A 118,372-nucleotide genomic window follows, 5' to 3' on the forward strand; every position below is an offset into this window, starting at 1 on the left:
CCCCCCCCCCCCCCCCCCCCCCCCCCAGCCTCTCCTCCAGCCTCACAGCCTGGCCCCTCCTCTGTCCCACAGCTAAGGGATACATTTCAACCCACATCACAGAAGTGGCAAATAAAAATAAGTAAAACCCATGTCAGGCTGCACCCCTCCCTGCCCCTGCACCCCTCCCTGCGGCTCCAGTTTTACTCAGAGTGAAAGCCACTGCCTTTACTAAGACCCACAGGGCCCTCCTGCTCTGGCCTCACTGTCACTCTGACATATCTCCAGGGAGGCTTCCCTGGGGGGCCCTGGACACAGCAGGCAGGTCCCCACACCGCTCTGGCCCCAGGTGCTCCTCCACCGGGCGTCTGCACCACTTCCTTCCTTCCGCCTCCAGCAAGTCTCTTCAACAGTCACCCCCGGCCATTTGCACTGACCCTTACGCTTTACCACCACCTGACCGTCACATCCTCATTTTCTAATGGGTTTTACTTTTTTTTTTTAAAGCCTATTTATTTATTTTAGAGAGACACAGCATGATAGGGGGAAGAGCAGAGAGAGAGGGAGAGAGAGAATCCCAAACAGGCTCCGTGCTGTCAGCGCAGAGCCCGACATGGGGCTCAAACTCACAAACCGTGAGATCATGACCTGAGCCGAAAATAAGAGTCTCGGATGCTTAACTGACTGAGCCACCCAGGTGCCCCACATATTTTACTTCTTTAGTGCTTCCTCTACTACAATAGAGCTGAGTTGTTGTTTTTTTTACACTGTTTTGTTCTGTGCATCCCTAGGGCCCACTGTAGGTACCTAAAAATATCTGTTGACTAAATCCTTACTCTGACTTCTGTGGCCTTTGCCTCAGAAAGAGGCCTCCCAGCTGCTGCCGCTGCCCTCACTCAGGCTCCCCGGCCGGCCTCCTGCAGCGGCCTGAGCCCGAAGCCCCAGCTCTGGCTGAGGCTCTTCCAGTCTGCACACGACACTCCAGAGCTGTGGCCCCCAAACCCAAGTGCGAGCACACCGGGCGGCTCCTGTCACCGACAGGAGGGAATGGCTTCTCCCACGGCCAGGCTTCCAGGTCTCTGCACGTCCTTCACGTCCACACCGGGACTGCAGGCTCCATGCCGGACTCGTTCGTGTGCTCAGGGAGCGGCACGGGACCCCAGGAGCAGAGCCGGGAGATAAATTCACTGGGCCGATCCCACAGCTTTGTGAACGTGTGTCTTCGGGTGGAAAGGGGGGCTGATAAGCCCTGCCACGCAAGCCCTTAACACATGGCGAGGCTCAAACTCAAATATGTGGAGGAGCGTGACAACAACACAGGGGGCGCCTGGGTGGCTCGGCCACTTAAGCATCAGATTTGGGCTTTCATGGTTTGTGAGTTCAAGCCCCGCCCCTGCTCCTCACAGGGTGAGCTCGAGCCCTGCTTCCGGTGAGCCCCATTCCTCTCTCTCTGTCCCTCGTGGGATTCTCTCCCTCCCTCTGTCGCTGCCCCTTGCTCACTTGTACCTCCTCTCTCTTTCAAAAAATTAAATGATAAAAATAAATAAAATAAAAGGATTATACAGGTACGAGGAGTGAGGGCTGTCCAAACACCGGTGCTTCATCTGGGGGACTGCCAGGTTTGCGTTGCCAGCAGGCCAGCTGCGGTGGCTGGAACCAGACAGGCGGCCACGGGGCCTTTTCCTTGAGAGCGTTCAGGCTCCGCGTACCTGGTACGGCCTGCCACCTACTGACCACAAGGAGAACTGCATTACACCGCGCCCGGCTGGGGGGCGCCACAGCCAGAACCGCCTAAGGTTTGAGGTACCTGAGCTGTGGAGCAAAGATGATGATTCCCCTTTACAGAGAGGAAGACCAAGGCTGCATGGAGGGGAAGTGACTTGTTCAAAGCTACACAACTAGCAGGTTAAGAAGGAAAAAGAGCCAACCCGCTGGCTCTACCGCTAACTTACTGGCTGTACGACTGAGTCCCCTCTCCTCTCTGAGTCTTGGGTTTCTGGCGTATGTTGTGGGGAAAGTCTGCAAGCGCAGGCACTTCAGGTGTGCCCCAGGCCTCAGTGCCTTCTGTGAGGTCAGAGTGCTGACTCAAATAGTCCTCAAGCATGAAAAACGAATTTGGGACCGAGTGGCATGTGCATCTTTATTGAGGCGTTGAACAAGATCTGCGCCAGCCTCTAGCGAGATGGAAATATCTGCCATTTCTGTTGGTAACAGCCCCAGCCTAAAACTACTGACATCTCTTGCCTATATTCATACTGCTAAATTTCACTTAGAGTTTAGTGGAAAAAAAAAGAAGTATTTTTTTCCCTCATACAAGTTCACAGATGCCCTGAATTCTACCCTGAGGCCAGAGGGGTCCACAGACCCGTGAATAAGAACCCCCGGTCTGGGTGGTGGTAAGGGACAGTGTGCGGACCCCCTTCTCTCTGCATTACATCACTTTACCTTTGGGACCAGGTGCCAGACCCAGAGCAGAGCAGAAATGAACCTCAAAACCAATAAACACACTCTAAAACCAACTAAGTAGGCCTGGGACATGGGTGGGGAGGCCCAGGCCCTGGGAGTCCTCAGCAGGCCTCCCAGAAGGGATAGCTGCTGAGTACTTTTACCAAAAAGTCAGGATTCATACTCCAGAAAGCGAGGCTGGAGAGCAAAATTTATCAGCAAAAGAGATCTGCTCTGTGCTACTCATAATTAGACTCACGCTATGAGGAACACCCACAGAGCGAGTTGGGGCCCTCCAACCCTCTACTCACCCACCTGCCCGCCTTCCCTGCTGCCTGCTGGATGCCATGCCCCGGGCTGGGACTGGCCCAGGTCTGCAGTGCAGGGGAGGAAGGGGGACAGGGGCATCCTGACTGTGGGCGGACGTGCGGAGGCGCTGGTTAATGAAACAGACAAGATGCCTGCCTGGTCTCACAGCACTTACAGCCCAGAGAGATATTAACAGGGACCCACGTTACATACAGAAGACTTAGTTATGAGAGAAAACAAAGCAAAAGAAGGCAGCAAGTGAGAGCACTTGGCATGAAAGAGGCACTCAGGCTGAACGCATATTATCGCCCTACTTTACATTGTGTGTGCCCCAGCGCTTAGCGGGACAGATCCACCCAAGGTCCAGCCGGTGAGCAGAGAAGCCAGGATTCAAACTAGGACCTTGTGTCTTCATATCAGGGCCTCCTCACCCGGGAACGTGACCCTCCAAGAAGCGTTCTCGACACACCTACTGTGTACTGACTGCCCGTTCCCTGCACCCCCTCGATTAGTGTCCTTACCTCCAGGTCACAGAAGAACAGGGGGCTCCGGTAGGTGTGGGCCAGCTTCATGATCGTGTTTCGGTGGATGCTGCAGTGACTCTCCCGCCCAGCTGCAAAGAAGCCGTGAGTGCTGCGGGCTGTGATCTCTGCCTTCCTGCCTGCCGTGCAGGAGGCACTGGGCACAGTCATCCACTACCCCTGTCTGGGCCTCAGTTGCTTACTAGTCAGTGGGGTGACAATCCTGTTCAACCTTCTTTTCAGGGCAGCCCAGATCATTAAATTAGAAAATAAAGCTGAAAGGGCTTTGCAAGGGCGCTCTATAAAAACGTGAGTTTCCTCATCTAGAAGATGAGGATGGCAACAGCCCCCGCCCCACTGAGTTACATAGAGATTCGATGAATTAATATACAGAAATGACCTGGCATTCATTTATTCGTCGATGCCCATTGAGAGGGATCTGCGCCAGGCCCTCCCGGCAAGGACTTCACAGGTCAGCCGGGTGGAGGAGGGCAGCTCAGACACACCGTCGGTGTAAGTGGAATGGTGGGGAGTCTATAGGACAAAAGCGTGCGTGGGATGGACCCCTTGGGGCCCAGATTGCATGGCTGGTGAGGGAGGGGTCTCCCAGGGGACAGGAAATAGGGGTTAGCTAGACAAAGAAGAAAAAAGCATCCAAGGGAAGCTCTATGGTAGAATCATGAAGGGCATGGGCTCTGGAACAGGACTACCTAGGTACGAACATCGGCTCTACCCCTTCCTAGCTGTGGGCCTTGGGCAAGCTAGCTCGCCTCGAGGCTCCAGTTTCCTCTGCTCTAAAACAGAGATAACAATATGTACCTCAAAGGGTTGTTTGTAGTGAAGATTATGTGATACAGAAATGGAGCACTTTTAGAACAGCGTCTGGTGTGTAGGGAGCGCTCGATAAAGGTCAGCTAGTATTTCCGCCGTCAGTGTTAACAAAGGCTCAGGAACAGCAGGCCTTGATCAGAGAATGAGAGGCTGAACCAAAGGATGGGACAGTAACAGGAGCCGAGACGACACAGGAGGGTGAAAGGCCGAACTTGGGCCTTTACAGGACTGTGGCTTTTACTCTGAAAGCCACACAGAACCAGCAGGCAACTCTTAGTAATGATCTCGGCAGAAGGAGATCTGCTCAGATTCGCTTTCAGAGACACTGCCAATGGGTCAGATTCCGAAACTCATGTTCTTTGGTCCCCTGGGTGGCCTCAGTAAGGAGTCCACCACCACAAAGCAGTGCAGTGATGNAGGAAGAAGGTGGCGTCCACATGGTGCAGGGATTCCTCCACGTTCCGGAGGCTAGCGGGAGGAAACAAACCACAGGACAAACCTTACCACAGAGAAGGCAGAAGGCTGCGCTCCTCAGCCCAGAGAGGCCAGAGAAGGAAAGGAGGGTAAGAGGAAACACCCCTAGAGGAATACTTCATTTTTCATTTTGTTTGAGTACTTTTATTTATTTATTTATTTATTTTTGAGAGAGAGAGAGAGACAGAGACAGAGTGTGAGTGGGGGAGGGGCAGAGAGAGACAGAGACACAGAATCCGAAGCAGGCTCCAGGCTCCGAGCTGTCAGCACAGAGCCCAGCACGGGGCTTGAACTCACGAACCACGAGATCATGAGCTGAGTCGAAGTCGGACGCTTAACTGACTGAGTCACCCAAGCGCTCCATTTGAGTGCTTTTAATTACGAAATGACTCAAGCCTGTAAAACAATCCAGATAGTGAATATGGATGTTTTCAGTCAAAAGGAAGTCCCCTCTCCAGCACCACCTCAACATACCTGAAGTAACTGCTGCTGACAGTTTGGGGTGTAATTCCTCTTGCGTATGGATTTTTCATGTGCAAATACAGACAGTGATATGTACAAACACTTAGTTGGGTTCAGTGGTAACCCATCTGTTATATTCTTTGGAACCCAACACCACAATCTATTTTCCGGGTGATGGACCCTTAAACGGTCTCCCAACGTTTCACCATTACACAGAATGCTGTGTGAACATCCTTTTATACACATCCTCCCACATGCAGACAGATGCTTCTGTAGGACAGATGCTAGATGCAGAATGGCTGGGTCACGGTATGTGTCTTTTTAAAATGTAGCTCTGTGGGCGCCAGGCGCCTCAGTCAGTTGAGTGCCCGACTCTTGGTTTCGGCTCAGGTCATGATCTCCACGCTGACAATGTGGAGCCTGTTTGGCATTCTCTCTCTCTGCCCCTCCCCTGCTCGTGTTCTCTCTCAAAATTAACCAACAAAACGTACCTAGGTATTACCAAATTGCTTTCCAATAAGGTTATAGTATTTACAGTCACATCAAGTGTATGAAAATACTCTTTTCCTTTAGGAAAAGGGGACTTTAACCTTCTGGGCCAAGGGTTTCATTCGCTGGTGTCCAAGGAATGATGAAGAAATCTGTCATCTCCTGGCCAAAAAGCCCCACATCAGGCTCTGTGCTGACAGCTAGCTCAGAGTCTGGTGAACAAGCGAGGCCAGGGGCAAACAGTAAGGATGGCTCTCGGCCCCTCAGTGTGACCGTATAGATCCGTTTTGGTGACTGGATCTGCAGAGTCAGGCCCTCTGGCAATCAGGGCAGATCGCAGCCCTTTCTCTGCCCCGCCGTGGGCCCACGTCACTGCCCGTCTGGTCCAGGTGGCCAGGCAGTGGGTCTGTTCCAGGTGTTTCCACCACATCCTCCACTTAAGCCACACCACATGACTGGGCGTGTGCCTTGGTTTCCGTGCTGGATGCTGTGTCCTGCCTCCCCTCATCAGCCTCCCCGCAGGGGGAGCCAGCAGACCCTCTCCTGTACCCGCCAGGCTGGCTGCAGTCCTGTCCCCAGGCTGCCAGCACCACAGGGAGGCGGGGCCGGGCCCCAAGCATCACCACCCACTCATGCTCCCCTGGCTACTACACAGGGCCCCTGACCCTGGACCAGCGTTAACAGTCCAGCACACACATTATGCTCCTCCTACCCTTTACATTAACCCATTCACCTGGCTCCTGCTCACTCCCAGTTGTACCCGGGCACCTCAGCCTGGTCATCTCCAGCAGAACGTCTACCCTGCCCTACGTCCTGAGAGTCACAGGTCTCGTTGGGGCTATCACAGCCCGATGCGTCCTTCTTTTATAGCACCCATGCTAGACACTACGAGTGTGTGTTCAAGAGTCTAGCTTCCTCCCCCAGTGGGCTGGGAACACCTTGGGGACAGTGGTCTGTTTCATTCGTGTCTGTGCCTGCCATCAGGGATACAGAGAAGGCTACAGAAAACATTAGCTCAAAGACCGACAGCACTGTTGGGGGTTATTAGCGTCTGTGTCATTTTTTTAATGTTTATTTTTAAATTTATTTTTGAGAGAGACAGACAGACAGACAGACGATCTCAAGTAGGTTCCACACTGTCAGCGCAGACCCCAATGCAGGATTCAAACCCACGAACCGTGAGATCATGACTTGAGCTGAAATTAAGAGTCGGATGCTTAACCGACTAAGCCACCCAGACGCCCCCCCATCAGTGTCTTTAAAGTGTCACACACTTGCCAGTGGCTCCCCATCCTCGTCCTCTGGGCTAACCCCAGGCAGCCTCTCCCGTGTCTTCTTCCCAGCACAGGTGAGGTTCCCATCCCAGGTCTACCTGAGCCCTGAAGGCACCCATTCTCTGGCTCTCACCTGTATTTGCTGTGAAGGTTGATCACGAACACAATCAAGTCAATTCGGGGCCGATTCACACTGGAGGGCAGAGGGAGGGACCTTGCCAGGTGGCTGAAAAACAAGAAATTGCAGGACTAAAGATATATGTACCCACAACCCAGCGACCATTCACATGCTGACCTTCCTAAGGTAAGAGGCTGTCAAAGGCTCCTCACCTATGTCCCTGATGCTCTTGTGGGCAAGACTCCTAAGGTGAGCGTAGGGGCAGGGCAGAGCCGGTCCTTTCTAGATGACTTCTGTCTGACTCCTTCTGCCTGCAAGGAGCTCTGTTTGGGAACTGCCTTGGCAAGAGGCAGTTTGGGCCATAAGGTGGCATGGGGCAAGCCAGCTACACTGTGTGCTGGGAAGGAGATGAGGCCCAGAAGAGGGGTGTGAGACAGTGAAGATTAGGGGTTAAGACTGAACCCCTTTGGAGGGCGATGGAAGTCAGCTCAAATCTCAGGTCTGGCAATGACCAGCTATGTGACCTTGGGTTAAGTCACCTTCATCACTCTCGTCTGAACTTGTTCCTTCATTGGAGATTCTTCGAAGTTCTGTAATGGGGTTTATTCTCCTAGTAAGTGGCGTTTTCAGTTCCCATGGAGGAGCACCCTCTAGAGTGCTCCTTCCATACGGCCCCTTGGAGCTTATCTATGAGGGAGAATGACACCCATATATTCAGTCCCTTGCTTCCCACCAGCAGCTGTTCCAACTCTCCATCAGTTAGAAAAAGAAAAACAAAATACAATTCTTTAGTCATCGTTTCTCCAAATTAGGGGGGTAATTGAACACTACTCTGTGCAAAGCACTGGGGATTCACTAGTGAGCAAAAATCAAAGTCCCTGACCTCAAGAGGCTGACCTTGGGGTCCGGGGCGCTGGAAACAAATACAGAAATAGGCGAACAAGGAAATTTCTTATGGTGACAAGTGCTAGAGGAACACAGAACAGTCGTGTGACAGCGAGTGACGGAGGCTAACCTTAGCTGGAGGCAGATCACGCCCCGANTCCTAGTAAGTGGCGTTTTCAGTTCCCATGGAGGAGCACCCTCGAGAGTGCTCCTTCCATACGGCCCCTTGGAGCTTATCTATGAGGGAGAATGACACCCATATATTCAGTCCCTTGCTTCCCACCAGCAGCTGTTCCAACTCTCCATCAGTTAGAAAAAGAAAAACAAAATACAATTCTTTAGTCATCGTTTCTCCAAATTAGGGGGGTAATTGAACACTACTCTGTGCAAAGCACTGGGGATTCACTAGTGAGCAAAAATCAAAGTCCCTGACCTCAAGAGGCTGACCTTGGGGTCCGGGGGGCGGGGCGCTGGAAACAAATACAGAAATAGGCGAACAAGGAAATTTCTTATGGTGACAAGTGCTAGAGGAACACAGAACAGTCGTGTGACAGCGAGGGACGGAGGCTAACCTTAGCTGGAGGCAGATCACGCCCCGAGGGGCTGGCCCCTCCTGCGCCCCCCTCTCTGGCAGCTCTTCCCTCTCCGGCAGCTCCCCGGCTCGCCTACAAGAGCAGGCTACAGTTCAGCCACTGCGGAGCAATCCAACACCCCAGACCCAGCTACTTACACCCTCAGCTCCGAGGCGCAGTCTTCCTTGACCATCGAATCGGCCAGCTGCTGCAGAAGCGCATCTTCCGTGCCCACCAGCTGTCCAGGGAGAGAAGGCGGCCTACTGATGCCCGGGCACAGCAGTCTCGCTGGAGGGCCTGGGCATCAGGCTACAGACCGGAGACCGCTCGACTCCCAGGATTCCCGCTCCCGCGCGCAGGGCGCAGTTTACCGAGAGAGGGCTCCACCAGGCCCGGGTTGAGGGTCCAGGTCGCACCCCTCCGGTCCTGTCTGTACAACCTTCTTAACTTCCCCAGACGCCCCCTCGGACGGCCGCACCCAGAGACACTGGAAAACCATAACCTGCCGGGCGCGGAACACAGCCTCCCGGGTCTCAGCCCGCCCAGCGGCCCCACCAATCAGAAACCGGGAAAGAGCCCTCCGCGCGCCTATTGGTGGAGGCGTCCTTCAGGCTTAGAGGGCGGCTACACCGATTGGTTCAGAATGCTGCTCTCCCGCCCACCACACCCCAGTCCGCGTAGCGCGCACCAGGACCTCAAAGAGCCCACAGGAACAGACGGTGGGGGCGCCGCCAAAGAGGAAAGGCGGGCGGGGAGGCGAAGCAGCTGACGCCTACCAGGATGGTGGCCGTGTTCAGGCCAGGCTGCTTGTCCAGCGGCCGCAACACCGACATCCCAGTCGGCGGACGAACTGCAGCTCCTGAGGTGCGCGCGGATCTTTCAAACGGCCCGAGGCCCGCCCTTAAGTGAAAGACCGAGGGTCACGGGACCATCATTGGGCGGGGCTTCACGGGGTGGGGCGTAACTCTCTTAAAGGAACCCACACCTCCTTTTTAAAAATTTATTTCTGAGAGAGAGAGAGACAGTGTGAGCAGGGGAGGGTCAGAGAGAGAGAGAGATACAGAATCTGAAACAGGCTCCAGGTTCTGAGCTAGCTGTCAACACAGAGCCCGACGCGGGGCTCGAACCCACGAACTGAGATCATGACCTGAGCTGAAGTCGGACGTCTAACCGACTGAGCCACCCAGCACCCCACACCTCCTTTTTTGATGGGGGAAATCAAGAGTATGAGGCTTAACTGACTGAACCACCCAGGCACCGCATTTCATCATACTCTTGATTCCTTCCAAACCTGCCCCTGCCATTTCTTCCCCATCTCATTCGACTCCATCCTTGAAGCTGCTCAGCGCAAAACCTTGAGGTCATTCTTGGCTCTTCTTCACACCCCACATCCAACCCATAAGCCAGCTTGTGGGTTCTAGTCTTAAAATGCACCCAGAAGCTGGCCGCTTGTCACCGCCTCCACCACCACCACCAGGACAAGCCGCTGTCATCTCTCACCTGGACTACTGTAACAACCTTCTCACTGGCTCCCTGCTCCACTGTGGTCCCCCAGGGCTGCCGCCTCTTCCCCACACAGCAATCAGAGCCGCCCTTTTAAATCAAAACCCACCAAGAGTTCCCATCTCATTCAGAATACACTGCAAATGGCGTCCATGGACCGTGAGGCTGTACGTGCTCTGGTGTCTGACCGTCTCCCTGGCCTCATCTGCTCTCCTCCCTCTTACACTCCTCTAGGCACATGGGCCACGAGGCTGTTCTTCAGATTATTCCAAGTATCCTCCCACCTCCTGCCTTGTCCCTGTGGGTCCCTGAGGCTGAAGAGCTCTTCTCTCATAGAGTCACTTGGCTTGTTTCTGCTCCAATGCCACCTTATCAGAGGGGCCATTCTTAACAACTCTATGTAAAACAGCAAGCCTTGGAGAGCCTGGTTGGCTCAGTTGGAGCATGTCCCTGTTGATCTTGGGGTTGTGAGTTCAAGCCCCACCTTGGGGGTAGGGTGTACTTAAAAAATACTTTAAAAATTACTTTAAAAAACCCATTATCTTTATTTTTTTCCAATGTTTATTTGAGAGAGAGAGAGAGAAAGTGTGTTCGAGCAGGGGAGAGGGACAGAGGAAAAGAGAGAGAGACTCCTAAGCAGGCTCCATGCTTAGCACAGAGCCCAGTGCGGGGCTCCATCCCATGACCCTGGGATCATGACCTGAGCTGAAATCAACAGTCAGACGCTCAAACGACTGAGCTACTCAGGCAGCCCAGAAAAAAATCCATTATCTTTGAAAAAGAAGGAAGTCTCCTCCATTTTCCCTGTCTTCCTTTTTTCTGGTCTATTTTCTCAGTAGCACTAATCTCCACTTCCCATACAGTTAAGAACTGTACAGCTCTGAGATTTTTACAGTATTTACAAACTAATAAACTGTTACTGTTCATTATTTAATAATAGTCCATTAACTGTTTCATGGATGCTGGCAGAAGACATGAAACTCCTGGGTAAGATTGGTCGCTTTTGTTTCCTGTTACTCATGGTAAAACCAGTAGCTAGGGCTTCACGTTTGTGGGTGTCCGTGCCCATGTCCCCTGAGCCCGGCAAAGGACCCATCATGGAGCCCCATACACCGGGTGGTGGTGGCACAGAGGAAGACCATGGGGATTGGAGACTCACTGTGAGCGGTAGACATGCCTGTTCTTTGCCGGGGGTCAGGGGAGATGTCGCGTCATCCCCCAAGGTTGCTTGCTGCAAACACAACCCGAGAAATAGCCCGGGCAAAGGGCTTTCAGGGCCTTGCACTTGCCATACCAGCAAGAACTCGCAGGGATGGTCAGGGCCCCTGGCAGATTGCTTCCGCCCCCAGCTGTATAATTACTTGCTCACTGTCTGTCTCTCCAGCAGAGCATAAGACACATGAGAGCAGAGACTTTGTCACTTTGTCCCTTTGCACGTCCAGCCCTTTAAAAAGTACCTGGTACATGGTCGTTGCTCAGTAATTATTTGTTGAATGAATGGATTGATTTACACATGTTGATTCTTTCATCATTGCCTTGGGCAGACCCAACACACATACAGATGAATCAGACAGCTCTGGGGGCGGGGGAGGGCCTCAGACCCTGATCACCCAGTGTGCACACTGCTGTGATATCTGGAACAGCAGAGGCCTATTCCCTGTCTAACCTAAATCTCTCTCACTGCGGACTAAACTATATTTTGCATAGAAAGACCTGGAAGGAAATGGCTTCATGGAATCCCTCCCCCAGCACAGATGGGCTTTGGTTCCTCCAGCAGGGGCTGTGGAAGGGACTCCCCAAAAGTCTGATAGGAATAAGTGCTCTGAACATAAAGTAAGGGGCCCTGGAGGATAGAGACGGGCAGGAAGAAGCTACGTTAGGTCAGGGGAGGCCTCTGGAAGACGGTGATGAGTTTTCTTTGTCATTTTTAAAAATTCGTTTTCAGATGTATTTATTTATTTTGAGAGCGAGAGAGGAGAGTTAGGGGAGGGACAGAGAAAGAGGGAGAGAGAGAATCCTAAGGAGTCTCCGTGCTACCAGCGCAGAGCCCGATGTGGGACTTGAAGTCACGAACCGCGGGATCATGACCTGAATCGAAACCAAGAGTTGAATGCTTAACTGACTGAGCCACCCGGGCACCCCAGGAAAGTGATGTTTGAACAGATGCCTGGATTTAGTGAGAGAGGAGCCAGTTCAGTATATTGAAGAAGAGGCTTTGGGCAGAAAGAGCAGCAAGTACTGAGAGCCTGGGGGTTGGGGGGTGGGGACATCCCTGACACTTCTGAGGAACAGCAAGGAGGCCAGTGGCCGAAGCGGATGGAATGACGAGACACTGGGGAGAATGAGGCCGCAGAGGTGACTGAGGGCCTTAGGGTGTCACGAAGAGATTCTGGCCCCCGTCAGCACTTTCTAGGAGGGACTGAGCTGAGACCCATTCAATCAACACGTGCTGTGTGCCTGCCTCGGGGCAAGGCTGGTGCTGGCCACTAGTGACCCAGGCACCAGAGGTGTCACACACCCCTGCTTCCGTGGTAGAGGGACCGATAGCAACAGCCAAAGCAGCACAGTTAGTGAGAGCCACCCCAGGGAGCAGCGGGAGCCCAGATGCATGAAGGGTCCTAGGGAGCCATGGCTACACTTCTCTGGGGGAGGCGATTATTGGCTGTGGTGCTAAGATGAGTTGGTGCTTGTCACATGGGCAATGTCGTGTGTAGGATCATATCGTGATGAAGGGGGGGTGGGGATTGGCAGGAAGGCCAACCCAGGCCTGGAAATTCTTACATCAAGAACACCCAGGGGTGCCTGGGTGGCTCAGTCAGTTGAGTGTCCAAATCTTGATTCTGGTTCAGATCATGATCCCAGTGTTCAGTGTGGAGCCTGCTTGAGATTCATTCTCTCTCTCTCTCTCTCTCTCTCTCTCAAGAGCACCCAGAGCCGGCAGGGCCATCAGATACCCTCCGGAATACAGTTTTTGAAATCGGCTTCTGTGGAACTCTGCGGAGATACCTCAGGGATGCTGTAGGTGACACGGAGAAGCTGAGTAGGTAGAATCCAGAACCCCACCCTCTTATTTAAGAGCAGCAGCTCAGCCCTTGTCTCCATTATATATTGAGCTTCCCCTAGTATTTATTTAAAAAAAAAATTTTTTTTTATGTTTTTTATTTATTTCTAGGAGAGAGAGAGAGAAACAGAGAGAGCGTGAGCAGGGGAGGGTCAGAGAGAGAGGGAGCCACAGACTGAAACAGGCTCCAGGCTCTGAGCTGGCAGTCAGCACGGAGCCCGACGCGGGGCTTGAACCCACGAACCGCGAGATCATGACCTAAGCGAAAGTCGGATGCTTAACCGACTAAGCCACCCAGGCGCCCCAAGCTTCCCCTGGTATTTAAAAAAAATATTTTTAATGTTCATTTTTGAGAGAGAGAGCACGTGCACGGACTCGCAAATAGGGAGGGGATAGAAAGAGGGGGACAGAGGGTCCGAAGCAGCCCGATGCTGGGGCTTGAACCCATGAACCATGAGCACATGACCTGAGCCAAAGTTGGACGCTTAACCGACTGGGCTGCCCAGGAGCCCCAGGCTTCCCGTAGGTCTCTGTGTGAATAAGGAATCAGGTGGCTGGTTTCTCCATGCGCCTTGGTCGTCCCTCCCCCAACTCCAGTCGGCTCTCCTACTCCGAACTGTTGAAAAGCACTTTGGAAGCTTTGCTCACGATAGTCCACTTCTGGAAACAACCCAAATGTCCTTCAGTGGGCGACGGATGAACAAGTTGCGGCATACTGATAAATGGAGCAACATCAGTGAGTTGCAAAAGCACTGTGCTGAGGGACGGATCCAGACACAAAAGAGCGCATATGGTAGGAGTCTGTTTACATGAGATACAAATACAGGCAAAACCCGAGTTGTGGTGATAGAAATCAGCGGGTGCCTTTAGGAAGGAGGTATTGACTGGCAAGAGGCAGGAGGGAACGGTCTTGGGTGATGGAAATATCCTAGACATTGATCACAGGTGTATACACAGGTAAACATTCCTCACTTGGGATTTGTATTTTATTGGGGCACCTGGGTGGCTCAGTCAGTTAAGTGGCCAACTCTTGATTTTGGCCCACGGTTGTGGGATCAAGCCCTGAGTTGGGCTCTGGGGTGAATGAGGAGCCTGCTTGGGATTCTCCCTCTCTCTCTCTCTGCCCCTCCCCTGCTCACATGCACGTGTACACACGCGTGCATGCTGTCTCTCAAAATCAGTAAATAAACTTAAGAAATTTAAAAAAAATTTGTATTTTACTCTATGTACTTTGTCTTAATACAAATCCTTCTGTGAACTCAGACTCACTCCCCTTGCCCTACATATGCTGGAGAGGACCTACCACCCTTTCAGGGGTCCAGAAGGGCCTAGAGCTTGCAGGGTGTCTGTGGGGTGGGGACCCAGGGTCCTGAAGCATCTCCCCCACAGCCTTCCTCACCTGCCTGTCCTCAGGTTTCTGGGAATGGCCTCCCTGGGAAGGTGGTTCCTCAAAGCTTCTCCCCCGCCCCACAGGCCTCTGGGGCTGCTCTGCCCTCCTGAGCCAATAACCACGGCTGTTTATGGAATGCACACTGGGTGCCTGACACTTTGCTGACACTCTGTCCACAGCACGGAAGGGAGGTCCCAGGCTTGGGGGGCGGACTCCTTACCCCAGCTCTGCTCCCCGGCTTTGTCACTGAGAAGCTGAGTGACCGAGAGGAAGGAGAAGGTTGAGCTGTGGCTGCCTCATCCCCACATGGGCTCTCAACACCACTGAGAGCAGAATGAAGTCGTGTGTGGGGCCACGCCTGGCAGCTGGGGGTGCTTAGTGCCTGGGAGTCACAGGCATCTGAGGCCATATCCCAGCCCGGGAACCTGGTGGCGCTGGTGAGGCAGAACCTGTGTGGGGGCCTGAAGGCCAGGCCAGGCTCTGACTCAGGCATTGCGACTTTCTTCCCGTGACCTTGGAAGATGGATAAATGAATTACTGTAAATAAAACACTGAAGACAGTGTCCACATTGGACCAATGTGTCCAGAGTCCCGGTCTCAGAATTGGTTCTCTCCTCTACGACATATGACCATCATTGGCTCTATTAGTCACTACTTCTGTGTCCCCAGCTGCTTGCCAGGGACCCTCATCTCTCCCTGCCCACACACAGCAAGCCTCCAAACCCTGCCCTTTATCTCAGCTGGGGTTCCCTCCTCACCAGGCTCAGCAACCACAGGGCTCAGCAGCCTTCCGGGTGGTTCCCATCCCTCCCGAAATTCTCCCAGCCCTGCCCTGTCATTTCTGTACCACGTGCACAGTGCGAGGGATCCAGAAGAGAAGGCTGGTTGCCAGGGCAACGGAGGATAAAGCCCTCGCTCTGCCAGGCTGCTGATTGGCTGAGACACGTCCCGCCTCCTGCCATCCTGAGAGTAGGGGGCAGAGGGAAGGGTCTCCCGGTGGGCAGGGAGATGTACCAGTGTGCCTTGCCGGCCCGGGACTGCCCCCTCCTGGCCCGGTCAGAGCCCCGGCCTGAGAAGCTCTGTCTCCCACGGAGGGGCATTGGCCTCTCCCTTTCTCTGCCTCCAGCACCCAGGGCGGCTGCAGATGGCAGCGTCTCTGGGGACAGCAGCAACGACTGAGTCCATAGGCCCACACTGAGCTGCTCGGACCGAGGTGGTGTGCTCAGCACAGAGCCCCTGGAACAGGCATCTGCAGGTCGTGAGGTGGGTCTGCGAACATGCGGGGTAGGGGGGAGGGGGGCACAGAGTAGTGCCAATGCCCTGGGAGGCAGAAAGGGGGGCTCTAGAGCCCTCACACTGTCCTGGATGGGACTTTGGCTAGAGTAGAGGCTGGAAAATTCCTTATAGATCATCTGGAAACCCCCCTCTCCCACCTTGTCACTGTGCATGGGGAACCCTGAAGTCCAGAGAGGGTGAGGAGTAAACCCAAGGTCACACAGAAGGCCAGTGAGTGATTTATTTCCGCTAGGAGAAGGTCTAGGGGTCCTCAGTCTGCCCCAGAATGGTTTTGTTCACAGGGCTGGAGAGGTTGGGGGACCCTAAGCTGTGCTCCACAGATCCACACCATTGTAGCCAAAAAATACTACAACTCTGCCCAAGTCCCTCATTCTCACGTTTAAGCTGCAGGGGAACTGGGGTCCTGCCTGCGGCCAAGGGTGAGACATGAATCTTTTGGCCTCAGCCAGGTTAGTTTGGAGCAGCCTTCCTGCTTGGGAGCCCCCTTTCCCAACTTCCCCTCGACCCAGGCAGCGCCAAGCAATTCTGAACTCTCTTTGGCTTCTCAGAAAGGCAGATGGTTAGGAGGGCATGGCTCAGCACTCTTCATTTTATTCCTCCATGGATAGGGCACCTTGAAACATTGTGCTTCAGAATAACCAGTGGGGACCCTGGGGGGCAGGGGCGGGCATCAGGATGGATACGGCACTGGGAAGCAGCATCTCTCTTTCCCCCGGGGTCACAGCCCACCTTGAACTCCCACCTAGAAGTAATGCACAAGAGGAGCTGGAGTTTGGAGACAGAAGTCTGAGAAGCTAGGGCTTCTATATAGCCTGTCCTGAAGGTCATTCCATCCGTCCCTCTCTTCCCTCCCAGAAGCCAAGGTGGACCTCTGCCCATTTCATTCTGCTCAGGTGCCTTTACCCACCCTGCAGGACTCAAACCTCAGGACATCTCTGGGGGTTTGGGGTCCAGCTCTTAGTTCCCTTCCAATTGGGTAACGCAGGGCATGTTAGTGAACCCATCTGGGCCTCAGTTTCTTCATCTGTAAAATGTGGACAGTAACACCTACCCCATAGGCCCCGTATAAGGTTCGTGAACACATTCTAAGAATGCTCTCCCTGCCTGGACAGGCAGAGGTGGGGCTTCTCACGCCTTTTATACACCTCAGGAAGGATTTGAGGGTAGCTTAATGGGTCCTGCTTTATCTCATTTCTGGAAGAGATGGTCTGTGAGCTGGCTTTTGAAGTATGAATAGGAGTTTGCCACATGAATATAGTACAAAGGATGTTCTGGGGGAAATGAACACGTATGAAAGATAGAGACTGTATGATATGCAAGGGCACATAGGTGACTGGCAAGCAGTTCGAGATGATGCCAGGTAGGCCAGGAGATGAGGCTGGGAGGTTGGCAGAGCACAAATATGGGTACCTTTGGGCCATTCTGAGGGGTCTGGGTTGTACCTGTTGCGCTCCACGTTCCTGCTTTCCTGCTACTGGTCCACTGGAAACAACACTAGGTAATATTACATGAGTGCTGATTCTGTCCATGCAGCTTGGTGCTTGAGGCATCATCTTGTTAAACACTCAGAGCGCCCTCAGGAAATGGATCCTACTCCTTCTTCCCATTTTACAGATAAGGAAACTGAGGCTCAGAGAGTAAGAACAAACAACGAGATAGCATGTATTATGTGCCAGGCCCTATTTCTGAGTATTTTACATAAATCAACTCACTGAACTGTCACAACAGCCAATACGGTCTAGGTGGGTGCCATTTTCATCCCCACCTTACAGAGGTGGAAACCCAAGGCCCAAGAGTTCTGGGTCGCTGCTCATGTGCACTGTCTTATAATCATGAACTTGAACATGGGCCTGAATTCGAGAGCCTGTGCAGACCCTGTTGATATCAACCAGATCCCCTGGGGATGGGTGTCTGTTCACCAAGCCACACCCTGCCAGGATGTGTGGGTGGCTGGGGACCCACTCATCTGTGAGGGCTTGGTAAGCAGCACAATCAGGGCCGGGAGGGGTGGTGAGGAGGAGGCCTAGCCCATGTTGTCCTTTACTGAGTGCTCAGAACCCCTGCTAGGCTCTGTTAGTGTCCCCTTCCACAGGGGACAAGGATCCTGAGGCCCAGAGAGGTTAGGCAGCTTGCCTGAGGGCACATGTACCTGAGAGGGATTGAGCCAGGTCTGGCTCTCGGCTATACATAAACTTCCGAAAAGATGGGTAGGAGCCAGGTGGCCTCCACCCTCACCCAAGTGACGGGGGCAGCTCTCTCTTGGGGTGGAGGGGGCAGGGAGCAGGCTGCTGAGTCACTGCCGTCCACACTCCTGGGCCTCAGTCTTGACATCCTGCAAGGTGATGTTGGCACCTCCTGGCGCATGCAAGGTGATGTTGGCACCTCCTGGCTGCGCCACGCCTGCGCGTCTCCCTCCGGGCTGGCAGGTGGGCCAAGGGGCGCCTCCGCCAGCACTCACCGCCCGTGTCTCGGCAGCCGAGGCCGCCGCGATGCCGCACTTCCTGGACTGGTTCGTGCCTGTGTACCTGGTCATCTCCGTGCTCATCCTGGTGGGCTTCGGCGCCTGCATCTACTACTTCGAGCCTGGCCTGCAGGAGGCGCACAAGTGGCGCATGCAGCGCCCCCTGGTGGACCGTGACCTCCGCAAGACCCTGATGGTCCGCGACAACTTGGCCTTCGGAGGCCCCGAGGTCTGAGCTGAGCGGCGCCGGGCACCAGGCCCCTCCTCCCGCCTCGCCCAGCCTGGAGACCCTGGAGCAGAGAGAGGACAACGTGTGGTCCTCCAGGCCACCCCTGGGCGGCCTGGGCCCTCCCGGCAGAGGCTTCTGGGTGCCCCCCGGTGGACGCTGGCTGCGCCTGGTGAGATGGGGACAGCCGGGTATCTTGAGGTGTCACTGCTGCCGGCCCAGGGCTTGCTTTCCACATCAAGCCAGTTCACTCCACCTCTGCCCTCCCCAGCTCGGGGTTTACCCCCCACTGGCCTCCAGTGCCTTTGTGCTGCCCAAGCACTCTTGCCCTTCCGCTGGAGTCGGGCACCGTTGCCCTGCGTGTCCTAAGTGTCTAGATGCCCACTTCCCCACTGAAGCCCTGGTGACACTCCACGGCCCGCTCCACCCGAGGCACCCTCCCTGCAGCCTCATGTGGCAGGCTGCAAAGCTGACCCAAGGAAAGCGCCCTATTTGGAGAGATGTCTGCTCGGTCCAGCCCAGCCCCACCCCTGTGGACTCAGCCTTGTCACTGATGAGCATGTGTGATGGGGTGTGCAGAGGGGTGAGACCATAGAGGACGGAAGGGTGTGTGTGTGTGTGTGAGAGAGAGAGAGAGAGAGTCTGGGGGAGGGGGAGGGAGGCAGGCAGGTATGGATGTGTAAGAGGGAGAGTGGGGGCCCTAGGCAGGGGGGGAGGAGTTGGGGACAGAGTGAGCCTGTGATCGCACGTGGGCTGCACACAGCCATGCTCCCGCCCCGGCCCCTCCCCCCACCACAGGGCCAGACTTCTCTACTCTCCCCTTCCCCAAGGCCCCTGCCCTCTCCCGCCTGCCCTGTACTGCAGCCCCCCAGCACTAACCCCCTGCCCACCCTAACCCCAGCGGGGAGCCCTCCTCCTGTGTGGAACACTGCTGCCCCATTTTGGACATCCGTTGGCAGCCCGTCTCACTCTCCTCTGAGGCTTCCCTCTTAGTTTCTTGCAATAATAAAGATTTCATGACTATTTTTGCAGGACTATCTCATTTCCTGAAGGTAGGGTTATGTCTGTCATCTCACTGGCTCTTCATAAGAAAACACAATAGTGCTATAAAACCCTTTTTAGGGACAGGAACACTTATCTCAGAGAGGCAAATAAAGTAATTTCTCAGCAGCGGCACTATTGACATTTTAGTCCAGATCATTCTTTTTTTTTTTTTAATTAAAAAAATCTTTTTAACATTTATTTATTTTGAGGGAGAGAGAGACAGTGCGAGCACAAGAGGGGCAGAGAGAGGGAGACACAGAATCCAAAGCAGGCTCCAGGCTCTGAGCTGTCAGCACAGAGCCCGGCACGGGGCTTGAACCCACGAACTGTGAGATCATGACCTCAGCCAAAGTCGGGCGCTTAACCAACTGAGCCACCCAGGTGCCCCAAGCCCAGATCATTGTTGTGAGAGGCTGTCCTGTGTGTTGTGAGGTAATGAGCATCTCTGGTTTCCATCCACTAGAAACCAGTAACTCTCACCCCCTCCCCCTACTTGGAACAACTAAAACCATTAGCTGGAGTACATGGGGTAGAGTGAGTACCAGTTAGGATATGAATTTAGGCACAGAGGTGCAAAAACAACAGGGCCTTAAACCAATAGAATGTTTTTTCTTTCTCCCAGCACTTTTCACGGGGAAGTTTTCTGGAGCCGGTCTGATGGCTGGTTCCACACATGTTGGGGGATCTGTGCTTCTCTGTGGCTGCTTCCCTGTGTCTGGGATGACAAAATCCAGAGGGTTCACCTACACCCCTAGCAGCAAGGTGGAGGCAAGCGTGACCCTTTCCTTCCTTGGAGGACACTGCCTGGTGGCTGCACCGCTCCCATCCCCTTCTAACCTTCTGGTCAATACTTAGTCATACAGCTACTTCTAGCTGCAAGGGAGGCTGGCAAGTGTATTCTTTAGCTGGGGGGCTGTGTGTTCATTTAAAAAGTCCACCTCCTTGGGTCGCCTGGGTGGCTCAGTCAGTTATACATCCGACGACTCTTGATTTCAGCTCAGGTCATGACCTCACAGTCCTGAGCTCAAGCCTGGCATCGGGCTCTGCGCTGGGCATAGAGCCTGCTGAAGATTTTCTCTCCCTCCCCCTCTGCCTTTACCCTGCTCGCTCTAAATAAATAAATAAATAAAGTCTGCCTCTTTGAAGGGGGGAGAACACACGATCACAACTACCATTCCATTGTCGTAGGGATTTGCTGAGGCCACAGGGCAGTGGGCTGAGACTTGGACCCCAGACCAGGGCTCACTCTTGCACAGGCGAAGGAAGCAAACGTTACCTCGAGGGGTGGAGCTGCTCTTCCTCCAATGGGGCATACCAGGTCTTGCATACATCATCTTGCAGACCCAGGTTAAGGTAAGCCCTCGGTGCCTCCCTCAATCCTGTGCCCTCGGTGGCTCTCTGGCCTCACCCCAGCCTGGCCCTGCTGTGCCCGCCTCTCCGGCAGGGCATTCTGCAGCTTGGGGAGATTTTCCCACCCCCTCCCCCACCACGCGGCTGCCCCTCACTGCCACCCAGGCCTCGTGAGGGGCACAAGACACCAAAGTGAAAACAGCTGAAATAAAAAGGTTTGGTTCCAGACTCAGGCTTGGCTGGAAGCCTAGGGCTCAAGGATGCCATCAGGACATGCCATCTCTCCGTCTATCACTTTGTCTCCCTCAGTCCTGGTTTCCTTTGTGTGGGCTTCACTCCCAGGTGAAGCTTCCCTCCCACCACCCCAGGCTCCCTCAGCCCCCAGCACCTTGATTTCCGGGGAGAGCATGCGTCTTGTTGTGGCGAAAGCTCAGGGGATGGACTCCCATTGCCCCCCAGGACGCGTGAGCTCAGGGCATGGGGTGCCCCGATGGCCAGGCAGCTCTGGTACCCACCACTGCAGCCAGGGACAGTCAGCCCACGGATCACATGGTCTGAGGAGGGGGCCGGGGGTAGGCAGTGGCAGTTGCCTAAAAGAGGAAATGGGTGCTGGGTGAAAAATACTGGGACTCAGAACGTTGTTTTACAAAGGAGGAAATAAGTACAGAGAGAAATAACCCACCCAGGCCACCCAGGGGGTTCAAACCACCTGGGTTTGAGCCTGGGAGCCTCAGGGAGGGGAAGGGCGGACAGGAACCTCCAGAGTCTGGTGAGTATCTGAGTTGGGGCTCTGAGTCTGGCCGTCAGGGCAGGCAGGCTTCGGGAGAGGTAGGCGGGTGGGTCCGTGGGTTCTCTGGAGACCCCCTGGAGGGTGGAGCCCTTCCCGGGCCTTATCACCCCATGCAAGAATGGAGGGGGGCCCAGCACCATCTCCTGGGTAGCCGGTCCCGTTCTGCCTCAGTTTCTCTGGCAGTGCCAGCCCCAATGTGTCCTGGGCTCCCTTCCCTGAGGGGGATACACTTCTTATCTTCTGAGGCTCTGGATTTCACGAGCTAAGTGAGCGGAGGTGGGAGGCCTGGGCTGAGAGCCGGGGCACCGGGGTTAGAAGCTCAGTGCTACCCATTTATCAGAAAACTGTCTCCCAGCACGGGTCAGAGGCAGGACTGAGAAGGGCCCAAGCACACGGCCCATGCAAGAGTGCAAGAAACATCATAGACCCCAAGTCCCCCGGCTTGGGTGAGAAGGGGAAGTTTTCATGAGGACACTGGGGTGTTTAGGCCCTGGAGGACAGGAAGGTAGCAGGGGTCAGGACAACGAGAACCAGGCACTCAGACTCACACCATTCTTTTAATTTTTAATAATTTTATTTATTTATTTTGAGAGAAAGAGAGCATGAGCAGGGGAGGGGCAAAGAGAGGGAGAGAGAATCCCAGTCGGGTTCTGCACTGTCAGCACAGAGCCCCATGCCGGCTCGAACTCCTGAACCGTGAGATCATGACCTGAGGTGAAATCAGGAGCTGGATGCTTAATGAGCTGAGCCACCCAGGCGCCCCATTTCTCACATCAGGGGGTCACTCCTGACCCCCTGATCATGGCCACCTGCTGGCCAAGTTAGAGGTTCTACCTGCTCCAGACACCAGAGTTAGTCATCTGTCCCTCACTCTGGCCTCAAGCGCAAGTATCTCACGGGAGGGATTCATTGGCTCATTCTAGGTCAGACGCCTATTTTATTTTTTTAAAAACTTTTTAAATCTTTATTTATTCTTGAGAGAGAGAGAGAGAGACAGGGTGTGAGCAGGGGAGAAGCACAGAGAGAGGGAGACACAGAATCCAAAGCAGGTGCCAGGCTCTGAGCCTGACATGGGGTTCGAACTCACGAACCACGAGATCATGACCTGAGCCGAAGTGGGACGCTCAACCGACTGAGCCCCCCCCAGGCGCCCCTCAGAGGCCTGTTTTAAACCAATCGCCCAAGGCTGGGGCAGTGTCCTAGGTATGGTCCAGCTCGGGTCAGGGCCCACCTGGACCAGCATGGCCCCGGGCTGGGGCCATCTCAGAAGAAGGCAGTTCTCTGGGGTGGTGGCAGAGGGGAACGTTAAGAAGAAATTATGTAAATTGTCACCCAGCCCCCAGTCCAAACACACCAGAAAGGCCCTGTTGGAAGTGGACTGGGCGGGCCTCAGGCTAGACCCGGCCTACAGTCAGATTGTTGCGTTGCCCAACACAGCGTTTGGAAAAAAAAACAAAAAAAACCCAAACTGGCATCATTTATAAGTCAGGAGATTTCATGTGAAAAATCTTTCTCTGACTCCTCTTTGAAAATAAAACTTCTGGGGCACCTGCGAAGCTCAGTTGGTTAAGCAGCCGATTCTTGGTTTTGGCTCAATTCATTATCTCGTGTTTTCAAGGGTTCGAGTCCTGCGTCGGGCTCTGCGCTGGCAGCACGGAGCCTGCTTGGGATTCTCTGCCTCCCTCTGTCTCCGTCCCTCCCCCGCTTGCACTGTCTATGTCTCTCTCAAAATAAATAAATTCACTTGGGAAAAAAAAAGACAAAAAAACAAAGAATAAAGCCTCTGGACACACTGGGTCAGAGGTGTGAGTGTGTTCAAGGTTATAATAAACTCATAACCTCGGCAGGGAGGATGTTGACCGTGACCTCCCTGAGGCTTGGGCAGTGGCCAGTCCTTCTCATAGGGAGTCTGTCTTGTACAAGGGCTGCCAGGTGGAGCCAGAGGCTCAGAGACGGTCTTCTGCTATTAAACCTGGGCCCTTTCCCAGGTCCCAGGGCTTCTTACATAAATGTTTATTTACACCTGCTCTTCTCATAAAGAACAGAAGACAATTTCCGTTAATGAAGCCACACGTACATGGGGGCGAGAAGGAAGTGTTCTGACTCTGACCCCTACTGTCATACTATTATCTCTGAGCTTCCTGGCAGCCAGAGGAAAAGAAGAAACACAAAGTGGTCTTTTTATTCTTATTATGTGACAGAAGGGACAGACTGAATCTTCACGGGAGACCAATTTTTGGTTCTAGATACTAAAAAGAAATGTCTCATATGGGATGTTAACACAACGGACTGCATCCTCAGCATTTTTTTACAAGGGGGAGGGCTGACCTAGATAGCAGTCTACAGAAAGAGGCCAGTGTCCATGAAGCCAGATTTTTCCCTCTGCCAGGGTCTGCCAGAGGCCTGTAGTGGGAGCAGCTTGAGGGCAGGACCTGACAATAGTAAATCCTATAAAACTGTTCATTTACATCGCACGTCCCTGGGCAAGCTTCCTTGGCTCTCGGACACACACGTGAATTCACCAAGCATTTCTGCGTGCCAGGCTCCGGGAATCACAGGTGATTAGAGCCCAGACAAATGGTCCCCTGCCAGTGCCTGGCATTGTGCTCAGCTCCTGGCAGGTTTTCCATAGAAAAATAACTTGCCAGTTGTTTCCAGATCACTCCTGCCCTGCCTGCCCCCCTGGGTTGTGGCAAATGTTAAGGGAGGTAGTTGGGAAGGAAGCGCTGTATTGATGCTGTGTATCATACAGCTGTCCCCCCGAACCCTACAGAGGCACGCCACATACCTGCTCTACCCCAGCACTAGGCCTGGCACCAAGAACATAATGACAAAGAAGTCTCTGACTCAGAAGAGCTCACAAACTGGAGGGGAGGACAGATGTGTAAACACATTACAAAAGTGTTGTTGTAGTAAGAGACGCAGGTATGAGAAACTGAGAACAACAGAAGACGTGCCTGCTGTCGTGGAAGGGGCTTGTCAAGAAAAGCTTCCTGGAGGGGCGCCTGGGTGGCTCAGTCAGTTAAGCGTCTGACTTTGGCTCAGGTCATGATCTCATGGTTCGTGGGTTCGAGCCCCGCGTCAGACTCTGTACTGACAGCTAGCTCAGAGCCTGTCGCCTGTCTTCCGATTCTGTGACTCCCTCTCTCTCTGACCCTCCCCTGCTCACACTGTCTCTATCTCTCTCTCTCAAAGATAAAGAAGAAAAAAAAAAGAAAAGCTTCCTGGAGGATGTAACTACTCTGCCGGGTTCCGAAGGCTGACTAAGAGTTTTCCCGAAGGGGAAAAGGAGTCAGCTAGCACAGAGCCATAGAGGCTCGAGAGAACTTAGTCCTCGCTGGAAACTATGAGTGGTGGGCACTTGGGTGGCTCAGTCGGTTAAGCTTCCGACTCTTGATTTCGGCTCAGGTTATGATCTAACAGGTTTGTGGGATCAAGCCCCGCATCGGGCTCTCTGCTAAAATCATGGAGCCTGCTTGGGATTCTCTCTCTCCCTCTCTCTGCCCCTCCCCCTGCTTATGTGCATTCTGTCTCTCAAAAGTAAATAAATATTTTAAAAAAACCTCACACTTGTGAGTGGTATCATGCATTTGAAACACAGAATATCAGTGCGTAAGTGGTGGGAGGGGAGACTGAATGAGCAGAAGGTGGTTTTTCAAGTAAGGCTTAGATCCAGGGAGAGAATCTATGACTTTCCAATTGCTGCCTCCTCCAGGAAGACTTCCCTGACCCCACAAGCAGCTTTCCCCATCACAGCCCAAATCTTATGCTGTGATTTTGTTCACATGTTTGCAGAGAGCAACAATGGGGTCCTCCTCACCTCCGCCCACAGCTTGCCCAGCAGTGGGCAGGGCCTCCATGAAAGCGTGCGTTTTGGATGAATGGGCTGGTCTGGAAGTCTTACCAGGGGACTACCCATCTGCTTAGACACCAAGATTTTAGAGTGGCTCAGAGAATTCCTGGGGGCCAGGGGAAAAAACCAAACTGTTGTACAGGTTTTTAAATGTTTTGGGGGACTTCGCAGAGTCTTTTGAGCTTTGCTTTCCCACCATCTGGGAGCTATCAAGATATGGTGGGTGTGTCTGGGCCAGGCCCAGAACAGAGGACAAGAGGCAGGAATGTGCAGGGTCCCTGCATAGGAATGGTTGCAATGTTCGGACTCCGGCCCTGGAGGGTGGCACAGGCTTCTCATTGTTCCACGCCCTCGGCTCTCCACTCTGATGGGGCGGGAAGGGCTTGGAAAGGCCAGAGACCAGCTTTGGGAGGAGGGCAGAGGCTTCAGGCTCCCTCAAAAGACCATCATGCTGTCAGTCAACACACTCACAGAGAACCTTCAGTGGGCAAAGCCCCTTCTCCTCCGCCCTGTATGGTAGGAGGGGCTCCGGATTTGGAGCCTGGAGAGCTGGATGCCCAGCCACTGGGTCATTGTGTGAATCTCCGCAAGTCCATTTCCCTGCAGCGGTAAGCAGGTGGAATTGATGTGGAAGTCACGGGAAATCATAAGGGTAAATACAAAAGGAAAACAGATTTACAAGGTAACAATTTTAATGGCTAACATGGATTGGATCCATTGCACTTCTCACTGTATCCCCACAACCATGCAAGCGGGTCATCAGTCAGTCCTGTTCATCAAATAGAGCCTGTTCTGGCTCTTCAACTCTCACGTGCAGTAGGGTTAACCTCTCTCCCTCCCTGTGGTGGGTGGAGCCATGCGACTAATTCTGGCCAATGACTTGAGATCAGAAGTGAGTCCAGGACAAAGCATTTCTTTTTCTTCCTTTAAAAAAAGTTATTTAAGTCATCTCTACACCCAACTTGGGTTTTGAACTCACAGCCTGAGATCAAGAGTAGCATGTTCTCTAGACTGAGCCAGGCAGGGGCCCTCAGGCCAAAGCATTTCATGGCGAGTGTACAGTTCTCCACTCTCCCCCATCCCCGGCCACACAGAGTGAGGAGAAATGGTGCTGCTCCATCAGCCTGCGTCCCAGAGTGAAGACGACTCAGAGCAGAGTCTCCATGGATCCAAACCAGTGTGGACATGAGAAATGAATAAGCAAATCTTTGTTGTCGTAAGCCACTGGGATTTTGGAATTGTTTGTTACTGCAGTATACTTTAACCCATGCTGACTGATATACCCCCCATTTCTACAGATGAAGAGCTCAGAGAGCTTGTGACCTGTTCAAAAATCACACAGCTATAGCAAACCCAAGTTGGAGACTCTAAAGCCCGGGCCATGTGTCTGGGAGGCCACCACAATGGTTTTTTTCTTGGGTGAAAGTCTGTCTTTGGAGGCTGCTGCCAGGGCTTGAAGATCTTTTCCTTCGGTGGGAAAGAACAGCAGTACAGATGTGAGGTCATTGCCTCTTTGGGCCACTAGAGGGCAGCTGAACCCAGGCTTGTAATTACTGGGCGGGCAGGGTCCTCCAGACCCCCTCAACCCTGGAGGAAAGAGCAGGGCCAATGGGCAGGAGGGGGATACAGACACGAACCGGATTCCTTCCTGGCTCTCAAGGCCCTAACAGTCTGGCAGGGAGCCCGAGGGAGGAATTCTATCTAGATCTTTACGCTAGAAGAGATCACATGAAGGCATCTGGGACCTATTCGCAAAGGCAACTGAGGCCCAGAAAGGCAAGGGACGTGATGGCAGCTGTATAATGACTCCTGACTTCTTCTCAGGGTTTCTTCCTCTCAGAGATAATGTAACCCAGTGAGGGTGACCGGTAAAGGCTCCCCCTGCCCAATCTGTCCAGGCAGAACTGTGCTGCCCCCTCCCCAAACACCTCCGCTCTTCCTCAAGGTGGGTCCTCGGGCCTTGAAGCAAGAAGGGGAAGGGGAAGGGCCGAGGCAGGAACTCCAGACGCCCCCCTCCCCCACCCACTGGACTTCAGCAGGTGTTGCCCTGGTAACCAGAGAAAAACCACATTTGAAAACAAAGGTTGGAAGAGAGAGGATGGATGAACAGGGGAAGGTCGAAGGTCCACATATTCACCATTTATTCACTCACTCATTCATTCATTCACTCATTCATGCATTCTATAGAAACTTATGAGGCTGACTCTTGCCAGCCCCTGGAACCCAGAGAGAAGAGAATTCAGGCCCCTCAGAAATGTCCAATATGACAACACAAATTAAAATTGAAATAAATTAAACAATTCAGGTCCTTGGTCGCTGTAGCCACATTTTAAGTGCTGAATAGCCACCAGTGTCTAGTGGTTACCGCTTTGGATAGTGCAGATATAGAACATTTCCATTATCGTAGAATGTTCTATTGGCCAGCACGGCTCCAGAAGCTCACTGACTAAGGAGAGCAATACACAAGAAAATCGACCTGACCTCACAGCGCTGTGTGGGCTGTGGCGTGCTCATCAGCAAAAAGCAGGTGACGAGGCGGAGATTACAGGAGATGCCAGAAGAATGCTTAGCCTAATTCCTGGCTCAGGGTGAGCACTGGAAAGATGTCATCCACCATCACTGCTGTGTTACCGTAAGGACCTGTTTACATCCCCATCTTCCCGAGCAGACTGTGAGCTCCTCCCCAGTCCTGGTAGTGCTGGCCTATAGTAAGTGTTCAGTAAATAGCAGCTATTATTAGCACTGTCATTACTATTACTCTTGCGGTGATAGAGGCCGATGAGAGCGCCACCCAGCCCACAGGGTAGGTCTCCTCAGGTCCAGGGCTGCACATCTTCAGTACAGGGTCCGGTGGGAGTGAGGAGGGGCTCTGGGGACTGGTGTCAAAGCAGACAGCCCCTGCTTTAGCTTCCAGGAACTCCAGCTTGCCCCAGAAAAGAGCTCAGGTGGGTGGGCAAGACGGCTTGCGGGTCACAGAACCGGACAGGATGCGGCGGCAACGCGGAGGGGAATCCGGAGTAAGGATGGTGCCAGGGCCACTAGAGCGTGGCTGTATTTGGAGTGTCCTTGTTCTTACTAGAGACTTCTCTCGGGAGTCAGAGGCTGTGGGAGGTAGCCTTTGGGAGATTTGGGGATGCCGGGCAGCGGGACACCCCCCCTCCCCCTCCCAGGTGGCCTTGAGTCCAGGGCAGCCCAGCCTGGTCATTAGGAGCCTCCCATGGCCCTTCGGGATTCCAGAGGCTCAGAGCAGCCATTCACTGCCGCCCACTGCTGCGTAGCCAGCCCCTCCCTGCCCCAGAGCCCGACCCAGCTGGGGATGTAGCTGATGGGACAGGTCAGGAGAGGGCTGGACCCTAGGCCTGGGGACTATGACCTGGGGGCTGAGTGGAGGCTCACGAGGGGGAAGAAGCCCCTGAGCTGGTCACAGTGGCCAGAGTCTGGGCGCAGGGGAGGTGAGAGGCTTCTCCAGCCTCAGCTTCCCAGACTGAGGAGCACTGGGCTTTTCTTGTCCTCTGATCAAGGTAGGTGGGTATTTATGTGCGTGTGTGTGTTTGGGGGAGTGGGTGGGATAGGACCAAGGGACAGATGGCAGGAGCGCAGACTCAGTGAGGGGTGGGGATCCGGTGACGTTGGAACAAATGGGCCCCAGAAATCCGATCCACAGGCCTCTGCTCTCTCTGCGTGGGCGTGCACACAGAGGGTAGATGTTTGGGGTTAAGTGCAGGGTGAATGTGCTCGTGTCCAGGTACGTGTGGTTGTGGAAAAGGGCAGGAGAGCAGGCCTGAGGGACGTGCTCAGTGGGGGTGACGGAGGCTGGCACAGTCTTGGGTACAAATATGTGGCTGGAGAGGGGCTGGGGGGACGTCACTGTGAGGGATGAGAGACCCCTTGCTCCAGACCTTAGGGACCTGGTGTTAGGGTCCGGGCCATCTCCTGAGAACCCCTCCTGCCAGCCCCCCTCCTGCTGTGCTGAAAGCAATAGAAGGGCGCCTGGGTGTCTCTTAAGCTTCGGCTCAGGTCATGATCTCGCGGTCTGTGAGTTCAAGCCCTGCGTCAGGTCTGCGCTGACAGCTCAGAGCCTGGAGCCTGTTTTGGAGACTGTGTCTCCCTCTTTCTCTGCCCTTCCCCAGTTCACGCTCTGTCTCTCTTGCTCTCAAAAATATATAAAACATAAAAAAAAAAAAAAAAAAAACAACAGAAACANGGAGCCCAGAGTATGCACCAGCTGGCCATCTGGGGGCCTTGGAGCCCGCCTTGGGGAGTGGCTCATCCACACAGACTACCTGCAGAGCCTTGACCTCCACCTCTCCCCACCTCCAGGTGGTTTGTCGCTTCCATCCCTGTGCTGGGAAGCTTTCTCCAGCCCCGCCCCCACACACAGAGTTTCAACAGTGTCCCTGCCATTCTTTTTTTTTTTTATATATATTTTTATTTATTTCTAGGAGAGAGAGAGAGGGAGACAGCATGAGCAGGGGAGGGTCAGAGAGAGAGGGAGTCACAGACTCTGAAACAGGCTCCAGGCTCTGAGCTGGCAGTCAGCACAGAGCCCGACGCGGGGCTCGAACCCGCGAACCGCGAGATCATGACCTAAGCGAAAGTCGGACGCTTAACCGACTAAGCCACCCAGGCGCCCCATGTCCCTGCCATTCTTCTTGCCTCCACTTCTGGTCCCTCTGTCATACTGTTCCCGCCAGCAGATCTGACAAGGTCATCTTCCAGGGCTGAGCATCGCTGTTGGCCTGGCTTGGTCTTCACTGCACCTGTGGCCTTCTATCCCCCCTGCAGCGTCCCACCCCTTACAGCCAAGGAGACCCACAGTGGATTTTCAGGAGGATGCCACACCCTCACCTTGGGGTCTTTGGTGTGAACTACCCCAGCCCCTGGTCCAACCTTCCTCCTCTGAGGCCCAACACTAAGCTAATACTTCACGCATCGCTCACCTCCAGCTTAGTCCTGCCTGCTTCACAGCCTGGCACCACTGGGGATGGTAGGTTCCCCAGGGGCAGGGGCTGTGGCTTGTTCACTGGACAAGCCTCCTCCTGAGGGCACTTGCTACTTCACCTCCCCAGCTGCACCTTCACCATGTTCCTCTGCAGCTCTGGCTAATTCAGGATCCAGCAGCCAGGGGCTCTTTCCTGGCTCTGGACGGAAGCCCCCCAGAGGCAGACCCTGTCCCCAGGCCAAATGGGTCATCCCTCCGCCTCCCACCTGGATGCCTGGGCTCCTATTTTGGCTGTCATGGGAGGGAACCCAGAGCATTCTGGCCCCTGCTAAAAAAGACAGGTAGACAGGCTCCCAATAACCACTGCCCTCTTTCAGGGGCCCTGAACAAGGCCCCTTCAGACCAAGGCCCCGAGACTGGGAGTAATTTTTTTTTAACCTTTAGATATTTGTGTTTTTGATAACTAGTATAAAACCCAAGCCATTGAGGATCCCATAATTTTATACCTTGATATATTACAAGTTTTCTTTTTTTAAAATGTTTACTTTTGAGAGACAGAGCATGAGCAAGGGAAGGGGCAGAGAGATGGAAATACAGAATCTGAAGCAGGCTCCAGGGTCTGAGCTGTGAGCACAGAGCCCGATGCGGGGCTTGAACTCACAAACCGTGAGATCGTGACCTGAGCTGAAGTCGGACGCTTAATCTACTGAGCCACCCAGGTGTCCCACAAGTTTTCTTATAAATATATTTCTTGTAATATATTTCTGTTAAAAATTATATTTAGAATTAAGCTTTATATACATACATATCTATTTGCCAATTTTTTTCCATTATAAAGTGAATGATTTTTAAAACGATTTTATACCTTAGTGGCTGTATAATATTAAAATGATAATCGTGTTTTAACAATTACTCTATAACCTTTCCCATAACTTAAATATTTTACATTTTAAAATAGTGTCTTGTTTCATAAGACCCTGGCAAACACCGACAACTGAAAATTAATTTGCTACTTAGCAAAGAAGCTTTTGTGCTCTCTATTAACTAGGAATCAAAGCCATGCACACTGAGCACCTCACCCCTGCTTGGCCTCTTCTCTCTGTTGATTGGCTCAGGGGGAGACCTGGATGGATCACAACTTTGAGCTGCAGCAGCATGGAGCCCCCAGCCCTGGAACCTCCGTCTCCCGCAGCCACCTGCTGGGGCGCCCTGCCCGCTCCTCAAAGCTCCCTGGAGGGGTGTCACCCCTCATCCCTGTCCTCAGGAAAACCATCCGTCTGGATGCCTTCCCTCAAAGCCACATCCCACAGGCTCCCAACCGACCCAGCCTTGGGGCCAGGGCCCAGAGTGTGCCCCCGCTGGAGACCACGCCCCGGAAGCTCAGCTCCATCTCCTTAACACTCCGTCAGAACAGCCAGGCATGGCCGGTGCGCCCCCCGTCTTCTCACTGGGGAGAGCTGCCCACCTCGGGCAGGGAGGCTGCCACCCACGGAGGAGGGAGGCTGCCCCCCCCAGGCTCACGATCTATTTCCCTAGTGCCAGTGGGCAGAGTCCACTCTGAGGGCCCAGGGAACCCAGGATTGGCCAAACCCAGCAGGATGCCCACAGTGGAGAAGCCTCTGGTGAGCTCCTACCTGGCCCTGCCATTTCAATCCCGGTTAGTCCAGAAAACACCAGGCCCTGCAGGGCCAGGCTCAATAGGTCAGAAACACCCTGTCCCAGCGACTGCCCACATGACTGCCAGAACTTCTCCAGGAAGAGGCAAGCCCCGGTTCAGGGGTATCCCGAGACCCCGGCTGCATCTCCAAAGGGCCGCCTCCACCACAACTCCCGCGACAGCCATGGATTTGGCTCCTCTGGACACAACCAGGCCAGGCACAGCCAGACATGTAGCTACAATGGCCACCAACAGACCTAACTTGACTATCAATCCGGCCACGTCACGCATACCCGCACTGGATACAGGCACAGAGTCCCCTGCTCTGGACACCAAGCCGGGCACAGCCATGGACTTTGGTACAGAAGGCACAAGCAACTTGGCCATGGTCATGGATTTTGTAACTCCAGACCCAGAGAAACTGGGCAAAGCCATAGCTACAGCGGGCACAGCCCCGTCAGCTATAACCACAAGGGGTACAGCTATGGAATTGGTGGCACCAGGCGCAGTCAAGCTGGGCACCGCCAGGACAGATGCAGCCATGGCCTTGGCTAGAGCAAATACAGCCAAGCTAGACATAACTACGGATGCTTTTCCTTTGGACACAAGCAAGCTGGGCACAGCCATGGGGGAGACCACACTGGACAGAGTCATTAGCCTGACCACATCAGCCACTTACCCACTGATGCCAAGCACAGAGCCAGCCCTGGACCATGCTACTGCGGATGCTGTGACAGACGGGACCGCAGAGCCTATCGTGCGGGACCTAGCCAGAGAAACCGAAGGTAAATGTGAAGAGCTTGGCTGGGGATGTGGTGGGCTGCTGTAGGGGGCCAGGATGTATTGGCCTAGAGATGGACAGGTCAGGAAAGGGAGGTGGGACCATAAGGTCAGAGGTGAATGTGCTGGGGGCAAGGGGAATGAGACCGGTGGGCAGAACACAGGGGGTGCACCCTGAGCTGGGTCCCAACCTGCCAATCAGAGGTGAGGTGGAGCAAAGTCACCAGAAGGAAAGTTTACAGGGGTAACTTGTGGAGGAGCAATTATGCGGATTCCTTCCCTTAGCATCTTCCATGGTTGTTTCTTTGTTCCCTGAAGAGCTGGAGTAATTAGGTCATCTACAGGTGAGTCCAGCTTTAAAAGCAAACCACTTGCATGAAAATACAGGCACCGGGCTCATAGATAAGTGGTGATTTGTCCAACAGCCATCTCTACAGTGCTCCTCTAGATGTGAGTAGCAACTTCACCTGAGACCTTCTAACTCGTGCACATTCAGCCTTTTCGGAAGCTATCTGTTGCTTGAAAGGTGCCTCACCGGGCATGCTCTTCCTTGATCCCCTACCCCTAGCCATTTAGTCCATAAAGGAAGTTGGAGACTTGTATGTATGGAAGTCCTGCGTAGAGCTTTAAGCAGGTCAACACAAGGGCTAGAGGTTCATTTGGTCTCAGAGAGGATGTGACATGCCTGAAGTCATGCGGGTGGGTGGTGGCAGTGAGCGAGTGGGGTCCCAGATCCTGGAATTCTTCTTTGCTCTGTCCCAACATTCCCAACATTGCACGGGCTCAGATTCTGGAGCTTGGAAAGCAGCCCATCCATCCCATGCCTTAACTGGGTCCCTGGGAAGTCAGACCCTCCTTATCTTACCGCGTACTCTCAGTCTGGGGGAGTTCCCCCAGGCTCTGGTCTTCACTCCTTCTGCAACCTCAGCTCTCCTGAAATGCAGATGAAGACAGCCTGCTGGGCCCCTCAACCCTGACAACCCCTTTCTTCCTGAACAGTCTCCACTCCCTGATTTCGCTCTCTCAGCTACAGGCACGGCCACACCAGAAACCTGGGTTTCTTCCTCTCCTTCACCCCACCAGTCTATTTCCAAGTCTGTTGATCTACGTCCTCAGTACTTGGCTGCTTACTCCCTCCTCTCCAACCCTCTCTCTGACCCTGTGATGCCACAGCTCTGCCCCCCCCCCCAACTCCCCCAGGGCTCTCAGTCCTCCATGCAACTGCCACAGGGACTCACATATTTGATGGCAGCACTTTCACTGGCTTCCCTCAAAAGTCCAGCTCCTTAGCCTGGCTTCCAAGGCTTCGGACTTCTCCAGCCTCTAGCTCTATATTTGTATCTGGAATTTTCTCTGCTTTGGCTGCATCAGGAGTGGTGTTGTCCACTGGCACCATGCTGCTCACGCCTCTGTGTCTGGTCACCTCTGCTGCCCCTATCCACAGAGTGCCCTTCCCTTCCCTCCCACCACCATCTGCCCTTCTGTCTTGGCCCCCAGCTTCCCCATGAACTCTTCCAAAATCCCTCTCTCCCCGGGATGCCCACCAGAGTACCCCATGTGTGCCCCCTGCCCTCTCCATTAGGACAGTCCAGCTTTCCTGTCACCCCCGCTAGAACTAGAATGGTCATCTTCATCCCTGAGCCCCCCAGGGCCTGGCAATGCTCTGTCCATTAATGGTGACTGAATGCATGAAAATTTGTTCTGATGGATAAATGGAGGCTCAGGAAAGTTCCTAAGCAGCTCAAGGTCATAGGGCTCACCGTCCCCAAGCCGGGCCTGGAACCCGGGCCCCTGACTCAGGGCTCCGCCGGCGCCCGCGCCTGGGCAGAAGCGCGCTGAGCCCGCACAACATCCCCACTAACCGCGTGACTCGCGCGCGCGCGTCGCAGCTCGNGCCCGGCTGCGGGGGCCGCCCTGCCCAGGAGGAGCCCGCGCCCCGCTCAGCCTTGCAGCCCCGCGCCCTGAGCATCTCCCGGGAGGAACGGAGACAAAGGAGGATTCATGTCCAAAGGTAGGGCGGCCGGCCGGGCCACCGGCGCCCGCTGGGACGAGGCTGCGGCCCCGGAAAGCCCGGCCGGAGGTGCTGCCAGAGGGAGGGTGGATGCGCCGGGAGCCCACGCACGGTGACATATGCACACACGGTGGCACACACCCCAAGATATACGCGCCGGAGAAATGCACCCAGGGGATCGCGGGGAGAGAGAGAGACCCACGGACGCACAAGCAGGGACCCAGAGGCACAAGCCCCACGCCGGAGCACACCGCGACACGCACACACATGCACACGGCGCACAGGTTATCAGGGCCACCTACAGCCGGCTAAGAGACCTGTACGCTGACACATAGACCCTTCCCCCACACACAGGCGCACACTGAGACAGGCGCAGGGACTGAGGCAGCTGGTGGTCTCCAGGGGAACTCACTGGCCTCCAGGGGCCTGGGATGGGGGAAGGGGGTGTCCCAGGGCCCTTTGCAACTGTGAATGGGAAAGGACTAAGATATCTTCTGTGATTCGTTTTCTGAGAGCGGGGCTGGAGCTGGGGTGGTCTGGAATTGCCTCTGCCCGTGTGGGTGGGGTCTTGAAGGCTGCCAGGGCTGGGAGCAGGGGGAGATTCCAGTTCGGGAAGGGAGGGAGGGACCCTTCAACACCTCCCCCCCCAAACAGGCAGGTACTATTCTGGAAAGATTCCCTCCCCCTGTTGCCACCTTCCCTACAGAGGGGTGGGGTCCCTGGGCCAGACAAAGACAAAGCCATTCGTTTGTCTGTAAAAGAAAGCACCAGGGTCCTTGCTTGGCATTGGAGAGGAGGGTGCTGTTTCTGTGGGGGACTCAAAGCTGAGTCAGGTGGACAACACCTCTCACTAGAGCATTGATGGGGCAGGTGGCTCCTGGCCGGGGGAGGGGGGCGTGGGGGGGGCAGGTGCTGACTCCTCTGGAGAGCTGGGAGCTTAGGAGGACCCCAGGGACCATCTAGGCAGGATGGCACTTGAACTACATCCTGACACCTTCACCCTGAGCTCTTCCCATCCTTGTTGCAGGGGAGGGAGAGGACCTCTCTTAGCGGAGTCTACCCCTTTGACTGTGGCGACCCAGGAGCCATTTGCTGGGTGGGGGTCAGCTGCTCTGCAAAGGGAACAGCATGTGAGGGAGAAGAAAGGTGATGGTTCTGAAATGACATGTGCCTCCCTGTGAAGCATTCACTCATTCACTCATTCATTCATTCATTGCTGAGTGCCTGTGTTATGCTAGTTTCAATGGAGCACAGAGATCAAAGGGACATGGCCTCTTCCCTGAAGAAGGGTGGGAACTAGCCTGTATTCAGTGCCAGGTAATTTATGTCCATGCTTTTGTATAACGCTCACAGCAACCCAGCAAGGTAGGTACTGTGGCCATTTTCCTGAGGAGAAAACTGAGGCTCACAGGGGTCATCCAGGTGGGAGTCAAGCCTAGGTCAGCTGCCCATCTGGGGTTGGTATGGAAGGACCAAGGGACCTGTCCACGCAGAGGACGGAGCTATAGAATTCAACTCCAGAGCAGTGCTTTCCTGTTCCCTGAAAGTTGTCAGGTCCCCTCAGCAGACGGTGGACCCTCAGGGGCAAGGCCCTTCGTGGGGATCCAGAAGCCTCTTTGGTATTAAGTCTAGGGTTGGCTGGAGTGGGCTCCCGTTTGGCAGCATATGAATGTCCTGGAAGGGATGGAGGGGAAGAACAATGTGAGGAGTACAAGGTATTCAGGGGGCCGAGGAAGCACAGAACGGGGGCACCCGTCTCAGGTGGGAGAGCAGAGGTTTCCTAGAGGTAGCCCTCGAGTGGGATGGTGAAGAAGGAGGAGGAGTCAGCCACGGGCTGGGGTGAGCACGGGTCGTCCAGCAAAGGTCGTGACAGAGTGACCCGCCGCCCGTTTGCAGTACTCGTGGCCGATGGGCTGTCGTTAGTGTGTGGCTGGCATGTAACTGGCATGTGGTTGGGAGAGCTAACTTGCCATTGGGTGCTCCGTACGGTGTGCGCATGGGGGCTAGGAGGTGCTCGCTGGTCCTAGAAGTTGCCTGGAGATCTGCTGGGCGGCCCCTTCTTGCAACCAGGGGGAGCATTTTGGGAATACTCTTTAAGGACGCTACCATGGACGGACCAGAGCCGAGCAGGCCCTAGTTAAGGGCACGCACCGCACTTTATAAGGATACTAACAAAATCTCCCATAAAGAAATACAAGACTCGCTTTGCAAGTCTGTAGAATAGGGTAAGACCCACCCCCACCCCCAGCCGCCCACGGATGGATCTATGTCACAACACAGGTTGTGAGAGCACAGGGGCTTAGCTGTAGAGGCAGGAGGGGAGTGGTCTGGGCCAGCTGTGGGAGCAGCTGGGCAGGGAAAATGGGGCATGGCCTCCAGCGCAGGTGTGCCCCGTGGGGCCTGGGAGCCACGTGCAGCCAGGGAGGCGCAGGCCAGGGTGTGAGAGTCAGCTGCTGCAGGGCTGAACCCATCTTGCTGCTGCCTGGAGCCGCCTGGCTGGCAACAGCTTCCTAGGAAGTAGGAGGGAGCCACGCCAGGCCCTGGGGAGGTCCCCAGGCTTTTGTCAGATTTGGCCGTGCCTGGGAGTGACAAGGAAAGAACAGTTTCCCATTGGGAGAGAGAGTCTTGCCAGGGCTGGTGGAAGGGCCAGGTGGCGGGGGTGCAAGAACAGACTCCTGGCTGAGTCTGGGGGTGGGGGAGGGAGGCACTCCTGTCCCCTCCCTCCCCTTCTTGCCCATCTGCTGCTCCATCGGTTCTCCCTGTGAGCCTGAGAACTGCAGGAAGCACAGGATTCCAGAAGGGCAAAGCCGGAAGAGGTCCTTGAGGGAGTGTGGAGGCCAATAGCTATGCTGTGTAATTAGCACTGCTTTCACAGGCCCCGCTTCACATGCCCTCCCCACAAGCTCGTGAACTTGAAACGAGCAGGGGCAAGGGAGTCCGGGAGTGAGAGGTGCAGTGCTGGGGGGCTTCTGGGCATCATGGCTCCTGTGATGCTCACCACAGCCTTCATGATGATCCTGTCCAGTTTCTAGATGAGGAAGCAGGCTCACAGGGGGGACATGATTTGCCCAAGTCCACACGCGTGGCAAGTAGGAGCGCCAGGCTCGTTCCACCGCACCACACACCCCCATTTTATGGATGGGAAAACGGAGTTGCTCTATACTATATGGAACCTACCTACCCTGGTAGGCATTGGTCCCACGAGGAAATGCACAGATTTCTCTTACGTGTGAACGTACCTGTGATCTGCCAGCCCCAGAGGGATGTTGGCCTTTCTCCCCTAGAGAAGGGCTGTGTTCTCAGCTTCCCCTTTCTTTTGCTACCCACCGTCCCATGAACACACTGCGTCATATTAGGCAAGTGACCGCTCCAACCTGGCTGCGTCTCCTACTCTTCCCACTGGTTGAAAGGGGAGACTTATTCCTTCCACAGATTTAAAACCATGGCTAGGATGGTGCCTGGGACCCCGCAGGGCACAGACGCCCCTACTTTGCAGTGGTGCTCATGGAACAGAGGGGACACGGAGGCTGGGGGCAGGGGTGGTGCTCCTGCGGTGGGAAGGGGTAACCCTATTTGCTTCTAAAAGACAAAGCACCTGAGGTCAGTGACAGACAGTTAATACATGTTAGGTTCAGTATCCTAAAAGGTCTTAACAGTTTATCTGAGGAGGCAAGAGTCAGGTCAGAAGAACCCCAAATATCTTTTAGATCGGTGGTTCACCACGAGGGTTGTGCTACCCCCAGGGGACATGTGGCACTGTCCAGAGATATTTTTGGTTGTCACAACTGAGGTCAGGGATGCCACCAAACATCCTACAGTGCCCAGGACAGCCCTCTGCAGTAATTATCCAGCCACAAATGTCAACAGGGCCAAGGTAGAGAAGCCCTGGGAGTAGACAGACATGCTTTGGAGCAGCGAGGGCACAAGGAAGTGCCCCAGCAGCTGGAGAGGCTGGACACTGATCCCGGTCTGGTACCTGACTTGCTCTGTGTCTGAGGGAAGGCCTTTCTCCCTCAGCCTAGGTCTCTCCGGGAAATGAGGGGCCCATGGTGGATGACACATGAGCTCCCTTCCAGTCCCAACGCTTTGTAATTCTGTACCAAGAGACTACTACTGTAGCTTCTGTGCAGCTTCTGTTTTCCTCCGGCCCACCTCTCCCGCCTTGGCTTTGCAGGGCTCCCAGAGGCCAGGACGGACGCAGCCATGTCAGAGCTGGTGCCTGAGCCCAGGCCTAAGCCGGCAGTGCCCATGAAGCCCGTTAGCATCAACTCAAACCTGCTGGGCTACATCGGCATCGACACCATCATCGAGCAGATGCGCAAGAAGACCATGAAGACTGGCTTCGACTTCAACATCATGGTGGTCGGTATGAAAGGCCGTGGGTCACTGGAGGCCGTGGTGGCGGGCAGCACTGAGGGTCCTGTGTCTTTCCCAAGGATTGGCCTCTGCCCGGCTTCCCTAGGATGAGCTCTTTCTGGGAGGAAAGATTTCACTATGCTGGTCACAGAAGCCTCACCCTCTTCTCGCCTCAAGACTAACTGATCCAGGGGTGGGAACTTCGGGGTATTGTCGGCCGGGCCCCATTATGAGTGGGCGGACACAGGCAGCCTCTTACGCATGCTCAGCGTGTTTTCAGGCGTGTGGCGTGGGGAAATCGTCAGTGTCCTTTCTCACTGGTGTCAGAGAGAGGGAGGTCTTATTCTTTTTTTAAAAAATGTTTAATTTTGAGAGAGTGAGAGAGAGCAAGTATGAGCAGGGGAGGCACAGGGAGAGAGGATCCAAAGCAGGCTCTATGCTGACAGCAGCGAGCCCCATGTAGGGCTCGAACTCATGAACCATGAGATCATGACCTGAACCAAAGTCAGACACTCAACTGACTGAGCCACTTGGGCACCCCGATGGTGGTCTTATTTCTGCTCTTTTGTCATGCTTTAAAGCTTAAAGGGAATTTCCAGGACATTGATCGATCACTAAGTAGGGTCACTGGGTCACAGAATGTAAGAGCAGGAAGGGACTTTTGCCTGATATCAGTAGGACAGTCACTCAGTTGCTGAAACAGGGACCTGGGCATCATCTTCCTTTCTCCTTTCTCCCCCAGTGCAATCAGTCATCAAGACCTGTCAGTTTTACCTTGTAAATCTGCCTTAAGTCTGTCCACCTCTTTCCACCCCCACTGTGACCACTCTCAGCTGAGCTAGGTCTTCACCTGGATTGCCACAGCCACCTGACCCAGTGCTACTCAAAGATAAGGTGCTGGCTGGAGTTTAAATCATCTGACAAGTCTTGCTATAAAAAAAAAAAAAATCACCTGAGGGGCACCTGGGTGGCCAAGTTAGTTAAGTGTCTGACTTCCACTCAGGTCGTGATCTCATGGTTCGTGCGTTCAAGTCCCACATGGGGCTCTGTGTTGACAGCTCAGAGCCTGGAGCCTGTTTCGGATTCTCTCTGACCCTCTCCTGCTCATGCTCTGTCTCTTCCTGTCTCCCAAAAATAAATGTTAAAAAAAAGCTTTTAAATACCCCATCAACTGAACTAAACAGTGTGCTTAGTGTTATGGTCAATGTACTTTCTGGTGCAAATTTCTTATCTCAAGAATGGGTAGCAAATGATTCATGGACCTCGGCCACACTTTGAGGGGCCACACTTTGAGGGGCATTGACCCCCCTGGTCCTCTGTCTGCCTTCTGCTTTAGTCCATTATCCACCAGTGACTGAATAATATTTCCAGCCTGCAAAATTCCTTAGGTCACCCAGCCTACTTAAAACCCTTCAGTAGATTTAAGGGCTTAAACTCCTAGCCTGGCCTGGTGCTACCTCGCCACTCACCTCTTACCACTTCCGGCATGGCATTCTACTCCTCGATTGTGAGGAATGTTTTCCTGGATTCACTGTGCTCTGAGCAAGACTTCCCTGCCTCTGAGCCTTTGACTATGCCATTCCTTCTGTTTAGAACTCCCTTCTAGCTTCTCATAGGTCTTTCAAAGTTACTCTGCAGGTTTCAGTTTCATTGTTGCTTCTTCCTAAAAGTCCTCCCCATTCCAGCAAAACTGGATTACATTCCCTCCAGTTTGCTGGTTTAATGTCCCGGGGCTATCTCTTTCATAGCAATTATTGAGACATACCGTAACTGCCTCCTTATGTTTTGGTCTTCCTCACACTAAATGGCTTCTTAAGGGTAAGGATGTCTTGTTCACCTCTCTACCTCCAATTCTGCCACATCACTTGGCACTCAAGAGTACTTAGTGAGCAAGCGACCTCAGAAACATCCAGACCAGGAATGAGAAAGAAGGCCACATGGGCTACTTCTCCATCGGCTATGGGGAGAGACATTGCTGATCGGTCATGGCTCACATTCAGGAGTGAGCTGAACCCACGGGCAGTCCTTCTAACATATTGGTCTAGGTGGCTACTACTGATTGAGCAGTTGTATTGAGAAATGCAGCTCATTTGCTACCCCTGGTCTCATTAGCTCCCCCTTGGCACCATGTCGTCGGTAAAACAAACTAGGGGAGCAAATGTGGCCAGTCCAAGGTGTTTGGGGGAACAGCACAGTTGGGTCTGGAGCCTTAGGCTCTTGCCCCCCAGCCTGGTCTTTTCCCCAATATACCACAGGAATGTCCTAGACCAGCACTTCTTTTTTAAATTAAAAAAATGTATTTATTTGTTTTGAGGAAGAGAGCATGTGCATGAGTGTGAGTGGGGGAGGGGAAGAGAGGGAAAGAGAATCCCAAGCAGGTTCTGAGCTGTCAGTGCAGATCCCAACACAGGGCTTGAACCCACAAATCTTGAGATCATGACCTGAGCTGAAATCAAGAGTTGGACAGTTAACCGGATGAGCCACCGAGGCACCCCCAGGCCAGCACTTCTGACTTTCTTGTGCACATGATTCATCTGGAGTTCCTGTCAAAGTGCAGATCATAGGACTGGGGTGGGGCCTGGGACCCTGCATTTCCTATGAGTGTCCAGGTGATGCCGACGTCATTCCGTAGTCACAGGGCCTGCTTGTGTGATCCTTGTGCATGTAAAAGTTTGAGGAGCACGGCTTGGGCCAGTGGTTTTCAAACGCCCTTGAGATGCAGAACTCCTCCTTGGAATAAAATCTGCTATAGCACTATGTGTGTAAAACAGGCCAAAATGGGGCACCCGACTGGCTCGGTCAGTAGAACATGTGACTTTTTTAAATTTTAATTTTTAATGTTAATTTATTTTTGAGACAGAGAGACACACAGAGTGTGAGTGGCGGAGGAGGGACAGAGAGAGAGGGAGACACAGAATCCAAAGCAGGCTCCAGGCTCTGAGCTGTCAGCACAGAGCCCGACGCAGGGCTCGAACCCACGAACTGTGAGATCATGACCTGAGCTGAAGTTGGACGCTTACCTGACTGAGCCACCCAGGCGCCCTACCTTGCACATATTTTATTTGGTGGGGGTTAATCTCTCTAGGAGCACTTTAGCCGGGGATAAAGAGAGCTCTGCCATGGGATTCACAGGGCTGTGGGATTCAAAGGCAAATTTTGCTAACAGATGTGGAAGTGCGTATGCACTGAGGCAGTATCAGAGGGCAAAGGAGTTCTGCCGTTACATTTAGATTATTAAAGACTAAAAACTTAAGTGGGGCAGACACACGACAAAATGCTCCACTAGACAAATACAGAGGGTTTCCCCTTTCCCGGGGGTCCTGGAGCTCTGGAAAGGAGGAAAGAATGTGGACTCCAACTGGCATTGCCCCCAGTCCCTTTCCGGTACCCGGGAACTGTTCCACCCGCCTGCCCTCCACTCAGCCCTTTGTCCCCAGTGTGTGACAAACTGGGGGCGGAGAATTCGGTAGGCTCGTGGGAGAGATGGCCGGCTCAGGGGGTGGGCACGGCTCTTCCCCACCGTGTCACCCTCCTCCTGTCTTGTGGCAGGTCAGAGCGGACTGGGCAAGTCAACGCTGGTCAACACGCTCTTCAAATCCCAGGTGAGCCGCAAGGCCTCCAGCTGGAACCGAGAGGAGAAGATTCCCAAGACTGTGGAGATCAAAGCTATTGGACACGGTGAGGAGCGGGCAGGACCCCAGCGGCCGCTGTTCAGAAGGGTCTGTGTCAGAGAGGGAGAGACGGGCAGATGAAAGGCAGTTTCAGGACAGAAGAGAACAGAGGCCGGAAGTCTGTGGAGCCAGCTCCTTGGCTAGAAAAGGGAGGGGGGATTAAAGAGCCGAGAAGTGGGGCTTGGGCTGGATGATGAAGCGAGGGTGGGATTTAGACAAGCGGAAAGAAGCTTGGAGGGCCCGGCAGGTGCGGGGAACGGCGTGAACAGAAGTATAGAGGTGGGAAGACCCTGAACTCGACTTTTCCAGTAATTGGTCTTGAGGAAGGAAGGTAAGAAGGAGCCTGGGTCTTCCTGACTGGTAGGCCGCAGGGTACGTGGCATCAGCTGGAAGAGTGACCTCTGGTGCCTTCTCTGTTCACCCCCCAGTGATAGAGGAAGGCGGGGTCAAAATGAAGCTGACGGTCATCGACACCCCGGGCTTTGGAGACCAGATCAACAATGAAAACTGGTATATGTCTGCCTGTGAGATTTCTGCCTTAAAGACTGCAAGGAAGACGCTGAACACGGTGCAGATACGTTCACATCGAGAGCCTTCTGCACCCTTCATGCCGAGGGGCTAAGTGGGAAGACTTACTAACGGATGGCAGAGGGGCTTTATAAAGAGGCGAGGGAAGAGGCCCGGGTGGGGGCCAGTGCAGAAGGGATTTTGGCTGTGGGATTACCTACAGGTGGCCGAAGGGCAGGGTGGACAGAGCAAGGGGAGCTGTGATACGCTGATCTGAAGGCTGTGGCAGAGCTTGGCCTGTGGGCAACATCTTAGCCCAGGAAGAAGAGAGGAGGGTGGGTGATTTCCACGAGGAGAGAGCCTCTGGGAATTCACCGAGCAAAGCTGCAGTGAGCATGCAGCCCAGGAGGGGTAGCATACGCTGTGCAGAATGTAGATGGAAAGTTCCAGGCACAAGTTTGCCCCCAGATAGGGATGGAGGCCATTGCTCCTCTGTGAGGGAGCTGGGGTCGGCCACAGATAGGCAGGGCCACTGGACAACACAACTTAGAACCATCTTGGAAAAGTAACCGGTTGGCCTCTTCTCTGGTTATTTGAACGCTCCTTGAAGGAGAAAGGTGATCATTGCATTGGCGACAGTCAAGATAATGACTTGTTGCTGTGTTGAGTACTTTCGGTATGCCTTTGCTACGTTAAGTACCAAACCTCTGCTAGGCAGCCGTGGGTACTCCCATTTTGCTTGTGAAAAAACAGCCTCAGGGAGGGGTAGAGACCTTCCTCAGAGCCTCCCAGCTAATAAGGAATGGATGTGGGGAAAGTGGGCGTTGCTTTCTGGAGTGGGGTGGGGTTGTGCAGGGTCCTCTGGCCCAGTCAGAGGAGTGGGTCCCCACGGGAGTTCTAGCCTTGCTGATGAGGAAAGCCATCCATGGGGGTCTGAGGGAGAGTGGTCAACCTACCCCAGCCCCACCGGGGGAGGTAGAAGCGAGAGGGATGTGAGGGCCCTGCCGCCTGACCATGCCTAAGGTGAGCCCCCAGGTCCTGTTTCTCTGGGACATCCATCTGCTTTCTTCCCATGCCCCAGCTGGGAGCCCATCGAGAAGTACATCAATGAACAGTATGAGAAGTTCCTGAAGGAGGAGGTCAACATTGCCAGGAAGAAACGCATCCCTGACACCCGTGTCCACTGCTGCCTCTACTTCATCTCCCCCACAGGACACTCGTATGTACCAGTCCCGCCCCTGTGGCCACACCTAGCTCCGGTTTGCGTCATTCGCTAGGGGATAACGAATCCCTGGATGCAGCCGGGGCCCCGGATGAGCCCCAATGTATTCATGGCCCTGTGATCCCCCAGACTTGCCCGAAGAAAGGCTGACTTTCTTACCAGGAGGGTAAAGCTGACCAACATCAGCCCCCCATGCTGCCCACTGGTGTTCTAGCCCAACTGTGCCAGCAGACAGGAGCTGATATGTGAGCACAGAGGGCTCCTCGCTTATTCAGCAGATCTCTGCTTTGCACAAGGCTCGGGGTGGGGTCGGGGATGGGCAACAAGAAGAGTAAAATGGGGGTGGGCAGGGTTATTGAATTAGGGAGGGTGTTTGGGGTAGGTATGGGACCTCACTGTAGGCTGGGTGGCCAGCCAGCGTGTCTAGGGATGAAGGCTGGCAACAAGCAGAGCATGCTGGGAAGTCCGGTTGTGAGTGGCAGATGGGACTGCATGATAGGGAGTAGGGGCCTGGGATAGAGAGATCGAAGTGCACACGCAGGCAGGCCTTCCATAGCTTAGTGCTGAGCCCGTCGGCTGGGCCAGAGTTCAGTTCTTCAGAGGATGACACGGGCAAGCAGACCCCCCAGTTTGGAGGAAGCAGGTACTCAGCAGGTGTTTGAGGGTGGGGCCCAGGGACTCAATAAAAAGGTTTGCTTTATCCTTCCCTGAAATGTGGATCCAAGGTCAGAGCAAGCAGGCAGATAGCCTGACTTAGTAAGTCTCCCCGAATGTGAACCAGAGCCAGACTGGGGCGCCAGAGCCTTGAGGGAGCTGGGCCCTCAGATAGGGAGGGCCAAGGCCCCCAGCCGGGCCCCTAAGGGGCTGAGTGTAGGCTGGGAGAAGGACCATCAAAGGGTGCTGTCCTGGGGGCACCTGGAGCCCTGGGTGGAGGGTGTTGACCTCAGGACTGTGAGTTCCAGCCCCACACTGGGCATGGAGATTACTTTTTTTCCCTAAAAACTTTTAATGTTTATTTATTTTTGAGAGAGAGACACACACAGATTGTGTGAGGAAGAAGGGCAGAGAGAGAGAGGAACACATAGAAAATAAAGCAGGCTCCAGGCTCTGAGCTGTCAGCACAGAGCCCGACACGGGGCTCGAACTCATGCGCCGTGAGATCATGACCTGACCGAAGTTGGATGCTTAACCAACTGAGCCACCCAAGCTCCCGTGGGCATGAAGATTACTTAAAAAAAAAAAAAAAAGTGCTGTCCCATTAGCAGAATAAGATAGGCAAGTAACCATGACCCAAGGACACATAGGCAGAGACGACAGTCCATGCTATTCCCAGGAGGAAAAGGATCCCCATGCCAGGAAGGCTGTTTTGAAGGAGCAGTGTGAGTAGGGCTGCTGGAGGCGCGGGATTTGAAGAGAAAGGGAGATGGTGGCCCAAGTGGGGGCAGAGACTTGGAGCCTGTTCTGCAGGCTGTCAGGAGATGGAGAAGCCCCTTGGCCTCAGCCAGGTTCCCGGCCCAGTCCCTCTGCACCAGGGCGGCCCTGGAGTGGTGGCCGTGGCTGAATGGGGGAGGGCAAGGTGGCTCTGACACCCCACCTTCTCTGGGCCCCAGCTTGCGACCTCTCGATCTGGAGTTCATGAAACACCTCAGCAAAGTTGTGAACATCATCCCTGTCATTGCTAAGGCTGACACCATGACCCTGGAGGAGAAGTCTGAATTCAAGCAAAGGGTGAGAAGGCCCCTCCTCCTTTTCCTGTCTGCTCCCCTCCTTCCTTCCTCTGGTCCAAGCCATGTCCTATCCTTGAGTATTATATACGCCCCCCACTTCCCCCCCAGCTCCTACTTAGCCATTAAAGAAGCTGGGCTGACGGTGTCTGTGGACAAAGACAAGTTCACAGCCTCAGGCTGCTTTCTTCCCAGCCACCAAACTTACTGGCAGACACCGCTGAATACATAAATCACCGTACATATGAGAAACCACTCCTCAACGTTAGCTTGCTTGAAGGGCTGGACTAATTAATTGACTTCCCTCGGTGTTTACTATAAGCTCCTCCCTGTGCTGGATGCATGGGGATGGAGGTGGGGGCATGCGGGTGAAGTATAAAGACATTGCTCCCTTCAAGAAGCTTACAATCGGGTAGACCGCTGAAGAGGTCCTAGGTGACTTCCTGGAGGAGGTGCGACATAAGTCGAGCTTTGGGAGAGGGCAGACCTACAGGCTTCGGGTGGGGAGCCTCAACTCTCTTCCCTGCAAACAGGAACGTGACACGTAGCAGCATGAGCACTGCCCATGTGGAATCTGTACTCGGCTTGTCTAAATCCTAATCTTATGGACCCTGCAATGAGCAAGCTACACCCCCAGACTCTCCCCCAGCTCAGCGTGGGCTGTAGAGGCTGTATGACTCGGGTTCACATTTATTAGGATCTTCCTGCTGCTCAGGGCCTCGGAGTTCAGAGATGACTAGATTATCAAAGGCTGTATTCACCCCTCTTACTTCACACACACACACACACACACACACACACACACACACTTGTGTGTGCATATCCTCCCCCTCGACTTGGCTACCTTGCTTCTCTTCCTTGCCCTTAGGTTCGAAAGGAGCTTGAAGTAAATGGCATTGAATTCTATCCACAGAAGGAATTTGATGAGGATTTGGAGGACAAGACGGAGAATGACAAGATCCGGGTGGGTGCCCGGGGCTCTGTTCATCACACAATGCCCCCCTTGTTACCAGTGGGATGTGGATCGTGGACCCCTCCTGTCTTTCCACCTGCCTTTCCCCTTTCATACTTTCTGTTCCACCTCTCCTGACCCAGACTAGAAGTGACATGGGAGAGGATGAGGACCGGGGCCCTTCCTGGGACTGTGAACTGTGCACCCAGAAAGCCAAAGTTCACGTCCGTCCCCAGGCCACCCAAAAGCTGCTTCTTCTCCCGCAGGGCCAGGGAAAACCGGGGTGTGGTTGATGGAAGGGCATGGGCAGGAAGAGCATCAGGCTGGGGTCCTAGGTATCTATGCTCTAGTCAGAGCTCTGCCTCAGTGTTCCCTCTCTATGGCACAGAGGTTGGGCTATGTGAGTGGCTTAGAGGCTTTCTTTCCCTTAGAGGAACCCTTTTAAAAAATTAAACATCAGACAGACCTTCTGTATATAAAGCACAAAAACAGAGCTGTTCTGCTACAGCGACACAGGTACAGAGCACTGTCTTCTCAGCAATCCGTGGGGTGTCTCCTGGCCGTCTTAAGGCTTCACGTGATTTCCACTATCCCTTCCAATTTGAAATTTCTACAATTCTGGGATCTTACATCACAATCCTGAGTTCTTGTCTGGGCTTTTCTACGAACCACTGTGACCTGAGACACATCATTTACTTGCTTCGGTCTGGAGTCTCCTCCTGTGTTAAGTGTGGATAATGTATCAGAAGCCCCTTATCTGATGTCGTTGAGACAGGCAGTTAATCATTGGAAAAGTCCATCAAAGTGAAGATATCGTTTAAAAACCGCTGCATACAAATCTTCAATGTTTTTAAGGAAATAATTCACTAAATGATTAAGTGAAAATAAATCCCATTTATTAAACATTCTTTTCATATGGAGACAAGGCTTCTCTTTTTGAGAATAAGTCCAGTCTCAAGCGCAGCTCACCTTTATCAGGTGTTTCTGAAACACGCAAGTTTCAGAGAAACAACTCTCCACGGTCATACGTCCTCAGCTTCCATAATAGTTAATTTATCCAATAGCAAGTACACATCAGGCAAACAGATTTGGGAACAAAAGGCTGTCCCTTGGTGAACGTCCAGCCCATCTGGGGGAGCAGAGGAGCCCACGAACATCAGACAGTGGTCTCGGAGCTCCGAGAGGTCGGCGGACGTGGGCCTCTGCCAGTAAGTTTCATGCGAGGTAGTGTAAAGCATCAGTTATGTGGTGGTCAGATGGGTGGGTATCACTCAAGAGAGGTCTTTCTATCCTAGCTTAGCCCACAGAGTTGTTCCAAACCAAAGCAAACGCATTCAAGCAATAAAAAGTACAAAGTGTTCTCCTGTTGAAGGAAGGCCGACTTATTAAGGTGAACCAGCCAGGCAGGGGTGGGATCGGGGGTTGGACCCAGGACTTCAGACTTCTTTTCAGGAGACAAGAGCCTTGCCCTTGCCCCTTGCCATCAGTGGGGTCACTGAATGAACATCAGAAATGCGCAGTTCAACGCTGGAGGCCCAGGACCGTACGCCATCCTGTCCCTGGAGGCCCTGATGGTACAGGAGACTGACATGCACGTGTGTGTGGTTTGTCAGCAGGAGAGCATGCCTTTCGCTGTGGTGGGTAGCGACAAGGAGTACCAAGTGAATGGCAAGCGGGTCCTCGGCAGAAAAACTCCCTGGGGGATCATCGAAGGTAATTCAGTGCATTTCTTGAAAAACTGGCTGCTGGTCTGTTACACTTATTTGTTAAGCATCTATAGTTCAGGGCACTGTCCTGGCACGTAAGATATAAACTGAATGCCAGCCACACCCTGCCGTAAGGAGCTTACCGTCTAATTGAGAAGATGAATTTCAGAAGCAGGAAGTGATAAAAGGCCGAGTTAGCGCTTAACTAGGAGGCACTGACTTTGACTCGTGTGTCAAAGAGTTGAGAACATGGGAGAGATTAATGAGCACTGAGAAAACCAGAGAAAGGTTTTCACATGAAAGGGGACATGAGCCTACTGACTGTTGAACAGTGGTTCGAATGTGGCCGTTTTCATTTTGTTATGAATGGATGGGAGCTCTAGAAGGTCAATAGCGATTCTGAGAGTTTTCAAAGAATTGCTTCAATGATTTCTTTCTTTTTTTTAAATTTTTAAAATGTTTTATTTATTTCTGAGAGAGAGAGAGAGAGAGAGACAGAGTGAGCAGGGGAGGGTCAGAGAGAGAGGGAGATACAGAATCTGAAACAGGCTCCAGGCTCTGAGCTGGCTGTCAGCATAGAACCCAATGCGGGGCTCGAATCCACGAACCATGAGATCATGACCTGAGCCGAAGTCGGATGCTGAACCGACTGAGCCACCCAGGCGCCCCTCAGTGATCTCTCTCAATGTGATAAACTTCTGCAGGGAGCAGGGTAGACGTGACTGTTCTCAGAACATGAGCCCCTGAGGGCTTTGAGTCTCAGACAGGTTTAAGGGTCTTGGCCAAGATCACATGACTTGTTCGTGGTGAAACTGGGACTTCAGACCCAGATTTCAATTACACAACTGAGTTGATGTCAGCTTCCAAACCAAGTTCATCTCATTGTACCACATTGTCTCTCATTTGCTTATAGCCCCGTGTTGGGATTTTTTTTAAAATATCATTTTCTCACTGCCTTGAATTGGAATCTTTTATGAGAATGTCTGTCTTGTCCATCAGATTGTGGGACAAGAGGGTTCAGGTCGTAATTTCCTTCTGCTCTCATAGCCCTTGGCAAGTGATTTGCACATAGTAGGTCCACTCAATCTGTATTGAATTAGATTCATCATGTAGTGCATGACCTTTTTAAGATGGCTCAATAGTTATTTGCTGTGTGTGTTACTGTCTTCCAATCAGATTCTAAGCTCCTTGAGGATAGGAATTGGGTCTTGGGTCTTGGGCAGATTTTTAGAGGCCCTGTGTATTAATTTCCTTTCCTATAAAATGGGAAATACAATTGTCCCTATTAGTTGTTATTTCACAGAGTATAGAATAGCATCATGCCAGTGTAGCTGCTCAATAAATATTTGTTTAGGGGCACCTAGGTGGCTCAATGGGTTAAGCGTCTGACTCTCGATTTCAGCTTGGGTTTTGATCTCAGGGTCGTGAGTTCAAGCCCCACATTGGGCTCCATGCTGGGCATGAAGCCTACTTAGAAAAAATTTTTTAAAAAGTTTGCTCAATGCATAAAATCCCACGCACAGAAGTGCCAGGATGAGCAAGCCCCTGGAAGGCTTCCAACAGAGTACCTGTCCTGTGGCTCCCTCCTAAATGCCTCCACGACCTGACCAGAAGTTCATCTGCTGGGTGTGGCTACACTGAAACAGTGAAATGACCACCTGTTTTGTTTTGTTCACAGTGGAAAACCTCAACCACTGTGAGTTCGCCCTGCTTCGAGACTTTGTCATCAGGTGAGATGCACCCCTGCCCTCGGATGGCAGGTTTATTTATTTGGGGTCAGGAGGCCATCTGTTCAGACCTACTTCCTCAGTCTCCAGGTCTTTCTGACAGAGCTCTCTACCCCCATTGCAGCTCTGGTCATAAAGCAGAAGGGGCTGAAGAAGTGTCGTTAGCTCTCTGGCATGGGTCTCAGTTATGGGACCAGACCTTGGAAGTGATGTGTTAACCTCAGACGTGGGTCAGTCTCTTCCTCTTCCGACCCTTAATCACATCCCTCTCCCTTCTCACCCTTTGTCCTTCAGGACCCACCTCCAGGACCTCAAGGAAGTGACACACAACATCCACTATGAGACCTACAGGGCCAAGCGGCTCAATGACAACGGAGGCCTCCCTCCGGTGAGCGTGGACACAGAGGAAAGCCACGACAGTAACCCATGACGACCCTTTCTCTATATCATCACACATATCCACTTCCCCACACACATCCCAATACTACCAACCACTTTCTTCCTTTCTACTCTGTCCCCCAGGCCTGTCTGGTGTTTGTGGAGTTTGTCTACAGTGTGTGTGTGTGTGTGTGTGTGTGCGCGCACGCGTGCGCATGCATGTGTGTGTGTGTATGAGAGGGAGAGAGAGAGAGACTGTATTTATGTGTGTGTGTGCGCGTATACATGTGCAGGGGTGAGGTATTTTCACTGCCCTCCCTGGAAAGTCCCCTGTAAGTTTGGTTCCTCCATGGCTGTCCATTATCTGTCTCCTTTCCTTGTGTCCCAGAACAAAGCCGTGTGCCTCACTCAAGAGGTCTAGGGGAGGTTTCATTTAAAAATGATGGGGAGCAGGTGAGCCACAGGTAACTCTTTCTTATCTCTGAACCCGCCCACAAACTGGGACCGCAGAGACTCTCTGAGGACAGCTTTGGAGCTGGACCTGGCGTGGGTGGGGGGTGGGGGTGGCAGTTTAGGGTAAGCCTAGGACTGTCTAGGAGAGGGAAGGTCAAGGTAGAGCAGGGTAGACAGGAGCGGGCTTCCTGCAGAAAGATTTAGTGCCCAGAAGCGGAGAAGAGAGCTCTACCCTTCGGTCTGTCCAAAGCCCACCACCTGTTACTGTCTGCTGTGGTTGCAGACTGCTGCTTTGCATACGCACCTCGCCTCACTCACCTCTGCTCCCACTTTCTCCCCGTCTCCCCCTGCCCTCATTCCTTCATCCTGCCCCTCTCTGACTTTTTTCACTTGCTTTGAGTCTAATCCACTTTAGCTACATTTCTATATTTAGGATCTATGCCCAATCTACTTCCAAAAATGACTTTAGGCCACCGTGAAATAAAATCACAGGCAAGGCACGTGATGGTACAAAGCGAGATTACGAGAGAAATCAGATCCACAGGGAGGAGTGGGAAAGAAAGTTTCTGCCGCGCACAATGAATGTGTGTGGGCCCAGGCAGAGGAGGAAACAGAACGAGGTACACAGTTCCCAGTATCTGGCTCAAGAAGCACATACGTTGGTCAAGTGACACCACCTTTCCTTAGGCATTAAGTTCTAGAAGAATTGAGTCTCAACAAGCTTTAAGAGCAATACATAATCTTTGCCTTTCTCAGTGGTTTGGCTTCAGAGACCAATTTTAAACGATGCCTCACTTTCCTCCAGCAGGATTCTTCCTCCTTAAAGCTGGCTTCTCTACCGCTCACTTCCCATATATGCTTGACTCCTTCTTGACTTCTCTTCTGTTCTCTCTCACTGTGCATGTCTGTCAGTCTGTCTGCTTTTCCCTGATTCCCCTTCCTGACCCCTGGAGACATTCCTAACCATACCCACAGACAGTTAGCCTTTTCTGGCCTTCCCCTCAGTCCTGTATTTATCAATGCGTATATTTCCCCTGTTTACTCTTTCTCGTTTAGCCTCGAAGGTGGCTGAAACTTGGGGCTGGGGAGACAATGTAGCCTTAGGTAAGGGAAAACACCAACTGAGTTTACAATAACCTCACACAGCCTCCTGTCCCATCTCCTGGTCCAGCCCTAGGTGTTTACTGGTCCACTACAAATCCCAGCATTTATAGTCTCTTGTCACTCAGGTGCTAGGAAAACACAGACCAAGATTCGGTGGACCAGGAGAAAGAGGTGGGTGACCCCAAACCAGTGACCTAAGACCTATGGTCTCGATCTTTCTTGGAGGCTCTTTACCAATCAATCCCATATGCATCCTCCCCCACCCACAAAATTATTCCAGGGTAAGCACCTGTCAGCATAGTACAGCAACAGGGTTAAAGCCCACAGGTTGCCCCATGTCAACTGAAGGGGGATCCCTGGTGTATACAGGGGGCAGTCGCGAAGGCAGACGTGGGACTGGCCACCTAGGATTAGCAGGGAGGGGTCTGGCGGGGGTGGTGGGTGCTGGAGAGGTTGAGTAGAGAATGATACTTGGCGCCCCTAAGCCATGATCTTGGCCTCTCTGGAGAAGTTGTCTCATGTGTCTGCTGCCAGCTGCTGGTCTCCACACCCTCAACCCTCCTCNCCCGTGCCGGCCACCCCCTGCCCCACTGCTGAATGAAGGCCATTTCAAGTGCTGCTTCTCCCTCCATCCCTCCCAGCTGTTATTGCTGCAGGGCCGTGGCCTTTTTAGTGCCATGCTTGCCCAGCCCACCACCACAGCCCCCCCCTCAGCTCTCAGCAGGTTGGAGGGGCCAAGCTGCCTCTTTAGGACAGTTGCTTCCTCCGTTTGTCCAAACCACCCCTCTCCTCCCAGTGGAATGGAGCTCTCGCCAGCACTGCCCTCCTCCATCGTCCGGTCCCAGCCCATCCGTAGGGTGAAAGAACTCATCAGGAGCTCCTTCTGCCCTTGCAAACCCGTACCAGCTACTTGCAGCCATCTCCAAGGGCAATGGCTTTGCTCCCTGCCCATTCATCTGCATGAGCTCCTCTTGGCTTCCTTCAAGGGTCAAGGAAGCGACTTTTCTGCTTGTCAGGTTTGTTGACGTCAGCTGTGTGAGCCCCAATGTGGGGCAAGGGTGTCTCCTTCATTGCTTAACGCTTATTTATAATGATGGGTCACTATAGATGTGGGGGAGCAAGGGCTAGGGTCGCTTAAAAAAAATCACCACTTGTGGCTGGCCCAGAGTGCAGTTTCACACACACACACACACCCTTACCCCCATAACACAGCCACTTAGGAAGAGTAGTTTTCCTGAAGAGACTTTTCTGGAATTGACTTCCTTATCCTCAAACTTAAAAAGAACTTAACAGACACAAAACTCCAGAACCCCACGGGATGGGAATTCTAGGGAGGGGGAAAAAAAAAAAAAGCACCCTTCTGTCCACCTAGCAATAAGAGGAATCTCTTCCCATCTACCCTGACTACTCCTACCCCCGCCTCCACCCTGTTAATGTGAGTTATGAATTAGCCTGGCCACAGTTGGTCACTGTAGGCTAGTGGAAAATGCCCACTGGGGGGCAAAGCCCCCCATCAGATGCATGAATGTTTGCGAATGTTGGCCGCCACTGCCCCACATACTGTGTCTTTATGGGATCTCCCTCCCCCCGGCCACCCACCCCTACCGTCTCCACCTGGACACTACTTTCTCAAAGGCTGGTGACCTGTGGGCCATTCATCTACAACTAAGTCCTGATGGAGCAAAAGGCCCAAGCCTAGGGGATGCAAGAACGACCCATTCCTTAAATGTTACCAGTCCCAGCCAGCCTTTTGGCGACATTATGGTTAAATTCCCCCAATTGAAAATAAGCCAACAGACACTCAAACTGGTTGTGTAAATGTTGCTAGACTTTGTGTTGTACAACTAAACACTGCTGTTTGAACAATAACTGCCTGGCCTGTGTCTCATTTGTGCTCACTCCTTGGCCAAATTAGCCATTAAATCATCTCACCCACGGGTGGAGAGTGAGACAGGGATCATCTTGGTAAGAAGTAGCCACAGAAATTATAGATGGAAAACATTTTGTGAGTCCAGTTTGTCTTCAGTTGGCTTGAGGACAGACTTGGGTCATTCTTCCATGTGTGTGTTTAATGTTTATTTATTTCGAGAGAGAGCAGGGGATGGACTGAGAGGGAGAGAGAGAGAACCCCAAACAGGCTCAGCACATTCCGCGTGGAGCCCAATGTGGGGCTTAATCTCACAAACTGCAAGATCATGACCTGAGCTGAAACCAAGAGTTGGATGCTCAACCAACTGAGCCACCCAGGTGCCCCTCCATGGAGTTTTGTATCCAACACGAGTGAGGGAGCTGGCATGCTAGACCTGAGGGATGCTGTGCTCTGCGTAGTCTGTCTCCTTCAATGTAAACAGGGTTTATTTTCATTTAATGAATTTCCTAGCTTTTCCCTCATTTCTCCAGGAGGCACGAAACCCAACTCTATGGAAGGCGTGGACCTACCTTGCCTAGAGACTTGCCTACTTTACAGTGAATGCTTTGAGAGTTAAGAATTTAAATTTAAAGCACTAGCTTCTCTCTTGTCTTTTTCAAATTTAAACCAAACTTCCTCTCTTTGAGGTTCCTACTCTCTTCTGTAGCCAACAAATAACACAACGTTCTCTATTTTTCTGAATTTGAATGTGATGACCATATGCAATTGTATTTGGGGCCTCAGTATTCTGTAGGGTGAATGCAAGGTATAGAAGAATGGGGGAGGGAGGTGTCATTCAGGTAAAATGATGAGGACCAGAGCCAGAGTGGCAATGCCACATCAAGATGGGCAGATGTGGGAAGTTTTGAGCAATAGAGTAGTTTTGAAAACTTAAAACATCACAGCTAAGAGAAAACAGTTCTTTTAGTCCAATTCTTTCATACACATATGGAAACAGAAGTCCGGAGAGCATGGCTGATGTCCAAAGTTGCACACGTAATTACCAATGGAAGATGGGGGCTCTATCTCAGTGGTCCTTCTATGGCTTCACATCATTCCTATTGCATTTAATCTGTTCCAGTAGTCTTATGTTAAAAAAAAATCAGGGGGTTGCACCTGGGTGGCTCAGTTGGTTGAGCAGCCTCGGCTCAGGTCATGATCTGGCAGTTCTTGGGTTCGAGCCCCGCCTCGGGCTCTGTGCTGACAGCTCAGAGCCTGGAGCCTGCTTCAGATTCTGTGTCTCCCTCTCTCTTTGCCCTTCCCCATTCACACGCTGTTTCTCTCTGTCTCTGAAAAATGAATAAACCTTAAAAAAACCTTTTTAAGATAAAAAATAAACAAAAATCAGCCTGGGGCACCTGGCTGGCTCAGGAGGTAGAGCATGCAACTTTCTATCCCCAGGGTATGAGTTCAAGCCCCATGTTGAGTGTAGAGATTACTTTTAAAAAATCAGCTTATGAATGACAATATGTCTTTATTTGGCAACTTCTTTCCCTCAGTGGTACATTTAAAAATGGCTCATCTTATAACTGACAGCATCTTAAACTTGATGAAATATGGTAATCCAGAAGATGTCACCATCCCTTTGCTTGAAGCCCTTCGGTGCTATTTTGTGAAGTTTAAAGGAAACAAAAAGATGTACATTTTAGTCTTCAAAGCAATTACAGTATAATGTATCCCACCGGATCCTCACAATCACCCTTTGGAGAAGGGAGGGCAGGTATGATGGATGCCGCAGGCTCTCTCGATCTTGGAACCGGCACAGATTCCCCCTGACCCAGATCATTCACCCTTTCCTGGATGCTGCCTCACAAGAAACCGGCTTGCATTCCAGACTTTCTCGANAGCCAGAAATCTTTCTGGATCCTTTCTCCAAAGGGCATTGTTAGCCTCCTGACGCAGGCCAGGGGTGCACGCAGGAAAATCTTGCTTCTGATTTCTGACCCATTCAGTCCATTCCCGAGGGCGGCCGAGCAACCAGCTACCACGCTGGGGCCAGGAGGGCAGGTGTAGATCCAGGTGCCCACTCACCTACCACTCCACACCCTCGCACTCTGGGGCGGGGTCCATTCCCCAGGCCGCTCCCACCCCCACCAGCTGGAGTCCCAACAACTGGCACCGACACTTCCGGGNCAAAGCCCCGCCCACACGGTTTGGCGCAGGCCCCGCCCCTTTCCATCTGAGGGGCGGCAGGAGAGGGCCTGGGGCAAGATGGCGGTGAATCAGAGCCACACCGAGAACCGCCAAGGGGTCTTCATTCCTTTTGGCGACAGGTGCTCGAGGGGAAGCCGGTGGGGAGGGATGCTGTCAGAGCCCGGGAGAGACAGCAGGGAGAACTGGCGGCTTGCAAACTCTCAGCCAATCAGGGCCTTTCCCGCCTTTTCCGGCCTCGGCTGGCTGAGCCCCGCCCCCTCCGTTGGGGCGCTCGAGCCCCGCTGGCGTTCGCGGGCACAGAGCGGGCCGAGGCTGGAGCGCGGGACCTCGCTGAAGTACAGGGCGGGTGCGCCGTGCGAGGCGCGCGTCGCCTCAGAAGAAAGGCAGGAGCGCCCTGGCAGTCGTGGGGTGTCGCGCCGTCCCTCCGGGCCGCTGGTGGGAGCGCGCGACCTCCGTGGGGCGACGGCGGCAGGGGGTTGTCCCTCCTCCCAGGGGCGCGGACGCGCAAGAGGCGGGGGTTGGGGGTGGATCCCGCAGAAGGATCCCGCGCCGTCGGGGGGCCTCCCCGCGTCCTCAGGGCCTCCCCGCGTCCTGAGAACCTCCCGAAGCGCCCTTTCTCTCCGCCCTGTAAAGATCGGAACGGAAAGCGGAGCCCTCTAGGGAGAAGGACGCTCGCCCGGCCCGGCCCGCCGCTCGCCCGCCTCCACGCCTAAGGCCTCCGCTCCGCGCGGCCCCTCTCGTCGGTTCCTCCCGCCCAGCTCCCGCCTCCGCTCCCACTTGCCCCCGTTTTCCACGGCTCGCGTGCGGCGGGGGGACTCAGCCTTTGTCGGGAAGACGCACAGAATGCCAATGTCCGGATCTTTTCCCTCCGCTGCCTCCCCGGGGAAAACGTTCTGGCCGGCTTCCGACGGGCGGCGGCGGCGCGTCCTGCCCGACTCCCGAAGGCCCTGTGGGCCGTGCGCAGCTGGGCAGCAGGAGAGCGCCGGCCCCCCGCACCCCCGCACCCCCGCCTGGGTGCCGGCGGCTGGGCGCCCTGGGGCCGCTCCTACCCCGGGTCTGGGCGTCCCGTCGCTCAGCCGCGGTCTTGTCCGGTTCCCTGCGTGCGATGGAGGCGGGGCATGAGGCTTGTTTCTAAAAAATTACAACACAGACGCCGATTCTCTGGTCCTCTGATCTTCCCGGGGTCCGTTCTGTGCTCCTGGGCGCTATAATCGCCGCTGTTTAAGAGCTTTCTACTTATAGCTGCTCTAGCTACAGTGAGGATCCCCTTATTTCCCAAGTGGGGAAACGGAAAGAGAAGGAATTTGCTTACAATCGTGTGGTCAGTGCGTGTGGAAGGGGTTGATCGGGATTTGAACTCCTCGACTCCAGCGTCCCGTAGAAAGGGAAAGGGCGGCTTCTATGCTTTCTCTTCATCTGAGCTGCTCCGCCCTATCAGGGCGCCCGCTTCCTTATAGAAACTACTGTATTTCTCTATTTTATTTTATTTTATTTTTTAACTTGAGCGTAGTTGACATGTCGCGTTAGTTTCAGGTGTACAACATAGTGAATCGATTTCTCTGTAAGTTGTACTGTGCTCACCAAAAGTGTCACCATACAATGAGATTACACTGTCACTGTTCCCTACGCCGCGCCTTTTATTCCTATGACTTATTCATTCCATTACTGGAAGCCTGTATCTCCCTGCTTTTTGCCACCCTCCCACCCCCCTTCCCGCTGACAGCCATCGGTTTGTCTTCTGTATTTATAGGTCTGATTCTGCTTTTTGTTTGTTTATTCATTTGTTGTCTTTTGTTTTAGATTCCACGTATGCGTGAAATGATATGGTATCTGTCTTTCTCCGTTTGATTTATTCCACTTAGTGTGATATCCTCGAGGTCCATCCATGTTACTGCAAATGGCAAGATCTCCTTTTTTATGGCTGCATAATATTCTGGTGTGTGTGTGTGTGTGTGTGTGTGTGTGTGTGTGTGTGTGTACATACCACATCTTCCTTATCTAATTGTCCTTCAGTGAACACTTAGGTTGCTTCCATATCTTGGCTATTGTAAATAATGTTGCAATAAACAGGGGTACATATATCTTTTCAAATCAGTGTTTTCATTTTCTTTAAGTAAATACCCAGTAGTGGAGTCATTGAATCATATGGTATTTCTCTATTTCTTTAATTAAAAAATTTTAAACATTTATTTATTATTGAGAAACAGAGACAGAGCATGAGCAGGGGAGGGGCAGAGAGAGGGGGAGACACAGAATCCAAATCAGGCTCCGGGCTTTGAGCTGTCAGTACAGAGCCCGATGCAGGGCCGGAACTCACAAACTGCAAGATCATGACCTGAGCCGAAGTCAGATGCTTAACCGACTGACCCACTGAGGCGCCCCGATATTTCTGTTTTTATTTTTTTTCTATTTTTAATTTTTTGAGGAACTTCCATACTGTTTTCCATTGTGGCTGTACCAATTTACATTCCCACCAACAGTGCACGAGGGTTCTTTTTTCTCCACATCCTCTCCAACATTTCTTGTCTTTTTGATTTTAGGCATTCTTATAGGTGTAAGGTGCTATCTTGTTGTGGTTTTGATTTGCATCTCCCTGATGATGAGTGATGTTGAGCATCTTTTCATGGGTCTGTTGGCCATCTGTATGTCGTCTTTGTTATAAAGGTCTATTCAGTTCCTCTGCCCATTTTTAAGTGGATTGTTTGGGGGTCTTTCGGTGTTGATTGAAACTACTTTAAAAAAAATAGGTTGAGAAAGAGAAGATTGGTTGTATTTTGACTTCTTTTGCCTATTCGTAATACACGTTTGAGAAATTCATCACACTGGATGTGGAGACTTTTTAGTCCCAGCTGAGAACTCATAATTGTACAGATAGGACTTTACTAGTAAATAGGGGAGACACTGAGTTTTCTTTTTTAACCAATATTCTAAAACTTGTACAGATAGTATCATGTGTGTTTATTGTAGAAAAATTAGAAAAAAATTTAAATTACCCCAGATTCCAACATCTAGTGCTTTTTATATTTTGGTATGTATCTTTCAGCACTTTCCTCCATGAAAATATATGCAACCCCCTTGCCCCCCACTCGAGACTGTTTTGTAATTTGTTTTCCTCATTTACCAATATATTGGGGATGCTCTCCAGTATCAATAGCTACATCATTATTTTCAATAACTGGTATTCCAATACACATGAACCTTTGCTCAAGCCCCTATTTGGGATGTTCAGGGTGTAATTTGTCATTGCTATAAACATTGCTTCATGAACATTTTTGAAAACTTATCTTTGCCTGTCAAAATGTTTTTTTGGGATATGTTCCTGAAAGTGCAGTTGTGGGATCAGAGGACACAGACTTTTTAAAAAAGATTAAAATAGGGGCAACTGGGTGGCTCAGTCGGGGAAGCATCTGACTTCAGCTCAGGTCATGAACTCACGGTTCGTGGGTTCGAGCCCCGCATTGGGCTCTGTGCTGACTGCCAACTCAGAGCCTGGAGCCTGTTTCAGATTCTGTATCTCCCTCTCTCTCTGACCCTCCCCTGCTCACGCTGTCTGTCTTTCTTTCTCTCAGAAATAGATAAAACATTTAAAAAAATTAAAAAGATTAAAATATATTTTAAGGGGAGCCTGGGTGCCTCAATCAGTTGAGCGTCTGACTCTTGATTTTGGGTTAGGTCATGATCCTAGGGTTGTATGATCAAGCCCCTCGTTGGGCACCGTGTTGAGCATGAAACCTGCTTAAGGTTCTGTCTCTCTCTCTCTCTCTCTCAAAATAAGTATTTTAAAAAATATAAAACTTTTAGGGGTGGGGCACTTGGGTGGCCCAGTCGGTTGAGCATCTGACTCTTGGTTTTGGCTCAGATCATGAACTCATGGTTCATGAGTTTGAGCCCCACATAGGGCTCTGTGCTGACAGTGCAGAACCTGCTTGGGATTCTCTCTCTGTAATCTTTACTATTTCTTCCCTTCTCTAGCTTTGGGTTTAGTTTGGTCTTGTTTTTCTAGTCCTCTAGTGTGGGAAATTAGGTTATTGATCTGAGATCTCTCTCTCTCTCTCTTTTTAAAGTAAGCTTAATGCCCAACAAAGAGCCCAATTTGGGGCTTGAACTCATGACCCTGAGATCAAGACCTGAGCTGAGATCAAGAGTCAGGTGCTTAACCAACTAAACCACCCAGGTACCCTAAGATCTCGCTCTCTTTTAAACATTTATTCATTTCTAGAGAGACAGAGCAGGAGCAGGGGAGGGGCAGAGAGAGAGGGAGACATATAATCTGAAGTGGGATCCAGGTTCTGAGATGGCAGCACAGAGATTGACATGGGGCTCAAACTAATGGACCACGAGATCTTGACCTGAGCTGAAGTTGGACGCTTAACTGATTGAGCCACCCAGGTACCCCGAGATGCCTCTTTTTGATATTAGTATAACCATCGAAGCTCTCTTTTGGCTACTGTTTGGAATATCTTTTTACATCCTTTCACTTTAAACCTATTTTTTTCTTTGGATATCAAGTAACTCTTTTGTAGACAGTGTATAGTGGTATCATGTTTTCAAAAAAATATATTTTGGTAATCTCTGACTTTTAATTGGAGAGTTCAATTCGTTTACACTTAATGAAATGTCCTTAAGGAAGGACTTAACTTCTGCTCTTCTGCTATTTGTTTTCTATGTTTCAGTTACTCCATTAATGCCTCCCTTTGTGTTTAGTAGATATTTCCTAACATACTATCTTGACTCCCTCCTCATTTCTCTTACTGTATATATTTTAGTTATTTCTTTGAGGTTGCCCTGAAGATTACATTTAACATCTTAATTTATAACAATCTAGTTCAAATTAATACAATTTTATTTTAATTGTGTGAAAAAATTGTGTTCCTATATAGCTGTGTCCTCTTATACTGTTATTGTCCCAAATTACATTTTTAAAAAAAAATTTTTTTTAATGTTTTATTTATTTCCAGGAGAGAGAGAGAGACAGCGTGAGCAGGGGAGGGTCAGAGAGAGAGGGAGTCACAGACTGAAACAGGCTCCGGGCTCCGAGCTGGCAGTCAGCACAGAGCCTGATGCGGGGCTTGAACCCACGAACCGCGAGATCATGACCTAAGCGAAAGTCGGACGCTTAACCGACTAAGCCACCCAGGCGTCCCCCAAATTACATTTTTATACATTGTGTATGCATCATCATAGATTTGTAATTATTATTTTTATAATTGTCTTTTAATTCACATAGGAAGAAATGAAGAGTTCCAAGACAAAAATACATGAATACAGACTTTTATTTTCACCTATGTAGTTGTTTTTACCAATGTTCTTTATTTCTCTGTGTGGGTTTGATTTACTGCCTGGTGTCTTTTTATTTCAGGCTGAAGGACTTCCTTTAGCATTTCTTATAGTTCAGACCTACTAGTGATGAACTCTCAGTTTATGTTTACTTGGTAATGTTTTAATTTCTCCTCAATTTTTGAAGGATGATTTTGCCAGGTATAGAATTCTTGGTTGAGATTTTTTTCCTTTAAGCACTTTGCATATGTCATCCTATTACCTCCTGCCTCCATAGTTTTTGATGAGAAGTCAGCTGTTTGTCTTATTAAAGATTCCTTGTGCATGATGATTATTTTCTCTTGCTTTTTTCAAGAGTCTCTTTATTTGGCTTTCAGCAGTTTGATTATAATGTGTCTTGGTGTGGATCTCTTTGAGTTAATCCTATTTGAAGTTTGTTGAGCTTGGTAGTGTAGACTCATGTCTCTCATTAAACTAGGGGGAGATTATGGCCATTATTTCTTCAGATTTTCTTTATACCTCCTTTTATTCTCTGCTCTTCTTTTGGCAGTCACATTATACATACGGTTGTATGCTTGATTTTGTCCCACAGGTCTGTTAAGACTCTGTTCATTTTTCTTCATTCTTTTTTCTTTCTGTTACCTAGGTAATGACTGTTATTCTCAATGGACCTGTCTTCAGATTCACTGATCCTTTCCTCTGCCTGCTGAAATCTGCCATTAAGCCCACCACGAGTGAATTTTTTGTTTTACTTATTATAGTTTCCAACTTCAGAATTTCTATTTGGTTTATTTTTCTAATTTCTATCTCTTTATTGGTATTTTATTACTTTTTGAGACATTATTCTCATTATTTCCTTTGGTTATTTAGACATGGTTTCTTTTAACTCTTTAAACATACTTCAAATAGTTTATTTAAAGTCTTTGTCTAATGGGGTCCCTGGCTGGCTCAGTTGGTAGAGCATGCAACTCTTGATCTTGGAGTCATGAGTTTGAGTNTGTGTGGGTTTCCTCAAAGTCAGTTTTCTATTAATTTCATTTCCTGTCTACAGATGAACATATGGGCCATACTTTCTTGTTGCATGCCTCATAATTTTTTTGTTGTTGTTGAAAACTAGACATTTTGGGGCACCTGGGTGGCTCAGTGAGTTGAGTGTCTGACTTCAGCTCAGGTCATGATCTCATGTTCATGGGTTCAAACTCTGCATTGGGTTCTGTGCTGATAGCTTGGAGCCTGGAGCCTACTTCTGATTCTGTGTATCCCTCTCTCCCTGCCCCTCCCCTGATGATGCTCTGTCTCTCAAAAAATAAAATGTTAAAAAATTTGTAAACTAGACATTTTGAATATATATTATAATGTGGCAACTCTGGAAATGAGATTTTTTCTCTTCCTCAGGGTACATTGTTGCTGCTTGTTGTACTTATTGTTTGTTTGTTTACTGAATTTCCTAAATTATAAATTGTGTAAAGTTTATAATCTTTGTCACATTCAGCCACTAAAGTCTCTTTTATATTAACTTAGTGGCCGACTAGTGATGTGACAATTTCCTTATATGTCTGGCACAAAAAAAAAAAAAAATCTCCCAGGCTTTGTAGATGGGCTCTGCCTGTAGGTTTGGAGTGTGTCTTTATCACTCAGCCAGGCAGTTTACAGCTCTGTCTTAGCTTTCACTTCCTACTTGAGCAGAACTTCATTGTCAGCCAGAGGTAAAATTTTCAGGCCTTCTCAGTTCTCTTCTGAGCATGAACCCAGCCCTTGGGATGTATGCATGTGGCTTTCTAGTTTCCCATGAATATGTCAGAACTATTCAAAGCCTTTATTCCCCAAAGCATCTTATTCTCTAGCCTTTCTTTCCTCCCTAAGTTTTCAGTTTGTTTGCACTAAATGTCATCCTTTGCCCCAGACAGCAGCAACTAATACATTTACCTTGAAATGTTTTTGACAAATGGACCCTGATTTGTCACCTCAGTCCTGGGAGAGTTCTGAATTAGGCACACAACCTTGGAGCCTGCCCTTCAGGGAGCCACCATACAAGTCTTAAGACAACAATTCTTTGGGGCGCCTGGGTGGCTCAGTCAGTTAAGCATCTGACTTTGGCTCAGGTCATGATCTCCCGGTTCATGGGTTCAAGCCCTGCGTCGGACTCTGTGCTGACAGCTAGCTCAGAGCCTGGAGCCTGCTTTGGATTCTGTGTCTCCCTCTCTCTCTGACCCTCCCCTGCTCACGCTGTCTTTCTCTCTCTCTCTGAAATAAATAAAAACATTTAAAAAACAACAACAACAATTCTTTGAGAATAAGGTCTATTTTGCTCCCTTTGGTACTTGGTACTTATACTAGGAATGTGGGTTGTTTTTAAGGTTGTTGCCAAGCTGGGGATTAGTACCAGGGTAAGTTAAAGTGTCATGAAGCTTGCTTATTGAGACTCAGCTTTTTTCTTGATTAAACATTCTCTGAGTTGTTATAAGGTTTTGAATAGATTCCAGACTTCTGGACTGCCTTTTGGAGTTCCCTATTTTTTTTGACATCATATTTTCATTGTCTTAAAAATCTCTTCTTATCAACACACCACCACCCCAGTTCCAATTCTTATTGCATCACATCAGGACTATTTTAGGGACTCTTTTTAAAAAAGTTTTAGGGTCGCCTGGGTGGCTTAGTTGGTTAAGCGTCCGACTTTCGCTTAGGTCATGATCTCGCGGTTCGCGGGTTCGAGCCCCACATGCGGCTCTGTGCTGACTGCCAGCTCAGAGCCTGGAGCCTGTTTCAGTCTGTGACTCCCTCTCTCTCCGACCCTCCCCTGCTCACACTGTCTCTCTCTCTCTCTCTCTCTCTCCTAAGAAATAAAAAAAATTTTTTTTTAATATTTATTTATTTTTGAGAGAGGGACAGAGAGAGAGACAGAATGTGAGTGAGAAAGGGACAGAGAGAGAGAGGGAGACACAGAATCCGAAGCAGGCTCCAGGCTCTGAGCTGTCAGCACAGAGCCCAACATGGGGCTCGACCCCACGAACTGTGAGACCATGACCCAAGCTGAAGTTGGGTGCTCAACTGATTGAGCCCCCCAGGTGCCACTCTTTTTTTTTTTTTTTTTTTTTTAAGTAATCTCCACACCCACTGTGGGGCTTGAACTCATGACCCCGAGACCAAGAGCTGCGTGCTCTACTGACTGAGCTAGTCTGGTGCCCCTTAGGGTTTCTTAAAGTGGTACCTCTGATAAACCACCACCTCCTTGATTGATTCTTGCTATTAAGTGATATCTCCAAGCTCTAGTTCCAGCATGGCTTTCTATCTGTATCTCATTATTCTTCCCACCTTCACCTCCGTGCTGTTTTGATGAATCCATGCATGTAGGCTGCTCCCAAGTGTGCAATTTGCTTTCCACTGCATACCTCCATTAATGCTGCTCTTCCACCTCGATTCATGCTGTTTGCTCCCCATCTGGATCATCCCCTACCCTCACCTCTGCCTACTGAAACAGTGCTCATCTCTTAAGAATCAGGGGCACCTGGGTGCCTCAGTCAGTTAAGCATCTGACCCTTGATTTCAGCTTAGGTCATGATCTCATGGTTAATGCCTTCTGTTGGTTAATGCGGGACTATCCGTCTCTGTGCTGACAGAGTGGAGCCTGCTTGGGACTCTCTCTGTTCCTCTCTCTTTCTGTCCCTCCCCTCACTTGAGCATGCATGCGCTCTCTCTCTCTTAAAATAAATAAATAAACTTAAAAAAGAATCAACTCAAACTTGAACCTTTCTATTAAGTCATTCTTAATCACTTCAACCAAAGCTAATCTCTCCTTCCACTAAATTGCTATGCCACTTTTGTGCCATTAATGTTATATATGTCATATTACTGCTTGCATTATTATCTTTATTCATGTTTTCATTCATTCAATAAATATTTAATAGCACCCAGTATTTGCTAGGGCTACAGTGGAAAGACATTGTCCTTAACAGGATCATTAGTTAAGACATTGAACAAATAAACACATATATATTATAATAATTAGTAAGAAAGATGAGAAACCCAATAGGATCTATGAGTGAGAATAGGATGAGTCCAGTTAAGAGTGAGGGGAGAGCACGAAAGGCAGAAGGAATAACAGGTCAGAGGAATCCAGAGCCCTCCGTGTGTCTTGCCGTTTCTATCAGAGTCAGAGAAACGTTTTCATTAGCACAGTGCTTTACACTTCCTGCACATGAAGAATAAGAACTATTCTTCTTATTTATTATTCTTAATACATGTTTTAGTGTTATGCTTAAAAAAATTTTTTTAATGTTTATTTTTCTTGAGAGAGACAGAAAAAGAGTGAGAGCAGGGGAGGGGAAGAGCGAGGGAGACACAGAATCAGAAGCGGCTCCAGACTCTGAGCTGTCAGCACAGAGCCTGATATGGAGCTCAAACTCACAAGCAGTGAGATAATGATCTGAGCTGAAGTCAGATGCTTAACCACTGAGTCACCCAGGAGCCCCTATTTTGTTATTCTTAGTAAACATTAAGAAGAAGGTAGGTTTGATAAGAAACAAAAGAATCCAGTGGTAAAGAGGGAGAAGAATAAGTGAATAGAGAATAAGATTTAAATTCCTTTCTTTTTAAAAAGTCTTTAATGTTTATTTTTGAGAGAGAGAGAGAGACAGAGCATGAGCAGGGGAGGGGCAGAGAGAGAGGGATACAGAATTCGAAGCAGGGTCCAGGCTCTGAGCTGTCAGCACAGACCCCAATGCAGGGCTTGAACCCATGAACTGTGAGATCATAACCTGAGCCGAAGTCAGACACTCAACTGACTGAGCCACCCAGGCACCCCCTCCTTTTTTAAAAAATATTTTTAAATGTTTATTTATTTTTTGAGAGAGACAGAGAGACAGAGCATGAGCTAAATTTCTATTTCAATACAATAGTGGTAGTAGCAACAGCAGCTAACTTTGAGTGCTTACTCTGGCCTTGGAATTGTTCTAAGAGCTTTATGTGTGTTGTTTTATATAACTTCAAAATTGTGTGGTGTCTTACTTTTCTGCAGTGTCTTGACACATTATCAGGATGTGGACCTCTCCTTCCCACAGCAACCAGAGAGATGCAATCTTTTCAGTGGTACGAAGAAGGGGACAGTATTTCTCACTTCATACCGGGTAATTCTACTTCTACCTTGACCTATCAACTCTACATTTGGTTTCCTTAAAACAGAGAGAGATTTAACATTGACTTCCAAACTGTTGGCACTTTATGATTCTCCATGTTGAAGGATATGGGAGAAAATGGGTGATGTTTCTCAGTTAGGCCAGAATGTCAAACAGCCCCGACCTTAGGATTGCTCTAATATGTCTCGGTCCGTGGACAGACTGCATTCCTCCTCCACTTCTCTCCTCTCTTAGGTGATCTTCATGACTTCACACTTAGTCAGTGATCCCATGTTGTCTTTCATGATGCCATTTGATCTGATGAGTAACTGTGCCGTTGAACAACCAGTCTTTGCTGCCAACTACATTAAAGGGACCATTCAGGCAGCTTCGGATGGTAAGTGGTCTGCCTCAGAAGTGTATTTTTTTTCCCTCAAAAGCTTCCAGAAGGTTCAGACTTGGCTCATGCTGGAATTCAAAGAAAGCTGTGTTGCTCCGTTGGGCAGTGCTTCTCTCTCTGTCCGGGGCTGTCCTTCTCTGACCAGTGGTGCCAGAATCTTAGTGTGTGCCATTTCTTCCCCCAGGTGGCTGGGAAGGACAGGCTACTTTTAAATTAACCTTCAGAAAAGGAGGTGCCATCGAATTTGCCCAGTTGATGATGAAAGCTGCCTCTGCTGGTGAGCAATCCTAATAAAGACACTAACCCTTGGGGGTTTTGAGGCCTGTGGAATTGAAGTAGTGGGCCTGCTACCCGGCCGAAACTTTGGTCTCTACAGTCAGGCAGTCGGTAGCTGCACCTGTATTCAGCAGGCATTTCCTGAGTCTCCCTACTATGGCACAAGTACAATATTCCATCCTGGGAACAACATTATTCAGTCCCTTCTTGTCTTCAAGGAGTTTGTAGTCTGGCAGGAGTTTATATTCAGACAGTCGAACCACTAATTATACCTGATAACCTTTTGCCCATTTTTAATGTTTAAAAAAATTTTTTTTAGTGTTTATTTATTTTTGAAGGAGCGAGAGACAGAGCACAAGCAGGGGAGGAGCAGAGAGAGGGGGAGACACAGAATCTGAAGCAGGCTCCAGGCTCTGAGCTGTCAGCACAGAGTCAGACGCGGGGCTGGAACTCATGAGCCATGAGATCATGACCAGAGCTGAAGTTGGAGGCTTAACTGACTGAGCCACCCAGGCGCCCCTTTAATAATTTTTTTAATATGTATTTTTTAAAGCTTATCTATTTTGAGAAAGAGACAGCATGAGTGGAGGAGGGGCAGTGAGAGAGGGAAAGAGAATCCCAAGCAGGCCCCATGCTGTCTGTGCAGAGCCCAGTGTGGGGCTCAAACCCACAAAGCTGTGAGATCATGACCTGAGTCGAAACCAAGATTCAGATGTTTACCCAACTGAGACACCCAGGTGTCCCTCTTTTGTCCATTTAAATGTTGGTCTCATACATCACTGAGTACTCTCATTTTCAGGCCAGGAAGCCCCAGTTGCCTGAGCTCTTCTTCCTTTGTTATGCCTTTTGTCTTTTTTCCTCTCTGGCATTGCCTTTGCTTCTCTTAGGTTTAATCCCCAACTTCCACAAGAAGAGGGAAGAGGTACTGTCCAGCCCTACAACACTGATCTAACAGATGTACCAGAGAACTCTTTCAGACTTTGAATGCAAATAATCTTTTTGTGATATATTTTTATTCAATCTAGCCTCATTTCATGCCCCTGCTCTCTCACCTTTTGTACTCTAGTCCAACTGGTCTTCTTTGTGCCCTGTTCTCTCATCTCTGAGCCTTCATGCTATTTGCTCTACCTGGGTAACTTTATTTATGGATTTGTTTGTTTGTTTAATTTTATTTTTGAAGTAAAACTCTACACCCAATATGGGGCTCGAACTCATGGCCCTAAGATCAAGGGGCATATGCTCTACTGACTGAGCCAGCCATGTGCCCTGGAGTTTGCTCTATCTGGAATGCTCTTTCTCTTTCTTCCTTGCCTCCACCTCAACTCCAATCTAGTTGAGATGAACACAATCTAGAAGAGACAGACACATGCAAATATTCCAAAATAGAGGCATAGAAAAATGCTGGGGACACACCAGAGGGTGGAATGAATTTTCTAGCTCAGAAGACTGAATCATGATACTATAAACCACGGTTAAGAATATAAGAGATCTGGGGCTCCTGGGTGGTTCAGTCGGTTGGGCGTCTGACTTCGGCTCAGGTCACGATCTCAGGGTTTGTGGGTTCGAGCCCCGCGTCGGGCTCAGTGTTGACAGCTAGCTCGGAGCCTGGAGCCTGCTTCGGATTCTGTGTCTCACTCTCTCTCTGACCCTACCCTGCTCACTCTGTCTCTCTGTCTGTCTCAGAAATAAATAAAACATTAAAAAAAAAAAGAATATAAGAGACTGTCTAAGTTGGAGAGGAAACAAGTTCAATTTTAGATATAATAATGCTAACATTTACTGAATGCTTACCATGCAGTGGGCAGTATTCTAAGCCCTTTACATGTGTCATGTAAATTGATAACTGAGGAAACTGAGTCAGTGATGGTTCTACAGTTTCCCAAGGCTATACGGGTAGAAAGTGATGGAGCTAGAATCTGAACCCTAAATCTACTCTCACTTTCTTTTTAAACTTCTTATTTTGAAAAAAAATCTTATCTAGAAAAGTTGTAAGAATATTACAATGGACTCTCATAGACGCTTCATCTAGATTCACTCATCATTAACATTTTCCCACATTTTGTTTTATCTTACTCTTTTTTTGCTTTTGTTTTTACTGAACGATTTGGGAATAAGTCACCAAGATTGTTTCTTTCATTCCTTGAGTATTCAAGTGTGTATCTGCTAAGACCAAGGGTTTTCTCTTCTCTACCCTCAGTCTACTTATCAAATTCAGAGAATTTAAGATTGAAACAATGCTATCATTTAATATATGGTTTATATTCAAATAAGTATAGTATATAAATGATGCTGTGTTCTTTTGATCTATACTATTAACCATTGCATCCTATTAAACGTGAGGTACATTGGAGTGCTAGAGGCCAGCAGACGTGCAGCTCAGAACTCCAAAGATGAACTGTATCCAGAGACTGATCTGGAACTCCTCAGCACATGGGTCATTTCTGGGGACACGTGAGTGATAGGCTCAGTCAGTGAATAAGGGATGGTATTCCAAGGTCCTCAACATCTAAGGGGTGGGTAGGGTGGGGCTGACTGAGATAGGAGGAGAGTCAAGTGAGTTTATTATCCCAGAAATCAAGGAAGAGAAATTTCCAGTATTACTGAGTGGTCATCTGTCAGCTGCTGCAGAGGTGTTTGATAAAATGAAGACTGAAAACCATGCATTGCATTTGAGTTTGTGGTGGTATTAGCAAAACAGAAATGCTAAAGATAGTTGGCGGAAAAGCCATGTATAGGAAATTGAGAAGTAAGAAAATGTGTTACTATTACCTTTAATGATACAGCGCAAGATATGAAGGCCAAGGAGTTCGAATACTGTACCCAACCAACAGCTCTTCATTGTCCAGAGGGCAGACAGCATCTGAAGCCTGACATTGAATAACATTGGTGTACTGGCTGACAGAGCGTGGCCAGATGGAACCCAGAGGCAGGGGATACTTGAAAGCCCAGTTCTTTGCTACAGATGTCTGGAAAACTCAGAATATTTGCATACTGGATATTGAATTTGCTCTTATTTTTCACCTCACAATAGAGGGGGCTTATTTTTAGGATTATGGGCTAAGGATTGGTCAACTTGAGGGAGTCCTCTTTGTGGTTTTATTAAGATATGCTTCTTGGCTTGCAAAGAGAGGTTCAGTGTCCTAACAGTTACATAGGTTTTTGGAAAGGGTTTAGGCTACTTAGGTGAACTTGGCCCAATGTCTGCCTACCCCTGCTCCTCAAGCAAGAGTCAGGGATTGTGAGATGGGCTTCCTTGAGGCCTTTGGGATTAACTACCCATCATGCTTGATGATTTGATTCTTTGATGCTTTACTCACTGTATACCAAACACTATGTGAGATGGTTGAGAACACAACAGTGAACAAGACATACATAGTCCCCCACCTTCGTTAAACTTACAGTCTAGTGAGAGTCATATAAGAAATACACAAACGGGGCGCCTGGGTGGCTCAGTTGGTTAAGCATCTGACTTTGGCTCAGGTCATGATCTCAAGGCGTGTTAGTTGTGCTGACAGCCCAGAGTCTGTAGCCTGCTTCAGATTCTGTGTCTCCATCTTTCTCTGCCCCTTCCCCACCTCCCCCTCGGTCGTTCTGTCTCTCTCTCTCAAAAATAAATAAACGTTAAAAAAAGAAATATGCAAACATATAAGTTAGTAAAATAATTACTTCTGGGAAGGATGCTAATAGGATATTGAAAAGGAGGATAATGGGGCTAAGGAGGGCAGGTTTAGATTTAGAGTGAATTAGTTAAGATAATGCTAGTTATTGAAACAGATAAACCCCAAATTATCAATAGCTTAGGACAATAGATATTACTGCTTATGTAAATGTTAATCAGTAGGGATAAAGGGGGCTGTGTTCTACATAGCCCTTCAGGGACTCAGGGTAATAGGGTCTCTGCCCATCTTTAACACATGGCTTCCACAGCCTCTCTGGCTGGCTGGCAGAGAGGGAAATAGAATAGGGGTTTCACTTGGAAAGCCTGCATGGGCCAGGCCTGGAAGCGGTGTATATTCCTTGTGGTCAGATGCCAGAAAGTAGTGTAGTAGGCTGATAATCGTTCCCTAAGACATACCTGTGTCCTAATCCTCAGAATCTGTGAATGTTCCCGTCTGTAAAAAGAATCTCCGCAGATGTCATTCATTTAAGGATCTTGAGGCGATTACCCTAGACTATCCAAGTGGGCCCCAAACACCATCGCAAGGGCCTTAATAAGAGATGCAGAGGGAGACGAACAGAAGTGCTTTCTTCCATATCACATTGCAGTTACATTGGTTTTTAATCGATGCATCTTGCCAGCTTGATAGAGTCCTCAGTTGGAAATTTTTTCTAAATATTTATTATGGTAGGTGCTATCCTAGGCCCTGAATAAACATAGGCAAATAAGACACAATTTCTGCCCTCAAGAAGCGTATGGTTCAGGACAAGAGACTTTTATATATTTTTTATCTTCTATCCTGGGAGCATTGTTGGACACTTGTGTAAGATGATGGTTACTACTCTATTAATTGTTTGGTTGGTAGCTGTTGTACATCTGTGTTAAACAAATTAAAGAGTCCCTATTTTGCCAAACTTGTCTTCTCAGCTGCCAGAGGAGTTCCACTTGGAAGTATGAATTACTGGTTCAGCCCTCCAGGATTGTATGTAGTTACGGGGCAGGGGAATATGATGTGCACGCAACAGATGCCTTGTCCAGGTAAGGTATGGCAGGGGACTTCTTGTTGGGAGGTGGAAAAGTATGCCAGGGGCTCAAAGATCCATTCACTGCTAGCTTGCTTCCAACTCTGCTGCCGGAGAAACAGCAGAGGTGTAGGGAATTGGAAAATGGTGAAGTCCATGACTTTGTTTCTAGACTGAAACCCAGTGGCACGTCAGCAAGTGGCTGGGCTTTAGTTTCAGGCTTACTTTGAACTGTAATGTACACATATACAGGGCATACCTGGGCAATGTCCGTTAGTGGGAGCACTCCCTTCCTGCGTGTAGCCTGAGCAGAAGACGTGTGCTCTTGCCCACTCCTCCCTTCCAATTTCACACACGTATAGCCATCATGCTTATGCCCTGCCCTTCAACCTCACTGAGGGCTCCAGCTGTATGCCCTGTACCCTCTAACAGTTGTGCCTGTCCACAGTGGTTCTCAAATGTGATCCACAGCTTACTGGTGGGCCACAAAGGGTTTCCTAACAGGCTGCCAGCAGGCCCCAGAATGCAGCCCTTTCTTGTGTTCTCCTTGGAGCATGACATGCATGTCTATTGGCTCTTTGTTTTGTATACTAACTGATGTCACAGAATGATGTGTTTATATGTTGTATGCCTAAAAATATAATCTAATAATCCTTTTAAATGCATTAGTCTCTTATGTAGAAAACAAAAAATGGAATTACAAGTCATTGTTAACAGTAATATTAGCTTTTGTAATTATCCAGTGATTTACTTTATCACTACTGAGATCTTCATTCATTCATATGGCTTCAAATTTCTGTCTGGTGTGCTTTCAGGTCACCCTGTAGGACTCCCTGAGGCTCCTCTTGCAGGGCCAGTCTGGTGGTAATGAACTTCTTCAGCTTTTGTTTATCTGGGAACATCATTTCTCCCTCACTCTTGAAGGAGTTTGGCCAAATAGAGGACTCTTGTCTGACAGTTTATTTATGTCCTCCAAAGTTTCTGATGAGATATCTGCTAATTGTTTTATTGAGGATCCCTTGTATGTGGGTGATGCACTTCTCTCTTGCTGCTTTCACAATTCTTTCTTTATCGTTGGCTTTTGAAAGTTTAATTAGAATGCATCTCAGTTGGGTCTCTAGGAGTTCATCTGACTTCAAGCTCATTGAGCTTCCTGGATGTTTATATTCATGTTTTTCATCCAACTTGGGAAGTGCACAGTCATTATTTCTTTAGATATTTGCTCTGTCCCTTTCTCTCTCTCCTCCTTCTGGGACTTCCACAATGTGTATGTCAGTCTGCTTGATGGCATCCCACAGGTCCTTCAAGCTCTGTTCACTCTTCAATAGTTTTTCTGGCTGTTCCTCAATCTCTACTGTTTCCACCATTCTATTTTCATGTTAACAGATTCGTTCATCTGCCTACTCAAATCTGAATTTGAACCCCTCTAGTGAATTTTTTTCTCTTATGGTACTATTCAACTCCAAAATTTCCTTTTGGTTTCTTACTAAGTTTTCCATCTCTACTGATATTTCTATTGGGTGCACACATCATTTCCTTGACTTTCTTCACATTCTCCTTTAGTCTTTGAGCATCTTTAAGACAGTTCTTTTGAAGTTCTTTAAATTAGCTCAAACATAAATATGGATTACAGCAAAATAACTTGACCGTTGTCCATTCATTGATTCATTAAACCACTTTGGGAATGTAGCCAAGGAAATAAATAAAACCCATGTTTATTGTAATGTGAATCAAAAATTTGGAAACCACACACACTCTTCTACAACAGAGAAATTAAGTAGCACCTATCTATGTGATATAATGTTGCCTGACTTTTAATTTATGAAAAATGTTAATAATACAAAGACATTTTTAATAATGTCAAGCAAAAAGAGCCAGATAAAAAGCTGTACGGTTGTTATGATTGTGATTGTATAAAAAATATTAACAGAGATCCTACAAAGAAATATACCAAAATATTGTTTTTGTTTTTAATAGTGGAATTATAAGTAATTTAAAATTTTCTCTTTTCTCTGTTTTCCAAATACATATTCCTCATTGAGCATGTATTACTTTCTTCATAATCAAGCAAAATTTATTAAGTAAAATATGTATCTGACCACAAGTATAAGTAATATAGAGATATAACTGTAGGGATATTTTCATGTTAATTTGAACCCCTCCACAACAGGAAATGATAAAGCCTTCACCTGGTGGTGGCTGAAGGATCTGGCTTTAGCATTATTCTGCCTGAATTCTCTTCCTGGGTCAGTTTGCTTCACAATAGTTTTTTTGTCTTCTTCCTTCTTACCTATTCCTTGTCTGCTCTCAAAAATGAGTAACTGATTTTTTTTTTTCCTTCTCAGCATACCCATTTGTTGTCTATGGACCCCCACAGGTGGGATACGGACCCCCACAGGCTGGATACGGACCCCCACAGGCTGGATATGGACTCCCACAGGCTGGATACGGACACCTGCAGGCGGAATATGGATACCCATCAGGGGGATACAGACCCCCACCTGCGGGATATGGAGCCCCACCAGGGGCATACAGAGCCCTACCAGCTGGAAACGAAACCTCACCTACTGGAAGTGAAAACTCAGTGGCTGGAAATGAAACCCTGCCTCCGGGATATGAAATTTCACCTGCTGGAATTAGAGCTGGGTGTAGCAAATCTGTGGCAATCCAGCCTCCTGGGTATGAGGCTTCTCTTCCCCATGCCTCATCTTCTCAGATCCGCTCACCCTCTTCCAGGAATTAAACCTTGAAGACTCGCTGAGCAAAGTGGCACCCGAAAACCGAAGTCAGGATAGGAAGGTGGACTCAGGTATATGCTTAAAGGTGTGTCTGATGTAGTGTCACCCTGTGGAAGGATGGCCTTAGGGGGAGGATGAGTCAATTCTTGATTAGATGGGCCAAAGGAGAAGTAGAATTAGAACTAATTCCCCAATAATTTGGTTGACATTGGGCTGCAGTGTAATTATTTTTTTTAATGTTTATTTATTTTTGAGCTGGGGAGAGGCAGAGAGAGAGGGAGACAGAGGATCCTGAGCCGGATAGGGGCTTGAACTCAGGAGCTGTGAGATCATGACATAAGCTGAAGCCAGAGGCTTAACCACCTGAGTCATCCAGATGCCCCATGGGCTGGATTTTTAAACATACCTTGAATGTAGGGTGGAAAAGTCTTCCTGCCTTTCTCCTCTCCCTCCTCTAGAAACATTTATTGCACTGTTTGCTAGGCCCTAAATTATGTTAAAAATATCAAGTTGAGGGACACCTGGGTGGCTCCTCCATTGGTTAAGCAGTTGGACTCTTGGTTTTGGCTCAGGTCATGATTTCATGGTTCATGAGTTCAAGCCCCTCATTGGTGCCAGCTGCCAGCACACACAGCCTGCTTGGGATTCTCTCTCTCTCTGCCCCTCCCCTGCTCAAACTCTCTTTCAAAATAAATAAACAAACTTTTTAAAAATTAAAAACAAATCAAGTAGAACACTCAGTTGTTTTTCACAGCATTGTTTATATTAGTGAAAGGATGGACCAGCCCATCACTAAATTTCCAATAGTTAGAATTTCATAACTCATGGTACATCCATACAATGGAATATTATGTGGCCATTGAAAATGACATCTAGAGGGGCGCCCGGGTGGCTTAGTCGGTTAAGCGTCCGACTTTCGCTCAGGTCATGATCTCACGGTTCGTGGGTTCGGGCCCCGCGTCGGGCTCTGTGCTGACTGCCAGCTCAGAGCCTGGAGCCTGTTTCAGAGCCTGTGTCTCCCTCTCTCTCTGACCCTCCCCTACTCACGCTGTCTCTCTCTCCTAGAAATAAATAAAACAAAAAAAAAAAAAAAAAAAAGAAAATGACATCTAGATTAGGAAAAGCCTTCTTTAAGATCAAAACCAATAAAGCAATAAAGGAAAACAGTGATAAGTTTGACTATATCAAAAATTTTAACTTCTGTATGACCAAAATTGAAAGACAGAAAACGGGATAGGAGAAAGTTAATCTCCAACATACATGTTAAACAAATAATTCATAGTTAGAATCTATGAAGAGCTCCTACAAGTCAACCAAAAATTAAAAATGGACAAAAGATATGAATTCTCAATTAACCAAGGCAGTCAAGTGGCTCAGAAACATTTCAAAAGTTGTTCAATCAACCTGACTAGTGTTAGGAAAATGCAACTTGACATGAGAAACAATTTCATCTCCAAAGATTTACAAATATTAAAAAGATAGAAAAAGTTAAGTGTTGGGAAGGAACACATGTGGGGAAAGGTTATTTTATCCAATATTGGTGTGAATGTAAGTTGGCATGCAGTTTTAGAAAGAAATTTGGCAGTGCCTTTTAAAAGATATCTACTCTTTTAAAAAAAATTTTTTTAAATATTTTTTTATTTTTGAGGGAGAGGGGTCTGAGGGACAGAGAGAGGGAGACACAGAATCCGAAGCAGCAGCACAGAGCCTGACGCGGGGCTTGAACTCACAAACCACGAGATCATGACCTGAGCCAAAGTCAGACGCTTAACCAACTGAGCCACCCAGGCGCCCCAAAAGATATCTACTTTGATTTAGCACCTTTACTTGTCAATATCTATCCCTGAGAAATGCTTGCACCTGTGCACAAAGATGTGTGTGGGAAGATTTTATTACATTCATTGTTTCTAACATCACAAAATTGGAAATAACCTATGAAGTCATTAATAGTATTTACACAAACTCTGGTACATCTAAGCTACATATGCAAAAATTCTGTCTTATTGTTAAAATGAGAAAAGCAAGTTGTAGGGATTATATACTGCAGTGATTTTCAATCCCATCAGACTGAATGCCCCCATAACAAATAATTTGTAATGTCTCCTTTAGATCATCGGAATGAAATTTCTAGACAACCGCATGATTCCACATCACTTCAACCTAAATCAATCAATACATAATGCCATAAATGTGATAGAAAGAAATAATAGAAAACTAGTTTGTAGTAAAATTTTGACTATTTTAATATATAAATGCTTAAATTCCACCGTACAAGAAAACATAACAAAGTAATCAAGTGCTCACCCCCCCATATGTAGATTCAGCAAATTCGTAAACACTAGAACTGATCCGTGTATGTTGTATTGGTGACTTGAATACCATAGTGGCAGTGCTGGTGGCAATGTCGTTTTCCAAAATGATGAACAATCCTTGACAAATTTCCAAATAAAACAAAGTTTCATTTTCCTTTTACACAGTGGTTAAATTCCTGAAAAGTTCTGCATGTATTAAAATCATACAATACAGGGTTAGGCTCTAGGCTCAAATGATTACAAGCATCTGTCTTATTGACATTGATGGCCAGAGATTCATTTAAAAATCATGAGGGGGTGTAGGATGATTCTTTGTTGTGAGGAACTGCCCTGTACTTTTCAGGACATCTAGCATCCTTGACCCCTCACCTATCAAATACCAACAGTGGCTTATAATTGTGATCACCAAAACTGCCCCCACTCATTTCATAGTTGCCCCCTGGGGGTCAATGCCCAGAACTACCATTCTAGACTATTAGACTATTCCAAGGTTTTTAGCCACTTAAAGACTCACTATTCCCCTACCTTGACCAACTTCCTAATTTCATTGGCCTTTCCTTGCTTTCTTACAGGCTTATCAAGTCACCTAAAAGGAGGCCTTAAAACTATTATATCAAGTGTTTTTAGATATTATATAGCAGAAATGTTTTAGGAGCTCTAGCATACAATATTACCAGACCCAGAAGATATTTAAATCATGTATTTTTTTCTATGCATGTTTAGTATGTAGTTGAGGACATGTTGTATATACAAGTGTTTCACCTGACACTTTATATTTTCATAGCTTTTACTTATTTGCTTATTAAGTGTTTTAAAAAGTTTTAATGTTTACCTATTTTTTAGAGGGAGAGACAGAGCATGAGTTGGGGAGGAGCAGAGACGGAGACAGAGACAGAGAATCTGGAACAGGCTTCAGGCTCTGCGCTGTCAGCAGTGAGCCCGATATGGGGCTCAAACTCGGGAACGGCAAGATCATGACCTGAGCCGAAGTTGGACACTTAATTGACTGAGCCACCCAGGTGACCCAGCTGTTTTTTAAACAGCTTTGGGGTAGGAGCACCTGGGTGGCTCAGTCAGTTAAACGTCCAGCTTCAGCTCAGGTCATGATCTCAGGGTTCATATGTTTGAGCCCCTCATCAGGCTCTGTGCTGACAGCTCAGAGCTTGGACCCTGCTTCGGATTCTGTGTCTCCCTCTCTCTTTGCCCCTTCTCCACTCATGCTTTGTCCCTCTACCTCTCTCAAAAATAAATAAACATTAAAAAACAGTCAAAACCCATAGCTTTGAGGTATAATTGATAATTATAAAAAATTGCATATATTTAATGTATAGTTGGATAAGTTTCATAGGTTTTTGAGAATTCTTCATAAATATTGTTAGTGGCTACACAGTATTCTGACACGGTGCACCATTACATATTTTCTCAATCCCTATTTTAAAATATTTTAGTTGTTTACAGGTTTTTGCTATTACAAACAACATTGCGATTAACTTCTCTTATATAGAGCTTTTTTTTTTTAAATTTTGGATTATTCCCTTGAAACAGGTTAGAGTTATTGATTGAGCCTCATTGTAACAATTAGGAAACCAGATGCTCCTATGCTGCCAAGGACAGGCTTCCCTAAGGAAGTTGGTGGATGTTAATGGGTCTTATGTGGAAAAGGTGGTTATTGAATCACATATATTTGAAAAGCCAAGTGAACAGATTTCTTAACCTCATGACCTCTCAGCACCTTGAATATACTAGTGAACATAAATCTCTAAGAGGGAGAGATTTTCAAAATACACATATTTTTTCAAAATTATTTTACCTTAATCTATTTTATTCACTAAACATTTTGGAAAAACTATTATTTAGTGGAACAAACTTCGGGAAACACTTTCTGGAATGAGTGGATATTAGAATTAAAATGAACTGTAAGTGTCTGGAATATGCTAGCCCTTAAAACTGTTCCCAACAATGAGACAAGTCAAGGACCATTCTTCTTCCCCTTCCAAGAAAAAGGGCTTCATGTCCAGTTTGTAGAGAACAGGAGATCTTGAAGAAGGCGGAAGTCAAGAGTCGAATGCTCAACCAACTGAGTCACCCTGGTGCCTCAGAGCATATGGATCTTAAACATGGGTCACAGGTTCCAGACCTCTTTCTCTTATAATTTTTTGGAGGAAAGTGCTGAGGATTTTTTTAAAGAGTTTCTTCTTTTCTCACTTCTATTTTTAAAAAAATTTTTAAATGTTTATATTTCTGAGAGAGAGTGAGAGAGAGAGAGAGAGAGAGAGAGCATGAACAGGGGAGGTTCAGAGAGAGAGGGAGACACAGAATCTGAAACAGGCTCTAGGCTCTGAGCTACCTGTCAGCACAGAGCCCAACACAGGGCTCGAACCCACAAACTGAGATCGTGACCTGAGCCAAAGTCAGACATTTAACCGACTGAACCACCCAGGTGCCCCCTTCTTTTTTCACTTCAAAATCTCTCTACATGGGCAGAAGTGACAAGGAGAGGAAGAGGGAGAGATTCTCCAAACCAGAGCAGGAATAAGGTTCCCCTCATTCAGCTTTTCAGTTTGTGCTGGAATGTGATGTGAGTTGGGAATAGGGTCAAGGGGTGAGGCCTCTTTTATGCTGAAATAGTTCTCTAAATAGCTGACATCTAACAAGCATATTCTGGGATTAGAATTCTAAAAGGGAAGCAAGCAGACTTTCTCTTCTGCTCTTCATTCTAGTCATACATGTACCAGATGGATTTGAAGTGAAGTCCAGCAACCTAGAAGGGTAAGCAGGTCCAAGCCTCCTGAAAGTGGAATTCTGTCATGTTCTCCCCTGCAAAGGGAACTTGGTCACCTGTTTCCCCAAGCTGCTGGAATACAACCAAAGGTGGTAACCGTATAGAGGTAAGACCAAGCAGAGCCCCAGTTTGGACCCACTCACTGGGGGCTGTGAGGCACACCTACTCTTAGCGCCCACTGCCTGATGCAGCTATTCCCCCAAAGACTCAGTCAGATTCCATCTATAAGAAGCACATCCTATAAGAAGAGCTTTGGGTCCTGCGTATTCAAAGGGATCTGGTTTTGCTCTGCTTAGGACAAATCCGGCAAGAGTTCAGTGAGGCCTGTTCTGTGCTGAAACACTAATGCTGAGTCATTCGAATCCCCACTGACATTTTGGATGCCTCCTTCCTGATTGATCCCTGAGCTGGTGGATTCATCATCTTCCTGTCTCCTCCCCAGCTGCAATAAAGAATCTGCTCTTGCTTTTTGTACTTCGCCTCTTCATTTCCTTAATAGGAAATAGGAAATAGAATACAAAAGAAAAGGAAGAAGGCCTTTTATTCCTGGACTGTCTGATAGTAGACCTACAAAATAAGCACCTAAATACTCTTTTTCCTAGACAGGTGGATGCATGCCAGCCTGTAGAACCTTCTGGGCTTGACTGTCCTGAGGAATCAAGGGGAAAATGTGTAGTGGAGGAATTTTTCAACCTATAGATTAATACGTGCAGGAAATACTGCATATCTTTGTTTTCCATTAATTCAAGTATACAGACCGCCCCCCCCATCTGCCTTGCTGGTGGGCTCCTTCAAACCCCAAGATTACGCAAATTTATCCAGATCTTATGTGGCGTCAAGATGCCAGGAAGGCCCTTCCAGGCATCAGATTACTTCTGAAATAGCTACTGCCCAGTCCGGACAGTCACATCAAGTCTGATTTCTGGGTTGTTTCCTTCTGTCCCCGGAATCTTGGGTGGGGCCTGGAAGTTGGGTGTCAGAGATCCAACTCCACACCCCTGAGCACTGGGGAGCAGGACCCCAATGCCTACTCCTTGAGAGACTGCCAGTTCCTTCCCTACCCTCTCAGATTCTCCTGCCTCCATTGCCTCTCCTTGAGCACCCATCCTAATCCTAATCTTGGGATTTGGGTTTCCACAGAGGATAATAGAGAGCCTTTGCCTTCATGTTGACTTGGCTTTTCTTGCCCACTGCCTGGTTGCTTGCTTGAAATCATGTATGTGTGACTATGTGTAGATGTAAAGACCCAATTCAAATTCATACTGTGCAGGTTACCTAGTTATCTAGTAGAAAGTAAAACATGTGGCAACCATCCCAACCTTTATCTGGAGCACCTTTAGGAGAGGGCAGTTGGTGTAGCACACTCAACCATGGACTTCTAGAGAATAAACTTGTCTTGAAGGTCCCCAAATGATTCAGGAAGAAAGGATTCCGTCTAAGGGAGAGATTTTGACCAGCAGTTTGATTAGTCTAAATGTGTATTTAATAGCTAATATTTACTATTTAGTAATCAGCATGTATTATTAAACATAAGACTGTATTAATTGGACTGGGTGTTAATAAGTAATTACTAATATTGAACACAGTTGTTAAATTCCATTTAAGTTCTAAGTAGTCATTCAGCAAATCTTTGAGTGCCGTAGCCAAGGTCAGTGGGGCTAGATATTTGAGTTGTGAGAAAAACCAAGGACAATTTTATCCTCCATCTCAGAAATAGATAATGGTCATCTTGTAGAGAAGTTACCAGAATGTGTCTTGCTCTCCTCTTTCACCATGTCTGTGTCTGGAATGCTTTCTATCTTACTCCTCTCCCTACTCTAATACCAAGCTCCTTTTGGTTGCCTGGCTGAGTCCTATTCGGCAGCTAAGTCCCAACCCAAATGCTCTATGAAACCTTCCTGAATTTCCCAACCAAATTCAGATGTTATTTCTTCCTTTGTCCCACTCTATCTTGTGCACGACTACATTAGAGTATTTACAGAGTAATTGTCATTGCTGGAGTATATGTCTGTCTGCCCTGAACTGTGAGTTCTCTGAGGACACGTATTGGGCCATTATTGATGTGAGGCATTACTTCTTGTGCTGTAGAGAGGAGACAGAGTTGTTTCAAATATAGTCCCTGTTTTCTAAGAACTTACTGTTCAGAGATTTAGGGCAAGAAAGGAACTAGTTGTTAGCAATTGTTTTTTCACTTTGCCACTCTTCTGGAAGATCCACGGAAAAGAGTTCCTGGTTATTGTTTTAATATAGGTTTTATTACTTTTTAGGTATGGTAAGGCCAACATTAGACAGCTGCCATTGAAAAGATAGTTTGTTATACTTATAGAGGCATGCCATGCCATGAGGACCACACAGGAAAGCACCAGGGACGAGAGGGAGACTGTGCCGCAGCCTTTATTGTGGTTTCCTTGGGAAACCACATGGGAAGGAACAGGTGAGGCAGGGTAAGCAGGTTTAGGATTGCATAGTTTGAATAATGGCAGTGGGCTTGGGGGCATAGGGGCTGGCCCTGGTTGTCTAGTCCCTGGCTTGGGGGTGATAGAGCAGGTGGGGCCTGATAACAGAGGTGGTTGGAGCAAGAATGTATTATGCTAAGTGAAATAAGTCAGACAGAGAAAGACAAATACCATATTATTCCACTCATGTGGAATTTAAGGAACAAAAAAGATGAACATACGGGAAAGAAAAAAAAAAGAGAGAGGAAAGTAAACCATAAGAGACTCTTAACTATAGAGAAGAAATGGAGCGTTGATGGAGGGAGGTGAGTGGGGGATGGGCTAGACGGGTGATGGGCATTAAGGAGGGCACTTGTTATGATGAGCCCTGGGTGTTATATGTAAGTGATGAATCACTAAATTCTACTTTTGAAACCAATATAACACTATTTATAACTAGACTAACTAGAATTTAAATAAAAATTTGAAGCAAACAACAATCCATATACAAAAAAAAAAGAGGTGTTTGGGGGAATGGCCCCAGAATGGTTGACTTCCTTTTGAAAGGCACATTCACTGGCTAACCCAGGGGTGCCTGGGTGCCTCATTTGGTTAAGCATCGACTTTGGCTCAGGTCGTGATCTCACAATTTGTGAGTTCGAGCCCCATGTCGGGCTCTGTGCTGACAACTCAGAGCCTGGAGCCTGCTTTGGATTCTGTGTCTCCCTCTCTCTCTCCCCCTCTCCCGTTCTCTCTCTCTCTTTCAAAAGTAAATAAACGTTAAAAACATATTTTAATTAAAAATTTTAAAAAATTAAAAAAAAGAAGAAATTGGCTAACCCTCAGAGGGCCAGTCCCTTTAGGGGTAGCAATCCACAGATGTCCAAGTATCAGAATACAGAAAATAAAAAATATGATTAATACAGCTATAAAACTAGGTCCCTGGCCTTCCTCATTGGTCCCCTTAACTCTGTGTGGAATCTTTGAAAAACAGGATTAAAAAAGGAAAGGGAAGAGGGAAGGAAACTCCTCTCTTAATTTAGAGTTCAGTCAGCTAAAGGTAAATCAACTACACTGTTTTAAATAAATAGGGGCTATTTCCTCACATAACAAAACTTCAGGAGGTAAGCAGACCCAGATCGGTGCCATAACTCAACCACATCATCTGAGGCTCAGCTCCTTCTAGTCTGCCACCCCTGCTATGCCTCGCATGTTGGCCAGGATGGTCAGGACAGCTGGCCGCCTCTGGTCTTGTGCCCACCTCCAAGGAGGAAGATGGGATGGGCAGAGGTACCCACCTGTGGCTCCCTTCCCTTCTCTAGATCCTGGCCTGAGGGCAGGCACCTTCTGAAATGCTAATCTAAAACAATCTAAATATCTCTCATTGGAATACTGCAGGGTTATTAAAAATGCGGTAACTGAAAATGTACTAATAGAGATTAAGCTCCAAAAGATAGTACATGAAAAAAAAAAGGCTACAAAATCACATGTTTACTTTGCCACCATTTTCTGCACATGCTGAGAGTGACTGAGCCTCGTCTGGGGAGCTCCATAGGACCCTGGTGGCAGGACTTGTCTCAAGGCGAGGGAGCTGCACGGCTTGGGGAAAGGACTGGGAGCGAGGATGAATTTTTCCCACTCTAAACCCTTTTGGATCTTTTGATTTTGTGCTATATGCTTGCATACTGTGTGTTTCTCTTTTTAAAAGTGAATAACTTAAGGAATAAATTAATAATAGGCTAGGTTCTGCCTTGCTTGTAAATTGTGAAATGGTTCCTCTCAACCTTTGGGATTAAGTGCCAAGTCCTGGTTTTCTGTATATGTGGGTCACATTATACTCCTTAGTATTTAAGGACCTGCATGGTCTTGGCCCCTCCAGTCACCTCTCCAGCTATGCACTCCAGCTGAGCAGAACAAAATGCAGACCCTGAACTGGGCATGGCCTTTGCCTCTATGCCTTCCTCCCCACTGTGTTTTACTCATCTTTCAAAATAGCCCAGAAGTTCTTTCTTCTGAGAGGCTTCTTCTCATCTTCCCTTCCATAGTAATTGCCTTTCTACTGAGCTTGTATTTTTTCTAGTGAAAACCTTTGCCAAACCTACTGTTGCCTGCCCATCTCCCCCATGGCCTGTCAACTCCTTGAGAACAGAGACTGTCCCATTGCAGGGACATCTAGCAGAAAGCACTGCACAGAGTGCGTGTCTAGTAAACATTTGTTGAGGGAATAGGAATAGAAATGTGACTATGTTATGTTTCTTGATTTATAGTACACACATATAATACATATATATACCACCAAGTTCTGGCCATGAGTTGAAGATTATAATTTCCAGAATAAGTTTCATTTGGCAGGCTGTTAGAGAGGATTTGAATTTCAGATTTTATTTATTTATTTTATTATTATTTTTAAAAATGTTTAATGTTTGTTTACTTTTGAGAGAGAGAAAGAGAGACAAGAGTGTGAGCAGGGGAGGGGCAAAGAGACAGAGGGAGATGCAGAATCTGAAACAGGCTCCAGGCTCTGAGCTGTTAGCACAGAGCCCAACATGGGGCTCAAACTCATGAGCTGTGAGATCGTGATCTGAGCTGAAGTCAGACGCTTAACCAGCTGAGTCACCCAGCCTCCCTGAATTTCAGATTTTAGAGGAAGCTGTCCCTTCTCAGGCTGGTTGAGTTGAACAGTCCTGAAGACATGGTTATGTTCACCTCTTCCCTACCTCACAGCCATGGTTTATATGGTTCCTACTGGCCAAAGCCACCACTGGCAAGGTGGTCCCATAGAGCTCATCTGGTATGTAAAGGCCTCTGGAAGTGAATAAACGGTCATTACTGACGTTGGGTGCTAGGCGATGTGCTAAGATACTTCATGAACATATCTCACTTAATCCCCATCGCAATCCAGTGAGGTGGGTACTTTTGATATCTTCACTTTATGGCAACGTATACTAAAGCTTAGAGACTTTAGGAAACCAAAGAATCCACAATTACTGAGTGGTGGAAGCAAGACATGAACTCAGACTGATTCCAGAGCCTGCAACCCTGACCGCTGACGGCAGAACCTACGCCCTACCATCCTCTCTTCATCCACAGGTGCCAGGCAGTTGGAAGCGTTTCCTGTGCATGTGGTGGCCTGATCCTGTCTGCACATCTGTGAGATCCTGGTGAGCTCTGAGTCCCTTCCTTGTTGTGGGCTTGACCCCTGGTGGTCAGAGGGCTTAGAAAATCAACTGTGTCAAATGTGGTATAGTAGGTCAAAGAGGGCTCCAATTTCTCACAGGACCAGAAGACTGGTTCCAGATCCTGTGCTGCCATGCAATGGTGCGGGGGGTAGGGGGTGGTGGAGAGCCTGAGGCTAGCTGCCCTCAAGTCAGCTAGGCTGATACAGGAAAGAAGAAATCCTGGGACCTTTGAGTTTTTCTTGGCCTTGTGCCCTCATCACAAACCCCACATCAGCCGCCTTAGTGATGCCCCGAGCAAAGGGTACTTATAACATGGAAAGTGAAGAGTCTGAGAGGGGCTGCAGTTACGTTAATGGGCTGGCCCATTCGTTAGCCATGTGCTCATGCCAAGCACCCTGCCAGGCATTTCACAGGTGTAACCCAGCAAGGTGAGTGCTTGGACCCCAATCTCATAGATTGAGAAACTGGGGCAGAGAGGGGAACAATATGCCTAAGGCACCCAGCAGGCTAAGAAGTGACAGAGCAGGACATAAACCTAGGTTTTGCGTCTCATTCACACACACTCATTTATTGAATGCCATTTGCATCCCATTTCTGTGCACATGGGATGTCAGTGACCAGACAAAAGTGCCTGCTCTTATGGAGATTACATTCTGGTGATACTAAGATGCAGTCAATATATAGGTTATATGATGTAACTAGGCATATCATACACAAACTGCAGAAAAAGCAAAGACAGAGAACTTGATAAAGTTACAAAAAAGTACAGAACAAAGTGCAGGAGACTGGGGATGCCAGAGGGGAGGGGAGGTTGGTGGAGGGAGCAGACTGAGGCAGAGCCTTGTCAAGTAGGTAATGTCCGAGTGAAGATTTGAAGGGTAACAGAGGTGAGGGAGCTGGCCACACAGATCTGTGCGGAAGAGTGTAAAGGCAGCTTAATTCCAAGGTGGCTCAAGACCTAGATGAACGTGAGAAGACTCCTGTTCTCACGGAAGGAAAATGCTTGAAAACAAGATTGCAAGCCAACCTGAGTGAGAGAGATCCGAACCAGTCCACGTCATACCGCCTGGGGATAGAGACTGATATCTAGGTTCTTGGTAGAAAACGGGCCTCCTTCCTGCCTATGTCCTGAGGAGAAAAGAGAAGCTAATCTAACCGAAGAGGCTGGGGTCACTCCGGCTTTACACCCTCAACTAAAGTCTGCTTGCTGTCACAACATCTGTGCCATGCCCTTGGTCTCTCTGTTTCTGAGGGCATCTGAGATACGTACTGCCTGGTGCTAGTGCCTTGGGATCACCCAGTAGGCAGCTTGGACATGCCTGGACTTTCAGTTTCCTGGCTCAGCTCTGCCTTTGTCCTGTTTCAACAGTTCATTGTCTGGTTACAAGACAGATGGGTCTTCTTAGTGAAGACGTCTCTGAGTCCCCTTGATGGAATACTTGCCTAAGCTGGGGAAGCCTGCTCTCTGACTCTCCATGGAGAGGGGACAGGGATAGATTCACGTGAGAGTTGTGGGCTGACCCCTTGTTCATTGTGCTGCCCAATATTGGGCTCTGGACTTTCTAAGGATCAGTCCAGGCGACGTACTTACTGAGGCTGCTTTCTGCCAACCCTGTGCTCTGAGGAATCTGACACGTCCTGATGCTGAGGTGCACAGACTGCTCCAGAGATAGATAGTTTCATTATGCTCTGCAAGTGTCCACCCTGTCCTGGACGCCACCCACCTTGAAAATACAGGATGCAGCAGATAAGTACTCTACCCTCTGTGTGGTCCTCCTGGGGAGGATATCTGGATCTCTAAGGTTGCTCTGATGGTCTTAATTTCCTGTTTGGGCCTTGATGTATCTCAATTTGAGAACTATGTTAGAAATATTTCCACTCAAGCTTAGGCTCTCCCTTGGACCTGTTTCTGGCATTAGACCCTTGGCTTTTACCTGATGATGAATAAGAGAGACATTCTTAATTCCTGACAAAAGTGCAATGATAGAGGTCTGCACAGGGTTTGGGGGAGAGGTTCCATCCAGCCTAGGGTTGTCCGGTAGGCTTCCTGGAGGAGAGGATGCCCCAACGAGGAAGGCCCTTGGTCTGGGCAGGTGGTCCGGTGTTAGTAAAGAGACTGAGTAAGATTTATCCCCTTGTGCAAATCTTGCCTGCAAATCCACCTGCTTCCTTCATAGATTGATTCTTAAATAGGAGACAAAGGTTTTCTGGTCCAGCATATAAGGGGCTTGGAGTCAACACTCCCATCCTCACAACAACAAGAAAAAAGCTGAATGAACCACAAATCATCTCTTCTTAGTTCCATCAGAAAATGGAAGTCATAGGGCAGAGTGGCGCCTACAAAATTGGAGAAACAGGTGGACACAGATTGTCACAACTTACCAAAAGCAAAAGCCAAGTAAGGAACCCCAGTGATGGAGCCAGTACCTCGGTGGGAAGACTTAACAGTAATTGATGAATTGCTGGAGGCTCTGTGTAGACAAACTTGAGAATTAAAAATTTCAAGAGGGCCTAGCGTTAGGGGGGACCTGACATTTTTGTGAGTTTTACCTCCAGGAACCCTACCAGGTCCCCTACAGTAAAGAGTGAAGAAAAATCCTTTTGTGCTGCCTGCAGGGAGGATAGAAAATTAGCTATATTAAAAGTACACCCAAAGCATTATGTCCTTAACATGGACTGCCCAATTAAACAGAGCCAAACTGACCCAGAGAAAGGAAATACCTAAGTCCAGCCCTTTACCCTTTCTGCCTTGACTAAGGAGGTGGGGTAAACTAGCAACTGGGGAACACTTGTGAAGGTCAAAGCCCATGGGCTCATTAAAAGACTGACATTTAGGGGCGCCTAGTCAACTGAGTGCCCAGGGTGGCACCTCAGTTAAGGTGACAGCACAGAGCCTGGAGCCTGCTTTGGATCCTGTGTCTCTCTCTCCTTCTGCCCCTTCCCCACTCATGCTCTGTCTCTGTCTCTGTCTGTCTCTCTCAAAAATAAACATTAAAAAATTAAAAAAAAAAAAAGCCTGACACCTAATCACAGGACTGTAGAATGCTTCCCTTCCCCCAACACCTTGTCACCACATCAGTAGGACCCCTGCATAATAACGGGATTACTAACGAAAGAACTGCATATCTCAGGCCTCTCAGGCCGTATTTTATTTTATTTTATTATTTTTAAAAAAATTTTTTTTAATGTTTTATTTCTAGGAGAGAGAGAGAGACAGCGTGAGCAGGGGAGGGTCAGAGAGAGAGGGAGTCACAGATTGAAACAGGCTCCAGGCTCTGAGCCGGCAGTCAGCACAGAGCCCGACGCGGGGCTCGAACCCACGAACCGCGAGATCATGACCTAAGTGAAAGTCGGACGCTTAACCGACTAAGCCACCCAGGCGCCCCTCTCAGGCCGTATTTTAAAAGTCTCTAGGGAAATAAATACAAAGACAACAGGGGAGAGAAACAAGAACACCAAAGGAAATTTACCTTTAATACCTATAGCCAGAGCAAACAGCAAGCACAGTCTAGCTCCAAACCAGATAAACATAAAGCCTCACACTTAAGGCCTATTTTCTTCCAATCCTTTTACAAAGTGTGTCATGTCTGGCTTTTAGCATAAAGCTGTAAGTCATACCAAAAGACAAGAAAACATAGCTTGGACAAAGCAAGCATCAGAACCAGATTCATAAATGGCAAAGATGTTGGAATTATCAGACTGGGAATTTAGAACAACTGATTAATATGCGAAAGGCTCTAATGGAAGAAGTGGGCAACATTTAAGAACAGATGGGTAATGTAAGCAGAGAGATGGAAACTTTAAGAAACCATCAAAAGAAATGTTAGAGATTTACAAGATTATCTAATGACCCTTGCTTTTGTGATTAGTTTTTATTTTTAAAAATTTTGTAACATTTGAAAACCTATGTCTACGCAAAAATCTGCACCTGAACATTTATAGACCTTTATTCATAATTGCCAAAATCTGGAGGCAACCAAGATGTTCTTCTTCTGTAGCTGAGTGGATGGATAAATGGTGGTACATCCACATACAATGGAATATTTTCATCAATCTCCAGACATTCTGGAGAAGGCAAAACCAGGAAGACAATGAAAGAATTAGTAGTTGCAGGGGTTGAGGTGGGCGTGGGAGAGATGAATACGTGGAGCCCAAGATTTTAGGGCAATGACACTTCTGTGCAGTACTGAAATGGTGGTTACATGTCATATGTCATAGGTTGGTCAAAACCCATAGAATGTACAATACAAAGAGAGAACCCTAATGTAAACTATAGCCTGTAGCTAATAACATATCAATATTGCCGTCAGTTATGGCAAATGTACTACACTAATGTAAGATGCTAATGATAGGGGACACAGTGGAGGAGGCCTGGGGGGTAGAGAGGATCTATGGATACTTGACTTTCTGCTCAATTTTTCAGTAAACCTAGATTTGCTCTTTTAAAAAGGGTGGGAGGGAAAGATGAGGACTGGTAGCAGGGAGGAAGAGATGGGGACAGGGGGATTCCTTAAGAGGGAGAGGCTATTAAAAAAAAAAAAAAGAGGGAGAGGCTATTACTTCTCACGGTTTCCTATAGCAGGCTCCTGAGCTTTGGGGCAAAAACCACAATGTAAAGAAGCCTGGGCATGAAAAATTCCTTATTCGGGTGCCATCCTAAGTGCTTTACATAAATTATCTCATGTAATTCTTGAGCAACAATCCTGTATACACTATTAACATCCCTACTTTACAGAGGAGGAAGTGGAATAAATTAAGTAGCTTGTTCAAGATTGCACAGGTTCTAGTTGGAGTCAAGATTTAAATCTAGGTATTAGAATATGTAACTAAATCACTACATGCAACTTGTTCTCATTCTATAAACTGGGTGATCTTTTGAATGAAAAAAAAAATAATCCCAATTTATTACATTGCACATTCCAAGTCAGTGCAGATGCCTCTTTTCCAACCTGGGAAGGCAAAAGGTCTCTTTCAGCGAGAGGTCAGCTTTGTAGGACCCCTCCCACACACACTCTATCCAGAGACTGCCTAGGGGAATATTAAACAGGAACCCAGTTTTCTTGTTTTTCTCTTTTTCAGGGAAGCCTAGAAATGCTAGACTGTTGCCGGAGACAGAGGAGTACCATAGGTACTTATCAACCACTGCAACACAGCATGCCCTTGGCCTGTGCCTATTGCCTTAGCAGCCCTCCCCGCTTTGCCACTCAGTTATGGATTGTCTGGCCATTCCTTCTGCTTCACCTTCACTGCAGCCACCCCATGGCCCCTGCCTCCCTGTCTCTCAACTGGACCCTTGAATGACTGTTTACAGGCTCTTTGGGTACCTGTCAAGATCCAGCCAGGAGACAGAAACCACACCAGTTATTTGAACAGAGAAATGGGTATGCAGTCATAAGCACTAATTCCAGAACATTTTCATCATCCAAAAAGAACCCCCCTGCCCATTAGCAATCACTACACTTTCCCTTTTGTCAACCACTGATTTTCTTTTTGTCTCTACAGATTGGCCTATTCTAGACATTTCATATCAATGGAATATATGATAAGAGCCCTTTTGTGTCTAGCTTCTTTCACTTTGTATCATTTTCAAGGCCCATCCATGTTATAGCATTTATCAATGCAGATATATATTGTATGGATTGTATGGCTATACCACATATTTACCCATTCATCAGTCGACATGCGTTTAAGTTTTTTCCACTTTTTGGCTATTATGAATAATGCTGCTATGAACATTCATATATAAGTCTTTGTGTGGACATATGTTCTCATTTCTCTTAGGTATTTGCATACAAGTGCAATTGCTGAGTCATTGTGGCAACTTGTGTTTGCTATTTTGAGGAATTTCCAGACTAGTTTTCCATAGTGACTGATGGTTGGTGATGTTGAGCATCTTTCCATGGTGTTATTGGCTATTTTTATAATCTCTCTGGAGAAATGTCTATTCAAATCTTTTGCCCATTTTTAAAAGGCAAAAGATTTATACAATCTGAAGAGAAACCAGAATATTCTTTTGCCCATTTTAAAAATTGGACTATTTGTCTTTTTATTATTAAGTTGTAAGTGTTCTTTACGTATTCCAAAAATAGACCCTTATCAGATACAGCATTTGCAAATATATTTTCCCATTCTCTATGTTGTCTTTCACCTTCTTGATGGTGTCCTTTGACACAATTTTTTTCTTTTAATTTTAGTGAAGTCTGATTTACTTATTTTTTCTTTGGTTGCTTGTGCTTTTGGTGTCATACCTAAGAAACCATTGCCTAATAAAGAGTCATGAAGATTCATACCTATGTTTTCTTCTAAGTGTTTTATAGTTTTAGTTCTTACATGTAGGTCTTTGATCCATTTTGAATTCATTTTTGTATATGCTGTGAAGTAGGAGTCCAAATTAATTTGTGTGGATAGCTAGTTTTCCTAGTTGCATTCATTGAAAAGACCCATTTTTAGGGGCGCCTGGGTGACCCTGTCAGTTAAGCATCTGACTCTTCGTTTTGGCTCAGGTTGCAGTCTCACAGTTTGTGAGTTTGAGCCCTGTGTCAGGCTCCAAGCTGGTAATGCAGAGCCTGCTTAGGATTCTCTCTCTCCCTCTCTCTGCCCCTTCCATGCTTGTTCTCTATCCCTCCCTCTCTCAAAAAATAAATAAACATTAAAAAAAGAAAGAAAGAAAAGACCTATTTTTACTCATTGAATGGTCTTAGTGCCTTTGTCAAAAAATATTTGGCTGTAGATATATGGGTGTATTTCAGGACTTTATATTTCATTGATCTATGTGTCTATATTTATGTTAGTACCACACTGTTTTTATTACTGTGGCTTTCTAATAGGTTTCAAAATTGAAAGTGTGAGTCATCAAACTTTGTTCCTTTTTGCTAATGATTTATTTTAGCTATTTTGGGTCCCTTGCCATATGAATTTCAGGATCAGTTAGCCATTTTTATAAAAAGATTATTAGAATTTTCATAGGGATTGTATGGAATCTGTTATATCTATATGGGGCACATTTTAACAATATTAAATCTTCCGGGGTCCCTGGGTGGCTCAGTCAATTAAGTGTTGACTCTTGATTTCAACTCAGGTCATGATTTCAGGGTTCATGAGATCAAGCCGCCATTGGGCCCTGTGCTAACAGTATGGAGTCTGCTTGGGATTCTGTCTCCCTCTCTCTGCCCCTCCCCAGCTTGCGTTCTCTCTCTCTTAAAATAAATAAACATTAAAAAAAACCACAATATTAAATCTTCCAATCCGCAAATAGGGATGTCTGTCCATTTATTTAGGTCTTTACTTTCTTTCACCAATGTTTGGTTTTGTATTTTATCAAATACTTTTTCTGCATCTATTGAGGTGATCATATGATTTTTATCTCTCACTTTATTAATGTGATATATCATATTAATGGATTTGTATATGTTGAACTATCTTTACATCCCAGGGATAAATCCTAGTTGATCATGGTATGATCCTTTTAATGTGATATTGAATTCAGTTTGCTAATATTTTGAGAATTTTTCAATCTACATTCATCAGGGATATAGGTCTATAGTTTTTTTTCTCTTATAGTGTCCTTATCTGTCCTTGGTATCAGGGTAATTCTGACCTTATAAAATGAATTTGAGAGACTTCCTTTCTCTTCAGTTTTTTTTAGAAGATTTTGAGAATGATTGGTATTAATTCTTTAAATGTTTGATAGAATTCAGCAGAGAAACCATCTGGTCCTGGGCTTTTCTGCATTGGAAAAATTTTTATTACTGATTCAACCCCCTTACTCATTATGTATCTGTTTAGATTTTCTATTTCTTCATGATTCAGTATTGTTAGGTTGTATGCTTCTAAGAATTTATCCATTTTTTCTAGATAATTTAATTTGTTGGTGTATAATTGTTCTTAGTAGTGGGGCATTCACTTTCAAATGCCCCCTCTCTGTAAAGAGAGCTTTCCTACTATTCTGACTTTCTATTCTTTAATAAACTTTTGTCTGCTGCTCAAAAAAAATTGTTCATAGTAGTTTCTTATGCTATTTTATATTTCTTTGGTATCATGTATAATGTTTGCTCTCTCATTTCTGATTTTATCTGAGTCTTCTCTCTGTTTTTCTTTTGCCTAGTTAAAGGCTTATCAATTTTATCTGAAATCTTTTTTTTTTAACATAAGCATTTATCACTATAAACTTTCCTATTTTAACATTGCTTTTACTGTGCTTGTAGTATGTTGTGTTTCTATTTTGTTTGTTTAAAGGTATTTTTTATTTCTCTTTTGATTCCTTCTCTGATCCGCTGATTGTTCAAGAGTATATTGTTTAATTCCCACATATTTGTGAATTTTCCAGTTTTCCTCCTGTTAATTGACTTCTAGTTTCCTACCAATGTATTGGAAAAGATACTTGGTATGATTAAATCTTAAACTTGCTAAGAATTGTTTTGTGATATATCATATGGTCTCTCCTGCAGAATGTTCTGTGTTGACTTAGGAAGAATGTATATTCTGCTGTTTAATGCAGGGTTCTGCAAACAGGGCCATTTGCTGTGTAGTCCAACATTTACTTATTGGTTTTCAGTCTGTGTGTTCTATCCATTGTTGCAAGTGTGGTGCTGAGTTCCCTACTATTATTGGATTGTTGTCTATTTCTCCCATCAAATCTGTTAGAATTTGCTTAATATAGTTACCTTAATTTTGGTTGCATATATGACTGTTAAGTACTCTTGATGAATTGACCTTTTTATCGTTATATAATGACCTTCTTTGTCTCTTGTTGTAGTTTTTGGCTTGAGGTTTATTTTGTCTGATATAAGTGTGGCTATCCCTGCTCTCTCTTGCATAGAATATCTTTTTCCATCTCTTCACTTTGAGCCTATGTGTGTCCTTAAAGCTGAAGTGGGTCTCTTGCAGGCAACATGTTGTTGGAAATTGTTTTTTAATTCAATTATTGATAGGTAAGGACTTACTAATGCCATCTTATTAATTGTTCTCTAGCTGTTTTTAGTTCCCTTGTGCCTTTCTCTGTCTTTTTCTGTCTTCCTTTGTGAATTGATGATTTTCTGTAGTGTTATGCTTTGATTCTGTTGCCTTTATCTATTATTGCAGGATTTTGCTTTATGGTTACCATGAAGCTTACATAAAACATCTTATAGATACAAGCCTATTCCATGCTGGTAACGACTTTACTTCAACCATATGCAAAATTCTTTTTTCTTTTTAGATTTTATTTTTTCAAATAATCTCTGTACCCAATGTGGGGCTCAAACTCATGACCTCAAGATCAAGAGTCACACACTCTGTCAACTGAGCCAGCTGGGTGCCCCTATTTATCTTTTTTTTATGAGAATTTTTTTTTCAAGTAGGTTAACATTACATCCTGTAGTCTTGGCTTCAGGAGTAGAAGCCAGCGATTCATCTCTTACGTATAACACCCAGTGCTTATCCTGAAAAGTGCCCTCCTTAATGCCCGCCACCCATTTAACCCTCCCCTCCCTCCAGCAACCCTCAATTTGTTCTCTGTATTTAAGAGTTTCTTATGGTTTGCCTCCCTCTCTAAAATCTCTCCTTTTATTTTCCTTCTTTTTATGTTTTTGATGTCACAGTTTACCTCCTTTTCTATTGTGGATTCATTAACAAATTATTGTAGTTATAATTATTATTTTTTAATGTTTTTTATTTATTTTTGAGAGAGAGAGAGGCAGGCAGGGGCAGAGAGGAGAGGGAGACAGAGAATCCCAGGCAGGCCCCATGCTGTCAGCACAATGAGCTGAAATCAAGAATTGGCCACTTGACTAACTGAGTCACCCAGGAACCCCAAGAAGTTATACTTATTTTAATACCTTTCTTCTTTAACCTTTATACTAGAACTAAGTGGCTAATACACCACCATATTACAGTATTAGAATATCCTGAATTTGACTACACATTGACCCTTGAACAATACGGATTTGAACTGTGCGGGTCTGCTTACACTGGAATTTTTTTAGTGTTGACAACCAAAGCCACAAAACACTTACTCACAACTGCCAACCCCAGTCTTCACAGACTGTGAGAAGGCTACTGGTGCAGAGGTCATACCTGCTGCTCTGTAGGTACCTGGGGAGGCCCACAGAGGCTGTCAGCAGCTGCAGGGGACTCAGGACCAGGCAGGGATGCAAGGTGCCCTGTGTGCGCAGCCACAGCGCTGCATAGGGAGCCCTGCATCTCAGCACCCCTGCCCCTTGAGTGCTCCAGATGGGCTTCAGGGCTGTGCCAGGGCGGCCATGGACCTTGGACCCCTGCCTCCAGGGTGAGGTGTGGACCCCTTCCCACAGCGGCCCTCATCCTCCACCTTTGGCTTCCCAGAAGCCAATGCATTCACATGTAGCTGTAGCTGCTGATGACCACAGGCCAGTGGTGTACCTCCAAGCAGATGGGACAGCTATGCTATACCTCCAGGTCACTGTCATTGCCACAGGCTTTCCTGGTGGCTACTGCTGCTAAGCCAGAAACCACCAGGCTATGGAACATTGCCATCCCAAGGCACACTGCCCAGCTGGCTTGGCCCACTTACATGCAGGGTTTGTTTTTTTTAAATATACATATGGTACTACTGTACTTTTTCTTTCTTATGATTTTTTTAAACATTTTTTCTTTAGCTTACTTTATTGTAAGAATACAGTATATAATATGCATAACATACAAAAAATATGTTAATCATCTGGTTATGTTATCAGTAAGGCTTCCGATCAACGGTAGGCTATTAGTAGTTAAGTTTTGGGGGAGTCAAAAGTTGTAAGGGGATTTTTGACTGTGCAGGGGTCAGTGCCCTGAATATTTCAAGGGTCAGCTTTACTTACCTTCCCAGTGTGTTGTATATTTTCATATGTTTTCATGTTACTAATTAGCATACTTTTATTTCAGTTTGAAGAACCCCTTCAACATTTCTTATAAGGCACATCTAGTGGTGATGAACTCCCTCAGCTTTTGTTTGTTTGGGGTAATCTTTCTCTTGTTCCTGAAGAACAGCTTTGCCAGATCATTCTTGGTTGGCAGTTTTATTCTTTCAGCACTATGAATATATCATCCCACTCTCTCCTGGCCTATAAGGTTTCTTCAGAGAAGTCCACTGATGGCTTTATGGGAATTCCCTTGTAAGTTACACTCTTCATTTCTCTTGTTGCTTTAAAATTTTTTTAAAATGTTATTTTTATTTTAGAGAGAGAGAGAGGGAGGGAGAGGAACAGAGAGAGAGGGAGACACAGAATCTGAAGCAGGCTCCAGACTCCAAGCTATCAGCACAGAGCCCAACTCAGGGCTTGAACTCACGAGCAGTGAGATCATGACCTGAGCTAAAGTCAGATTCTTCACCAGCTGAGCCACCCAGGCACCCTTCTTGTTGCTTTCTAAAAATTATTATTATTATTTCAGGTTTCCTTTTTTTTTCTTTACAATTTTATTTAAGTCCAAGTTAGTTAACATGTAGCGTGATAATGGTTTCAGGAATAGAATTTAGTGATTCATCACTTACATATAACACCCAGTGCTCATCCCAACAAGTGTCCTCCTTGATGTCCATCACCCAATTAGTCCATCCCCTCACCCAACACCCCACCATCAATCCTCAGTTTTTTTCTCTGAATTTAATAGTCTCTTATAGTTTGCCTCCTTCTCTGTTTTTATCTTATTTTTCCTTTCCACCCCCTATGTTCATCTGCTTTGTTTCTTAAATTCCACAAGAGTGAAATCATATATTTATCTTTCTCTGAGTATTTCACTTAGCATAATACATTCTAGTTTCATCCACGTTGTTGCAAATGGCAAGATTTCATTCTTTTTGATTGCTGTACAATAGTCCATTGTACCTATATACCACGTCTTCTTTATCCATTTGTCAGTCGATGGGCTTTTGGGTATTTGTTTATAGTGTTGCTATAAACATTAGGATGGATGTGCCTCTTCAAATCAACATTTTTGTATCCTTTGGATAAATATCTAGTAGTGCACTTGCTGGGTTGTAGGGTAGATCTGTTTTTAATTTTTTGAGGAACCCCCATATTATTTTCCAGAGTGGCTATACCAGTTTGCATCCCCACTAGCAGTGCAAAAGGATTCCTCTTTCTCTGCATCTTTACTAATATCTATTGTTTCCCAAGTTGTTAATTTAGCCATTCTGATGGGTGTGAGGTGGTATCTCATTGTGGTTTTGATTTGTATTTCCCTGATGATGACTGATGCTGAGCATCTTTTCATGTGTCCATTAGCCATCTGGATGTCTTCTTTGGAAAAGCATCTATTCATGTCTTCTGCTCATTTCTTCACTGGATTATTTTGTTTGTTTGTTTGTTTTTGGGGGGGTGTTGAGTTTGATAAGTTCTTTATAGATTTTGGATACTAACCTTTTATCCAGTATGTCATTTGCAAATATGTTCTCCCATTCCTTTGGTTACCTTTCAGTCTGTTGATTGTTTCTTTCACTATGCAGAAGCTTTTTATCTTGATGAGGTCCTAATAGTTCATTTTTGCTTTTGTTTCCCTTGCTTCCAGAAACATGCTAAGAAGTTGCTGTGGCCAAAGTCAAAGAGGTTGTTGCCTATTTTCTTCTCTAGGATTTTTATGGTTTCCTGTCTTAAATTTAGTTTTTTCATCTATTTGAGTTTATTTTTGCATATGGTGTAAGAGAGTGGTCCAGTTTCATTCTTTGGCATGTCACTGTCTGGTTTTCCCAACACCATTTGCTGAAGAGTCTGTCTTTTTTCCATTGGATATTCTTTCCTGCTTTGTTGAAGATTAGTTGGCTGTACATTTGTGGGTCGATTTCTGGGTTCTCTATTCTGTTCCACTGATCTATGTGTCTGATTTTGTGTCAGTGCCATACTGTCTTAATGGTTACAGCTTTCGGGGCACCTGGGTGGTTCAGTTGATTTCGTGACTGACTTCAGTTCAGGTCATGATCTCACGGTTTGTGGGTTCGAGCCCCACGTTGGGCTCTGTGCTGACAGCTAGCTTAGAGCCTGGAGCCTGCTTCAGATTCTGTATCTCTCTCTCTCTTTGACCCTCCCCTGCTCATGCTGTCTCTCTCTCTCTTTCTCAGAAATAAATAAAACATTTAAAAATTTTAAAAAATGATTACAGCTTTGTGATATAGCTTGAAGTCCGGAATTGTGATGCCTCCAGTTTTGGTTTTCTTTTTCAACATTACTTTGGCTGTTTGGGGTCTTTTCTGGATCCATACAAATTTTAGAATTGTTTTTTCTAGCGCTGGTGTTATTTTGATAGGGATTGCACTGAACGTGTAGACTGCTTTGGGTACTATCAACATTTTAACAATATTCATTTTCCATCCATGAACATGGAATGTTTTTCCATTTCTTTGTGTCTTCTTCAATTTCTTTCATAAGGATTCTATAGTTTTCAGCATACAGATCTTTTACCCCTTTGGTTAAGTTGACACATTTTATGGATTTTCCACGTAGAGTATCATGTTGTCCGCAAAAAGTGAAAGTTTGACTTCTTCCTTGTCTCTTGTTGCTTTTAAGATTCTTTGTCTTTGATTTTTGACACTTTTTTTTTTTAATATTTTTATTTATTTCTAGTAGAGAGAGAAAGAGACAGCGTGAGCAGGGGAGGGTCAGAGAGAGAGGGAGTCACAGACTGAAACAGGCTCCAGGCTCTGAGCTGGCAGTCAGCACGGAGCCCGACGCGGGGCTTGAACCCACGAACCGCGAGATCATGACCTAAGCGAAAGTCGGATGCTTAACCGACTAAGCCACCCAGGCGCCCCGATTTTTGACACTTTTATCCTAATGTATCTTGGAGAAGATCTATTGAAGTTGGGGCCTTGGGAATTCTCAGCCATTATTATTATTTTTTTAAATTTAAATTCGAGTGAGTTAGACCATTATTTCTTTAAATAAGCTTTCTCCCTCCCCCACCCCCCCTTCTCCTCTGGGGCTCTAATAATCTGCAGATTGCTTCTTTTGATGTCATCCTATATATCATATAGGCTTTCTTCACTCTTTCCTTCTTTTTCCTTTGTTATTCTCCGGGTAATATAAAAGTTCCTTTGTTCTAATTCACAGATTCTTTCTCCTGATTGATTCATTCTGCAGCTGATGTCCTCTGCAGCATTTTTCACCTCATTCGTTGTGTTTTTCAGCTCTAAAATTTGTTTGGTTCTTTCTTGATATGATTTCTATCTATTTATTAAACTTCTCAATTTATTATGTATTGTTTTCCTGATTTCATTGAGTTGTCTTTCTGTGTTTTCCTGTAGCTCATTGAGCTTCCTTAAAGCAGCTATTTTGAATTCTTTGTCAGGTAAAATGCAGCTCTCCATGTCTTTGGGATTGGTTACTGGAAGATGATTGTGATCCTGTGGGGATGTCGTGTTTCTTTGATTCTACATGTTCCTTGAAGGCTTGCTTTGCTGTCTTCCCACTGCAGTATCAGCCACCTCCTTCAGCTCTTACTAATTGACTTCAGTGGAGAAATCCCTATCAGTTCTGCTGAGGAGCCTGAGGCTTTCTTTCTCAGACTTTCTATGGATACACCTCCTCCACACTTCTTGTTCCCACTTGTGGCAGAATTCTTAAGCGTGTTTGCTTTCTCTTGATACTGTGCCAGAAAGAGTGCTGACAGCCCCTCTGGAAAACAGTGTGGGGGTTCCTCAAAAAATTAGCAATAGAACTCCCCTATGACCCAGCAATAGCACTGCTAGGAATTTACCCAAGGGATATAGGAATGCTGATGCATAGGAGCACATGTACCCCAATGTTCATAGCAGCACTCTCAACAATAGCCAAAACATGGAAAGAGCCTAAGTGTCCATCAACAGATGAATGGATCAAGAAGATGTGGTTTATCTATACGATGGAATACTATATGGCAATGAGAAAGAATGAAATCTGGCCATGTGTAGCAACCATGTGTAACACCTTGAGGATGTTATGCTGAGCGAAATAAGTCAGGCAGAGAAGGANGAATTAAATGATTAACAATAAAAAAAAGAAAAAGAAAAAAGAAAGAGTGCTGACAGCTTGTCTTGTTTTCCCAAGGGCAGGTTTAAAGCTCAAGTTTGTGGTCTTTCCCTGATCTGCAGACTGATCCCTGATCTGGCTTTCTGTGTGTGCTCACTAGCCTTTTGCCAAAGCTCACTCTTGCCACCATCAGCAGTGTGCACAAAGAGCTGGCTGTAAGGTGAAGGTGTATGGGGTGAGGTGCATGGATCACCATGGGTACCTGTCGGTCATTTGGGGGGACTTGCAGGCAAGGTTTCCCCAGCAGCTTGTGGGAAGGCTTCTTGTTGGAGTCTGAAACACAGTAGGATCCACATCCCTTTAATGACCCCTGAAGAGTCTTATTTGTCACCCTCCCAGCCTTTCCCCACCCCAAGTCATGCAGCTTATGACTCAGTGCTTTGGTTGGAGTGAGTGAGAAGTGGGCCCATTTGGCAACATGCAGCATAGTTGGAGAAACCATTTACTCCCTCACATGCTCGAATTTCCCCCTGTGGAGGAAATCAAGGTCCAAGAACGTCTCACGTGGCATGAGCTGTACAGCCTTGGGGCATAGGTGACATGTGTTAAGTCAAATTGTTCCTCTTTCCCTTTCCAGTGAGTCCAGATTCTTATTTTCTTTCTCCAGTGTTGTGCTAGAACTTCTCTACTGGAAACATGAACTTTCACAAAGACTCTCTTGTCTGTGGGTGATTGTCTAAAACAGTGTTTTCCAGGGGTCTCCCAGGCTGTGGCTACGTGGGGCTGGAGCCAGTTCACAGGACACTGCAGGTTCAAGCTGGAACTGAGATCTGTACATCTATTACCAATAGATACATTGGTGGTCAAGACCCTTCCCTCCCAGGCTCTTTGGTATGTGGTGCTGAATCCCATATGTCCCACCAGGCACTTCTGTCTGTGGTTGGATGCCAAATTGTTGTTTTTGAGTAGGGTGTGGTGGTGGTACATGAGGGATAGCTTATTTAGCTACCCCACTTTAAAAATTCTTACTCTTTACCTTGAATATCCATGTGACAGATTGTGTTCTTCTCCCTTCTCCTTGTTCATTCTTTTATGGAGGGAAATGATACGGGGAAGAGCGAGGCTGGCTCCATTCCTGGAGCCATCTGATATTGAGGTAAGGATGGCAGAAAAGTGTGGATAACATTGAATGGGGAAAAAGGAATATCACAATGCATATCACTGATATGCACAAGCTCCAAAAATGGCAGGAGGATATCCATTCCTAATGACACCCAGTCCCATTCCTTCTTCATTCCTCCTCCTGGGCATCCGAAGGCTGGAAGATGTACACGTCTGGACTGGATGCCCCTCTTCTCTGTGTTCACTGTTGCATTCCTGGGGATGCTGCTGTCCTGTTTGTGATCCAGACTGGGGATATTCTTCACAGGCCCATGTACTACTTCCCGGCCGTGCTGGACCCTACTGACCTGAGCCTCTCAACAGCCACCCTCCCCCAAATGCTGGGTGTTTCTGGTTAAGTCTCAGGGATATATCTCTTTTTTTTTTAAATTGTAGTAAGAACAGAACATAAAGCTTATCTTAACCATTGTTAATTGTACACTTCAGTAGTGTTAACTATATTCACTTTGTTGAGTAGAGGATCTCTAGGATTTTCTCATACAAAACTGAAACTCTGTACCCACTGAACAGCTCCATATTCCTTTTCCCCCAAGCTCCTGGCAACTACCATTCTACTTTGTTTCTACAAAATTCACTTCTTTAGATACTTCATACAAGTGAAATCATACAGTATCTGTCTTTTTGTGTGTGGCTTATTTCACTTAACATGTCCTCAAGGTTCATTCGTGTTGTAGCATGCGACAGAACTTCCTTCTTTTTTAAGACTGAATAATGTGTGTGTATGTACCTAATTTACTTTATCCATTCATCCATCCATTAGTGGAGTTTTAGGTTACATGTCTTTGCTACTGTGTATAATACTGCAAATGGACACGGGTGTGAGTTTTGTTGTTGTTGTTGTCATTGTTTTAAAGACTTTAAAGTAGTCTCTACAGCCAACATGGGGTTCAAACTTGCAAGAGATCAAGAGTCACATGCTCTACTCACTGAGCCAGCCAGGCACCCCTGGTGTGAGTTTTTTAAACAGCCTCATTGAGATATAATTCATATACTATAATTCATTCATTAATATATGCAATTCAATGGGTTTTAGTGTATTCACTGATATGTACAACCATTGATGGCTCCAGTCAATCCAAGAACATTTTCAGGGGCACCTGGGTGGCTCAGTTGATTGAACATCTGACTCTTGATTTCAGCTCAGGTCATGATCCCAGGGTCATGGGATCAGCCCTTGTCTCGCTCCATGCTGAGCATAGATCCTGCTTAAGATTCTTTCTCTTTCCTTTGCTCTTCTTCCCAGCTTGTGCTCTCTCTTTCTCAACCTAAAAGAGAGAGAGAGAGAGAACATTTTAATCACCTCCAAAAGAAACCTTGTACCTTTTAGCTGTTATCCCTTATCCCTCCGTTCTCCCCACTCATCACTAAGCAACCACTGATCTACTCTCTGTCTTACAGATTTCCATATTCTGGACCCTCAAAGGAATGGAATCATATAGTATGTGGACTTTTGCAACCAGCTTCTTTCCCTTAGCATAGTTTTCAAGGTTCATTCTTGTTGTAGCACGTGTTAGTACTTTACTCCATTTGTGGCTGAATAATATTACATTGTATGGTTAACCATATTTTCTTTTCTTTTTTTTTAAAGTAATTTTTTTTAAATGTTTTATTTATTTCTAGGAGAGAGAGAGACAGCGTGAGCAGGGGAGGGTCAGAGAGAGAGGGAGTCACAGACTCTGAAACAGGCTCCAGGCTCTGAGCTGGCAGTCAACACAGAGCCCGACGCGGGGCTCGAACCCACGAACCGCGAGATCATGACCTAAGTGAAAGTCGGACGCTTAACTGACTAAGCCACCCAGGCGCCCCGGTTAACCATATTTTCTTTATTCATTCACCAGTTGATGGACATTTGGGTTGTTTCCACCTTTTGGCCGCCATGAATAATGTTGCTGTAAACATCTGTGTGCAAGGTTTTGTGGGACATATGCTTTCATTTCTTTTGGATATATACCTAGATGTGGAATTTCTGGTGATATAGTAACTCTGTATTTAATCATTTGAGGGATTGCCGGATTATTTTCCACAGTAGCTGTACCAGTTTTACATTTCTACCAGTTGCATGTATGAGGGTTCTAATTTCCCCACATCCTTGTCAACAACTGTGACTTTTTTATTCTATCCACCTTTCTAGGTGTGAAGTGGTATCTTGTGTTTATTATTTGCATTTCCTTACTGGTTAGTGATCTTGAGCACTGGCCATTTGCATATCTTTCTTGGAAAAATGTCTGTTTAGATCCTTTGCCCATTTTTCAATTGGGTTGTCTTTTTATTATTGAGTTGTAAGCATTCTTCATATATTTTAAATATAAGTCCCTCATCAGATATGTAAACTGCACATATTTTCTCCCATTGCATGAGTTGTCTTTTCTCTCTTCCATGTAGGCAAATTATAGCTATAAATTTCCCTCTGATCAGTACTTTCACCCCATAAGTTTTGGTATGTTGTATTTTAGTGTTTTGGGTACATTTTATGTTGATTTTCATGCATGTCAAGTATTTTCTCTAGTGTGTGATAATTTGCCTCTGTCTTGCTTCTTTTAGAATTCTGCCTTTGTCTTTTCAGGGTTTGGTTCTGCTGTGTCTAGGTATGCATCCATTTGAGTTTATCTTATTTGGAGGATAAACTCATTGAATTTCTTTAACATGTAGCTTAATTGTTGTCATCAAATATGGGAACCTTTTAGCCAGTATTTTTCAGTCCTTTCTCTCTTCTGTGTATGTTGGTATGCCTCATGGTGTCTCATAGGTCTCTGAGCCTCTGTTCATTTTTCTTCTTTTTTCTGTTCCTCAGACAGACTAATTTCAACGGCCCTAACTTGGAGTTCGCTGATTTTTTTCTGCCTGGGCAGGTCTGCTGTTGTGCCCTCTAGTTAATTTTTTTTTCAATCTGTTATACTTTTCAACTTGTGTTTGGTTCCTTTCTGTAATTTCAATTTCTTTAAAAAAAATTTTTTTTAATGTTTTATTTATTTCTGAGAGAGAGAGAGGGAGAGAGAGAGATAAAGACAGCAAGAGCAGAGGAGGGTCAGAGAGAGAGGGAGGTACAGAATCTGAAACAGGCTCCAGGCTCTGAGCTAGCTGTCGGCACAGAGCCCGACGCAGGGCTCAAACCCACAAACTGTGAGATCATGACCTGAGCCGAAGTTGGACACTTAACCGACTGAGCCACCCAGGCGCCCCTGCAATTTCAATTTCTTTACTGATATTCTCCATTTAGTGAGACATCATTCTTATTATTTCCTTTAGGTTGCTTGTTTGTTTGTTTTTTAGAGAGAGAGCATGAGCAGGGGAGAGAGGCTGAGGAAGGGAGAGAGAATCTCAAGCAGGCTCCATGCTCAACACTGAGCCTGACGTGGGTCTTGATCCCACGACCCTGGGATCATGACCTGAGCTGAAACCAAGAGTTCGATGCAGAACCAACTGAGCCATCCAGGTGTCCCTCTCTAGTTCTTTATACACGGTTTCCTTTATAGCTGATTTAAAATCTAGTACTAGGGTAAATTAAGACATTACAAAGCTTGCTGTTCTTACCAAGATTCAACTATCTTTCTTAGCTGAATGCTCTCTGGGCTGCTACAGGCTTTTGGTTAATTTCTAGAGTCCTGTGAAAGTTGATTCTGATAATATGTGGCAAGGTTTTCATTGCTTTTATGGAGGGAACAAACATGTGGTGGTTATTACTGGACCGTTTTTCTTGACTTCGTGCTTGGATTTTGATGCAAAACACTATAGAAAGGTATTTTTGAGACAGTTGGCAAAAACTGAACACAGAATGGTTATTAGATTATTAAAAACTTAATTTTTTTGGACAGGAAAATCGTATTAAGGTCACATATATTAAGGTCACTGTTACATAGTGGTATTTACAGTTTTCTTTGGTTTCCTTTCAAATACTCCAGCTCACAAGGAACAAGTATGTGTGGGAAGAGAGATACAAAATAATGGCACATATTGATGGTTCTAAGAACTGAATAATGGGTACATGGAGGTTCACTGAGCCATTTTATTTTTGTGTTTGAAAACTTCTATAATCATTCTTAAAAGATGAGGTGGACCCTTGGGTCCAAACAGGGCTACCTTGAACTGGGAAAAATTAATTGAGTCCCTAACTAGCTGTGGTTAGAAGGGAAGAAAACAACACCCGGAAGATAGGTAGGCGGAGACACTGACAGCATGAAGGCTAAAAAGATAGAATCAATCAGGCACCCCTAGGATAAAAGCACAAGTTATACCACAACTGAAGACATGTAACTGTGTCTCAGTCTGGAAGGCTGCTCCTTAATCCTAACTCCCAAGTCCATGGTCTCAACCGCTCTTGCCTGCCACATCTCAGAGTGGTGGGAAAGACTTCTTTCCTGGGACTGGCCAAAGAAGTGTACCCACCTGAGGCCATTCCATTTGGCTAAAATGGCACTATGATCAAGACCCAAATCTGGAGCTGTGCATGGGGTGACAGGCCTCCAGGGGCAGAAGCCCGGGATGTGGTAGGTTTGTGACCTTCTAAGTTACCCACGGCCTTAAGACATCATCTGGGGAAAGGGAATGCTCTCTGATGACTCCAGTCTCCATCAGTGAAGACCCAGGAATCTGAAATGACCCCGTACAATATGTACTTGTAAGTTCACTATACCATAGCCTAAATACCAGTGATGAAATTTGAAGTAGGGTTCTAGAACAAATAGCTAAGAAAGAATTCTTGAGACATTTTGGTGCAAAAAGGTGATTTTTATTATAGGTGATTTTATTAAAGGTGACAGGACCCATGGGCAGAAAGAGCTGCACCTGCAAGTGTGAAGGGTGACTGATTATATATTTTAGGTTTGTAGAGGCAGGGGAGGTTGAGATAAGCCAGGTTTCTATGGAATTTCTGTATGGTGAAAGCAGGGTCTTATAGGACCTCGAAGATTTAGCTGTTGTCAAGATAAGGTTACTTTTGGTTTTTAATGAAATATAAACATTGAGGAATTAAGGCAGCCATGGGCTCCTTGAGGAAGGTCCCATACTGCATGTCTCAGGTATCTCTCAACGGGCTGCAGGCGGCAAGGATTTTTCACTTAAACTACATTATTCTTCCCTTTGTTCTCCTCACAAGGATCTCCAACCCTGAGGGAGGGAATGTGGGAGATCCACCCAGAAGAGTTCCGCGGGGCAAGACAGTGAAGGCCTGGAGCACTGGCTGCTCCCACATCCACAGCCCAAGGGAACCTACCCAGCCGCCCTGCTGCCAGCTTTCCAAATGGGGACAAGAGCCACCAGGGACCACAGGTACCCGGTGGCCTTAGCTAGAGGAATGGGGCCTGGGAAACAGCAACAAAGGCAGGCAGCCAGGAACCTGACATTCGTGTATTTTCCTGAGGGGGAGGAGCAGGAAATATATTTTAAGATCCAAAGAGGAGCACCCAGGTGGCTCAGTCAGTTAAGCGTCCAACTCTTGGTTTCGGTTTAGGTCATGATCACGCGGTTCGTGAGTTTGAGCCGCGCACTGGGCTCTGTGCTGACGGCACGGAGCCTGCTTGGGATTCTCTCTCTGCCCCTCCCGTGCTCATGCTCTCTTTCAAAATAAATTTTAAAGGGGCGTCTGGGTGGCTTAGTCGGTTTAGCGTCTGACTTTCGCTTAGGTCATGATCTCGCGGTTCGTGGGTTCGAGCCCCGCGTCGGGCTCTGTGCTGACTGCCGGCTCAGAGCCTGGACCCTGTTTCAGAGTCTGTGACTCCCTCTCTCTCTGCCCCTCCCCTGCCCACGCTGTCTCTCTCTCTCTCTCTCCTAGAAATAAATAAAAAACATTTAAAAAAAAAAATAAATTTTAAAAACTTAAAAAAAAAAAAAAGACACAAAATCCCCTAGATTTGTGTTTAGAAACGGGTGTCGGGGAGGGGGGGATGTGAACCTCTTCCTGAAGCCAGGTTAGGAGAAGAGAAACAAAAGGAGGGGTGCGGGTGCTGTCAGGCCGAGGACCAGCTGCAGCAGCCCTGTTGGAGAGAGGCTAGCTGGCCCGCTCACTGGCACCCAGCCCCAGAGTGGCACTGAATGAAACCCTACCAGAAGAGGGGACATGAGGGGAGCCTGGGTGGCTCAGGCCGTTGAGCATCCGACTTCGGCTCAGGTCATGATCTTGCAGTTCGTGGGTTCGAGCCCTGCATCGGGCTCTGTGCTGACTGCCAGCTCAGAGCCTGGAGCCTGCTTCGGAGTCTGTGTCTCCCTCTCTCTCTGACCCTCCCCTGCTAACTCTCTCTCTCTCTCTCTCTCAGAAATAAATACATTAAAAAAAAAAAAAAGAAAAGAAAAGGGGACATGAGCTGAAAGGTGCAGAAGACAACAATGCAAAATCCTTAGCAGATCAAGGCCTTTGTGCAGAAGAAGGGCTGAGGAGTGAGTCTGAAGGGGGTGGGGAAGGCGTACGTGAGACAAAGGGCCTGTGCGTCCCTGTGTTGTCACCACCACCGAGTTGGGGCAGAGCAGGGTGGCTCCCTGGTGAGAGGCAAGCCTGGCATGTCTAGGACGTATAATCTGCAGGTCACTTAGGAAAGTGAGGAGCCCGAAAATGATGCACTTCTTCCATGTGAGGTGAGATGTGAAACCAGCACGCTGTGCACTGCCACCCAGAGTCCCTAACTGAAGGCACCCATGACCCCAGGTCCATAGTGCAACTACCCGGTTAAAGAACAGCTTTATTGGTAACCTGAGGGAACCAAGGGAACCTAGGTGGCGTTAGCCTTGCGAGGCCTTATCCAGGCAGGCAGACCAATCACACAATTCGTGGGAGTTCCTGACAAGAGGTCAGATCTCTAGTCGTAGTCATACGAAAAATTCCAAATCCTGATTTCACTGTCAACAAAAAGACGATCAGAGGGTATCAGTGCCCCTGCTCTTGGGGGCTCAGGAGGCTGGCAGAGTTGCTCAGTAACATCTGTGGGGCCATGCAGACAAGGTAGAAACCATGAAGGCCACAGGAAATCACCCCAAGACAAGTTTCCAAGAAGGTTCACACTTGGGCAGGGTGTGGAACCTGGCCCTGAGATGGCACTTTGGGTCTGATGGGGCCAGGTCACCGAGTGGGCCTGGGTATCAGAGAACCCTGCCTACTAGCCCTCGGCATGTGGAGGCCCCATGGTCTGGGCTCAGCGATGCCGCCACAGCCTGTCACGTCTCAGCTCCTCATTGCTGGGACATCCCCAGCTTCCTGATGGGATACAGGTACCACATCACTACCCCTGAAGGGTTGATGACCACCGTGAAGTTGGTTTTAGAGTGGAGGCCACTGATGATGTCACCCGTGTAGACGTCCTGGGCCTGTAGTGGAAAGAGACGCCGCCAGTAAGAATGGCCGCACAGAGACCCCCTCAGCGGGTGTGGAAGCCGGGACTCTGGCCTGTCTGTGGCGGGCCCCCAGTATGCCCTAGAGAAGCGGGAGCCCAGAATGGTACCAGCCACAGCCCCCAATGCCTGCAGCTACCCCTTGCACTTCTGCCAGAGGACCACCCCCAGCAACACCCACCCGGGGAAGCCCGAAGCCCCGCAGGGAGTAGGGTACTCACCTCATAGGTGTTGGAGCTGCTAAAGTTGAGACGGGCGAGGGAGGAGTGGTAGTGATAAGGCATATCCGTCCGGCGGCTGAAGAAGACCAAGGCGCTGGCCTCGTTGGCCAGGGGCCGCAGGTACACTTCAATGTAGGATGTCTCCTGGGGACGGAAGGTGGCTACTGGCTGGGCTCCCTGCTCAGTCCGGCCCTGAATCTCCTCCCTGGCGCTCCTTTGAGTTTTGGGTCCCCCTAATCCACAGTTCCATGTCATGCAGAAGTTTGGGAGGATACCCCAGCCCTCGAGCACCCCAACTTATTCTTCCGACTCAGATGCTCCCTGACACTTAGTCTGTGCCAGGCCCCACGGCAGAACACAGACACAAGTGCTGCATGAGGTCCTGTCTCAGTTCATAGGATAATGAGAGGGATAGACGTGGGCAGCTGCGGGTACGGAGAGGGGGTGACTGTCCATAAGAATGAGGAACTCTGCCCTGAGCAGCCAGGAGGGTGAGACCCCCTCTGGTCCTTGGGCCTGGTTCCACCATCAGCAACACCAGCAGGGATTCGTTCCCTCCTCTGGGGATCACCAGTTCTATATGTGCCTTCTATAGTTGCATGGATTTCTTTTAACTAGAGAGGTAAGGATCTATGCAAAGAGCACAGGCTTGGAGGCTATACTGTTGGAGTCAGTTCTGTTGTACCATTCTCCAACTGTGTGGCCTTGGCTTATTTAGACTCTTCGAGTCTCAGTTTGCTTGTTTGTTAAACAGGTAAGGAAAATTTACCTTTTCAGAAAAGGGACCCAGAATGCCCAGCACATAGTAGGTGCTCAATAAATAGTAAATGCTAGTCTAGTACTAGTAGTGGTTGCATCCCTTTGCTCCAACAACTTCGAAGCCCTGGAAGGAATCCCTAGTTCTTTGCCAGACATCACAGACATGTGCAGAAGTCTTATACCTCCAAACCTAGGGGCCCCATGGTTCCCGTGTGCACCTGTGTGGTAATGTCTCCCTTCCCCAGACCCCACGAGCTGTCCTCTGGCCTTGTTCTCACCCAGGCAAATGGGGGGACAGCTGGAGCAGCTCCCAGTAGGATCATAGACTGAATGCAACCAGAAAGGCGGGCTGAGCAGATTCCAGAGGCCCAGCCCTCCGTGACCTCCAGGCCTGCAACTTGTTCTCAGGGGGCCCCAGTCCCTCAGCCTCCCCTTTCCTCCCCCCACACCCCAGTACCTTGAGAATCCTGCGTCCCTGGATGCCCAAGGGATCCTGGTTGATTTTGATCATGAGTGGATTCTGCAGAATGTCCACGTTCTGGGCAGAAATGGTACGCAGGTCCGTAGACATGAAGAGGGGGGCGGCCAGCACTGTCCATAGGGCCATCTGGGCCCGGGCTTGCTCAAAACTGAGGCCAAAGTTCCCTATGAGCAGCTGGGGGCACAGGAGAAAATCGGTCAGCTCTGCCCTCTCTAGGAAAGCGGGCATGGGGACAAACCCTAGACATGTAGCCAGGGCAAGAGATGGAGATGGAGGGCAGTGTAGGGCCTGGTTCTGTGTACACCGTTCCCCCAGACTGTGGCCCTGGGGTGAGCAAGTCACTCTCCCTCTGAGCGTCAGCTTTTTATTTCACCAAGAATACGGGGCGGTGATGATATGCTCTGGCCATGGCACACGTTGTTCAGAGGCTCCAATGGGGTCCTGTTGCCAAAAACGTCTATACGTTGGCACTAAAGTCAAGAAATACAGTCAGAGTGGCAATGGTAGGCACCAGACCTGGACAGAGTCCCTGCTCCTGCCACTAGCCACCCACCTGCCCTAACCACAGGTGACAAGACCCAGAGGGACACTTCCTGACCCCAGGACAACCAGTCCACAGACTGGACACAGTTATTGCTAATGCATCATGGTTACATACATACTGTATGTGCCAACCTGTGCCAAGCACGTTAAAGGGCCATTTTAATACCCAGAACAACCCCATATAAGGCAGCTACTTTTCTCATTTTCCAATTAACAAAACTGAAGGCACAGAAAAAATTAAGTCACTTTCCCAAGGAGAAGTGGCAGAGTGGGAACCAGAACTCGAAAGCAGGCCAATTTCTGTTTCTCCAGGTGTCTATCTGGCCTGGTGTCTGTAATTATCATAATCACCGGTAGTAAATACTTGTTCACTAAATGAAGACATAGCTAGCAAGTCATAAGATAAGTGCAGAAACACTGAAGCCGGGGCTCTGAGTGAGGTGGCTGTGAGGGCCCGACTCTGCCTGCAGAGGCTCTGGGAGGGGAACAGGGCGCAGGGCACTGAAAGAGGGTCAGAAGCAGGCCTGGCAAGGACAGTCTAGGGGAGGAATGGCCGGAGCGTGTGGACTCTTCATGATCTTCACCCTCCCAAGGAATAGTGTCACACAAGAGTCGCCACGGACCGAGTTCTCAGGTTTCAAGAAACATCAGAACTGCCTGGGAAAACTTAACAATGGGCATTCCCAAGCCCTATTGGAACATCCTGATCCAAAAGGTGGAGGTGGGCCCCTGGGAACAGACATGTAAACAAGCTCCCAGGGTGAGTCCAGTGCAGCTGGTTCAAGGACATATTTCAGAGACACTGATCTAGAACCTGGCAGCGATCATCCAGGAAGACAGCACAGGGCACTGGGGAGCAGGTCTGTCGTGGCCGGCAGGCCTTGGGCCATCCCCCTCCATGCCAGTACCATGTCTGGGTCGTTCCAGTGCCCAGGGCCTGCCGCCGGCTGCAGTATGTCCTGGTGCTCCGCAAACCAGTCCAGGATGGACAGCACGCTGCTCCAGGAGTCCTGGATGTCATCATAGTTGCGCCAGAGGTTGCAGATTTCTGCCAGCAGACTGTAGTTCACCTGGATGTCGGAGGAAGGCAGAGGCCGGCAGCAGAGTCATGCCCCGCTGCCTAGAAGCCCGCTCAGGGGCCGGGGCGCCTCAGCAGGGGACACACAGGGTGGGGAGCGGGGTAAGAGAACAGGCCCTGAGCTAGATCACAATGAGGAAGGGGCCCTGCCCTGGGGCTTCCCAGGCCTCCTCTCCACCAGTGCTGGTGCGGGAAGCCTACCCTGCCCTCTCATGCCCGCTAGGGCCAAGCCCAGGGGCTGGGCCCAGGCTGAAGGGCCCCTGGGGATGCGCCCACAATGCTTTTCAGAGGCTCAGCCCCACTGGCATGGCCTCACCAGCCTTCTGGATGTCCTCGCCCATTCAGTACAATCAGGATTCTGACCACTGGCTGGGTGACGTGTGTCAGCACGTGACATGTGGTTCCATGCCTTGGACGCCCATCCCTTTGGCCCACCTGACAAGTGTCTCCTCTTTTCTCGACCCAGGGCTGGCTGAGGCCCCCTCTGGGGGACTCAGAACCCTCTCCTAGACCTATGAATCAGCACACGGGCAACTATGACGAGAGCAGCCCTGACTGCACAGGAAGGGAGGAGGCCTGGGTGTGGGGAGCATTGCCAGATGGGCGCACAGAAAGGCTTACCTTTGGGGGAAGGCCCCCTTCATAGGCCGGCCAACTGCAAGAGAAGGCAATGGGGTGGCCTGTGGCATTCAGGGCGGCTGCCATCTTGGGGTACCCTGGAGAAACCCAACACCTACATTTTAGGCCTGAGGAGACACAGGATGAAATCTGGGGCCTCAGCCCAAACCTCCCAGCAAATGTGACGGAACTAAGGCTCAAAAGAGGAAGTGCCTTCCCCTGCAGCCAGAGCTGCAAACACGTCCTGGATGGGCATGGTGCCAACCCATCTCTAGGAAGCCTGGGAGGCAAGAATCCTCCCAGCCTCTGGATGCAGGGAATTGGGAAATACTACCCCTTGGGGGCCATACAGACAGACAAGCTCGGCCAGGTGGGCACCGGTGAGCTTTCCATGGCCACCGCTCCCTGTCTACCTGATGGCCCCTGGCCAGCTCCAGGACCCACCCACGGCCCGTTCCTTAGGGGTCGAAAAGCAGCCGTCCAACTTCAGCATGTCCACCTTCCACTCGGCAAAGGTTTGAGCGTCCTGAACCACATCGTCTAGTGTGATGCCTGGGTAACCCATACAGGTGAAGTTGCCCAAGTCCTCGTAGATGCCCAGCTTCAGGCCCAGGGAGTGAGCCTGCGGAGGGTTGAGGACACAGTGGGATTAGGCAGGACCCTCAGGGAGCCACCTCACAGGCACATCTGACCAGGCCTCATTATAAAACTATCGGCTCCCCACTATAGGAAGGAAAGGGTCTGTTTGCTGGCCTGCCCTCTACCAGCTATGGTCCTTCTCACTCCAAGACACGCCTCCCATGGGCAGTTTCTGGCCTCTAGGCCTTGCTTCTGTCATGCCCTCTGCCTCGAATGCCATCTCTATAGCAGCTCAAGAACTGCCTCCTCTGGTGAATCTTTCTGAAATCCCAGGCTGGATAAGATGTCCTTCCTGGCCCTTACTCAGCACCGCGGGCCCAAACTAGCTGTCTGTTTATCTGTTTCCCCCACCAGAATGTGATTTCTCAAGCAGGGATTGTGGAAATAAGCCCCAAGCAGGGGGTGGGGTGTCTGTGGAGACCACGTGGTCTGGACCCCCCCACCCCCCGGGCTAAAGGGCAGGGCTGGGGTGGGGCTCACATAGTCAACCAGGAAGGGAATGCCGTTGGGGAAGCGCTTGGGGTCGGCTATTAGGCGGCCTTTGGCATCACGCCCACCAATCCAGCAGTCATCGATGTTAAGGTATGTGTAGCCCAGGTCTCGCCATCCGTCCTGTGCCAAGTGGTCGGCCATCTCCATGAAGAGTCGCTCGCTGGTGACAGGCAGGGATGGGGCAGTTCAGTCACCCCCCACCCCAACCCTCTTCCTCAGAGCGTTTCAGACTTTGCAGAGGATCTGAGTGTGAATCCAGGCTAGGAGAATCATACGCAGGGTGGAAAGATAGGAGTGGTTTGGCCCCCAGGCTGCGAGACAGAGCCAGGCTGGCTGTAGCAATGATCTCCTGTCAGTGACCTCGGGGGCTGCCCCTGCCCCACAGCCCTGACAGTTCCCCCAGAGGCCCCAAGCAGGTCACAAGGCTGTCAATATCTCAAAGGTCACCTCTGCTTGCATTCCCTCCGGCATGGGGTGCTCTTTTCCTGCCCTCCTCTCCCTGCCCCCACTCTGCGAGGTCTTGGGCAAGGCTTGTTAGGTGGTGTGGACCTCCCTCACCTGATGCAGTTCTTCGGGTCCTCATCACAGTGAGTGTTGCAGCGGAAACGTTCCCAGGCCAGCCAGCCCATGGGTGGCTTCCGCAGGAGCCCATTCTCTAGCACCAGCACCTGGGCCACCAGGGCCAGCAGGAGCACTGCAGGGGGCCGAAGGATGACTGTCAGTGGCTCCCACAGCCCCAGCCCTCATCCCACCCCCCATATGCTGTTGGGTTCCGCAGAGGCCGCTGGACTCCACATTAGGGGACCCAGACTCCCGGGCTTGAGGTAGAATTAGCTCTTATTCTAACTGCCGGCTCCTGCAGTTAGGGTGAGTGGGCTCATGGTGCCAGGGCTGTGGCAATGTGTTTGAGGCCTGAGTCCCTACCTGCTGTGGCCACAGCAGAATCAGTAAAAAGCTAACACTTGAGGTTGTATTCTTTCTGCACCCTGTCTAGCCCTCCCCCCCTCCCCAACTCCGTGTACACAGAACCTGACAGAGCACTGTGGCCAGACTCCAGGTCTCCTGAGTCCCATCCAGGGCTCTCTGCTCTCCACCCCAGACCCCCGAGAGGCCTCAGAAGGGCTTATGAGATCAGCTGGGGTTGGACCTGCAGCTAGCCAGCTCACCCGAGTGAGCCCTTGCCCCCTCAAGGCCTTCTTCCTGATCTGTAAGATGAAGTTACTGTATCGACTTTACAGGACTGGTGTCTGGCATGTTGATAACACATAAAGCAGGACCTCTGCACTTTGAGGGAGGGGGATGAAAAAGGAAGAGGCCCCTTTGGAAGGGAACTGATTCCTAGGTGGGGAGCATCTCCTTCTTGCTGGCCCAGCTCCAAGAGTAAGATACAGGAACAGCTCTCCCACAGACCCACATCAAAGAAGGAGGCCCAGACACCAGAGGGCTGGAACTTCCTCCAGGGAGCCCCTAACCCCAGTGGGCCACCTGCCGTTCCAAAACCACCCTCACCCACGTAGGTACCTGTTTTCAGCAACATTGCTCTGGACTCAAGAGTCTCAGGACCCGACCAGATCTGCTCTCCTTTCAACAGCTTTATACGTTGGATTCTGGAAGCTAAGAAACGTTAGGTAAGCACTGGAGTCCACTACTGCCTCGCTAGCTCTGCCGCCCTCAACCTTGAGCGTGGATCCCACCCCCGGTCCCCAAGCCGCCCTCATTGCTCACCACCCCCGGTCCCCAGCCATCACTTCCCCGAGCCTGGGTTCTTCCTTCAGAAATACTAATCAAGGTGTCTTAGACGTCAGACCCCACCCCCTCTGTAGTGCTGGGAACCCCAGCCCCCACCGGCGGCTCTCCGCCCAGCCTGGGACGCCCAGGAAGAACGGAGGCGTGGGGCTGGGACCGGGCTTCGGACTCCCACCGGGTCTGGGTTGCCCTTCCGGCCCCCAAGGACAGCAGCCCAGCAGTCCTAGCGCGGGGACCCTCCCTCAGAGTGCCCCACTCGCGGAACTCACCGTGAAGCCGCGTCCAGAACCGCCACTGGCTTCTGCCTCTGGAACCCCGCTGCTGCTATAACCTGATTTGCCTGCGGCGTTCCACAGGGGCGGAGCCTGGCGGCGGCAAGCCTTCCCGGCGGAGCCTATCAGAGTCCCGCTACCAGTGTCATGTCCCGCCCCTTGCGGGCCCAATAAGCCGTCCCCCGAACCTCCCAGAGCCCCGCCCCCTCGGATTCCGTCTCTGCGCCCACTTCAGGCTGACACCACCGGCGGAGCTGGTCTGTGGACTGGGTGACCCGGCTACCGTGGCTCCCCGGGAGGGTGGTCCTTTCACCTCTGAGGGGTCCCTGAAGGCGGGCGTGGTAGACGCAATGTCGACGCTTAATAAATAGTATGGCGTAAATATCTGGTTTTTTAAAAAGGAAGTGAGAAAACGCCATGATGCATGGCCCAAAGTAAGCCACTCAAAGACGGTAGTCACGAATAGGCGCAGGGCACTGTGTCTGCACAGCCAGGAGGCTCTCCTCTGCTACCTGACACTGCCAGCCACCCACTGTACCCGCCCAGGCACTCTACATATTCCTTCCCTCCTTCATTCATCAAGTATGTGTTTTTTTAAAATGTTTATTTACTTATTTTGAGAGAGAAAGAAAGAGGCAAAGTGCACGTGAGCAGAGAGGGACAGACAGAGGGAGAGAGAATCCCAAGCAGGCGCCGAGAGCATGGAGCCTGACTCAGGGCTCCATCCCACCAACCGTGAGATCATGACCTGAGCTGAAATCAGGAGTTAGATGCTTAACTGCCTGAGCCCCCGGGGAACCCCTGGAGTACTCCTTTACAACATGGCTCAGGTCACTCCTTGCTCAAGCCCCTGTGACAGCTGTTCATCTCAGTCTGGATACTCACAGATTTACAAAGCCCAGCCCCACACATTCTGACCGCATCTCCTGCGGCTGTCGCCCTCCTTCGCGCCTCTGCCCCCCTGTCCATCATGCACTTCCCCAAACACAACAGGTCTCAGGGCCTCTGCACTACCTGTTCCCTCTGCCTGGACTGATCTTCCTCCAGATTTCAGCATGACTGGCACCCTTACTTCCTACCAGTATTTCCCGAATGCCACCTTCTCACTGAGGCCTACCCTGACCCATTCTATGTGAAACTGCAACCTCCCTGCCCTAGCAATTCCCAAGCTCCATGCGGCCCCCTGTATTTTCCATGCTGCTTATTACTTTCGAACACATTTGTTATGGTTTCTGTTATTAACTGAATAAAAGTTAGTGGGAGAGACAGATAATAAACAGGAAATAAAAGCATGGGCATAGGGAAGCTTCCGTAGTGGCTAGTGCTGTAATGAAAATACACCCCAGGGATGCGATAGACTTGAAATTAGGCTACTTGACATCACATGGTCAGGGAGGGGACATTTAACTTGAGACCTAATTGGTGTGAAGGAGCCCTGAGAAGTTAGAGCCGAAGGGTAGGGGTAAGAAGGAAGAACATTCTAGGCTGCAGGAACTGCAAAGGCTAGAGCTCTGAGCTGGGAACCACCAAGTTCATGGGCAGATATTCCGACCTCCTTAGCTTCCAGGGCCTTCGGGCCCCCCCAGCCTCCTGCATTTGGTTGTGCACTCAGGGAACCTTCACCACAAGCCTAGCCTTGGACCAACTCCAGGCAGACCCCTGGGGGCCGCGGGTGGGTTGCAGGCCAGTGGGCGTGGGGGAGGCAGAAATCGATAATCCCCAGGAACAGAAATGCGGGCACTTCGGGAGCCGGGTGGGGTTGCCAGGAAGCTCGGCGGGGCCTAGCAGACTGGATAGGAGCCCGCCCAGAGGAGGCGCCGGGCCCAGGCCGTCAGGCTTGGCTCAGTGGGAAAAGTGGGCCGGGCGGGGAGAGGGGCTGGAGAGGGGAAGAGAAGTACTCCCGAGTTCTCCCGGCGGTGGGCTAGGTCCGAGGCCCGGGGACCGCCTGCGGAGGGGCCCTGGGTTCGAGGTCGCCCGCCGCTGAGCGGCTCCCTGGTTCTGGCAAGTCCGGGTCTCTCCGGCCTCAGTTTCCCTCCCGCGTGGATCCAGCGGCGGCTTCGCGGACCGCCGGGTGAGCTATGGGAGGGGAGGGAGGAGGGTGGTAACTCGAGCCGCCCGGAAGGGGTCTCCTGGCGCCCGCGGCCACGTTCCGGCCCCGGCGGAGGCGCGGGGTCCGGAGCCGGGATCGCCCCAGGCCGCTGGGGCAGCCCGCCGCGCGGACAGCTCTCCCGGACTTGGGCGGAGGTGAGCGCGGGCCGGGCCGGCTCCGGAGGAGGCGGCCCCCGGGAGGGCGTGGCCAGTGGGGACGTGGCGGGGCC

The 118,372-nt window shown here is 48.7% G+C and overlaps 6 protein-coding genes across 12 annotated transcripts in view; 4 read left to right on the top strand and 2 right to left on the bottom strand.

The window, feature by feature from the left end:
- Positions 1-9,248, bottom strand: part of CENPM (centromere protein M) — a 10,911-nt gene extending 1,663 nt beyond the window's left edge. The window contains exons 1-5 of the mRNA XM_077757851.1: positions 9,136-9,248; positions 8,518-8,597; positions 6,918-7,010; positions 4,482-4,553; positions 3,255-3,366 (exon numbers count right to left, since the gene is read on the bottom strand). Coding sequence (XP_077613977.1) covers positions 3,255-3,366; positions 4,482-4,553; positions 6,918-7,010; positions 8,518-8,597; positions 9,136-9,192 — 414 coding nt within the window. The 5' untranslated portion in view covers positions 9,193-9,248. The remainder of the gene's footprint in view (positions 1-3,254; positions 3,367-4,481; positions 4,554-6,917; positions 7,011-8,517; positions 8,598-9,135) is intronic.
- A 6,026-nt stretch (positions 9,249-15,274) lies between these two features.
- SMIM45 (small integral membrane protein 45) lies at positions 15,275-18,942 on the top strand. The gene is made up of 2 exons (XM_077757852.1): positions 15,275-15,576; positions 18,085-18,942. Exon 2 carries the CDS (start codon positions 18,099-18,101, stop codon positions 18,303-18,305), a length of 207 nt encoding a protein of 68 aa, XP_077613978.1. The 5' UTR covers positions 15,275-15,576; positions 18,085-18,098; the 3' UTR covers positions 18,306-18,942.
- An 8,912-nt stretch (positions 18,943-27,854) lies between these two features.
- SEPTIN3 (septin 3) lies at positions 27,855-53,081 on the top strand. Of its 6 annotated transcripts, none has more exons than XM_077757962.1 (12): positions 27,855-27,921; positions 31,391-32,717; positions 38,898-39,089; positions 42,629-42,757; positions 43,179-43,260; positions 44,339-44,476; positions 46,090-46,207; positions 47,072-47,167; positions 48,772-48,868; positions 50,540-50,591; positions 50,883-50,976; positions 52,649-53,081. In XM_077757962.1, exons 2-12 carry the CDS (start codon positions 31,403-31,405, stop codon positions 52,700-52,702), a joined length of 2,367 nt encoding a protein of 788 aa, XP_077614088.1. In that variant the 5' UTR covers positions 27,855-27,921; positions 31,391-31,402; the 3' UTR covers positions 52,703-53,081. The 6 variants fall into 6 exon arrangements, with proteins under 6 accessions (XP_077614088.1, XP_077614087.1, XP_077614089.1 ...); XM_077757961.1 differs by having other exon boundaries at positions 27,856-27,921; positions 48,769-48,868; XM_077757963.1 differs by lacking the exon at positions 52,649-53,081 and having other exon boundaries at positions 27,856-27,921; positions 48,769-48,868; positions 50,883-51,378.
- A 3,521-nt stretch (positions 53,082-56,602) lies between these two features.
- Positions 56,603-85,731, top strand: WBP2NL (WBP2 N-terminal like). The gene is made up of 8 exons (XM_077757888.1): positions 56,603-56,705; positions 66,878-66,986; positions 67,230-67,371; positions 67,559-67,651; positions 72,236-72,290; positions 74,708-74,903; positions 75,067-75,139; positions 85,688-85,731. Exons 1-8 carry the CDS (start codon positions 56,644-56,646, stop codon positions 85,729-85,731), a joined length of 774 nt encoding a protein of 257 aa, XP_077614014.1. The 5' UTR covers positions 56,603-56,643.
- Positions 85,732-108,546: 22,815 nt separating this feature from the next.
- NAGA (alpha-N-acetylgalactosaminidase) lies at positions 108,547-116,131 on the bottom strand. Of its 2 annotated transcripts, none has more exons than XM_077757967.1 (10): positions 116,052-116,131; positions 115,558-115,650; positions 114,595-114,730; positions 114,025-114,196; positions 113,350-113,527; positions 112,909-113,003; positions 112,118-112,279; positions 110,643-110,840; positions 109,427-109,570; positions 108,547-109,181 (listed from the first exon to the last, which is right to left on the bottom strand). In XM_077757967.1, the coding sequence occupies exons 2-10, from the start codon at positions 115,571-115,573 to the stop codon at positions 109,047-109,049; spliced, it is 1,236 nt and encodes a 411-aa protein (XP_077614093.1). In that variant the 5' UTR covers positions 115,574-115,650; positions 116,052-116,131; the 3' UTR covers positions 108,547-109,046. The 2 variants fall into 2 exon arrangements, with proteins under 2 accessions (XP_077614093.1, XP_077614094.1); XM_077757968.1 differs by having other exon boundaries at positions 115,558-115,643; positions 116,052-116,070.
- Positions 116,132-117,962: 1,831 nt separating this feature from the next.
- The window catches only part of PHETA2 (PH domain containing endocytic trafficking adaptor 2), a 3,771-nt gene continuing 3,361 nt past the window's right edge, over positions 117,963-118,372 (top strand). The window contains exon 1 of the mRNA XM_077757969.1: positions 117,963-118,125. The gene's annotated coding sequence lies outside the window, so the exon portion shown is untranslated. The remainder of the gene's footprint in view (positions 118,126-118,372) is intronic.

The sequence above is a fragment of the Crocuta crocuta genome, unplaced genomic scaffold, assembly GCF_008692635.1.
Source record: "Crocuta crocuta isolate KB4526 unplaced genomic scaffold, BGI_CrCroc_1.0 scaffold143, whole genome shotgun sequence".
Taxonomy (NCBI): domain Eukaryota; kingdom Metazoa; phylum Chordata; class Mammalia; order Carnivora; family Hyaenidae; genus Crocuta; species Crocuta crocuta.

Excerpts from the sequence above, each read along its gene's own strand:
- SMIM45 (XM_077757852.1), top strand. The coding sequence starts at position 18,099 with ATGCCGCACTTCCTGGACTGGTTCGTGCCTGTGTACCTGGTCATCTCC.
- SEPTIN3 (XM_077757961.1), top strand. The coding sequence starts at position 31,403 with ATGGATCACAACTTTGAGCTGCAGCAGCATGGAGCCCCCAGCCCTGGA. Across the intron at positions 43,261-44,338 it reads CAGATCAACAATGAAAACTG|CTGGGAGCCCATCGAGAAGT; the intron begins GTATATGTCTGC and ends CCCATGCCCCAG. Across the intron at positions 47,168-48,768 it reads CGGAGAATGACAAGATCCGG|CAGGAGAGCATGCCTTTCGC; the intron begins GTGGGTGCCCGG and ends GTGGTTTGTCAG.
- WBP2NL (XM_077757888.1), top strand. The coding sequence starts at position 56,644 with ATGGCGGTGAATCAGAGCCACACCGAGAACCGCCAAGGGGTCTTCATT. Across the intron at positions 74,904-75,066 it reads CGAAACCTCACCTACTGGAA|GAATTAAACCTTGAAGACTC; the intron begins GTGAAAACTCAG and ends ACCCTCTTCCAG. Across the intron at positions 75,140-85,687 it reads GGATAGGAAGGTGGACTCAG|GTGCCAGGCAGTTGGAAGCG; the intron begins GTATATGCTTAA and ends CTTCATCCACAG.
- NAGA (XM_077757967.1), bottom strand. Across the intron at positions 113,004-113,349 it reads CCCTAAGGAACGGGCCGTGG|GGTACCCCAAGATGGCAGCC; the intron begins GTGGGTCCTGGA and ends GGGTTTCTCCAG. Across the intron at positions 110,841-112,117 it reads ACTGGAACGACCCAGACATG|CTGCTCATAGGGAACTTTGG; the intron begins GTACTGGCATGG and ends CTGTGCCCCCAG.